This window comes from Neopelma chrysocephalum, unplaced genomic scaffold, assembly GCF_003984885.1.
Source record: "Neopelma chrysocephalum unplaced genomic scaffold, ASM398488v2 Primary Assembly neopelma1_73b, whole genome shotgun sequence".
NCBI lineage: Eukaryota > Metazoa > Chordata > Aves > Passeriformes > Pipridae > Neopelma > Neopelma chrysocephalum.
In genome coordinates, this window is record NW_020897734.1 from 3,336,824 (window position 1) to 3,460,088 (window position 123,265).

General features: G+C 46.7%; 1 protein-coding gene across 1 annotated transcript; it reads right to left on the bottom strand.

Moving 5' to 3' along the window:
• Window positions 1–41,872: 41,872 nt before the first annotated feature.
• GPC4 (glypican 4) lies at window positions 41,873–110,122 on the bottom strand. The gene is made up of 9 exons (XM_027687135.1): window positions 109,939–110,122; window positions 79,318–79,476; window positions 65,047–65,438; window positions 54,701–54,866; window positions 48,840–48,970; window positions 48,486–48,632; window positions 47,950–48,086; window positions 45,584–45,759; window positions 41,873–44,642 (listed from the first exon to the last, which is right to left on the bottom strand). The coding sequence occupies exons 1-9, from the start codon at window positions 110,105–110,107 to the stop codon at window positions 44,434–44,436; spliced, it is 1,686 nt and encodes a 561-aa protein (XP_027542936.1). The 5' UTR covers window positions 110,108–110,122; the 3' UTR covers window positions 41,873–44,433.
• Window positions 110,123–123,265: the final 13,143 nt, after the last annotated feature.

Here is a 123,265-nt window from a genome sequence, read left to right on the forward strand (position 1 = left end):
GGCTTTTAGATTTAAAAAGCAAAAACAGAGAGGCTGCTGGCTCAGCACTGTTGTTTCAATACAGCATTTTCCTTAGGGAAACATCAGCACACCAGGTAAAAAATAACCCTTAGAAACGTATGGCCTTTGATAAAGCTTTTTTCTTGTCAGACCATACAAAGAACCCTTGCCAGCCCTGTAGCTGCATACCAGCATTCCCAGTCCAGAGTGTTCCAGTGTCTCTGAGCTCAGCACAAGCCTGTTCCCCCCATCCCAAAGACAGGGATATCCCAAGAGCTGAGAAGTCTTGTGGAAACTGCTCTTACATTTTAATTTACCAAAGCAGCTGGTGCTGGTCCTTTGCCATGTGATAACCAGTTGCCCCAAGGGCCTGCCAGACCCAGGGTCTCCAGCTGCAGCCTCAGCTCCCAGCAGCCATCAGCGCTGGTTGATGAAGTTGTCCCCATCATGGCTCTCACTTAGTGAAGTGACAAGTACCACAGACATCTCTGTTCTCCCTGCCAGGACCACTTACTGCTGGTTTTGGAAATATGAAGTGAAAATCCATAGTTAACACAGCTCCCCAGAAGACCAGGGACCTCCACACCTTCCCAGTTAGAATAATATCAAATCATAGCATGTTTGGGATGTGCATGCACCTGGATTTATGGACGACCATCAACGCTAAATACAGGCATGGGACCTTGTGTTTGACTGATTTCAGCTCTATCCAATTAAGTTTTTAGGAGGGTCACTGGAATCCCAAGACCTTTATCCTCATAAACCTTCTGGATTTAATAGTGACAACTTCTACTGGGTGAATTAGGCAAGTCAGTTTTATAGCAAAGGTAAGTCAAATCTGCTATAATTAATTCAAATTAACACACCCACGAGCTCCTGAAGCCTATCATTGGTAAGGTGTCGCTTCAGGGATGACTGCAAAACCATCCAAATACAAGTCATCATTAGGAACTTTAAGGCTAAACATTTCACAGGAATCCAAAAGCAACCTGCACAAAAGCAGGCTGGGTTACAGAAACCCCGATGTCCTCTTTCTGCAGAACTTTATTATTAATATGGTCAGCAAAGCAAAACAGTTTCCTGTAAATCTGATTATTTAACATTACTTTTATCTGTTCAATATTAAGCCTCTATGGAGAATTACTGGAGTGTATCCCATGGTACATATGGTCTGCGATAGGAAACGATACCTCTGAAACTCTGAACAGCACAATGCCATTCAGGAAATGACAACGGAATGTGATTTGCAGTTACAACCTTCACTATTTTTTCTTTTCCTCGAGGAAATATCCAGCATGGATATTTAACATGATGAGGTATTTGTGACAGGAAATATCAAAGCAGCAGCTCTAAGGCCAAAAAAACTTATCTTTAGACAAAAAAATTATTATTTAGATGCAGAAAAATACAATTTTGATGTTAGAATGTGAACATGGCCCAACTGCTTCTGGACAAGGCTGCTGGAAATGGAGGCCAGGGAGCAATTTTGGAACATTAGGTTGTGGAACAGGCTCATAGATCATTGCTGGAGCATAATCAAGCTTTTCTGAGCTGTCAAATGCTAAATAGTTAATTGTACAGAGAGGGAGAATAGCCAGAGAAATGTTTCTAGGTGCAGAAGAGAATATTGCTGGATAAATACTGTGCACACTACCCTGATGCAACCGTGGAATGAGCTGGGGTAGACCCTGTCTGCAGCCCAGCATGGATGCTTGGCACTGACTTGCTGCTGCAAGAAAGCTGCTTTGGGCTTGATGTTCATGTCAGAATTTTACTTCAAATACAACAAAAATGGCCACATTTGCCACTATCCAAAAAAGAAAAAAAAGAATTGGCTTCATTTGGTGATGAAGTCCTGCCAGAAGACCAGAGAGTCAGTAGGCAGAAGTGAAATTGGATGGTGAGTGTCCAGAGAACCCAATGACCGCTTAGAACCAGGAAACTTTGCCAGCAGAAAAAGCACAACAGCCACACACCAATGTTGCCAGCCTCTGCTCAGCTGAAAGAAACTGGCTATTTGAGCAGAGATTCACATGAGGAAAAATATGCTGGTGTGTTGAGGCTGGACACCCAGCTCTGCTCTGTGCCAGCCCTGCATCAGCCACCATTTCTCCTCCACTGAGAACTGAGGCTGCTCTGGAGGTGCTTTGCATTAGATGAACTCCAAAAGCGCCAAAACACCCACTGGCACAGCAGGACTGGGCAGGCAGACACGTGTGACAGGGCAGGGAGGCTGAGCAAAGAGGGGCAGGTTTTCTACAGGCTCTCTTCAAACGTAAATGGCACTTCTGTAAGCAATGCTAAACGACACCACCCTCCCTCCACCCCTCGCTCCCGGTTGCCTACTTACATTAGCATTTGCCAGCTGTCAAGCTCTTGCTCAGTTTCAGTGAAATCTCCTGGATTTTCTCCTCTTTCACTGATTATGCTGAACTTCTGGGATCAGCTCCTGGTGACACTGGAATTGCCAGATTACCCTCTGCTTTTTTTGTATCTTCCAATCCCCTTCTCGTTACTAACTTGAATCAATGTAGAGCCCAGCACAGACACGATGCTCTCCAGCAGGACACAGGAATGACTGCCAGCCTCCTCAGGACTGTCTCCTAACAGAGAGTTGAGGCTCTTCGTAACAGAAACAGCTTTCAGAGACACTGAGAGCTCACATCACTTACCCAAGAGATCCTACAGATTTCACATTTTCAGGTGCTGTCTAAAGCAGAGATGAAAACAAGCCATCTCCTTTTGCTTTATGAGAATGGTCAGGCTTGCTCTGATCACCAGTCCCTCTAGCCCAGCACCCTGCCTCTAACACCAAATAGTTGTGGATGTCTACAGAAAAGCTTAGGAAAAGGACAAACACACAGTAATTGCCTGGGGTGCTTTGATGGGCCCCAGTAATCTGGGTTTAGAGACTTTCAGTCTCCTGGTGTGTAACAGCCCTTGCTGCATGACTCTGCCATGAACTCATCTAATTGTTTTTTGCACCATTTAAAGCACCATTTGGCCACCTCAGCCTCCCACAGCAATGAATGTCACAGTGGAACAACATGTAGGAAGAGGGGACAGCTCACTGGTTTGTGCTGATGAGGTCTCCAGGTGCAGCTGAGTTCACTCTCTCCTGCAAAAGCCCCGTGCACTCAGCCAAGGCACTACACTCCAAAGCAAGCCCAGCCTTGTGGTCTCACCCATATGTGCCAGCCCCAGCACAACTTTTGAGCAGAAAAAATTGTTAGAGGTTAGAATGAGGCCAGAACTCCATCAGGACTCACAATACAAATAATTGACTAAAAATTAGGGATGGTTCAAGTTTTACTTTCTCCTGGATCTCACAGCTCAGCAGCTGCATTTGGACAAGCCTCTAAACATCTGGCTTGTCTGAACACCTCTGAGCCACTTTGGGCTTTAGGATCAGAAAATTTTAGCAGGCATGGAGATTCAAGATGTATGTAGGCTTGTAGACATCCTTCCATTCCACTCTCAGTTTTTTTAAAATCGTTTTCTCCTAAAGCCCAATTTAGCAACTGCAGCAGAGACTTGGTGTTTTTATGCAAATTCTCAAATTTACAGAAGTGCTGAGCTGAACTGGGATTTGAAGGAAAGGCTTCCTTGCTATTCCTCCTGCCATTTAAACACCAAGCCGGGATACACTGGTAGAAGCGGCCAGAAATAGATTCAAAACTTCAAAAGTGTCAAAATTGAATTCTGAAGAATAGGGGATTGAGAGAGAGTCAGCCAGTGCAGCCTGGGTATCAGAAGTCTGAGCACTCACACAGGGCTTCAGAAAATCAGGTTTAGATAACAAACTTTGCTGGTGAATGCCATAACCCTTGTGCTTTGCTGAAGTTAGAATTCTCTGCTGAAAGTTTTGGGACAGATAAACGAATATTTCCTGATGAGAAATTGTTTTGCTGAAAGTTTCTGACTATCCCTCCATATCACAGAGCACCCAGATGTGGGATCACAGCCTTTGCCAGATAACACATTCCTGCTCCGTGACACTCAGACCAGGCCAGGCTGCAAAACTTAATTTACTGTAAGTTACTGATAGTGTCACTGATACTTTATCATTCCCAGGCCAGTATGTATTTAGTCTGTTTTAAACTGCTAACAGTTTGGCTCTCATTTTTAATTGCACTTTGAGTCTATCTGCCTGGTTATTTGTACAGGCAAAACTATTGGTGTGCAAATCAGGTCATAAACTGTCAGTCAGCCAGATCATACAGATGAACAGCTAAAATGTCATGTATGTTACCATCACAAGCATCACTCCTAATAATCGTGTACTTCATTAAATTAAATTTTTAGCAGGTTGTGTGTAAAAACCAGATTGCAGTTCTGATATCCCCTGCAAACGAGGTATTTAAAAATGCTGCACTGGCTCTAATGTCCCTCTTTTGCATCCTTTTAAGGAACAAGAATGGATTCATCACCATCGTGACATTAGCAAATATGGAGACTGCAGAGATTACATGAAATAAATTGGGAATGACAGGCTATAGTACTTGAATTGACAATGCAGGAACCACGGGGCCTGTCACATTATTGCTGGGAGAATCCACGCTGCACCTCAGCATTAACAACTGCAGCCTCATCGGCTGTGCAAGGTGGGAATTCAGCTGCAGCATCACCTTCACACAGCCCAGCTCAGGCAAAATTAAGATACTTCAGCCATGCCTTGGTGGGTGATCTCACAGCCCCCCTGCTGCTCAGCCTGCCATGAACTTCACCTGCTACTTCAAATGTGAGTTTTCTCTGTAAATGCCTCAAGCACACTGCAGCATCAGCCTGTCAGAGTTGCCTTCATGAGCAGGGTGACCTGCCAGCCGAAAAGCTCTTGACCTGATCTTGGGCTTGATGCAAGGATGGTGAAAAAAAAAAAAAAAAGAAAAAGCTTACATTAAGGACTAAAAATGAAACATGTTAAAAGGATTACTAATTTAAACAAAAAATGGAATAAACAGGCAACCTATTAATGTGTTTCTAATCTAGAAATCAGGAAGAGAGTGGCATTTCCAGACATTTTATCTCAGCTGTGAAACAAGGTGAACCAGAAGGAAGCACGACCTTGGCATTCAGCAGACACAGGCTGCAGATCCAGAGCACAGTCACCTCCACAGGGTGACCACCATCAGCTCTAACCTGCCAGCACAGCATGTCATTACCACACACACCTTCTCTGCTGCTGGAGGAGCAGGCTCTGAGGTTCACCCAAAGCACCATTCTCTGGGTTTCCATGGAGGATGATGCCCCATGGCTCTGCAGGAGGCACAGACCCACTGGAAAAACCATTGCCTGCAGAAAGATCAAGTAAAACAACCAAGCATTACGTGTGTAGTCTGACAATAAGAAGGTGGGAAGCGACCAGCAGATTTCCCAAGCAAATCACGGCAAACCAATTTGTCAGGATAATTAGCACGGAGCCAAAGGGGAGCGGTAGATGTGATACATCTTGGCTCAGGAAGGCTTGTGACACCATCCCATTTAACTTTCACGTGAGCAAAATGAGGAAATGGAAGCTAAATGAAAATTTACCACAAACCTACTCTCTCAAAATCATTATCTGCAGCTCAGTGTCATACACAGACCTGTCCTGTAGCCCATTGTTCTGCTGGCAGGATGGCTAGTTCACCCACAAAACTGCAAGTGCATGGCTCAAAAAGTGTATATCACTCTGGGCAACAGCATCACAGCTCAAGATGACCTCCCCAGGTAGGAGAACTGGCCCAACATCCCCATGGTAAAGGTCAAAGCCACCTGTGAAGCACCACAACCCAACAAGTAGGTCGAGACTCTTTAAACCCATCTGTTTTCTTCTAGGATGAATCAGTCCTTTTCCTTGTGAAGCCTTCTGCTGAGGCTGCCTTGAGAGATTCTCCCTGCAATTAAAACCAAGGGAGCATTTCCAGCAACAGCTGGGTTTCATTGTGCCTCATTTCCAGATGAATGGTTGTGTGCCTCGTTCCTCTGTGCTGCTCATTCCCGAGGGACCTGGGTGCTTACCTTCATCCCCAGACTTGGGCCAAAAGCCTCTAAATTACTTTTGCAAGTGACACTAAGCCTTACAAAAGTCAAGGCTTTTTCCCAAATTTTAAGCCTACCCTTAAGTTCTTCCACTCTTGGTGAGTGTATTTTTTTACCTTTTAGCATGATATTGCCTTTAAAGTACCACAAACAACATTTCGATAGATAAATAATTTAAAGAAAGCAAATAGATGCTTTATGAGAGTACCCAGCTGCTCAGCCATCCAGCAGGCCATGTAGACTGGGGGTAGTGGAGGGCTTTGTGTCAACCTGATTGCCCATTAAAGAGGCCCACATTTTCACAATGCCACAATCAAAGCTCTCTGGAGAATTAAGCATTGTGCCCACATGCAATATATCAGTTATTTGCCAGCAGGGGAAACACTGCAAGAAGTGAATGAGTTTTACTCTGTTCAGTGACATTACTAATGACTCATGCAGGATTATGGGTAACAAACCTTTGAAATGAGAGGTTGAGTTGTACACTACATTATACATCTGAATTTCATGGTATATTAGTGACAGTGATTGGTAATACAATATGATGGGGAATTGCTAACATCAGGGAGAAGTTAATACGATGCACTGCAATTTCTCAGAGAGCCCCGTACTTTTTCTAGCGCCACCCATAATCTGCTCATTACAGTTTGGCAAAGAGCAATCCCTCTCATGGAGTGAGGGGCACCAGTGCTCTGACAGCTGGTCATAAATTTGAATAGAAGATACGCAATCTGAAACGTTCATGTTTCCATGGATCGTTACCCAATTGTATCTCCTCTAAGAAGCAGGTGATTTTTTAACATCCTGCCACACTTTATTTCTGCTGGTATTTTCTCTCCCCAGACAAATCTGATGCCAGCTCATGTCTTAGAGCATTTCTTCCCCATCTTGTTCTATTAAAATGGCTGATACAGTCTACACGCATGTTAACTAAACATCAGTTAATGGAGCGTAACTAAGAAGAATTAATATATTTACCAAAGAAAAAGTACTTCTAGACCATTAACATTAGAGTAAAAATGTCTCACATAAGGCATTAAAATTGCAAACGTGACCACAGATTTATGTTTACAGATTATGGCAAATCACATGGCCACATGTGTCCCCTCAGTCACTCCTGTTCCAAACAGCACAAGCAAATGTTTAAACCCTGTGTGACAGTAACCTGGAATATTCTGTGATTGTTTTACAAGGCTAGTAAATACCCACCTGACCTTCTCCATTTGTGGAAGAGTTGGTCTTTCCTGCGGGAAGTGCCCATGAATAGAGAAGAGTCCTGGAGAGGCCCTGAAGACCAAACCCCACTTACCTATAAAGCAGATGCACCAAGAGCATCACCTTCACAAGGAACTTGAAACTGGGAGTCATTCTTAGGGCAAGATGGGAACACCAGTCTCCATGCCTTGTTCACACTCACACCAAACCCAGCAGTGCTGCACCACCGCCAAGTTCCTCGGTGCTTGCATGGATCAGACCTGCCCAGCAGCAAGGGGCTGATCCTGTAAGATATTGAGGTCAGTGAGTCTGAGGCTGAAGCAAAGTCACCCTTCCACACTACCCACTTCTCTGTGTATCTGCTCACCCTCTACCATCAGCCTGTTCTGTGCATCTGCATCTCAGCCAACCAAACATCTCCCAGAGCTGTTCATGCAAAGTTTCCAACACAAAAGGGTCTTCATCTCTCCTAGAGGCCCCTGGTGATACCTCCAGATAAGTAGCAGACAGAAGAATGACACATCCTGCCACTGATCTGGCTCAGGTGCCGCGCCAAAGAAATGGGATTAAAGACTGCATATTTGTTTTAACCCTGCTTTTGCTGGAGAGGCTCTTGGAGGGAGGCCCAAACCACTTTCTGTGGCAAGTCCATTGAAAACCATAGCTGAGATCCCATCAGCAGGAGAACAGGAACTGGATGGTAATGATGACAAGTAAATGGAAGAAAGTATCTCCCTTAAGCATTAAATTCAAGCCCTGACCTTTTCCAACATAATGACTAACTCAACCTTTACATAATAATGTGTGTGATATTTGGAGAGTATAACATATGTGTCATTTTAATTAATTGAACAGAAATAGATTCACAGAAGAAAAATGAATTAACCAATCAGCAATCCCCTTTCTATCTATTTGATGTCAGAAAAATTAGTTTGTTCTCGTAATCTCTTGACCCCTCTAGAAATCATAACCTTGCTGACCTCCTTGAGAATAGGAGCTCATTTGAATGGCACCATAATTGTGCTCTGGGTGCATTATCACCTAGTTTCATTTTTATTAAGGTAATCTTATCCCTTCTTATTATGTCTCTCCCTGAAAAGCTGACCCAAACCCTGGGAAAGACTGTGGGACTTGGCTCAGTAACATCACTGTACTTTGGATCAAGACCATGGCCAGCAGAATCCTTCCTCCTAGAAGGTGGGCTGGTTTTGTTAGCTGGAGGATCAGCAATAATTTTACCACTGTTCTGTCCATGGACAGCAGTATTCCTACATATGTCCTGACATTGGCAGTTGCAGACTGTTACCAACTAGCAAATGCTTAAACAAAATCACAATTTGTTCCAGAATGATAAAATGACCCCACAAAGTGAATTACACTGTGAAAAATAAATGTAAAACACTGTGTAGATGCACAAATGATTATTTCATTATCTGGCCAATGTAAGAACGACAGATACAAATTGTTCCAATCATAGAGTGATGAAAGAGTAATGAACAATGGGTTCTTGAATGAGCACAGGAAGAAAATAATGAATTGCAGTTTAAATGAAATCAGGAGTCAATGGACTGGATCACAGACTGTCCTTCAGACATAGGAATTCTGCATTAGTTAAACACTGTCATTTGGAGAAACGTCCTTTAAGAAGAAGGAATCTAAATAGGTCAGAGAAAGAGACAAATATGATGAACTTGGACACTGGCTGGCTTTTAGCAAACTGGACTGGAGCATCCCCATTCCTGATGCTTTGCTAATTGACAGTGATCTACTACAGATTAGCAGCTTCCACTTTGCAAAGTTAACACACCATTGGTACTTCTCCCTCTTCCCTGTTTTAACCTTGCTCTTCCTCTGCCACTCAGTTACTTTGATGAAACACGTGACGAGATCTCTACACAGCATTCGCACACAGAATGAAGACCAAGACACCAAAGCTTCTGGGAAAGGAAGTGGCAGTTAAAAATAACATGTGGCAAAAGCTTTACTTATTTTTTTTGTTGGAAAACTTTCTGCAATAGATGGATTTATCTTCTTTTCTTTTGTTTCATACCAATAAACCAGGAACAAATCAAGGATTTTTAACATTATTGTCAAAGAAACATGTCACATTTCGTGTATCATAGCTATCCATCACCTTGCACAGCATCTTGTTAGCTCTGTACTGAAACTACATTTCTCTCCAGAGCGCAGGACATCTGGCCATTTTAGCTCTCTGTACAGAATTTCTTTACACTCTGTGAAGACATCTTAGAAATGAGCAGAAACTCGTTGGTGTCACAGGCAGGGCTCAAAGAGTCTCATACACCAGCTCACCCCTCCTGCTGCTCTGCCCCTGCTGTGGCCAGGGCAGCACCTGCCCTCCTGCCCCTGATGCAATACCAAGCACAAAAGCGAGTGACAGAGCTTCGAGCCTGATGTGCCTCAGCAAAGGACACGGTGCCCTGGGGATGAGCATCCCCGAGGGAAAGGTTGTCTTTCATCCTTTGGTGCTCAATAGCCTTGAGACTTTTGAAAACTAGAAAGTCCCAGAAAACTAGAAAATCCAGCAAAGAGGAGTGCCTTCAAAAGCCACAGAGTGATGCTAACAAAGTGAAAAGCAGAGAAAAACAGGTTTTGCTTGCCTTGTGGATAGAAATATTTACTGGAGAAAAAAAACTACAGGCGAGAGGTGGCATCTCTGCTGTGTAAGTGACTGAAAGGCCACCTGCTTCTGCCTAATTCAGTGACATCTTCTGCAAAGTGTCTCTCCCCTTCAAGGTCAGGGTAAATGTCATGTGCCTGCTATGTACACCTGAGCCAACATCCATAAAACATTACCCGTTGCTGTATGTGGCAGCCTGTCCAGGCAGAATCAGATCACAATCAGAGACACCACTTACAGCCCTTCACCCTCTAGTGAGATTTATGTTTCAACAGATCCTGGTGCTAAGCACACCAGCCCCTCAGCAAACGTCCCCACAGCTCCATCAGGGAGTCCAGAGGTGCTGAGATAGCCCAAGAAAACCAGGGCAACTCCCCACAGGCACACACAGAGATATACAGCACCCTTAATGTACAGAGAGCAAGGGTAAAATGCCTTCCAGGGGATTTGTTCTGGATATTCAAAACCTTTCCTCATTGGCTCAGAGAGACAGAACTCTCCTCATCTGACAGATGAGTTTTACAAAATGTGATGAGGATTGCAAACTCCAGAGTATTTTGGTTCCCCTGAAAGCCTGGTACAGGGATAAAACTGCGCTGCAGTTCCGTGGAGTGGGAAGGAACACTGAGGATGGGCTCTCCTCTCCCACTGTGCTGTCTCTGGAGAGGTGGATTAAGGGACAGCTGCCTCCACCTGCCCTTGTGCCAGGGGAGTTTTCCACTTCCCAGAGTTCTGTCCGTGACAGAAGCTACAAAACAAGGAGACCCTATTCCCCTGGAGTTTGATAAACAGCTCCCTATAGGGCTGTTCAGCAGAAACCCCCACCATCTGATCCAAAATCAAGCTGATCCAAAGCATTAAGTTATCACTGGCTTGTTGCCAGACCTCTTAGATGATTTTAGGTCTCAGATCATCCACAGCATAACATGACATGATCTTTCATGGTCTCCTCCAACCAACCTGGTGACAGCAATTCATTCAGCCAAGCAAGACAGCAGTGCAAACATCTGGCTCTAAAGAGACACCCAGCCATCACCTTGGATCTGAAACCAACCTGAAAATATTCCCTGGTTCTCACTGCAGAGAGCCCTGCTCCCGTCCAACAGTCAGATCACTGCCTGCAAAAATCCAAGCACCCTACCTGGGTGATTGGAGAGGTGTCCCTGCCCATGGAATAGGGGCTGGGATTAGATGATCTTTAAGGTACTTTCCAACCCAAACAATTCTAGGATTCTATGATCTCCACTGGGACCAAGCAGCATTGCTCCTGGGAAACCTGAGGAAGCTTTGAGTGACACCTCCATGCCCCAGCCCAGAGCCCACCTCTTGTGCTGCTCAGACCTAGGAGCTGAAGCAAACTGATAAAAACTGAGTCTCACAGCCAGACACTCAATCTGTGCCACCAGCCCTCCTGCCTGGCCAAAGACTCCTGTATGTGGTGCTTGCCAGCTCAAGAAACACCTCGACAGGAAGGACCTGCTTGCCAAACCTGCCTCCATCATTACATTAGATTTTGGAAATTACCATAAATGCCTCCTTGCCTTCTGACAGCGAGTGCTGTACCAGCGGGCTGCCGGGAGCAGCAAGGCTACAATGTAGGTTGCAGGACTGTACAGGAGGGAGGGTGTGAGTGCCAGGAGCCAGCCTCTTCACTAAGAGCAATCCACAGCAGAAAAAACACCTGGAAAACAGCGCATTATTCATTATCCAGAAAAAAAAAATTCCAGTGCACGGGGTGGAGGGCACAGCCTTGCTTCTGCTGGGTGCTATGGGGAGCAGTGAGCGCTGGAGACAGGGAGGTTTGCAGGCTGAGCCACACGGACACGCCGGGTACTGCAGGGCTCTCCGCGGGTGTGGGTGTGCTGGGCTGGCTTTGCTCCGTCCTTCCTCGGCGTGCATAGCTGCACAAGTAATAGATGTGCCTATTAAAATCCAGCCAGAACATTTGTCTCTGTAGCTGACAGTGAGGATCCACACCTCAGCGATGCGCTGCTTTTCTTTGTATTTGCTCGGAATGCTCCACACGCTCGGTTCAGTGTTTTTAGGCTCCGAGGCAGATTCTAATGTAACTCTCATAATTACCTACACTTTGTAATGGTCTCAATGCAAACATATGAAGCAGACATGGAGGCAAAGACTTTGCTGCATTATACCACGGCTTCCCACGTACTTTCTGTGGTTCAGAGCACAGTGCCTCATTCTGGATTGGTATTTGATAAACAGGAGCTTCAATTACCCAGTTGTGCATCAAAGGACAAACGTGGTCAGTAGGTGAGCACAGCTTCACTGAAGCCATCACTGGTTACATCATAATGACTTGGTTTTCAGTGCTACATTTAATTAACTGTTTCATTCAAACTTACCTGGTTACCAAAATAGTTTGCACGAGATTGCAAAATTTCATCAGGGAAAAAAAAAAGTGCACTGCTCACAGTGTTCCATGAGGGGTCCAGCACGGCCCTTATCATCTGAAGAGCTGTTAATTCAGAACTTCAAGATGATCAGAGTGGGCTTTCAGCACTCAGCATCTCCTGACTCCTACACCTTTGTCTTTCCTTTCTCATCATGACATTAACACTTTTGTGTTATGGAATATTTATGAGGCACACCACATGCTTAATGGTTTCCTCCTTCATTTGCAGCTAGCCTGCATTAATACAAGACTCACAGTATTCAATCTGAAATCCATCAAGGATTCCCAGGCTTAAAATCATCACCACTCTTAATGAGAAAGGAAATCTGTAAATCCAACTTGCAAAAGCAAAAACAAAGCCTTATGGGAGCAGAAGCAGCAGTGCAACTGCATCCTTCACTTTAAAAACATCTGGAAGAAAACTGCTGTCATTTGAACCAGTTCTAAAGCTGTGAATTACAAAGTAACTCTGCCCTAAATCTTTGCCATAGTTCCCCAAAATAGATGCCCACATACCATGCTGCATTCCCCTCCCTGCTGTCAATCCTGCAATGGAGGGATGCATGAGCGAGGTGAGAGGTCAGGTGCATTAGAGCTGGCCTAGGGACTCTGGTGGTGCCCAAACCACTCATATTTGTGTACTCTCATGGTAGGAAGAGATCAGATAAAGACCAGGCATCCATTATGGTATATATGTTTAGATCTCATTTGCTGGGCATGAGCTGCTTGGCCTTGTGCTGTTGGCACCACTAGATGCAGGTGAATACTCACCATTCCTCAACCTTTTCATGTCTTAGTGCAGCAGCAAACCTCTGAGCACTTGTATGGTGTAAGGGGTTGTGTCACAGGTCAACATAGACCATCCTCAGCAAGGGAATGCTCTGCCTGATGTGATTAATCAGCTATTGCTGCCAACTGATCTGATCTCTGAGACTTCTCCCATATGATTGTGTTTATAGAAGTCATTCTTCCCTGTCAGCATTTACTCATCATTATCTCCTACACACACATGTGCCCAAAAGTTAACCCTGAGTATTATCATAAGACACAAATCTTGCTACTAATGAGACCACTGCAACCCTATATAAATCAAGCCAATTGCATGAAGTAAGAGCCCAACATTTAGTGCCATTTAGCTGCCAGACATGCACTGAAAATAAAGATGAAGGTGCAAAGACAAGCTGATGCTTCGTCGGTTAAAAAAACCAAACAAACAGTAGGTTGTACTTTCCTGAAAAACCTCTGGAAGCCTTTAAGACCAGGCCTTCTTTGAAATACCCTAATGCAGATGCAAGGGGGTCAGCAGAATGCCTCAGAATTTTCTGGCAGAGGATCTGAGTCTGTGGATTCACCCTCTGTTAACAGCAGGTGTCCCTGGGTCTGTGTCTGGAAAGGAACCTCAGCACCAGCCCCTGTGCACACCCACTTCTCCAGCTCCTTACAGCAAAGTCTCAGCACCACTAACAGCAAATTTGAGCTCCTTGTATTCCTTCTGTTGTCAGGCTCTATTTCAGGAAGGGACCTCAGGATATGCCTAACTTCCAGCTACAGCTCTTTGCCTTTGAAGATAATGGGGTAATCACACATTTAAAGTTAGATGTCTCTTCCTCTCCTGGGAAAAACGGTCCTTAATACCTCTGAATTTAAAGAAGATCTGGCAATATTCACCATCGTGCAAAAGGCAGAATTTGTAGATTTAAGAGGGAAGGCAATTTCCCCTTCTGTGTTCAGCAACAAAGAACAGTGCCGTAGGCTTTCCAACAGACAATCCATTTGGTACTTCACTGACAAGGTTAAAACAGTCAGAAATATATTGTGCCACCCTTTGAACAGAGGTTTTTTGCTCATATGTAACTAATTTCCACCAAGATGTTGGTTAAGGAAAAAGCATTAGATTATCTGAGTTTGTAACTGGTGGCAGAGTCACCGGGTGGGAAACAAAAGAAATTCAAACACCGGCTAAATTGCTATTTGCCAAGCACTTGATTTCCAAGGAAATTAACACATTCAGCAATTCAAAGGGAACCTGACAGTGCAGGAGAAGAGCTTTGGAACAGCACATTGTTCCTGGGGTGTGTTCAGGAGAGAAATAGGGGATGTCACAGGCTGGAGACAATCTACCCTGAGGCAGCTCCACTCTCCTCTCTAAATCCTGGCTGCATAATTGGTCAGAAATGGGGCGCTATCAACTCCAAAAGCACATCCCAAACAACTCTAGTTCTATACTTCCCTGGATGGATGCAGGTCCTTTTGGCAGAGCTTCCACTGCCTATTTCATGGTGTGACACTGATGGGGAGTGGTACCCAGCATCTGACTGAATCCAGATGGGAGCCTGAGATAAACTACATAAGGAAACCAATGTCTGAACCAGCACATGAAAAGGTGTAAGCAGAAATAAATAGATTTGTCTGCTCTACAGAGTTTCTGCTCAAAAACAGGAGAGGCTGCTGCAAACTTAGACCCTTAGGAGAGGGGAAAAGCCCTTAGGAAAGCAGAGGGGCTCAGGAGCACCACCTAAAATGGGCCCCGCCGCTCCATAAGGAAAACACGCCAGGTTGTGAGGAAAAGCAGCTCCAGCAGACGGTATTTTGGCAGGACAGGCTGCCCAGCAGCATACTGCAAAGAGTCCCCTGCCAGCATCACGCTGCCCTCATCCAGTGCTTGGCTCTGACCACGCTGCAGCATCTCATCTGCACAGCACAGATAATGCTCCCACAGCTGCCCGCCTGGCATTTTGAACCCGAGGCTCGTGGTTGTGCAATCCACCTCACACACAGGGAGACCTCCATGGAGCCACCCCCCGGGTGCCAGCACCATCTCCCTGACGAGCAGGTACCACCCACTGCACCTGGATGTGCTGCAACCCATCCCAGTCCCTGGCCAGACCTGTGCCAAAGGGTATCCCACAGGCACTGCCGCTGCTCCCGGGAGGGCTGGAAGCAGCACAAGTTTGGGCTGGAAACAGCTTCTGGAGAAAATGGCACTCCAAATCTCACAGCTTCCTGATCCCCCCTGGGGGAGCCCGGCTCACACGCCTGGGCACATCTTCCACATTCAGCCAAGCTTTTGTGTTGCATTATTTAATTTTTCCAAGCATTTTGAAAAGAGGTTATTTTTTTTTCCCCCTGCCCCTCCAAATAACGATGGCGTTGGAAATGGATGAGCTCAAAGATGAAAGCATGGTCACTTAGTGTGACCTCTGGAAAAAACAGTGGGAAATAGCAGCCTTGGCAGAGTTTGAAAAGCCTGGCCCCTTTTCAGCTGCTTGTAGTAATCAGGTCATATGGGGCAGTGCCCTGGTGGAGCCTCAGCCTTATGTTTAACTTACACCAGGGAAACAAGGCACAGTGGTGGTGAGAAGGGGAGGAAGGTGCCTGCTGAATGACTATCTACCCCACAAAGAATGTTCAAGGTCCACCAAAAAGCACAGAGCTGGGGGTTACTTGCTGCTGCAAGTGTACCCTGTGTGAAAGCATCCGGAGGCGGTGAGACATCCAAGGGAGTGAGCTCAGCCCTGGGTGGGGAAAAGAGGAAAAACAAGCCTCAGAAAGGCTCTGGGTCAGCACAGGTCCCAGGGTAAAGCAAGGCATGGTTGGTGCTGCCACCTCCCCAGGGGACTTTCCTCAAAAAGATGCTCTGGGAAGGGGGAAAATCACATCAGATGGGGGAATGATCAAGATTATTCCCCAAGGAGACCCCAACCCACCCCACACTTATCTGAGCTCACTGCCCTAGCTCACCAGAGCTGCATCCCAGAGATCTATCCATACTGCTGTCGGCTGCACTGCATCATCTCCAGGATCCTCGCTCTGGAGGCAACTGGGAGGTGCCTCCGTAACATCAAGACTCATGTTGCATGACTTAAGCACAATTTAAGTGTGGAGCAGAAAAACTATATGCAGAACCAGCAATTGCAACACTGAATTAGGGCTGGTCCTGGCTGAAATTCAGCAGATCGACACCATCAGATTTTGTTGGTGGCTGAGACAGAACCCTCCCGGCATTTTTAGATGACTTTGTGATAGTTATCTTCCCTTTCTACTATTTGCTTTACGCTTGGAAAAAAAGTTATCTCAGGAGTCCTTTGAACATTAAAATTTATGCCGTGCATGCTACTTTCTTCAAATATTTTAAAATATTCGAAACGTAAGAACCTTGGCACAGTGCCCAGGATCCTGCCTTCTCGGATAAAAGTTTCAGATAACTGACACTTCCAATTACCGTTTCTCCCTGAAGAGGTCATCTCTGCTTCGGCTCCAGAGCAGAGCAGTGGAGGTACCGGAGGTCCCCGAATTTCACAAAAGGTTAAAAAATCTGCACGGGTGCTAATTAAAGCCAACACACTCCGTGTCTGACCTAGTTCTGCCTTGCTTTCGGGAGGCTTTACCTGAGTATCTTTCAAACCACTCAAAAATTAAAATGGTTAATAATGTATCAGAGCCAAACGTTACCCAGGGGCTCGCTGAGTGGGGAAGACCAGTTTTGCTGGCAGATGCCAGCGTTGGCAGTGACCAGGGGTAGGAAACAGTATGAACAGTATCAGCCTGATTCTCTGCCTTTACTCCCACTGTGCACACCTTTACACCACTTATTGATGCCCCAAACCTTTTTTAGCTGGTTTCTGTAAATGTTGAATATCATGCTGGCCAAACCAGGAGGTAGAAGTTGGCTGAATTGTTCATCTGGTCCCCAACACATCCATCTGTACACTGAGACTCTGCTATCAAACAGCTGTATGTATTCCCACAATACGTGTATCACTGTCTCCTCCCAAGGTTTAATTTCCTGGGATAAACAGCAGGGCATTTCCGGGCTGAGGAACAAGGGCTTAGAAATTTTCCCTTTTGCTTCTGCACCTTGCATTGACATCAGCTAAAATATTTATCCAGGAAAGTTTCATTTTACCATATTTTTTACTCGGCTGCCACTTAGTGGCAATGCAAAGTCATAGCTCAGGGAAAGGTACGGGCAAACCCACAGTCTGCAAATCAATCTGGTGTTTCAGTGATTCTTCCCAAGGCTGTGAGGCAGGTTACTTGCTCAGTAATTCAGCTTTCACTCCACTTTCCACAGGTTATGAAGAATGTTATGGAGCCCCATCTCATCTGAAAAAGCAATAATAATAATATCACAGTCACTATGAAGGCAACGGCCGCCTCTCAGAGCTCTTTTTGTTCATAAAAGAAGGTTGGTGGTGCCCACCAGCACACATCTTTAAGGGACTTTTAGAGGTCAGCATTGGAAGTGCTCACCTGCCTCTCAGCCCCTCCCAGTGGGGCAAATACAGCATCACACGTGGGTCCATTGCTGCTGCAGCCCAGGAGAAGGGTCTGTCTTCTGGGGGTAAAAATATATGGATGTTTCTTGCTGAAAAACCAAACTTCTGCAAAGTGAAGTGAGCTGTTTCATAAACCCAGCAAAATATCTCATGGGAATTCCCAGCATGAGGTGAGGACATGTTCAAGCTCCCACTTGCCTACTTGCTGCTCCTCTGAAGCAAAACAGCTGGGTTTTCAAGTTTCTGCTGAAATGTCAACATTTCCTATGGAAACAGTGAAAAATGAATCATGGCATTTTAATTTTACAGGGGGCAATAACAGCAAGATGGTAATTATCACACCAGGGCAGAATCTTAAAAAGCTAGGGGAGATTTTCAAGAGAGGGAGGTTGCACACTTTCTGTGGAAGCTCTGTGCTCAAAGTCTGGCATCCCTGAGACATCCCAATTTTCATTTCCATAAGTTTCATTTCTATCTCCATAATTGCATTGGAGATATCAAAAAAGTATTTTTTTATTATTATTCTCCATGGAGCTAGAAGAGAAGGAGCTGAAATTACAGTGTACTGGAGCATTCACATTGCAAATGCTTGAAGTTTCTCTTGTTTTCTTTTCTTTTATAACCTGCATTGATTACTGTCAAGACAAATTTCTTGCTGTGAAATAGAGATAAGTCCTTGTAACCAGATCCTGAACTCAAAGTGACAGTCACATTATCTAATTAAAAAAAAAAAAAAGAAAAAAGCCAAGTTAAAAAAAAAAGAAAAGGTAATATTCAAACCTCCCCTAAGGCCTCAATTTCACCTCTCACTCTAATCACAACTCCTGCAGAGGTACAACTTACAAAGTCACCCAAAGTACTCTCCCACACCTGGGAGCACCCTTTGTGCAGTAACCCAGCACACACCATGGCAATGGCACTCTTGCAGGATAGGGTGGCAATTTGTATTGCCTTTCCCTCTCACATCAAGCAAATAAAGGATACCTCAACTCCGTTTCCTTGCAGTATCTGAACTCATTTGGAGATCTCATCACATTGGGACCAGGTTGCAGATCTGCTTTGCCCTGCACAGCTTAAAATGTCATCCTGGGGGGGTGGAGGAGAAGCCCCTGCCAGCCCACGCACAAAGGTGCTCTGGATCTCTAGATCTGTTCTCTGTGTGTGGGGGGGTCCCTCATCTTGTCCATGGGGGCCACAGCAGCACCCTGACACAGCAAGCTCAGAAATAGGTCAGCAGAAGCAATTTTTTGTGCTGTGGATTTCTTTGTTACGAAATTTAATGGTACTTCAGATTAGTTCAGCTGCTGAGAGCAGTTGGCATCCCATTTGAACAGCTCTACCTGCGCTGGCATTAAGATGAAATGTTTACTTTTCATACCTCTGCACTTTAAGCCGTGCTGCGGGAATCCAGCTTTTCAAAGCCTGAGCCTGCACAGGCGTCTATTATCCCCTTTCATCCACTTTATCAATTGTCTCCTTGAGGAAATGTTTTGCCAATGTTGCAGATGATTAAAGGCTCAGGAGCAGCACATGCCAAGAGACAGCCAGGAGTGCTCTCCACGGGACCATCCCCTGGCAAATGCAATGGGACCCTGAGCAGGTTAACTTCAGGCTGTTGCCATTTCTGTCTGAGGGGAAATGGCACTGAAGGTGCAGAGAGATCCTCCCAGTCAATCCATGGGAGCAGCAGAGGCAGGGTCTGCTCTCCTGCTGCCAGCATTTGTCCCTCCCCAGGAGGCAACATCTTGCTCAGTGCACCTTGAAAAGCCTCATTTCATCTGGCACCCACTGGTGGTCGGCTCACAACCATCCCACCCACCAGCCTGTCTGCAGCACAGGGAACTGGAGCAAAAGTTGCCTCTGGTGGCCATTTCCTCTCTGCCTTGTGATACAGCACAGAGTAACACACAGCAGAGCAATCTGCTGAGAAACAATGAGCAAAAAAAATTCTTCATGGCTTCCATGACTTTGCTGGACTAATTTCCAACACATTTTACTCACTTTGAAAACCATGAGAAAGAATCAGATGGGCCATCTTGGCTGGTGCAGCTGGACACAGCTTTACGGCCAGCTATACCTAAGAGGAAGCAGGGAAATGAACAGTTTTGCTAACAATTACACCTAGTTTATCTGGTTTAGGAAGAGCCATTTGACAGGCAGCTGCAGGAACAGGTAACTTTTAGTTTGCTCCTTAACAAGAAAGAGATGAGAGTAATAACATGGAATCAAGAAATATAAACACACACAGAGTAAAAACAAATCACCCAAGTGGAGCAAAACACAAGTTGTCTGTTGTGGCTATTCAAACTCACAACATTTAAGGCACAACTGGTTATTGAGGGGGCTCTTGATCTAAAGATATTTTGCCTTCTTTGGGAGGATACCACAAAACACCCACTGCCCTTGGGGATTTTTGCTTGCCCGTGCACTGAAGGGCAGGGGCACCAGGACAGCCTGGGAATGCATTTGCAATGCCCATTTCATGCTCCCAATGCAAAGTTCAAGGCACTTTGTAGGTGGGAGAGATTCCCCTGGCCACCATCCCAAAGCAATGGGCTCGGCAGGATGGCTCTTTTTCCTTTGAGATAATATATTAGGGAAAATGGGATAACTGCATTTTTGTCAAAAGCGCAGCGTTAAAATTCTGCCGTGCTAGCCTTGCCTTGCCCAGGGCAAGTAATTTTTTTGACAGGTGAATAAAATATCATTAGTTTCTCCACTGTCATCAATCATCAAAGTGAAGGCTGGGCGAGTAACCTCTCCAGACAGTCCTGGAGACTGCATTAGCCCCTGGTTTCTAAAGAAGCAGAGAGGGGCCAAGACAGGAGGCTCCCTTTATATCCAAATGCATGGGAGGCAGGCAGCTAAAACCTCTCCCCAACTTTGACTTTTTTCCCGAAGTGTTAGAAGCTGACAACAGCATAGAAATGGAGATTTCACGTTGTCACTCCAGCCTTGCCCAGCTATTTGTGGCCAGGTAGCCCAGGCTGGGCTAGATATTGTATCAGGGCATTGCTGAGAGCGGCAGCATAAGTTAAGGAGAGAGAATGACAAATCTGAAGCTTTTGTCCAAAGGTCACACACTTGAAGCTTCTTTCGCATTTGTGTGAGTTAATTTACTTTAAAAAAAAAAAAAAGAAAAATCTTCACAACAAAGAAAAATGAACAGAAATCTGTCCCTGAGACTGCCATGGCCGTGAACTTCCAAAGCTATTGTGATTTCAATAGAAGAATAGGAGACACTGCCATCGAAAATGCCATTGATATTGTAACAGATCATTGCCTAAATAGACCATAACAGCCCCCATTTCAATGGTTACTGAGAAACGCGTTAACCCCTTCCCGTCTGAGCGCCTGCACAATCTCTGCGTGACACATCAAAGGAGACACACCAGATAGTATGAATTTCACACCCTTTTTCTGCCCCTGTCAGCTCCTCTGAGCTTCCCTGTCCCTTTCCTTTTCCACACCATATCAGAGCTACCCACAAGGGCAAATCCTTTTAAGCACAGGCAGAAAACCTGGGGTTAGTGCATTGTCTCATCCCCCCAGCCCCACTCCCCAAACCACCCAGGAGAAGGCAGAGCTTTCCCCAAAGGTCTGGGGCTCAGGGGCAGTTGAAATGCCAAAAATTTACAAAAAAAAGATAGATAGATAGATAGATAGATAGATAGATAGATAGACAGATAGATACTCTATATATATGTAGAGATATATTTTTAATTTCCAGCGGACCAAGCCCCAAACCCTTCCAGCTCTGAAAGGGCTTTCAAGGAAAACAAAACAAACCAAAGTAAAACAACCTCCCACCCCTAAAACCAAAAAACCCAATAGTACTTTCTTTGAACTACAGCTCTTCTCTTCCAGAACCAAGGAGCCTATTGCGGTAAACTCTCACCAAGCTCCTCTTTGAGGTTACTCATTTAGCTTGTTCTTAAACACTTAGCCATGTTCTACCTCTGGGACCTACTGAAATATTAAGCTAAACATCTTTCAAAATGTCGTTCCTCCCTGTCACCTTCATTTACACATCTTGGGGAGGCAAAAGAATAAAAACAGGTTTCTTTGCAAAAAAAAGGATGCTTTCCATAATGCTCCACATTAATTGAATCTCAGTCCTTTAATTCTTTACTAATTGAATTTGCCATTAGTTAGCACAGGATATATGCCAGGCTAACCAATGCTTGCAGAGCATCCTCCTGCTTTTCCTGCACCATGCTCCAGGCAAGCACTGTTCTGTATTTGTGACATGCTTTCTTCACTTTTTAGGCATGTACATATAGGTGCTACATATATGCGTATGAATAAATATAAATATAAATATAGCATGCAAACCCCTCTAATTTCCCCTCTTATTCAATTGTTTATCTTGAGTTTCTCTAGGCTGATTTTTTCCTATGAAACACTACTCTGTTATGCTCCAGCTGTTTGATGTTTCACAACTTTAAAAGCTCTTTTCTACAGTCTTGAACTCTCTTCTACAGAGGAATACGAGTCAGAAACATAAGTGCTCCAGATTTCCATGGGGCAAGGATGCCTGGCACCAAGCTGGGACCTGTCTCTCTGCTGGAAGCCCACAGCCATGGCTCCAAGTCTCTGCTCAGCAATTTGCCACCCAAAAGTACCACGGGGCCACCAGCCGCACAGGGATACTTCGGGGAGCTTCCAGATGTTAGCAGGCAGCTTTGAATTAAGAGATAATTGCAAAAGGCAACTACACTCTTTAGTGAATCCTGCAGGAAATGGAGGTCCTGGAGAGGACACCCCTTAGACTGAGGATTCATTAATCCTAATGAAAAGACCAAGGGTTCATTAATCCTACACAACTCAGGCTCCTCAGGGTCTCCTGGGAAGGTCCTCAGCTCCTGGGAAGCTCCTCAGCTCCTTCTGACATCTCAGGGAGAAACCCACCTGTGCAGAGCCTCTGGGCAAGGCCCTGGGCACATCCCTCAAAGTGGCTGCTATGGGATCAAAGCTCTTTGCAGCTGGGGGCAGCTGGACCAGTGGCTCCTTTGAGAGGTGCCACAGGGGTGACAAGGATAATCTTGGTGCCTGGCATGGACAAATGCAGCACCCAGACAGGCAGGGATGCTCTTGGTGCCTGACAAGGCAAATGCAATGCAAGGGCAGGGCAGGGTGCTCTCAGTGCCTGGCATGGATGAGTGCAGCCCTCACACTGCAGCCCACTTCATTGCTAAGGTCTGAGCATGATCAAGAAGACACCAACTAGGACATTATTTTCTTCTTGCTTCTGGGGAGAGATGGCTGTATTTTCATTTCAATCCCATTATTTATGAGTCTTAATTACTTTTTCTTTTCCAGAAGATTCAGAGGCAAATAGCCATCTTGTAAACAAAAAGGCAACAGATTCAGAGAGTTGCCACAAAATGACTCCTATAACCCCCTGTCCTATTTCATAGAGACCTTGGGAGAGCCCAGCACAATGAGAAGTAAAGCTACACTTTGCAGGGCTTCAGTGGCAATTTCCTCCCCATATGTTTCTCAAGACATTCTGTTAATTTAGTTTGTCTATAATGAATTCTGTCATTATTCCAAACATCTATTCTCATGACCTAGTCTTATAGCATATCACCACCAAGTATCTTTTTTTGGCTATACAATCTCCCTGGGGAACTGAAAATTGTCTCCGTCTGCAGCACAACTATGCTGGGGAGCAGCCTGGAAAACAGATCCGAGATTATTCCTTTCTGTGTCAGTCATTTAAGCCTCTTTGTGTTAAAGTTGACATTTGTCTCGATGCTGTCTCAATAGGCCCCGCTGGCTGGGTTTCATTCAGTGCTCTGAGCCGGGGGGAGAACTTGCCTCTTGTTTTACTTTCAGGCCATTATTGTGCCAAAGCGTGAAGGGAGGGAGCTGAATAACCACAAACAGGTGAGGCAGGGAGAGGCTTTCTGTCTCCGCTCTCAGCTTGCGAGAGCTGAGCTCTTTGGATGCCTTTCAAAGCCAGGAGAAGCCAAAAGCAATAATCCCCACCATGGGAGCAGGCAGGAAGGAAGGGTATCTGGTGTTGGCCAGAGATGTCCCAGCACAGGGGAAGCGCATTCCCGCGCGGTGACATCGCGGTGAGCCAGAACAGCCTCTGCGGGGCCAGAAACGCAGAATTTGAACAATGTCCAAGCTCCACACCCACCCTGACTGGAGCTGCAGAGGAGCAGGGAGGCGAGGGAGCCTCTTTAAGTTCGTGCATGAGAAACGGCTGCTAAGAGTAAGAGGTCCTTTCATCAGCCACTGCTGCCTCTGCCTGCCCCCGTTACCAATCCATAGGTGCCAGATGTAGGCTTTTTGTCAAACCACAGCCATTTTTCCTCCCTTCTGCTCCCTACCTCTTGCTTTCATTTAACCAGCGTTGCAAAAAGAGCTATTATTTTTGCCTGACCTTCACACAGTTGCAGGCTGGCTGGCAGTGGGTGGGTGCCAATGGGAAGTGCAGGGAACATCCTCCATGCAGAGATTGGATGTGGAGCTTCTGCTGCTCGTGATTTTGCCTTCACCGTGCAGTGCTTCAATATCCATGTTTTCAGCACCAAGCCAGAAGGTGGCACTTTCCTGAGGCATCCCAAAAGTGCCCTCTCCAAACCGTAACTAGAGTCCCTCAGAGGTTCCAAGGAGCAGGAAAAGCACATGCACACTCCTGGAGGTGAACAGGATCAACTGTGAACAGGATCAACTGTTATTCTCCCCTCTATTCCATCTACCCTGGAATTTCAGTGACAACTCCAGTAGGAAGGTTTGGCTCATGCAGTCCCCCTGTTCAGGAAGGCTCTCCAAGACATGGCAAAGCACATGGCAAACCAATCCCCCCTTTAGAGAAGCACAATAAGGCACCTGTAGGATCATTCCAGCAATATCTGCATCCCTGCCTCGGCCAGCATCCTGGCTGCAGCCCATGCTCACTCACTTCAGGCTCCACATCCCGGGGAAATGTAAGATGTTATGCCAGCATTGCCCTGTAAAGAGAGAAAGGGAACAAGAGCATGTTGTTTGGTAGCACCAGGCTTTAGCTCCCGCAATTGTGTGGGCTAATCAGCGGCATTACATGCATGTCCTCGTGCGACTTCAGACGTCTCACCCCAAAAGCTCCAGTAACAAGGGATTAGGGAAGAGGCTGGGGAAGTCAAAAACTCTCCACTGGAAATTTGTTTCAAGATGTTTACAGTCAGCTTCTGAAAACAGTTTGCTTTGTCTGTGCTTTGCCTCATGAGCCTAAGGATTGTGGGTGCTCGGGACGTGCCACTGCCCTGCTCTCACCAAACAGCCCTGCAAAGATAAAAGCAACCAGCAGGATTGTGGCACCCCAGGTTGAACTCGTGCCAGATTGAGGACAAAGCATCTGTACACGTCATGTTCTCTCATGGTAAAAGTCCTGGTTTAACTCAGACACTCACTCAGGCGTGCAGGATCCCTCAGCAAACAGCAACACCACCCAGAACACCTTGTGTGATGGAAACAAGCCCATTCCACTTGAAATATCCAGGGCCCACGGTCACTGATGAGGGGCATGGGAGGGGATATCCCTGTCTAGGCTCAAAAGTGTACACTTGCCCATGCCCAGCCCAAAATCTAAGACTTGCATGAAGCAGAATGAATATCCAGGGTTTCAGTGAAAAGGTGAACAACAATTCCAAAATGGGGAAGAAAATATCCACAGAAGCCATTCACATCATGGTGATACAACTTCCCTGTAGGAACTGTATGGGCAGATAACCCAAGCAGCCCAGCAGCTATGCTGGCCCATGCTGCCCAGAGTCTTCACTCAGCATTGCTCTTAGTTGCAGATCCCAAGCACTTGAGCACCCTCATTTAGCTCTTTCTCAGCACCTCTTGTCTTATCTCTTTAGAGTTTAAGGTCTCTGAGACAGAGCACCCATAGCACCCCAACCACCAGCACTTGCTGGCTGGCTGCACTGAGCATCCATCCCATGGCAGGCACAGCAGAACACCAGCACTCCCTGCCGGGACCACCTTGTCACAAATGTTTGTGGTAGAAACAGCAATTTCTCTTCTCAGGACCCAGTTTGGACAAATGCATGAAAAAAAAGGTTTCCCAGCCAACACTAGCTGGCAGAGCTGGTTCGTAATCAGCCAGGACAGATGGGAACACACAATGCCTTGAACCCAATCAAGAAAACATCCCAGGAATGCCTGGTAATGCGAACCTTTAGAGGGGTAAAACGGTCACTCAAATCAGAGCAGGATGATTGATTCCAACCTAAGAGAAAAGCACAAATCAAACTGATTCCTATCCAGGGAGAAAAAAACAGTTTGATCTGCAGCAAGGCTTGACAGCAAATTAATTCGAACTTTTTCAGCTTCCAAGATAAAATAATCCAGTGGAGATCTGAATGCATAGGCACTGAGGAAAGCTGTGTCAGTAAGTCCCGTTTGGATATTTTGCAAAACTAACAGAGTGGTTACACTCAAACTCTCATGGACATCACTTTCCTCCCAGGAAGCATCCTTTGCTTCTCAGCTTTACCTGTAAACCACATTTAAACCCTCTGTGTCACTGTGGCAGTAAATAATCACCATCCCTTTGGAAGAGCTTGGGCAGCAGCTCCAGTTCGTGCTAGAGGTCACCTCCTCTTCTTAAAATTTCCCTTCAATACAGAATTATAATCTCATGTGTCAGTATGAATTTTGGTTTATAAAACAGGCATGCAACACATCTAGAAGAAAAATTGCACCTGTCAAATGCCCTACCCCATGAAATAAACCTGCGCAATTTCACTTTTCACCTAGTAAATACCCAAGCGCTCTCCAGAGTGGCCCCTTCCAGTATTCAAATCTGTTTCCATTAATATTAGAAGTTAGGAGGGTTTGGGAGAAAAGGAAGGAATTGATTAAAAGCAGATGGTATTCATTATCTTGCTAATCACAATCCTGCAAGGGTTTCTACAAAGAAAAAAGAGAAAGAAAAAGCAACATCAAGAAAAGGTCATGCTAGTACTTTTCAAATAAAACTTTAGAAAAATAACACTTCCAAGGATTTACTCCTCTCTCATGAGAAAATCAGCTTGTTTCATATCACAGCTAAGCCATGCTGGGAAAATGTCTTTGTGATACAGTCATCATTCTCACATTTTGTGCTGGGACTGCAAACTTTTGCTGAATGTCTGAGAAAAAAACCTGTTGAAAGTATCATTACCACGTGCACCATCCCACAGCCTCCAGTGACACTGCTGTACTTCCCAGCCTGCTCTTTTTTTTTTTCCCTGAAGGGAAGTCACAAATAAGCAAATAAAACAAACAAAACCAAATAGAACTAAAACAAGTAAGCAGTTTATTGGCCGGAACCAGTGTAGTGTAGGAAAACCCAAGGATGGATTCTGTTTGAGCTGACTGGCTGGAGGTCATTCCGAAAAATTTTCTTGGGAGGTTTTTTGCTCCTGGTATCTGATCCTTCTCCCATTAAAGTCAATGAAAATGTTGTTTGCATAGCACTGAGAGAGGGTGACATGCCTATACCAAAGGCCTTGGCACTTTTTCACATTATAAAGTCCCCAGATTCAAACTGGTCATACTCAGCCTTGGTTTGGGACAGCAGAACAGAATGACAGTCACCAGGAGAGGGAGGCTTGAGAAGGAAAATCCCAGTGGTATTTCCAACGCCAGGAGCACAACTGTTAGTTTGTTCACCACCACACTCTCCTCTGGCCTTTCAAAACCCACCAATTCTTCACAAAAACTACCCAGAAAGTGTGTGAAACCAAACCTGTGGGTGGCCCTGGCCACCTCTGGGTAGCCAGGGCAGGGGCTACCAGTCTCCACAAGACAGCAGCGCCTTGGGGTGGGTTCAGCGAAGACAGAGCACAAAATCCAGTTAGGATATGCTCAACTTCCTGGAATGAGAGGAACTAGGAAACCACCAGCAGTTGCCCCTGACAATAGACTTTATTCTTTTCCTATTATATTCTTTTTAAAATAGGAAGCGGTTTTACAACACGCAGCCAAAATATTCTGCAAGTAGACATGGTGCTACATAAGCCAAAAAAGCTATGCACTGGTGAGATTTTGTGGTCTTCGGGCTGAGATTTCTAAGCAGCTATTTATATGATAATTTATTTTTTAAACCACAATGACTCCAGGCTGCCCTGAATGGCAGCAGATTCATTGTTAACAGTCTTTCTGTGCCATCTCACAAGGTACTAAATAGCTCAGAGACAGCCGAGTCCCAAATATGCCTCAACTCCACCCCTGCTCCCTGTCTGGGTATGTACAGCACTTCCATGCTGATATTTAGACTTGACCTAAGGTTTTCCTTCAGCTATCCCCTCAGCTTCTCTTGCTGTCATTTATTTACCCTCGGGTCAGTCCCTTTGCGACTCAGGGTTCCTGCCTGCAACACATTCCATTTTCAAGATGAGGTGAAAACGTGTGAAATGGAAAGATAGATGTAGGTCTGTTTACAGGCACACATATGAGAAAAACAAGAAGACCTGTGAACAGTTAAACTTAGGAAACCCAGTTTTCTGCACCTTTCACTTGTGGGTTTGCTGAAGGCAACTAAGGTAGAGACTCACGCTACAACCTCCTCCCCAGACTTGAGTCCTTCTTTATAATTCTCCTACTTGATTTTATGAAATTTAGAAAAGCTTGATCTCTCTGCGATACCAAACCACATATCAAACAGGGCTGGAATCAGGCAATTGGGCTAGAAATATTTCCTTTTTTTTACCTAAGCACTGTTATCTTATGAAACCAAATGAAAACTCCAAGTTCATTCTTTGAATAAATGAGGAGGCATCACACTGTACCTTCATGAAGTTCAAACTGGTCTCTGCATCCCATGTGCATGCAGAACTGCTGTACATACAACAGGTAGAGCGTAGAAGTCTGTCCCCACTGCAGTGAAGAGCACCAGGAGCTGGGCACCACATAGGGGTTTGGCTCTCATTGGGAAGTGGGTGCTTTGGGAGACAGGAGACACCCACACGGTTCCAGACCTGTGAGTCACTGCTTATGTCAAGGGCTGGTCCAGCATTGCATTTAACACCCATCTTTTCAGGCCTAAGCTGTGGTTGCTCCCAACATGACATGGAAATAAAACCAGAGCACAGCTGGGGCAGCATAAGAATCACTTGAGAGGAAAATGCAGGACTACAGCACCTCCTCAAGGAGCTTGGCAGTATTCAGAGCTGCCTTTTCCAACATCCCCATGCTGCAAGTCTGTTCCCCAGCCCAGAGAGTTAAACCCAACTGTGCCTCCACCAGGGCCTTGCAGGCAAGGGCTCACTGTTCCCCCAAGCTCTGGTTTGCCCATTATCTTGCCTGCAAGTCCAAGTCTCCCCGGTGCTTGTGAGAGGGAAGCCGGAAAGCATGTATTTCTGGTTAGCACTCATTAAATAAAAAGATCCCAGATAAAAGAAAGGAATACAGTACAGTATGTAATGCTGACCATCTGAAAGATAAACAGCAGCCTGGAGTCCTCTGGGGCTCTAAGTTATCTGGTTAAATAAACCACCCCACCCTGTGTGCCGAGAACAAAGCGGGCTACGTGGTCCTGGCGGGCTGTGCGGTGACCGCCCGGCGCTGAGCTCAGCCCAACACCAGGCCAAGAGAGACCACCACACCCAAAGAGAAGCAAAACCCTTCAGGAAACATGATTCTCCTTCACATCAGTTTTTGTTTTAATAATTTGGGTTTGCTTCCATTTAACTTCCCTGACCTGCAAGTAATGCTGCTGGGTCAATCTTCTGCTTGCCCAAGGCCACAGATCAAAAGCTCCCCCTTCTCTCTCACTCCTCCCTCCATACATATAGATTATTTAAAGAAGGAGAAAAGAACCCCATAGAACAAGCCATCTTTCATTTTAACTTCATAGTCAGCATCACACACAGCTATTTTGGAGAAGGACAAGGAAATACCCCTGGTGTTCCCACCTTTGCCACTGGAGCCCATTTCCACTCCTTCCCAGCTGAACACCGTGAGCTGCCAGAGTCACACAATGTGCTGTGATCCTTTGGTGAAGCCAGAAACCAAGACACCTACACAGAAGTGGAAGGAAAGGCAAAACATCTTGGCCATATCTGGCTCCCAGTCCAGCTGGGCTTTTGGGCTAGGGACTGGTGCCCAAACTCAGCAACTTCTTGATGGTCCCAGCTGCAAACCTTCCAGACCATTAGTCTTTCTCCCTCACCCAAGTCGTTTGGCTGGATTAGGACTAGATCTTTCAATAATATTCTTTTGGGTTAGGACTAATTATGTCAGAATTTCAGCCCAAAAGGCCAGCTTCTCAAAGCAAAGCATACTTACCAGGCAGTCACAGAGGCAGAAGGGACATTTGTTCATCACTCACAGTGGGACCATCAAAATGTAGCCAAAGGGAGGTTTCCTTGGCTGGAAAGACACCACCAGCCAAAATAAATGTGCAACATATTCCTTGCAATATTTCTTAGATTTTTGTTTTTTCTTTTTTAAACATGGTGATTTTGGGACATGGGGAAGGTTTGGTGGCCAAAGTCCTTGGGGACTTTAGCCCTGGGAATCCAACCTCATTACTTCTGCACATGTGGCACAACACAACCACATTATCTGCACCCAGGGAGAACATCCCTGAGCCCCCAGTGCACAGAGCACAGGAGCAGCCATGGGAACTTCCAGCAGCTCCCTGGGTCTTGGGAGAGCAGCTTTGCAGGAAAGGCTCCAGCTGAGCACACAAGGTTTTCCTCAAGACAAAATGCCTTTCTCCCTTTTTTCTTTTTATTTTTCCCCCTCCTCACCGAGTTGATGGGAAACTGTTTGCAAAACTAGAAATATCCCCTGTGGAAAAGTCTGAAAGAATTCGAAACGAGTGAAACAGCTGCATTCTTTAAAAGTCACTGGAGTGGAATTTGATGGAAGGTAAGATCTACTCCATAGTGTTTTCTAATGCCTTTAAGAATTCAGTGGCAGAGATCTAATTTTCTGTTAAGTTCCACAAGGAGCTTATGAACAAAATCCATTGAGATAAAACTCTCTGTTTAGTACCATATGCTTAAGGGTTTTTTTCTTTCTTTCTTTCTTCCTAGATAATCAAACCTTCACCTAGATACTAAAATGCAGAGGTTTAGCTGTAATTCTAAGATAGAGCTCATACACTGAAAGACAGATCATGTCTCGAACATATTCTGAAACATACTTTTAGGTATTAATTCTGTTATGAAAGCACTAACATCAGCCCCTGACTTCAGATGGAGCTGACTCGCACTCACAACAGAGTTAATCACACTGATACATGTGAAAACCACCAAGAAGAAATACTTTCTCCAGGTATATGGCATCAGGAGCATCTGATTGCTAGTTTGCAAGATGGACTCATAGGTTTGCTGGTCATCGGAATAATTTAGAAGTTATTACTTCATTTTTGGGGATCCCTTTTAGAAATGGATAGTTTGTGATCAGACTACTTTTCACCTGGATTTTAGTGCCTGAAGAGTACAGACCCGCTCCAGCTCCTCCATTCAGAAACCCCGACTATAAGGATGGGAAGGGACCTGTTTTTTAGCAGCAAATGGATGACACTACCCCTCATTGGATATGTGTCAATTGCAAACTGCTCAGCACAGAAGAAAACAGACACAGCGCTGACACAGCGTGCAGAAGTTACCATGATGATGCACATTATGTTTTGGAACTCCATCTCCAGCTGTTTGAGTTGGAAAGGCCATGGTGAGGATCAGCATCCTGTGGTCCCATGAAGTCCTGTAGCACTGGGAGCTCCCACTGCAGTTTGGGCTGCAAATGCTGCCCTGACCTCCCTGGGCTGCCACTGCACGCTCGGAGACTGGAATACAGAGATGGAGTTAGAGCCAGTGGCAGCAACTCAAGTGGGATGATGTATCACTGCACAGCAGTTGGCCCTGGTTGGGAAAGACATTACTGGGAATTGCCTGAGTCAAACGGGAAGTTTTGGGTCAGATCTCTGAGGAGAGTTTCTAACCTGCTCTTCCAAATGAAGTCACGTGTGGTCCTGCCACCTCCAAGGCAAGTCTTAAGAGATTTTCTCAAGCCGCTGACTGCCGTGATGAGGAACGTGCCATGAAAGTAGTCCAGCCCAGCAGAGCGAGGGCCAGCTGAATACTCACACAATTTCAACTGTAAATATGAGTATCTCACTTTTTATTTACCTAGAAGACGAACACCACTCAGAGTGACTGTAGCAATCATAATGTTTGGAGACTGGCACTCCAAGTCATGCATGTGCATAACTGGCTCCTTTAATAAAGCTGAAGACTGACACAGTCTCTTACCCCCCTTCTCCAATCACTTATGCTTACAATAGTCTCTAAGATTGTGTCCATACATATGCTTCCTAATTTATCTCATTAAGAAGGGCATTACAGATGCTGCTGGTTTATTTTCATTGTCTTAAAGACACAGGCTGCACTGCTGGAGGCCTGGGTTTTGCCCAGGGAACATAATTGGTTTGAGATCACATGAATTTAATGAGATTTCGTCCCTATGAGAGCACTAAAAATACACATTTCCTGTCCACGTCACAGTCCCTGGTACAGATGTTCGGTTCTCTCAATGTGTCACATCACACAGGTCTGCAGGAATATCAAGGAATGAGTTGCATTTCAGGTTAGTCAAAAGGGTTGGTGGCAGCAAATTTATATACGTTATGGTGGCAGATTTTTTGGCTCCTAAGACAACTGGTATGTTTGCATACAGGAGAAGCAAAACTTAAATTCAGCTCAGCATTAAAATATGAACCACTAAGTTTTTGGGGTTTGTTCAGCATTTCAAGCACGAGACATGGCACAGGCTGGCGGCTCATGTTAACAGGAGAATCACCAGAATCATCAGAAATGGCAACACATGGCACTGGTGCAATGGGTGCAGAGCAGTAAATCAGGGGGTTAATGGGAGCAGAGAGTCCTGCAGCAGCACTTTTAGCTCGCAGCTATTAGTCTTTGCTAGAGATATGTTCTATGTCTGTCCCTCCAAGGGGGTAACAGAGACAGAGAAGAGACTTGCAAAAGATCCTACAAAATATGCCTCATACAGAACAAGGCATGAAACCAAGAATTGTTGATTGGCAGAGCTGTGATGGCCCAAACAACACACTCGGGCCAAGTCCTCCTTCTGGGAAGCTCAACTGAGCACAAATGCTTCATTTTCCAAGAGCAGTTCAGCTCCAAGCCTTGCATTTCCCAGGCAGGAAAGGCAGCCAGGTCCCTCTCCATGGAAACTTGAATGCCCAAAGTGGTGTGAGCAGCTCTCCCCACAAACAAACTCTTAGTTACATACAGAGAGAAGGATTCTGCCAGTCTGCAGAGGAGTGTTGCATCATGAAGTATCCCACATCACTAGTTTTTAGAGGGTTCCAGTAGGAATGAGGAGACTTACCCTGAACATTTTTCATGAGCATTTCTGCAATGCCAACACTGATCACATAGCTGAGCAGCACGGAAAGTCACACAGATACTTTGAGATGCTAACACAACATAAATAATACTTTTGTTGATCATTAGATCTGTTGGCAGCCACACACCAGTGCCCTGAAGGACACCCCAGGCAACCAAGGGGAACTCTAAATGAAAAACAAGCCGTCAACCCGCCTGAGGACACAAGCTGGAGACAGCAGACGTTTCTAGGGGAGCATATTCCTCACTGGCTGCCATCTGGGAAACTGTTTTACTTGAATGATACTCAGGATTTAGTTTTCAAGAGAAACTGCAAGGCAGGATACAAACAATGACACATTTGTCCCAGTGAAGCCCTGGGGCTGACACTGCCAGGGCAGGAGGTGCTCACAGTCTTGGAGCACAAACACCCAAGAGGGCACTAAGCAGCCCTGGCTGCTTGTTCTAGAACTGTTTAGCCTCCCAGGGTTGTGCAGTGGGGTGGACACCCTGAAGAACACGCCCTGGGATGAGTTTCCTGCTTTCAGGGATACTACTGTGCTTCAGATCCAACCCAGGCATTCCTCCTTGATTTTATGGACTTGGTTTGCTCTCTGCAAATGAATGTAGGGATATAAAAACAACAGCGAGGTACCTTTGGCCCTTAAAAATCAGCTCAGACTCCAAGGATAAAGTGACAGTTTAAGAAGACTCGCAGGATTACAATTCCTCCATTTCTGGCATGCTTTTCAGGCATTCAGTGCCAGCTGCTGTACACAAGGAACCAGGTCACAATCCCTCAGGTGCACCCTCTTCCCACAGCTTTCTGTTCAGCTTCAGTGCTACTGATCTCAGCCCATCATGCACAACCGGGTGAGAAACTGGGACGGGGAGGACAGATGCAAGGCTCTCACTGGACACAACAAAATGGAATAAAAAGCCTGAATAGGGAATCGAGAGGTGCTGCTGAACTCCTGATGTCTCTGGTGTTCACGTTTCTCCCTAAGATCCCACTGACCCAGCCTCTCTCATATTTGCCCGCCTCACCTGTAGGAGTTGTTGGCAGCAGCAAAGACCATTTCTTGCTGTGTGCTCAGCCATTACCCAAAAGCAGGACCCCAGGCTGGATGTCAGCTGCTAAGGATGAGCACGACCTGGGCCCCAGTCACACCCGCTGTGACAGCAGCTCTGGGATGCCCAGGCACCAGCACGCTGGAGCTTGTCCGTGTCAGACACGGCAGTTGTATCTAAGAAGCTTAAATATAAAAAGTAAAAAATCACAGATTATCATCAACAGCACTGCTGATACACAGTGTGCAAGAGCTCGGATCCCTGCAAATGATGCCAGCCTCCAGCCCTCACCAAGCACTAGCCAGGAGGATGCCACTGGAGCCCGTGGCAGTGCCAGACAACGCCAGGGCTGCGGCTCCTCACCCACCCCCCCGCCTGAGCCCACTTGGAGCCCACACTCCCTGTAGCTGAGTTGGCAATGCCATCTAGTGCATACAGGCAGAAACAGCACAGAGCCCACGGGTGGGCAGGTGTGCACAGCCCCAGATGTGCAGCCCAGATGTGTCCTCAGCCAGGGCGACGGCACCAGGGTACTTGTGCCCTTGTCACACTTGTGGCCCTTGTGCCACACATTCATACAGGCTGATGCATTGCCTGCCCTGGAGTTTTCCCACACAGAAAGAGCCTGGCCTTATACAGAAATCCCCACTTGCCTGGAGAGGGAAGGGAAATCCTTCCCTTTCCCCAAAGGCTTTCAGCTGAATTTTTCCAGCTACATCAGCCTGTGGTCATTACTGCCAATATACAGCTCCACATTTTGGCTCTCTGGCGTCACTCAAATGTAAAACATCTCCCACACAAACATTTTTCTGTGCAAGGCAAACACTCTCTCAGTAACTAGAACCATTTCTCTTAGACATGAATAAAGGGTGAGGTTTCTTCAGACAAAGGAGTCGAAGGTTTCCTTTTATTGAGAGTGTTCTCTGACGCAGACTGAAATCTTTGGCATTTTGGGTTGGGATTTTTTTCTGAGTGCCTACTTTTAAAAAAATATATATCTAGGCCAATTATAATTTTCTTCTTGTGCAACTTTTCTGGAATTCCACCAGTGATTTACAACAATATATTAAAACGGTAATCATTTGGCTTTTAAAAATATTTTTAACTGAAAAAAGATACGTCTTTCACCAAGAATGTGTGACCTCTGCAAGCAAAATATTTCAACAGCTATTGAAAACAGATATTTTGTTAAGAAAATGATGAGTTATGAACTCTTTGTTTTGTTGAAAAACGGGTCCATTTCTAGCTCTAAGATGCAGCTCATTCCTCAACTGTTATTTTAAGTTGTTCTTCAATCTGATTTAAAGGAAACAACCTTTTTCCCAAAGCTTTCCATTTTTTCCATACCTTTAAGAAAACATTCAAGAAGACTCTGTTCTTCATTACAAACCCTTCGCCTTATAGTCGCTTTATACATTTAATAGGCACAAAAAGTCAGAGGAGGGGGAAATTGGTCTACCTGGGCTTAATTTAGAAATAGAGTTTAAAATACAGACCAGGTCCAACCCACTCATCGCTGCTGCGTGTAAGAGCCCAGGTTGGCTCCCACTGTGACGTGGAGGTAGAGCAGAGGGGATATTTCAGTGGCTACTGATGCGCTCCAAGGGTTAAATCCAGCCTGGCCACGCACAGACCAGCAAAGCCTCCCTGTAGATGAGGCTGAAGCTGTTGGGGCTGGATGAAGCAGGACCGGAGCAGGCTCAATCCGACTGCTGCTGGAGTCAGCGGGAGCCACTCTGCAGGCTTGGAGCTAAGTCAGGGCTTAAATAGGAACTGGAAGGATAAAAGCTTGTGGGATCAGGCCTTAAACCAACAGCTCCTGACTCGGTACAGCCTCAGAGAATATCTAAAATAAGCAATATTGTTACAGGCCTGCATGTTAAAATAAATGAAAATCAATAATGTTAATAGACATTAATTCATACTAATAGAATCACCGCTCCAAAAGCACAGTTAATAAGCCCAGTTAGACCACTACCACTGTCTACATATTAAAAAGATCCAAAATATTTAAATATTGACCACATTCCTTTGAAATTAATAGTATTTCCTTTGGATTACGCATTGATCTTGGCTGAGCCATGCTTGACATCTGGAGCAGTTAAAATAGCAACCTGAACGGCCCTAGCCTGCCACTAATTTTCAAAAGTTAAAAAAACCCCACAATTTTAACTCATGTGCTCTCATTAAAACCACTCTGCTGTCTCAGTGCTGGGCCTGGAAGAGGAGAGGCAGGAATACACCGTGCATGGATGGATTAGCCAAGCTGCTGCCAGGGCTGGGGGTGGCTGTACCACCACAGCCCCAGCCGGTCTGAGGTTAAGCCCCGGGGCTGCTCATAGAGGTCCCAAAAATCCCTGTCTTCCTGGAGGAAAGAGACTGCACAGAGCCAGAATTTTCACTCCCACAGTGGAGACATCATTTCACTGCTCACTTTCACAGAAGGAGTCTGGGTTCACCACAGCCAGGACTGTTCCTGTGCTCAGCTCTGAGCCATAGTCCTGTCTGCTCCCAGGGATGTGCAGCCTCAACACAACCTTTATCACTGGTGGGGTTGGAGGGGTTTTGGGTGCTTGGTGGGCTTTTTTCCCCTCTTTGGTGCTTTTGAAAAACAAGGGTGGAATCTATTGCTTCCCCCATTCATTGAGATAGGACAAAAATACATGTTTGGCCATGGTTTTACTCAAGTTTTCCATGCACCTCACAATTGCATATGTTTAGCAACTCCTCACAGCTGGGGTTCCTGCTTCTTTAATGCTCTGGGTGTGAGCAGCAAGAGCAGGACACCAACGAAGGGATCAAACCACCCTTTGCAATGCAATGGGGCCAATTGACAGTGGAGGATATTTTTCCTTCCAGAAGCCTCGAATTAATTTCTGGTTCCCACAAACCAGGCTGGAGGGTGCAGTGTAAAACCCACTAACAAACCTGGCTCCTGCACCTGGCTGCCAGCTGCACCTCCCTCCCATCCGAGCTCCAAATGAAAGGCTCTCACCCTGCAGCAGGGTTTAAACACCACCATAAGAAGCAACACTGCATCAATGGCTCTGTTGGGAGGGTGATCAGCAAGAGCCTCTGCAACGTTTGTTACAAAGGTGGCCAACAAGAGAGGAAACCTGGGAAACACTGCAACCCCACTGCCTTTTGATGGAGGTCGTGCCACATCTCAGAGAAAACCACCACGGGAGTGTGGGCCAAAGGATGCTACTCCAGCCCCTCAGGAAAGGAGCTGCTAATACACCACCAGGAGACTGATCTCCACTTAATGCTCTTTAAATAACCGAGTGAAAGAAAGGACAGGAAACAAGGAGGTGGAAGAGATGCAGCTCAAGTGCTGCCCTAGGCACTCATCTCCTGTCTCCCCCTCATTTCTAACCATCACCTGTTGGCTCTACAATGCTGGGAGCTCCTGGATGAGGCCCATCCCATGTCTGCACCATCCTTCTGGTCAGCACGAGGCTCCCCAACAGCTTCTCCTGCCCGTTATTACCTGTGCAAAGCACAGCCCCCATCTCCTCTGTGGGTGCTCCCTCCCAGGGGCAGCTGACAAAGGAACAGCTGAGGTATCTCTGTATGTACATTATTCCTTTCCCTAGGAAGCCAAATGTCAGAATTACTTAGCATGGAGCACACCCAATTTATTTGGCTAATTATTTTCAGACAGCAAGGCTCCGGAAGACCTCTGATTATCAAAGACAACAGCTTCTTTGTAATGCTGACTCTCTTGGCCCCTTGCTCACCCACATAAACACTGACCCTCAACTCTTCCTGCTCAAACCTGAAAATCCCACATTATGTAGCACAAATTCCTATTCAACACTGGAGTTGCACAACCATCCAAAGAACTTAACAATGAATAAAGAGTGATCATGTATTTTAATGTTTTTACAAATTCAGATGGTTTTTCCTATGAGAAAGAAAAAGTAAAAAAGTTGTGACACACCAGCCAAAGCTCCCACTTGCCTTAGATATGAAGGCCCTGGAGCCTCTCAGAAATCATCACCTGGTCTCACTCTGTGAGGCATTTTACCTGAAGCACACTCCTGGAAGTGGCAATGGCCTATGCAAGTACATGAGAAATTCAGAGCAAACCACGCAGTCATTTAGGACTGTTCAAATGAGGGCCACTTATTCTCGTATTCCATTATCCCATCCATTTATCAGGGTGCCCAGATCCTCACCTGCAAATAGGGCAGGGTGGCTGTTCACTCAAAATAAGAGGGGTGGTGTAAAGACATGCATTGAGAGCTGCCTCCAGAGCAATGCTGTGCAGGAACAGATATATTTAGGATTGCACATACCAGCTCTGATACAAACATTCTCAGTTACGAGGATGCAAATGAAAGCAGCCATAAAAAAAAAGAAAAATAGAAGACTCTTGGTTAAATCAGAATTGTCTTTTTGCTGTAGGAATCCAGTGGTTATGTATGTGTGACCTTGCTTCCATTAAAGAGTTCCTGGAAATGCAGATGCACCTCCTGTTAACGTCAGTGAAATGCCTCCTGTGGACTTAACTGTCCTCAGATCTGCATCTTGCACAAGACAGAGAGCGTGTGTGTGGTACTGGCATGGGGGAAACAGCTGAACATGTACAACAATTAGCTTTAAAAATGTAAGATTCCGGCTATTGTTTCATTTGCCTGTCCCTGGGGATCCTCAGCATTACTGTATTATTGGTGATGCTAAATGGGGTTTTCAACAAAGCTGGTCTGAAGGCTTGTGAATGCCAAAACAGCATTTCAACCCATTAAACTTCACAGACGAAACAACTTCTTCTAAAAATAACCATCAGTTCTTCCCACTAGAAAAAATAAAAGTCTGGCCAATTCCTACTGTGCCAAGTTTTCAGGCAGGCCTGATTTTTATGGCTGAGCTTATTAAGCTCTGAAGAAAAGCAGGTTTATAATGGAAACAAACGACAGAGCCGAGTTATAGGTGAAGAGCAGCCACCCTACACAACAGGGCTGCCAGCAACTGCTGGCAAACACATTCCACCTTCCTAATCCTGAATTTTCCTGTTCAGAGGAAAAGATGAGATGTCTTAGCTCCTGCTAACACCCTTGCCATTATGTTGATGCAAATACAGTCACAAGGCAATTACCAGCCCAGCCAAGGGCCAGCCATTGTGGGGCTGACAATAGATTGTCAGAGGAGAAACAAATACCCTCAACCTTCTCCAAGATTTTAAGTCTCATTAGTATAAATCAGTAACCCAATTAATGAGGGGTTTAGCATACTGATTTGCATCAGGTTACATAAATTAATGACACACGTAGAAGGAGTCAGAGTGGCAGGGAATACATGAAAGGGGGCACAAGCGCCCTAGATTTTGTGATAGGGATGAAGCTGCTCCCACTCAGCTCCTACACAACCACCAGAGAGACAGATGTTACCTGGCTGTTGAAATGAATCATAGAATCATAGGGTTGGAAAAAACCTCTAAGATCATCAAGTCCAACCATTAACCCAGCACTGCCAGGTCCACCACTAAACCATGTCAATGACTAACAACTGAGGCAGATCTACCAGTGCAAACCCCTGTTTTAACAGTTGCAGAATCTCTGGCTGAGGGTTAAATGAACTTAGCTTGCAGGGGATGACCAGGGTCCATGGCTGAGGTACATTGCTGCCCTGCTCCTGCTGGAACAGACAGAGGGGCACAGACAGAGGGGCAACCACACAGAGCAAAGATTTGGGAAAAACGAACTGGGTCAGAAAGGAACCAAGAGACCAAGACACAGTGCGCAGGCTGAAAAGGAGACCAAAAGGGCAAAGGGCAACGAGGCAGAGCAGGTTCAAGGAGGAAAAGCATCTCCACCAGCCCTGCCAGGCTGCACAGCCCAGGGGATCATGAAAAGGACAGTCCTCCCTTCCAGAGGAGAGGGACAAAGGGATGGGCCATGCCCAGGATGCCTTCCCCTCCTCCCAGGGCAGGCAGCCCCTCCTTGCTCCAACAGTTATAAAAGGGTTCTCAATCCATGTAATCCATTAGATACAAATTACAGCAATTTGAGCACACTTGACCCAGAATTACAGCATGCCAATAAAGAGCTGTGTCTTCCCAGGCAATTTACACTGTTACAAGCCCTCAAACAAACCACAGCAGAGGATTAAACAACAAGAAAAGCAAACCAAACCCAGAAAACTTAATGCTGAAACAGCATTATTAAGAAATGAAAACCATTACTAGGGTTAGTTCACACTCAGGTGGTCCTAAAACCACCACTATTGCACCATCTCTAACCAAAATGTGTCTTGCAGACACCTTAAATCATTAAATTCAGCCACTTGAAAGAAGATTCCATGAAGCACAGCACTACATATTTGGGATGGGGACTGCAATGTTTCTGCATCAATTTTCACCCCCTTCTACACAGTTTTGTGTTAGGTTGTTTTTTTTTTTAAATTACCACCAGTCCTAGAGAACATTCCAAGGAAGAAAAGCAGAAGAGATCAGGCAACCCTCCTGCCAGCCTGGCAGGCACTGCAATGTTGACTTAAGGACCACTGCAAGCAGATGGCCACTAGCCATCACATCTGGCAGAGTCACTGCAGTTATCCCAGTCAGTACAGCTTACATAGAAAAAAAAAAGCCATCAGCCTTAAAAAAAATAAACCAAAAGTTTAAGTTATTTCCTTCCAACAGTCAGAGGTGGATTTATCCAGGCTCAGATTTCCTCCAGCAGCAATGCCCACCAGCTTACACACATACAATCCTTGGTTCTCAGAGTCTCCAGGATGCTCCAGGCTTGCCAGTGCTGGCAGGACCTGGGTGTTTGCCACTCCAAGCAGTGCCAGTGGCACAGGCTTTCCCAGGGACAAGAGAAAATGATGCAGTTTTATGCTGGCAAGTAAAGGGCATGAACAGGGCAGCAGCCCCCGGTGCTGGCTGTCACTGGTCTGGCTACTGCTGTCACCATGGGGGGACACTGCCACATTTACAGGAAGGAGGGAAGAGGGTGGCTTTGTGGGAGAGGTGACAAAGAGGGCTGGCAATTACTATGGGACACACGATCATTAAAAGCATCCCAACAGACAGAAGGAATTTTTATGTGCCATGCTCCGAGATGCCCAGTGCCAGATGCTACCATGAGAAAGGAGCCAGGACCACACCAGAGGGTTTGCCCGGTCCAGCAAGGCTTACATCCAGCAAAGCAATTAAGGGATGGTGATGGAAACTTCAGCACCATCTGGTCTAAGAAATGACCACTATACTCGGAGGTTGCACCTCCTGATATGAATACCCCACACTGCCCATGAGGAAAAACCCAGGTTGGCTCAGCCAGGGGGAGGAGCAGGACCCTGCCCCGGGGTGTGGAAGGGTTCCTCTTGTTGCTGTGGTCATTTGCCCCGACTTGGGGGGCACGACCCATCACAGCACAAACCAAGAGACTGATCACAGCAGTCCCATTATGTGCCCTCCTTTGAAACACTCTGACCACAGCAGTCCCAGTAAGTGCTCTACTTTCCCCCCTCCACGTGTTGCCTGCAAGGCTGTGGCAGCACTGAGCTGTTTCAGGAAAGGCACCTGAGCTGTTAAAGCTTTTAAGTCCTTTTAAGGGTTGGATTTTTTTGTTCCAGCTCACTGGGAGACGGCACCTCCCATGCTGCCAAGGACACCACCTTTCTGTTTCATTTTGCATTTGAAGCTCGTTACCAATTCCATTAACTTTAATTATTAATTCTACGTATGGGAATTTTTCTTTAAATCGCGCTTATAATGGCAATGGTTATGTGGAAAAAAAGGAAATACTTGAAGGAGGGGAGTGCATGCCTTCCCTGAAGTCAGCAGTATGACTTGTCTCCACCCGTATGGTTTAGTTTACAAGCTTATGTCAGAGAGCCAGTTTCACACACAAACACAAAATAAAAGCAGGAACACAACTTTTGATCATCCTACATTGATGTTTACTCTTGTTTCCTGTAGCCCCAGGTGACAAATCTGTCCTTTATAGAGTGGAAGATCACTGTGCTATTAACAAAGTCAAGTGGACACACCTAAAACTGATGGCAGGTCTTTCCATTGGTGGCTTGTAACAAATTAAGGAATAATAATTAGTAAGCAATTAGTTGTAAAATGATAAATATAAATTCAGAAATGTTTTTCTTTTCTGAGCAGAAACGCTCAGAAGCAGGAGAATTCACAAGCAACTTTCTTACATATGAACACTTACGCCAAGAAGGGAGATGTTGGAGCAGGCAGCCCCTCCCAACACAAGAGCTTTTGTTCCACCAATCTCTGAACTCTGAAGAAGTTTTATTTTTTTATTCTTTTTTTCTTCATTTAGCTCTGCTGGCCTGCCAGCTGGGTATGAGCCAGAAGGGTTATCCAGTCAGACCTTACTGCGATATATTTACAATGGTAGTGCATCTAAGGTTTATTTCAGGATTAAAATTCAAATGGCTAGAACCATTTAAATAATTAAAGGGCAATCAGAAAATGCCATGAAACCAAACAAATCAGGAAAAGTCATGGAAACCATCAGCAATATTTAATTCAGAAATTCTCTTTGTTAGGGAACTTAGCTGAAAGAAAACAGCTGGATGTAGTTCAACCCTCTAAATTAAAAACAATCTAACAAGGTCTATAGGGATAACTCTTTCAGCTACATACTGGAGACCAGATTCACTTCTACCAAGTAAATGCAATAGCACTCAAAGCTAGAAAGGAAATTCCTCAGAACTGAGGTAGTTTCTAAGTATCAGCACATTTTCCAATTCCTTGCAAGGCAACTTAGCTATTTACAATCCATTTTTTCCCACACATAAATTTATAACTTTTTCAATTTTATGGTTCCATGATTTATTTTCTAAAGAAAAATAATCTAGCCAGAATATCCCTAACTCTACTAACATCATGTTTTAATAAATAACTGGCTACTTCTAGTAAAATTAAGCCTCCAGGATTGTTTATACCAGCCAAGAATACGTCTTTATAGCTTTGCAGAAATTTGGTGTGAAAATAAAGTTGAATAAAATGCTGACCCTGAGCTAACAAGTAATTAATGCTTCAATATAAAAATAGAAAATTATCCTTTATGACACAAGGGTGGAGTAGAGCAAACCCTCTCTCTCTCTGGATTGCTCTCCTGGCTGGATCTTGGTGTCCAGTCAGACCTGAAGGCTACCCAAAGCAGGAGATGTGCAGAATAATTTTGAGTCTTTCCAAAGACTTTGCTTTTGCTAAACTCTTTTAAAAATTATTTCATTTCTGTTCTTAAAAATATACACTTCTTTTATTCATGAGTTGCTGTTCACCACAACACTTCCAATTGCAACAGCACAGGTAGAGAGAGGAGAGTGTCTCAAGTAGTGCCAAAAAGCTTCAGGTGCTGGGCATCAGCTCCCAGGAGACCAAACACCAAAAAGGAGGTGTCTTCAGCCCTGCCAGCTCCTGCCTGCTCCTACTCCCATCTGCCTGCAACAGTGCCTGCTCCTTCCCTTTTGCCCCCATCAGAGAGGAAACAAAACTCTTGTAGAAACAAACCCAACACCCCCCGCCTTCTCTCCCACAAAGGACTCCTTAAAACCAGAACCAAAACAATTAAAAAAAAAAATCAATCCAGCATTCACCTAACAAATGTGCAGACAAGACACAAATTGGCATTTGGATCTGCGAGACGACAAGTTGCTTCCAACCGAACAAGTTTAATGCCTCATTCCCATGGGGGATGCACATCAGGAACTGACCCACGGGAGTTACAGCCATTTGTAAGGATCCTGGGGAGCAAATGACATCTCTTCTTAGCGTCTGCAGAATGGGAATTCTCTGTAGTCCCTTCCAATTTAACCAAACCTCCTGTAAAGCAAGCACAACCTGCTCCTGGCATTGATGCCCTATACAAGCAGGGCCCTTGGCACGCTGACCAGCTCTCCCTTCACCTTCTGTTTTACCACATAATAAAGACAAATGACTTCCACCTCTCTCCAGATAAGGCAACTAACATAATGTGGATAAATGGGAAGTTAACTACATGAAACATTTTCTGCTGGTTGGGCAATTATTTTTTCCCCATAAGATTACATGATAAATAAAACCTGCTTCTGTACAGATATTTCTCATTTCAGAAACACATACTTGTTACAGGCCAAGAGAAGACCCTGGGGTTTTTGTTTTTGTAAGAAATACAGCAAAAGAAAAAAAAAAAAGAAGTGATAAAGACACAAATGCAGAGCTAACTACAGGCTTGTATATACATTTTTGTTATCCACCTCTAAAATGGACTCTTGGTGAACGGGATAGACTGGTAGTCCCCGTTCTTGTTATTCCCAGAATAGCAAGGGAAAAAAAAATAAATCAGTATCTTAAAACCAGTGGCAACATAGTAAAAACTGTACACTGTTGTCCATTAACTTAAAAAGCAAAGTCTCTAGATGGTATAAAAGTGAAAGCAGATGCCTTCTACCTTTGATAATAAAAGTCTTTCCCCCCCCTATGCTGCACAATTATCTCCATTGTCTTTGCATGGCCAAGAACAAAATGCTAAGGAGCAAGGCTGCTTGTGATAGGCCGCTCCTGGCAGCGGCAGAAGTGTTCACGGTCTTATCGCTCTTGTTGGAGTTCCGAGTGACCTCGGTGGCGTTGAACTCGAACTCCGGGGAGCACTGCTGGAGCTCGCAGCCGCTGCCGCTCTCCTCCCCGCTGCTCTCCTCACCTGTGGGAGACAAACACGCCCGCTATCCTCCTCTGCTGCCTGCAGCCCCAGGGCAGAAGGCAGCAGGGGGTAATGGCAAGAGAACGGCTGTTTTGGCATTTACAAGATGTAAGCGTGGGTCCTCTGGGTAATGTGGCTGCTGTGTGCATTTGTCAAATCTGGGCGATGTGCGCTTGCAGCCCAGAAAACCAGTTGTGTCCTGGGCTGCACCAAAAGCAGTGTGACCAGCAAGTCGATGGAGGGGATTTGCCCCCTCTACTCTGCTCCTGAGACCCCAGTTGGAGTCCTGCATCCAGCTCTGGGGCCCCCAACATAGGAAGGATCTGCAGGAGCAAGTCCAGAGGAGGCCACAAAAATGTTGAGGGGCTGGAACACCTCTCCTAAGAGGACAGGCTGAGAGAGCTGAGGTTGTTCAATCTGGAGAAGGGAAGGCCCAGTGAAACCTTACTGCAGCCTTTCAGTACTTCAAGGAGGCTTATAAGAAAGGTGGGGACAAACTTTTCAGCAGATCCTGTTGCAATAGGGCAAGGGGTAACTAAAAGAGGGTAGATTTAGACTAGATGTAAGGAAGAGATTTTTTTATGAGGGTGGTGAAACAGTGGCACAGGTTGCCCAGAGAGGTGACTAGTGCCCCATCCTTGGAAAGACTCAAGGTCAGGCTGGATGCACTGGGCTCTGAGCAACCTGTTCTAGTTGAAGATGTCCCCGCTCGTGGCAGGGGGGTTGGACTAGATGACCTTTAAAAGTCCCTTCCAACGTAAACAGTTTGATGACTCTGTGGGAACAACCCTCTCCACACAGCCTGTCAGAGATGCCACTTCCCACCCTTCTTACTAACACGCTTACCCGCAGCTGAATGTTAACCAGCTACCCCGTGTTAGCATGAAATCCAATTAAAAAGGGAAAAAGAAAAAGCAGAAGGCAAACCACAGCAAACATACTTATGTCAATGAAGTCGACATCGTTCCCACTGTAGGCATTCTTCAGCTTGTTGGTCATCACCCGCAGGGCCATGATTTGCCGGCGAATCACCATGTCTGGCTTGGTAATATCAACTTCGACCTCCGGGTTGTTCACTTGACTCGCTAAGCCATTTCCAGTCACCGCGAAGTCATACCTGAAAAGAAACCATTCCTGCTGGTACCAGAGCTGCAGCCTGGCAGGGTCCCTGTGCCAAAGGGTGACAGCATGGGAACTTGGCAATGCCATCCCTGTTTTCAGTCTGGGTGATACTCTGAGCCCAACGTGATCTTCCCACGTGCTAAACCTCACAAAGCACCTCTCTGGCTTCTTACCCCATCTTCCCTCCCTGCAATCTCTGCAGCATGTGGAAATAAACACTGTTTTCATTTATGCTGCGCCACATAGGCAGGGGAAGGACAATTTTCTCCCCAACTTGAAAAGAGAAAGAAGATCTGGGGTTTATAGTAATAATGGCTTTCAACAGCATAAATCAGCTTGCTGCAGGCAATGGAGCAAAACAAGGTGCTGAGATGCCTTGATGCCCAGTTAGATGACACTTCTGGGAAAACAACCTTCGAGGCCATAGTTATCCCACAGAAACCTATAGTAACTGTTGGAGGCAAGCGTGTCATTCTGGCTTTGCATAATGCACCTTAACCATCAAGCTGGGATATTGAATGTGTGCTTCTCACCATGCAGACATGAGATGCAATTTCCCTAATAACCCCAGCAGGAGAAACACCTGTGATGCTGAAGATGAGAACCTGTAGCCCCACACATCAGAGCAGGGAAGAGCCAAGCTGCTCAGCCTCAGAAGGCATGTATGCTCAGGTCTGAACACACGTACAGCCTCTTGGTTTAAAAGAGTCACTGAGCAACAAAATCCAAGAGAACACATCTCCTGAAACCAGTCTGTGGAGCCTCATCTTAATAGAGTAAGGACAGGACACATTTCTCCTTCCTCCAACCACCTGACTTGCTAGAAAAATCAGTTTAACAGAAAAAAACATTACTTTTCTTAGTTCTGATGCCAACATCAGTATCATGAGAGAGAGAAAAGCTTTTAGCACAGTCTACTGATTCTGGAGAACAGGCAGTGAAATAAAGCATAAATATGAAGAGCATGCTCAAATCCTGTCCTGTGTATTGGAGTAACAATGATGATGATTATTGGTGGTGGTAGTTTTGTTATTATTTGTGATCAATATTATATGTTTCAAAGAAGTAGGAGACCAAAGCGTGGAAGACTACCAAACTTTTAGCTTCTCAGAGTCACTGAGAAAATGCTAACAGCAAAGCAAATTATCTTGCACAGCCCCATATGTCCAGCCTCCCCTCTGTCTCCTTGCCCAGTGCTGCCAAGTCTCCATCTCCCCTCTGTACTCATGTGGCCCTTGCACACACTGGGGATACCTGCTATGAAAAGCCCTGCAGAAGCTGCTGATAAACAAGACTTCAGGAGGCAGAGCCATTACTTGTCACAGACACCCAAAGGATCACCCTGGCCAAGTATGGCAGAGTTTCAGGCACACACAAAACAGTGCAAAATTTAAGTGGTATGTCTTAGTCCTGTGGCCCAAAAATATCAAGGGCAAAAATTGCTACTACTTAGAAAAACTGCTGGAAAACCCTGGACAACTGTTTTTTTTTAATGGAACATCTTGGATTGTGCTTATTTCCTCAGTAAGCAAAGAGAAAAAAAAGAAACTTGTATTTCCAAAATAAAAGTTAAACAGTTACATAAACCATATGACAGAAGAACTTTGGCTTACTCATGTGTTGGCAATTTCTTCCTTACAAGAAAAAAAAAAAAAGAGTTTTGTAACTCTTTTTCCATTGAAAGTGTGAATGAAACCACTGGCCCCCTTGTGCCACTGACCTCAGCAGTGGAGAAGGTCTCCAGGCTCCATCACCCCTGCCCTTGCTCAAACAAAGAAACCAGTTCCTGGTGCAAATACCAACTGGGGGCACTGGGGCAGCAGCACTGTCAGACAACACAAGCATCCCTGCTCTGTGGCTGTGATACAGCATTTTGTACAGATCATTTCTCCAAATCCATAAACAACCAATAAGAGGCTTAAGTCCAAGAAGAGGTGCCCTATCTGGGTATCTACACTTAGTTCCCTCCTCTAAAGCAAACCCCCACACAGAGCTTGGACAACCCTTTGGCTTTGCATTCCAGCTCTCTCATTTACAAAAACAAGAGGGGTAATGGCAACAGCCTGTCTTGGGAAAGCTGGAGTCACTCCAGTAGGAGAAGAGGGCTCAGGGAGAGAGGCCAGCACACTGAGAAAGGCTGGGGCAAGAGGGAGAGGGTTAACGAGGGGAGGCAGCATCGCCAAACCTGCTCTTGGCGCTCCCGTTCCAGCACTCGTTCTCATTGACAGTGCCTACAGACATCTTTTCATCATTGCAAATGTTGCCAGGGAGAGATGACCAAAACTTTTTGGCTTGCTTCAGCTTCTCTTTCACATCAGTAACCTATTAAGTCAGAGAAAAAAAAGAAATACAAAACATAATCCAGAATACCAAACGCTCATTAAAAGCAAAGCAAGGAAAGTATTTTTTATCACAACAGACATATACAGGCCAGATCTTCAGGCTGCGTGTTTTGATGGTTGATTTACTTTTTTAATACAAAATTAAACACTGCTCCTCAAACACATATTACTCATAAGCCAAGCCTTTAGCACAGGCACTTCTCTGACATAGAAGCGTTGAGGTAATTCATGTCTAGAGCCATGGGCAGATTACACCCCTCAGAGAGTTAAAGACAGCCAAGGAATATTAAGAAACCCTATAAATTAAAAATGGAAAATTATACACTGTGGTACATGGGTGTGAAGTACCTGCGTGGCACCAGCAGGACCAGGCACTCACCAGTCGGTCCAAGCTCGTGCCAGCAGCTGTAGTTGGCCGCTCCTCGGGGTTGTAGGGTCTGAAACGAGCACTGAAACCACCTTCAGAGACAGAGCGAGCAGTCCGGCCTTGGGCAAGTGTTTTTGGCTGGCCGCATCCCTGGAAAACCTATGTGAGAGAAGGAAAGGATTTTATGAAATGGGAGGTCACAAAAGCCTCCCTTCTCCCGGTTCCAACCCAGCCCCTGCCCAAAATCATACATCAGCTTTATATATATACACTAGAAAGGGCATTCAGGAAAAAACATATTGATGAGAATAGCAAAATAAAACACATTGAAAAAATAAATCCCAAATGTCCTCTTGGCCTATTTACCTTCTGAGACACCTGCATGCTGTTCTCCTGCATGTTCATGATCGCATCTGAAATCTTCACATCAATGGGGTCCATGACTGACTCAATGTTGAAGGGACCCTCCAGCCTTTCTGCTACCAGCAGCATCGAATCTAACACAGAGAGAGATGAATGAAGGTTTTTAATGGAGGAGCTTCAAGAATAACGGGTACAAAGGATAACTGTTTGAGCACACAGGCATTAACCACTGCAGTGTTGCCTCTGACCAGTGCACGTCTCCAGGAAACATTTTGCTCCGTTCCCAGAGCCTACACCTTCACCAGGCACTTAGAGGCTGCCAGCACCAAACCATGGGCTCATATACATCAAAAGCCATGTTAAATGAGGGGGAGCCATTGCAGCCTGCCAACAGCAGCCTGTAATCAGCTCCTCCCATCAGAACAAGCATTACTAACAGCCTCCGCTCAGTGCTCATTTATTAAAGGTTGCCTTGTGTCATTTGTTTTTCAAGACTGCTTTCAAAGCCACCGGCTTCCTCATGCTGGTCCTGAGCACAAGACACCAACTTGCAAGGGTCCAAGATGATCCTTGATACCATTTCTCCCTTACAGACAGCTACAGGCTTTTCCATACCTGGGGAAGGCAAGGGATTGCACTCCCAGCATTACATGGACAATTTGCATGATGGAGTCTGAGTGAGACCAGTGTGAGTGCTGTGCACTCATGATGTATTTGGCACATCTCTAGGCAAGGGGAGAAGGAAAGTCCCTCAGCCAACACTGGGTCACTCCTCCTGTGCCGACATGCACGTCCTCATCAAATGCATCATTAAACACAGCAGCTACTGAACATCCACCACTTCCTCTGGGAAATTACTATTGGCAATTGACGTTAAGGCTTTCACCTTGTACTGTGTTTACATCCTCTCTCCAGTTCTCCTCTAGAAGGTGCCTCCAGGTACACACCTGGCACTAAGCTCTTGTTTCTTCTCACCCATCACAACCTTAATTTAATGGTAGTTTTCACTGTGGTCCCTCAACCCCAAAGCATTTGCTGGTCTCATCTCCTGCATCACTTCGTGATGCTCTGCCACAGACTCATCTTTTTCCAGTTGCATTTAATTCTTCAATTTTCCTAGCCTGAGTGATGAGGGAGGTCAGGACACAACAGTCCCTCCGGCCCTAAGGAGCTCCTCCCTGCTCCTAAGATACGCCTGTTCCCTTCCATTAAGGAGAACAGGTGTTTCACAGTTAGTCTATTAATCTTGAAAAGTGTTTCTCATGACATTCATCCTCCTCCTAAGTGCAGAAGGTATTTTCAACAAGCAGAAAACTTCTGTGGGCTCTGGCTATCTGTTAAAGCCCTATAAAGAAATTTGACATACCGAACAATTTAGTTATAGCTTTGCCTTAGTGCCCAAGTCATGTTAAACTACATTAAAAAAACCACAAACTGGTGACAAATATACAATTAGGCTACGTGTGCATGTAAAATAATAATAATAATAAGAGGAAGAGGAGGACGAGTAATAATAATAATAATAATCAAACACCAAAACTCCCACATGAACTGCAGATGTCTTCCTAGCCTGTAAATCCACTTTTTAACGACAATTCAACATTCTAAAGTTTTGTTGGGTGTTAGCCAAAGGACTATCAGTCGATTAACCCACTCTCACTCATGCAGCTCCTCCAAGGTGTGGTTGTTTAGGGAGTGAACCTCAGGAGGAGCTGGAGTCCCCAGGAAAGCCCCTGGCTCTGCAGGCACACACCACCAGCATCAGTGACAGAGCTGTTGCAGGGCATGGCTGGAATTTAGCCGTCAGGGACTACCAAACAGGTCTGAACTAAATACATTTAAAAAAAAAAAAGGAAAAAAAAAGAAGGTAATAACAAATGAAACAAAGAGTCTTAGACTGTATTGTGGTGGGCTCCAATAAAGTGATGCTTCAAATCTCTGAGTAATGACTGCTAGCATGAATATACCATTGTGCCGGAGGAGAGAAAAATGCTTTTGATGTGCTACCAAATGGAGACTTTTGTAAACAAGTGGAGCACAACTTAAATGTGTTCATCATTGTCAAAGCTTTTGGGGTTTTTCACGCGCATAAAGAACATCCCGGTGCAGTTTGCAGGAAGCCACTCATTTCAAATAAAAATATTATGAATAGACAGATAATAAAACACACAAAATGCACAGGGCTTTAAAAAAAAAAAAAAAAAAAAAGAAAAATCATTCCATTTTGTAACTACTTAATTCTCTGAGTGGTCAGGAAAGGCCACAGATCAATAAAGTGTTTGTGAAAGACTGAAAGGAAACATAAACCCCAATTCTTCTGGCTGTTTGGCATCTTTGTAAACTTTGAGCCGGGCAGGCCATCCACAAGACCATGGGAATGTAGAGCGAATTGGGTCCTTTGTTAGCAGGGGTGCCATGGCGTTCCATGTATCACAGCCCAGGAATGCAGCCTCTGCTTTGACTGCCGATAGAGAAAATGCATTCGGCCTCCAGCAGAGCTGCCAAAGCTGGCGAGAAAAGATAAGGAAAGTAATAATTGGAGTTGGGATTGATACAGGCAAGGAGCGCTAAATGAAATAAACTTTCATTAAAAAACAGGGAGGGGAGAAAGGGGCTGAGGGTGGGGGGCTCTCCCTCATCTGCAGTTTTGATTTTGGAGGCATCCTGCAAACTTTTACCTCCCACCAGGAGCTGGCTGGTGTCCCCAGCTGCTGGCGAGCAGCGGTTCCCTCTGGCAGCCCCGTCTGACGTTAATAAGGCTGGCTGGGGTTCCGGGCACCGCCGGCACCGCTGCCCGCAGGAGGGGAGGACGCTGCTCCAGCACCAGGAATGAATCTTCGGAGCCGTGCCTCTCCCAAAAAAGATTTTTCCATTATTGGGAGAGAGGAGTTGATTATAAACAGCAATTATTTTGCCCCAGCTCTGGCGCAAAGTAATTGATATTTATAAGCCATGGCGAGGTGGCTCAGCTTTGCTTCATGAAAGTCTGGCAGAGTGAAAAATGTACCCTGGCCATGTGTTACAAACACGCAGCATGACAAAGACAGTCTCTCCTCCCTGTGATGGGGAGATAGAAGTGGATTGGGGGGGGGGAAAAAAAAACCAACCATCTAGCACCATCCCTTAAAGACCCTTTTCCTCTTGCATACATTTGTCCTTGCTACTGGCATTGAGACAATCCTTGGCAACAAAGCACCTCGCTCTCATGAAGGAAAGCAATTCTTTTGCATTGTGCCACCAATAATCAGAAACCCACATCTTCAGCCTCACTGTCTGACTTGAAGAACAAAAGGCAGTTTTCAGTCTTAACCCCAAGATCTGATTTAAAAGGGGAGGGAAGGAGGGGGAAGACCTTGACCATTCATTAACAACAATCTTTTTTTTTTTTAAGGGGAAAAAATTCTTTGCACACAAAGTAGTACTCCAGATATGTATATGGAGCCTGAATTCGACATCTTTGAGCAGAGTAAACCTTTGTGGGGGAAAAAAAAATCATGAAAAGGCACTGGAGATTAACACTGTTCATTCAGGAAAGCTCCAACCCCCCAATAGCCTGTTTGAAACAAAGTATACCCCTGTCTAATTGGTGTACAATTGTGTCAGGAATAGAGGGAGAAATAATTTAGATAGTTAAAGGGGAGAAAAGAGTACAATTTGGTCATTATTTCATACTCCACAGATTTAAATGGTACTTTGGAGAAATAAGGAATTACAAAGTCTTCTTGTCTCAAAAAACCTACAAACTTTATATTCCAGCTTGGAAAAGCTTTACGTAAGTGACTTAACATATAGACCCACTAACACACACACATGAGTATTTCTTATGCACATACACCCAAATTCATATAGACTTGCAGCATTTGTTGCAAGTTCTCCTGTTTAACTACCTTTAAATTGATTTGCTGGGTTCAAAATCTGATTTTGACTCATAATAAATCATTGCCATAATGTGGTACATAAACCCACGATGCAAAATCGCATTGAGCTCATGCAGGTGGGTTTTTGGTATTTTGTGGAGTAGTTTTGAGAGGATTTTTTTGGGTCTTGTTAATTTATTTAATTATTTACATCTTTAAGCACAAACACACAAGAGATTTGTGGCACGTGCCCTGCCCTAAACACCAGATCTACCTAATTTGATTTGTCCCGAGAGGAAAGTTGAGATAGAAACCAAAATCTGGAACATAACCAGCACCTGTTCAGTTATTAAACTGTCTAAAGAAAGCACAGCTAAATTTTCTGTATCCGTACTCCACTGCAGGCATCAACCCAGAGTGCAAGAACCAAGCAAATGCTGCCAATAAACATAACGAAGCTTAATATCATACTTAAGTAATGAGTGGGCAGGAAGCCCCTTGGGAAGGAAGCACTTCAAGAAGAAAGCTTTGCTTCCAACCTGGAATCACATGTATTTATTTTGTCTTGTTTAATAATCTTAATTATTGTATGCAGTCCCTATCAGTCTCATGTGACAGGGCTCGCCAGCTTCCCCCGAGGTTGGTTTTTAGCCGCATACCACCTACAGCAATTAGCTGCTTGTGCTTTTGTCTGTTTTCTGGCATTATGCCCTTCCCTTTCATGGGATTCCTCTTTTCTACTTGGACTAGATGTTTGCAAGTCTCCTGGCTTTGAGCTATTTCAGCAACAATTGTAGTTGAAATACTTAATATTCTCATGAGAAAGACGGCTGGGAGGAATGGGGGGGGCGGGGTGTCAGCCTCCCAGAGAATGACTTGGAAACCCAATTTAGTGTCACATTTAACTCCCTATATGGAGTACACACACACAAAAAACGCCTTCTGAAAATAACACCCTGCACATACCCAGTTGGCAGAGCAGCAAAGTGAAAATCCAGTGCACAAAACATGGAAAAACACATTCTAAGATGTAAATCTAGCCTCAAATGCCAACTATCAGCAATTTCTCTTTTTTTTATCTTGCAGCTCAATGAAAGGGAAATCTTTTCTTTCTAACAGTCTTTCTTTCCCTGAGTGGGATGGGAAGAGTACCGCAGCCTTTTCAGTAGCAGCAGATACTTTACATGTGCACTTCATCACACATTAACTGGAGTGAAGCGACTGCTCCCAAAGGATGCTCAATCACAGATAAATCAAACCTCCTGGAAAAGGAGCACAAACGAAAACATTTAACATTATCTATAGCCTGTGCCCACAAAATGTGATGCATTGCCAATTGTGATGAGCCTTGACCCAAGGAGGAATTTAACATTTCAGTCTAAATTTCATGTATCGAATGATACCGTGTGTAAGCACGGAAGAGAAATAACAACCAGGAGGAAAAGGATGGCAAAAGCACTCACATAGCGTCACGCAAGACCTATCAACAGTGCAAAAGGATGGTGGCTGAGTGCCAAATGAGCTGTTTAAAAACAGATTCAGACACATGTCCTATTCAATTTTTTAATGTAAAATCCAGGTCTTCAGCTTTTCCCAAAGCTCATCATGGCTGGCAGGAAGATTCCCAGGCTGCTGAAGAAGAAAGCTGGCTTTGGGAAAGACAGCTGTATGGTGACAATAATGTATAAGAAGTAGTATGGAAAAAACAGACTGTACACATGCTTGGTCCAGCAAGAAGAGACACTCCAAGCCTACAAGCACATGGCAGCTCCATGCTCCTAAAGTTTGCTGCAACAGAAGTCACTAGCATAACAAAAGTCCCATTTATTTATAAGGTAATGCGAATGGCAAAGGTATGCTGTATAGAGAGGTGTGGAAGGAAAAGATATCTGTCACAGACACCTGAAAAATCTGCTATAGCTCAGCACAGCCACTCACAAAGCCATTCAGGTGAGGGACATAGTATCAGTGTAGACTCATATGCAGTTTTAACCCATATTGCCTTACCCATAAAGATATTCCACTCAGCGTCCAAGTCCCCTTGGTTGGCCAAGCAGCCTCTCATGACGTTAAAGCAATAGTTGTAACAGGGCTTCACTGATACCAAACCTCGGCAGTGTGGGCAGTACATCATTTTCAGCAGCGCTCGTGTACCCTGTGGCGTGGGGTTCACCTTTAAAAGAGAAAAAGAGAAGAAAATTAGCACTCAGTCACTAACCCACACATTTACCCCAAGGTGCTTGGGACAGAGCTGTGCAGAGGAGATGCAATGGGCTCAGCCATCACCGTCACCATCCGGTCAGAGCTCCCTGTTTACGTGGTCCAGGGATGTGGGGAACAGATGAAGGGGTCTAGCTCCCCTCCTTGGGTGTACCTGCCACTCCAGGGCCCACAGACTGTCCTCATCTCTACAAAACATCACTGGTACTGCAATACACCTTATGTGTCGTGGGACCCCTCCCAGGGTTGCAAGAACACGGACTACAAGGGGACAAGCAGCACTCAAGCTCAGGGAAGGCAGTAAAATGTGACCAAGCCAAATGATGTCACACAAGGCTGCACTGTCTGAGCCCTGCTGCAAACACATGCTGAAGAAGATGATGCTGGGATTTCTCAGGAAAAAGTGTCCGTCCAAGACAGGATATCTGCCACTATCCCCGTACCAAACCCGCCGGGAGTGTGCCCTCCTCCTCGTGTGCCCTCCTCCTCGGCGCACACGGCACTCTTCTGGGACAATCGCCCAGCAGGGCTCTCCGGCACAGAGACCAGCTCCTTTATCTCACATTCAACTCCCCGAAACACAGCATTTACATGACAGATACCCGGGTTCATTTACACTCAGCACTCATCACGCTAAGTAACAGTTCCCCACACCCGAAGGAAGTGGCAGCTACAACCCCGCAGCTGAGGACAAGGCGGGGAGGACCCTTGAAGCCAAGGTGCAGCCGCTGGGCGTGCGAGCAGAGCTGTCTGCAGCAGGCATGTCACCCCTGAGCCCTCAACAGGGCTATTTTCCAACGTGACTCATGGTCATTCATGTTTGATTCACTCTCTGGCCCAGCTTCAAAACATTCATTGAAACCATTTCCACCCAGCCAGTCCGAGGAGCATTAGCTCCATCCCAACACACTAGTGCCGACCACATGGTGGGTCCGTCTGAAGTGTTGAACAGAGAAGCTCCCTCAAGAGCAAGTTTAAGTGTTAATTAGCCACATATGAAAACAGAAAATTTAGATGCAATCAGAGATACACTGACAAAACAGAAGTAGTCTCTGGTGTTTTAAATGATGCACTTGAGACTCCTTGTAAGGCATTTAGGGAAAGTGCTCTAAATAGGTTGTGATCCATGACCATGCTGGAGGAGACACACAACACCCCTGAAAAAGAGGGAAGTCACTCCATACAAAGTGCTGGAGATGTGGATGGCCTCCACATCTCATCTCTGGAGTTGGGAACAGACTTCATGGCAGAGAGGACAACAGGACTGAACAGAGATGAATATACACGAGGAAGATCTGAAATCAGACAGCATTTTACCCTTTTTTTGTCCATGAAGAGCCTGTTTGGCTGAGCAAAAGGAAACTCCATGTAGAAAGCTATTTGTGGTGGTGGTGGAATCTGATTCAGATCCTTCAGAGAATATATATGTTTTATATTTATATATATATATATATATATTTGGAAGGCATAGTGGGAGCAGGAGCCCTAGCAGAAAGCTCCCTATTGGGACAGCATGGCTTTAAAGCAGAGCTGGTTCAAACACTGGGAATAGCTCAAGCAACAGAAACCAGCTAAATCAGATGATTTATAGTTGGAAAACTGGAAACAGACAAATGTAAAGGTATCATCTGCCATCCAGATGGTGCAGTCCTCGCATAACAAAAAAGTTGCGAGGAGAAAGAGGGGACTGAATAACATCTCGCACAGACAAGCTCTGAAGGATGCTCCAGCTTAGCAGTTTACTTGTTTCTCTGATAAAAATCCCTTCCTATGTCACTTGGCAGTAGGTGCCAGGACCTCCATGCCTAGTCCTGAGGCTTATCAGCAGATCCTGGCCATTCTAGCGCTGTTGGCCCTCAAAGGAGTGCTCTGCATCCTCCTGGGGAAGAAAAATCAGGAAAATGTTGATAGTACCAGCCAAGTGCTAAAGTAGTTTGAAGCTGAATGAGGAGCAGGAAGCTTCCCCGACCCTATCATGGAAAGATGCAGCTCTATGGGAGGGATTGCGTGGCAGCGAATTGCAAAAGCCCACGTGCAGAGCCATGACCCAGGAGGCCCCTTCCCATCTTAGGTTCCCCCCTCGCCCCACGAGCGCCGAGCGGCCGCAAGCCTGCAGCATCCTCTGCTTTGATATTTCATAGGGGTTGATCTTTAAGAATCCCAGCAGATGCAGGGGAAACTGAAGCTGCTTTCCCACGTTCCATAGCAGACGATATGCGACAGTCACTTGGATTAGGTCCTTTGAACAAAGACCCAGGACAATTTTAAAAGCGAACGAGGTTTCGCTTCCTTCCCCACGTAGGTTTGTGGCTCTGAGTCCTGCACAGAGCTGAGCAGAGGGTGCTCACAAAAGGGCAATGGAAAAGACAAACCCCAGCCTGCAGTTACTGCTGAACTGAGCCCTATTAGTGATGGACATCACCCACAGGGAAGCTGTTAAATGTGCAATACAGCTAACACAGATAAAGAGGAAGACAATGGACAAATTCATCAGTCCAGAGTTGGCATTTTATGGTGCCAGAAAGCAACAGGAAGGCGCAAGCAGAGATCACCTCTAAGAGAGAGTTTTGGGTAACATTATGAGCAATTATACCTCGTTACAACAGTGATAAATGCTTAACTGCTGGGTATCACTGCAATGGGAACCTTAACCCCTGGCACAGGGCCCATACACAGTCCAGACCAGCTCCGGCTCCGTCAGTGGGATGTGCCATATGTTGCACTGGCAATTCTTCACAAGCTTTTAATGCTGGCCCTGCCACACCAGGTGCAAGCTCTTAAAACACCATTGTATGTAACAGTAAATCCAGATATGCTTTGTTCTAGGGTTGTGTTTATCTTGGAAAGCAACTCAAGTTCATTCAAACTCTACTCTAGAATGACCCTCAAAACCAAATAATCTCCTTTCTAATAAAGCAGAGTCCCAAAGAAAGCTTTATTTGCTGGAGAGGATTTACTCTGGTAGATCTGAGTCCAGGTACTAGTATGCTGCAGTACACATACCCTGTAAAAGCTTCTAATAGAAGCAAATGCACTCCAGTCCCTTCCTTTTATCTTGTGAAATTTATTTCCTGTCCATGGCATGCCACGCCACTGCAGCAATCCATCACCCTGTGGTTTCATGTAAATTACAATTTGTCCATATCTATACGCTTTGTCAAACGTGAAGATTAAAAGCTGCTAACAGATGTGTTTTGGCACCAATCTTCACATTCGTATTGAACTTGCTCCTTAAAAATACAGATTTGCACACAATTTACAAAAATTAAATGAAAAGAAACCAATCCTGCGCTTAATGCAAACATTTCGTATCATATTTGTTGGGATAACTCCCCTATTCATATTGACTGGTGAAGGTAAAATCATGTTCTTGTAAAAGTGCCATGCTCTTGGCATAACAAAATCTGGTTTTTGTTGGTACCTTGTCATACCCATCCCATTTCAGAGTCTCACATAAGGGAAACTGCCTTACATCCTTAGCCTTTTCCAGCTCACTGGCAATTGCAGCTGGATGCATACATCAGGTAGAAACTTCACCATTGAAGTATACACCTATCAAGTGCAATGCCTTGATCACAGCCTATCACAAAGCCACCAAAACTCAAGATGAACTGATCTGTGCAAGCAGTCAAAGTTCAGAAAAGCAACCAGATTCTTTTTTATCTCCTTCCCAAAGGCAAGGAATAGCTGAGAAAGGATGACAAAGCTCCAGCTATGGACAGTCCTGCAGGGAGCTCCCACCAGCTGCCAGACAGCCAGAGACATGTTTCCTTCTCCCACTCTACCCTCAAGTTAACATTAAGAATGTTAATAATAACATTTAAAATCCTGTCAGCTTTAATAACTATTTATAATAACACTGATAACTCAGGCTTTCTTATTTTCCAAGCTTGCACAACAACAGTGTTGCCATGCCAGCAGCACAGCCACCAGAAAACATAAAAATCCAACAATCTGAAAATAAATGCAGTGAAATTACTTTAGTTTTATACTGTGTTTTCTTTGCAAAAAAAAACTAAATGAGGGCAATACTGGCTAAGGAAAACTAAAGGAATAACTTCTCAGTGACATGGAAAGATGATTTCAGAAACACACTCCAAAGCTGACTGTGGGATGCTCCAGGTGAGCAGTCAGCTTAGACAACTGAGGTGCCATCGATTTTTAGGACCAACACAACCTTACTTGCATCATTTTTCCTTCTCTCAGTGTTGTGCAAGAGCATCATCTTGGCACACACTGGTCCAGACGTTCAGCTCGCTGCGAGGCAGAAGATCACTCAGGAGGCTCTTGGTTTGCTTCTCCACCCTAAATATTCCAATGAAAGTGTTTTGGAATTAACTACGCATTTAACCAATTTTGCTGGCCCAGTGCTAGGACATGAATAATTTAGACAGCATCTGTTTCAACCACAGAGTTGGGCCTCTGAGGTCTAGCATAAGGGAGCATATTTAGGAATGGTATTTGGGAACTGCAAGACACTGTGTCTCATCAGTATTCGCTACCCATGGTGATGTCTGCTGCAGCTTTATCTTTTGCAAGGAAAAGTTCAAGAGTACATTTATGCTCAATTCCCTATTTACAGCTTGCTCCCCCCACTCCAGATGTGACACTGCCCAGAGGAACAGCAGAGCTCCTGAGAATCACACCGCTGGGGACTCAACCTGCTCAGTCTCAACACTAGCGTGTCAGAAATGAAGCACCATGTGCTTGTCTTCCCCAACGGGGTAAAGGGGACCTCAGAGCACCAAGTGGATGCCTCTCCCTCTGAAAACTTAAGTAGCAATGCTAGGATCAGCATATCCTGCTCCCGGTACCCTTGGAACCAAAGTGCCTTTCACACCAAGCTTGCTCTCTGCAGGACCTGCCCCTCCCTGCCTCAGACACTGCAGATCATGAGCAACGTTCTGTTTGCTTTAATGAGCAAAACAGCAGGAACATTTATCTGTGCAGCTACAACCAAAAACATCCTTAGTTATCCCTCACATTGTTCTCAAAATTAGCACCAGAACCACAGTGTGCGGGGGGAGGCAAAGAAAGAAAAGAACAAAACCAACCCAGTGGACTGAAGGGCTCCTGCATGACGCCATCGGCTCCAAACCCACAGCCACATCCACGCGCTCCCAGCCCCTTAAATCTGCGATGACTGCTGCTCCAGCATGCTTTGAAGGCTGTGCCTAGCACAGACCCTCGGATGGCTGGAGCTGAGGCAGATGCAGTCACATTCTTGGCAGGTCTTCTCAGGGTCATCTTTGATGTGGAGAAGTGCTTGGTATTGTTTGCTGCATTGATGTTTGCCCTTGGTACGTGGAAGGCAAGGTCCTTGTGCACGGCAGCCCCTCGGTCTGGCCCCGCAGCCTGTAACCCACTGCCTGGACAGCACTGCCTCTTTGGAGGACCCCCAGCTATACTAAAACAGCTTCTTGGCTTCTCTGGCCATTTCTCGGTTGCCCACAAAGCAGAAGTGTTGCCCCTCTGTCCCCTCCCAATGCATGCATGCAACACATTCCATTTCTGTCACTTCCCTGGCAGGGTTTGCTCTCGCCTGAAGGCTGCCCAGCTTCGTTGGATATAGGAACACGAACTTCTTCCTGAAAGGGGATTACAGTCACATTCTCCTTAAGTCAAACCAAGGACAAAGACTGCACAGAGGGAGGTTGGACCTTGGCTCTCTGACTAAACTTTTAGATCCTCAAATGGTAGTTACAAGGGGCACAACTTTTACCAAAATGAGAGCTCAGCGCCTTATTATTTGTGATGGCAAACAAGCCTCGTTGTTTTATTATTTTTATCACTGCTTCTCCTAAACCAACGTCTGGTTCACATTCAGCATCCACGCCGACAAGGACAGGAAGCACAGTTCAGGGACACAGGTCAGCAGTAGGTTGGTTGACAGAGGTTCCAATCTTAAATTGTGCTCCACAGATGCCTTATCCGAGATGAGGCAGCTCAGAGCGAAAGGGGTTAAAAAGCTACCAGGCTCCCACTCCAGCTCTGGAGCGGTGTGGGAAGGCAATCACCTGTCCCCTCTGCAATTCTCTTCATAAACAGTTGGAAGAAAATTCCCTCCTTGGCTGCTATCATTACACTTCATTAGGGAAGAAATGCCAAGACCAAGAAAGCTGACCTCCTCCACCCGCCGTGGAGCGGCAGTCCAGCAGTCTCCTCTCATCTGCTAATGTCACCTGAGGACAGCAGGTGAGGAGAAAAATTTATTCCTCATATGAAGCTGTGCATTATTTCACACGGTTCATATCTGTGCTTCCAAACTAAACACCATTTCTTGCATACAATTTTCAAGCTGCTGCCTTTCCCAGGGTTCCCAAGGATAGGTTGGAAGATCATTTCCAGCAGCCCAGATGCTTTGGTGGCACATGCATCTCAAATGCTTGTTGGGGAGGTAGTTTGGGAGCCTCCTGAGCTCCCAGCAGTTCTGCCTCAAATGACAGGACATGAGGGCAAGAGGGAAAAGTGGTAAAAGAATCCCAGAACAACAGTTCATCAGCATAAATTTCCTGGGGGGCTCCAGAAAACTCACACCACCACTAAAACTGCAGGAGATCACATCCACAAGTCCCAGCCTGTAGGTCTGTGGAGAGATGGTGATGCAGATGCAGGGATTTGATGCCATGTGACTGCACACTTCATCCTTCATGTGCCTCTGCTGCTGACCTCCAGCCAGACCTCCCCTCCCAACTCCTCCTGACTCTACAAAACGTTGTCAGAGAGCTCAGCCCTTGATTTCACTTCTTCTCCCCCCACAAACAGGGACCTCCGCTCCATACCTGTAGCTGACTCCACAAGCCCCACTGCACTTTGCCCTCAAAGGTGTCATGACCCTCAACCAGGCTGTGGTTTAAATTGCATGCAACTAATTACAGGAACATCTCTGCAGCTTGAGAACTGCCCAGTTGCAGGTTCTCATCCTTTTTTGGTCACTCAGGGCTCTGGCTTGTATTTGCTCCTTTTTTCCAGCCCTGGCTGGGGCAGGAAATGTCACTGCTGGCAGCAATTTAACCCGGCTGACTTCAGCGTTTGTTGAGGGCTAAGTAGCAGGTGAGTGATTAGGGGATGGGCAGATTTCCGTCTCCCGAAGGCAGGGGCAGGAAGGTCAGGGAGAAAGCACCCAGTGTCAGCAGATGACAGAGGGAAGCGCCGGAGGCCCCCAGCCCCTCGCAGCCAACCCCAGAGGCAGGGCACATCTCTAACAGGCAGAAACAGCATCCTGAGTTTTCTCCTCAGATCAGTGTTCAGGACAGATCTGGAGAATTTTGTACTTTTTGGGTCCAAAGGAGGGAATTTGAGGCATGAAGACTGGAGCATCAGAATTGTAGGGTTTAGACATAGTTTGAAAAACATCTGTGCTTTCTCTCAAAGCCATACAGCTTTCTCTCTGTTGGGTATTCGGGCACAGTGGCACACCTTCTGATCCATTCAAGGCCAAATTAAAAGTTATTTTCTAGCATTCTGGCTTGGAAATCAAGCACACTTAGTTTTTCAATATCCTCTCTTCTTTTACTCCTTTACTTCCAAACTCACGCAAGAACAATACCCTTCTAAATGCATCTCCCTAGTGAAGATGTAAAAATATCTAGGATCATTAAAAAGCCATCAAGGCCATTCCACTGTAAAGTGCTCTTTGCTCTCCTGATAGTATCCCGGGAAAGTATGCAGCTAGGTCTTGCAGTAGTTTGTATTTCTCCTCCTGAGGATTTTCAATTAGGTATTTTTTACTTACTTGTTACAAAATGCATTAAAAGTAAAACTAATTTGCATTCCTTTGGACATTTTTTCATAAAGAAGAATTGAAGATTTATCCCTCAAGTTAATCCCCGGTATAAGCAGTCATTCCACTACAACTCCTGAGTAAAAATAATAAGGAAGCAAAGTCAATGGAGTCATTATACAGAGCTCAGCAAAGCCAGGCTAATCTATATGTAATGTGGGAAGCCCCAAAACACAACCGCAGAGCAGCAGGCATAAAAACATCAGCTTTTAAACTCACGGCTAGAATTTCCCATTGTGTCTTGCAGAAACGTGATGTTAGATTTCCACTGAATGAGATTAAAACACTAGAGAAAAGATTATTATTTCTTCTACTGCTGCAACTAAACCTTAGGTATTCAGCAGCAGGGACTTTTGTTACTGCTTGGAAAAGTCAGTCTGTTGTAGAATTTCCAGTGCAACTTGTGAAAGTGAAGTGGAAAAGTGCAGCAACTGTGATCGTCCACGGCACGTGAGCTATTTTTGCAGCTGCGTGGGACTGTGGGTAGCTTTCCACACTCGAGCAATTAATTCTAGGGTTGAAGGCAACTCTACACTCAAGGATCTTCAAAAGGGAAAGAGAAATCACGACGCCACCTCGGGTTCACGACTCTGATTCATAACAGATGCGGGGACCGTAGCCCTTGTGGTTCCGTGTCAAGTCTGGAGACGTTTTGATGAATTCTGAGCAGATGGAGCATAAACACGATCCCTCACCCATGCACATTTACTGCCTACCAAGTGATCGCACATTCCCAAAACTGTACTGGGGCTTAACGGCCAGACCTCCCACCCGAATATTTCATCCACACTCTACAGCAGCACAAACACCATCCCACGACCGCAAGATCTGCCACACAGCCGCAAACAAGGGCCACCAAATCTAAAACCCCAACCAGGAGATCAGTAGGCTTGGCCAGTGACCTGGCACACAGACATTTGGCCTCATCTGGCTGGCACAGACCCTGCCTCCCACCACAGGACAGCATCCCCGAGGCTGGAAGATTTTGTGGTCTTTTAAGAGTGACCCACGTCACACATGGAGCTCCACACACCCACCCTCAACCAGCAGCACATATCTAACACATCAGACACATCTAACTTGAGAGTCATCACTATCAGATGGCGAGTCAAGGGGTCCAAAAACCTAAACCTGCCACTGCTAACTTACAGCTAACTCCCAGAACCTGGATAGATTAGTATAGCAACTCTTGCCTTGCTAATATTCTCTGCCCTGCCACACTTGTGGCTTATTGCAGTCTGTTTTTCTCATTTCTCTTCAAGAAAAATTAACGTGGAAGTAGACTTTTTTTTTCCCTATCCTCAGAGAGAGTATTTTAATATTATCCCTGTAAGTCAAAGAAATTTGAATAATTATCTCACTTAACAATGCTGCTTGTGCTGCCTACAAAACTGCATTCTGCTTCTAAGAGTGTCTGAACACTCTTCTTTTTTTTCTTTCCTGGCACTTAGGCTGATTCAAACTCCTGCCTGCTCTTTCAGCCTGGTGTTTTATTACTCTGTAACCAGGTAGAGAGAAAGTAAACCTCTCTCTGCCTGATTAAATTATTACAATAAATCTTCTACAGCCTAAAGGAAATGAGCTGAGTTTGTTAAAAGGAAATCACTAATATTTGTTATCTTACATAATTACTTTAAGGGGATTATTGATTGTTCCCTATACCATACAACTCTCCCTAAAATTAAAGACAAATCTCATGTCAAAAAAAAAAGTCACCCCACTTACACAACTCCAAAGTGATTTATACGAAGAAGGAGGTAAACATATAAGTAACCAACATATTGCAGCTGTTTGATCCCCAAAAAAACGACCTTACCATAAATGTTTGAGGTCTAACTTGTGCTGTGTGTGGCACCAAGTACAACTGGCTTCTGCCCTGTGCACGTGACTCCAGCTTACTGTTATCACAGAAGTGCTGTTTGCTCATGCGAACTGCCTCTCCCCATGCCCAGGGTGAGGAGCAAATCATCAGCTGCTCCATAATGGATGCCTGTAGCATCCATGACTCACTGTAATTTAAAGGCAATATTAAGAAGAAGATACGGCCATTACACAAGCAAACATGGTTATTTCCGCTGCAGAAGGTATTTAATTTCCTGCTGTTACTGTTCCCTAGACAGGAGCAAAGCATCCACCTGGGGAACATCCCCGCTGCTGGGCTGCAGCGTTAGACGGTGGCGTCCCTAGAGCGTGACTCTACCATACAACAGCACAGCCCACCTAGATGGGAGTTTGTCCCACTTGCACTCAGCTACCACCAACACCTTTAGGTACTAGCCAGGACAACAGGGAAAGATGCTACCCATCACGGGTCCATGGGACACGGGAACGACCACAAGACGGAGCTCACCGCGGACACTTTGCTCACGACGTCCCTGGCGACGGCGAGGCCCTGCGCGAAGGTGCGGGCGGCCACGAAGGCTCGCGTCACTTGCAGCTTGAGCTTCCGCGGCACGTCCCCAAAGGGCTTCAGCTGCTCCGTGTACTTGCTGACACACTCCAGGTACTCGTCCGTGAAGTGGTACTGGGGGTTGACCAGCCGGAACATGCGCTCCAGCAAGCGCGCCCAGAACTCGTTGAGCATCTCCTCCAGGTTGACGTTGCCGCCCACATAGTAGCGCTTCAGCTCCACAAAGAGGTCCTTGAACAGCTCCGAGTTCTGCATGTACAACCGGCCGTACGTCCGCACGAACATGTCGTTCAGCGACTTCTCAGCGTTCTCGAGAAGCTCTTTGAAGAACTCTAGGAGAGAGGAAGAGAAGATATGGTAAACATGGGCACTGGGTTGTGTGTTCACACACTTCTACAACCACTGCTGTTGCTTAACTGGAAAATTCAGCACAACGAGACCACCATCCAAATGAAACGGAAGATTAAAGGACTCTCTAAAAATTTTCAAATAATTTCTATATCTCAGAATCTTTGATTACTCTTCATAAACCAACCCCCACAACCACAATCTCCAGATTGGATGACTTCGCATGAGTGAAATTTCTTTTGATGCAAATTTGAATACCGTGACAAGAGTCAGCAAAAAGACAAAAAAAAGCACCAGTTTCTTATGTTTCAATTCAGCCATCTTAAAAGAAGTAATTTCAAAGCACAAGAGTATCGGAAAGAAAAAAGGTGGTTTTGTTAAACAGATGTTTTACACAAATGGGTCTTTCTTTTCAGTTCTTGACAAATTCTTTTTCCAAAATGATCATAAACCAGCCTCAAAAACAAATAAATTTTAATAAATTTTAAAAACAAATCCAAAAATCTACCTGCTGGTTCTTTCTCCTGTCCTGCAAGTTTGTCATCTCTCAGGGCAGGGCCTGTCTCTAATTACCTAATTGGTCCTGATTGCAGACAGAGCTTCAGACGCTTGTAGCAGTGCAAAAACCCCCATAATTATACCAGAATTTGCTCAAAATCCAAGGGTAAACACTTGGCAGAAGAACAAGAGATTTTTCAAATGACAAAGGACAGACAGGGGCCCTTGGGATTTTTATCACTTTCTAAAAGCAAATCCCCACTTTGGTTCACCCTCTGAGAGCACCGGACAGCCCAGAGAGCGGCTGCTGCCAAAGTGTCTTGGCAGTGCACCTACATCTCCAGCACTGATAACAAGCTCACCTGATGATGTCTGGCATGTCAGACGCAGTTTAAAGAACATGCCCTGCCAAGACCACGCCACCAAAGCCTTGGCACGTGGGTCTAAGCACAAACTACTCTGCCAAATAACCTTTCCCTTGGAGATTTGGCATAGGTGAATTAAAACAAAACACAGGGGAGGGGTCCGCTAGGCCAAAAGCACTTGGGCCATTTTGGAACAAAACTCCATTCTATGTGGCCTTGGGAAGGAGCTAAGGAGAGCAAGGGTGGGGGCTGCCGAGACAAAGCATCCCGTGCTGCCTGTTTGCTCCAGCCCCACGGGAACACCGGCACCCTGGGGCGCGGGCGCAGCCACTCTGCCGCTACGCACGGCGCGGGCAAGGGAGCATATTATTTTATGCATGCCACCAGCAATTGAGGATTCTGACCTCTGCTTTTCTGTGACTCATATTCAATAAATATTCTTTAATAAAACATGCCTCTGTGGTTTTTTAAATCCTCAAAGGAGCAATGTTTAGGGCCAGAAGTTGTTAGAAGAAGGAAGGGGGGGGAATATTTTGGCCCAGTGTGAATTTAAACCTTGTTAAAAGACATTAAAAGTATGCTGAAGTTCAGATTTTCGTCTTCAAAGTGCTCCAGTACAAACAAAGCCTAACACAGAAAACATTTTCTGGAAAAACTGAAACATTCCTTGAGTTCCTGATGAACAAAGTCATGGGGTCCAGTGCCTGACATGGCTGTATATAATGCAGCCTCTTAGGAGTACAAGAGAAATGATCCAGGGAAGAGGAGATTGCTTTCAAACACCCAACACGTCCTCTGTCCAATATCAGCAGGAACCTCCACTTTCGTTCCCATGACTGGCATTTCCTCTCCAGGAAGATTTTTTTCTTTTGAGTTTATACTATAGAGATTAACTTGGTATATATTAATTTCTAATTCACTTAATCATTTTGAAGGCTCACTTCCTTCCTTTGCTCAGACCTTTTAGTATCACCAAATAAGCTGTTTATTTAAATACTTTTGTGCCAGGCACAAACCTGCCAGATGCATCAGCAAACTCTTCAATAAGAATTAGATTTTGAAATTATATTGATGGCAAGTCAATGGATAGTTCCAACCACCAGTCTAAAGAACCCAAAGCAATGTTTTAAGCCAAGAAAGTTATCTTTAGTAATACATACATATTACCATAGCCAATGTATTTGCCTGCCCAAACTCATTTTATTGGTTACACTCCAAAGTGGAAGTTGAATAAAGTGTATCCAGGCTTTAGAGCTCTTCATCTCTTAGCAATTTTTCATGTGGGCTAGAACTGGGTATATTCATTAATTATCCTGAAAAGAAGCTGCATTCTAACTAGCAGCAAATACCTGTGCACCTGCAGTCTTCCAGCCAGCAGCTTTTCCTTGCCCAAAAGGAAGGTAAATAAAGGAAATGAAAACCTCCCACCAAAACCAGGCACTTCTAAAAGCCCAACACGACACTGCTGACGGAGGCAGCAGGCACACACAAAGCTATCATCTCTGGCTTGAGCTCCAACCACATTTTCATGGACAGAAAACACCCGTTCTCAAGTGCCACTTCCCAAATAAAGAAGGGGAGGAGGGCAGAGTGTGCATGCAGCACAGAGTCAGCATCCATCCTCCCACCCACCAAGCCCCCCTGCCAGCATGTGCCTGCATCCCCAAACAAGGCCAGACAGGATGCCCTGACTGGCAACAGTGGCTTGGCCCGTAGGTGCCACTGCTGGCATCTTGAGGCTCCTGGGGCGGAGATGAGATTGGGAGGGTGGGGAGGAGTGATGCCAAGCACGGCACCAGTGATGAGAGGCCACCCAACACCAGCAAGCAGGGATGGACCCAGCAGTGGGATGTGGATGGCGTCTTCCCCCACGCAATGCAGAGCACTCTTAATTTGGTCAGCAGCAGTGATTAAATTATATATATAGGTATGTTTTAGTCTAGCTATTTGCATAATATAAGTCTGCATCCTCACTTTCTATCTCCATGTCAAGAAATCAGCTTGGGTGCAGGAAGGAACATTAATCTTTTCTCTGTGCAAACCACGGACAGAGATGTCTGCAATGAAGAAAAGAAAGTCCTTTTTATGAGTTAAATGCTAATCTGACTAGTAACTCCCTACATCTAATTAGATATTAATTCTCCCCTTCACGGAAATGAGCTGATTAGCAAACACCAATGTAACCCAGCATTAACCTTGCCACCACAAGAAGAAAAATGGCAGGTTCCTCTCTTACGTCTTGACTGTTTGCTGGGTAAAATAAATGACCACCTTTCATTTGTATTAGAAGTTGACTTGTTCTCAAACAAAGCAAACACACAAAGGCCTCGGTTGCTTATTTTACAGCACTGTAAAAGCACGTTTTACAGCTGTGTTGCAGGCAATCTGTACTCATTAAATTATCACTCTGACAGGCTTCCTGTGAAAAGCTGTCAAACGCAAACATTTTTCACAGACGACAAATCATACTTTGCCAGTGCTCTCTGAGACACTGCTATCTGGAGGGATGGCAGGCTCTCTTTTCCCTCCAGTTATCTTGTTTAAACTCCCTGAACAAGGGCTGGCCCCTCTGTCGACAAACAGGCACAAGCACACACACGGCTGGGAAGGGCTTCACAAACTGACCCGCGGGAGCAGCACATGGCTCTAAGGGCTCCCTGGTTCTCCTGGCTGAGAGCAGAGTGTGGAAAGATAGCTGGGTTACACAGAGAGGACAGACTACAGGCAAAGCATTGGGCTACCTTGGCACAGCCAGCTCTGGTCCAAACTGACAGAGGAGCAAGGCCACACTGCACTGCTTCAACACATCTCTGCTTAGTCCTGCCGATGCAAAGTCACCTTCTCACTCAGGACAAATGGAGGGGTGAGGGTAGCAGTGCTGCTGAGCTGCCTGGTGGGACCAGAGCCACAAAACCTTTCCTAACACCAAGAAACAAGTTTAAAATTTGTCTGTATTGTAAAATAAATCCTGTGGATGCCACCAGCTTTGATGCTCAAAGGAAGATGACATTTCCAATGCAATTAACTTTTAGAGACAGAAAAGGCAGTAATCTGCAATCGGGCAATCTACAGCCCTGGGCTCTGTTTATTCTTTTAACATGTTTGAATTTCAAGGTAGAATTTCAATTCCCAACATTCAGCGAAAGCCTAGAGATGTCATGAAATGGTAAGAAAGACTAGATGTGACATACCTGGTATCTCTGCAATAAAAATCCCAGGGAAAAAAAGTCTCTGCTTTTAAACAAATCCTTGTATAAAGGAGCACAGTGGGAAACATAACCATAGCTACTTGGCAATTTCCTTTTTTCAGGTAATAAGATGTATTACCTGTTTGCAGCTGGAGGGCAGACCAGCCCTGCCAGTAACCCAGCACAGGAGAGCACCACATCTCCCCAAGGTGCTTCCACATGACATCAGATTCCACTGCCAGAATAATTCAAAACAATCTTTCTTCCAAATTGCAGATAAATGAGCTAATTGAAGAAAGACAATCACTCCACCTACTGTGAGACCGAGCAAATCCCACCTCCAGACACACATCCACTTTCTTTGACTTTTGAACCCAGTATATTTTTTGATCCTAGATTCACGTCTCATCTGAAAATATCCTCTTTTTTTTTTTTTTAAGTAAGAAGGGAGGCAACATTTTCCTATTCCTCGTGCTAACATTTTTGGGTATGTTAAGAGTGGGATTTTCATACAAGAGGGCTTTTGCTGAGGAGAGCCTGGTGCTGTAGGGCACAGTCCTACCTAAATCAAAGGCAGCTCCTGGAAATGAGATGAACACATCAAAGGGGCACATCCCCCTCCACCCACAGGCAGGTTTGGTATTTCCCTATGAACGCTGGTGACAAAGGAAGAAGCAGCAAAACTGCCTGGTCTGAGCTGCCTCCTGCCACTACCTGCCCTGTGTCAGAACCAGAGCACCTGTGTCCTCTGGCTCTCCAGCCCTGCCCCAGGCAAAGTCCACAGGGCTGAATCTGTAGCCAGCCACTGCAGGAGTGCAAAGTTTTGCTTTGAATTTCTTGATCTTCAGAAACTAAACACATTTATTTTAGAGGATAGTATCACACAGAGAAGCACATTACTCCATGGCACCCTGATTGCTCCTCTTCCAGCCACTGCAAAGAGTTAAACCATCAGTGACCCAGCACCTGAAAATCCCATATTTTATAGAACAAAGGAAACCTTAACTATGGTGCAAAAAAAGTAGAGTCTTATCCAAGGGCTGTTGAGCCAACATGCTCACTACAGACACCCATCTGTTGGCCATGTTCAGGTGTGCTGGTGCCCTTCCAAAAGGAGACCAGGGCTGCCACACACCTTTCTACTCCCAAAAGCCACCAGACATGCTGCACTTCCTATACGCCAGCTTTCCTTAGCTCAGAGCTGAGTTTTCAACTGTCCTTATTCTGTTTGAGGTCTGCAAATGAACTACACAAACGGATCCCAGGTAGACATGCAATTACTCAACACACGTTAAAAAAACAAATAAAACCAGGTTCAAGCACGCAGGTGGAACATGCTGAATTTTTATAGGCACAATTAATTAGTTTCAGATAATTTGCCACCCAGCGTTTCAGGCATACTCTTAATATGTTGTCCAGATTATGATTAATTAAGGACCGTCTGTCTTACCAAAACCTTTAATTTGCTTGTCTGTATAGACAATTACGCTTTCTAGTGCGTACGGGAGAACACTGCCACAAAGAGATTAATTATATTTTCTCCTTAAATGGTTTACTCATAAAATGTCCACAACAGCAAGATGGATTCCCAGACGAACGCTCCTGCCCAAGCCACGGCCCCTCGGGCTGTGCCGCGGAGGGGCCGGCGCCGGCACCGTCCCAGCGCCTTCTCAGAGGTGCATCTGCGGACACAAACTCCACCCTGCAGCTGCTCCTACCATGCAAAGCAAAATTCAATCCAGATAGATAAAAGGAATTTGGAAGAAGAGAGATGAGCGTTTCACAGCTCTCTCCTCACCTGGAGGCTGAAGCCATGCACAGCCGTGCCACCTAGTCCAAAGTGAGAAGAGGGGTTATTTTTTTTTCTAAATGTGCTTCATTATTTTTAATATGCCTTCACTTCCTTTATTGCATATAACGTATTTGTAATTTCCACCAGGGAAAAACAAACTGTAGCTTAACAACCTTTTTCCGGAAGTGTTGAGAAACCGATGAACACATAGTGTTAACACATTTATGGAATATGAACTCAGGAAGGGCAGGGCAGATCCACAAGCTGTTTCTGTGTCCTGTTTTCAAACATGTGTTAGCACTTATTGACATGGGAAGAACTCTTTTCACAGAGCTTGAAGAAGTACAGGCTTAAATCTTGCCAGTGTCACAGCAACAGCCCCAACATGTGAACCCTAGAGAGCTGGGAGGAACATCATCATCTCCCCAACTTTGTTTGATTAGTGAAAAGTCAAGACAATAGCAAGAACTGGGTCGCAGCCTCATAGGTTAAAAAAAACAAACAAACCACTAAAACCCAGGATTTTTAGAATTTCTTGTTTCTAAAGCACCATGGGGCTGGTAGGAGCTCAGAAGAGCAGGGCAGAAGAAAACACAGAGTGCCAGATACCACCATCACACTGAGACTGAGCTTGTTAGAGAATAAGAACCAATGAAAGAGGAAGAAAAACAACATGGAGATTGCTGCCTGTGATTCAAGAAACAAATAGCAGCACATCGCATCCTGATGCACACAGCAGTCATCCCACCAAGAGAAATGCCCTTGGTCCCCTCTTAGTCCATTCTGCTCTGCCACATCCCATGCAGCAGGATGAGCCCAGTCTCTGTAACCTCCTCCTCCCTGTTTTCAGGGCCTCTCAGTGCTCATGCATCCTGTTCTGGGTCAGCTGTAGTGGGTTTCTCCCACTGCTCCCATGCTGCCTCCTCCTTGAGCTGGTCCATCATTCCCAGCTCTTCCATCTCCCTCCTCGTGACAACAACTCAACAGTACTCTTTCCCAATCCACCTCCCTTGCTACTGCTTCTTTTCCCTCCATTGTTTGCTCTTCCCTCCACTCTCCCCAGTGTCTAATTTTCACTGCACCCATTTCTCGGTCTCAACTGACCTTTCAGGCACATCTATGATTTCTCAGCGGCTTCAGCCTGCTGACCCACATCCATCCAGTACCAACACACCAGCTTCCCACCTCAAACAGCAAACTCACATTCACCTGGAAGTGAGCTCCTTCAGGCTGCCTCCCACACCCCCCTCAACTCAAAGGAGCTTTCTGGGACACTCACTAAGGTATTTCACACATATGTGTTTTCCCAAGCCTCCCTTTCCACTGTTGTCAAAGAGTGTGAGGAAGGCCTGTGCTGCTGAAAGGTGGGGACGGCTTTCTTGTTCCCATTACCTCAGTTGCCCTCATCCCATTACACTTGCACTGAGAGTTCTTCCAGCTGGGACCGCCTCTTATTTGTTCAGCCAGCACAAGAACGGCTGTCCACTGAGACATTACAGTACATTAAACACTAACAAAATATCTCCAGCTCTGCACTGATGGGTTATTACACCCCCAAGTCCACCACAACATTCCAGAACAGCACCACCTCAACAGGCATCTGGAGGAGCAGCTACCAGGAGCGTGCACATAGGGTTGGTGGTTCCTTTGTGCAAGAAGGAGGAAGAGAAAGTTAATTTTAAACAGACAAACAATAGCTCATTGACTGGTTGACAGCAATTAGTAACCAGAGAGCACTGGGCACGTTTCCTGTAGCCAACTACAAAGCCTGCTGCCTGCATCTTGGCTTTTGGGAAAAAAAACCCAAATGGGTAACAGCAGTTTACCTGTGACCTTAACAGCTGAACTGCTTGGACCTGAGATCACAGAAGAGCGTTTGAACCCTCCAAGCCCATACACAAAGGGTTTTTGCCCATTGCTAAAGTCTTTGCTCAATTACAAGATCTAGTCTCTTCCCCCCCCCCCGTCCCCAACCTACTGGGCAGGAGCTTCCCCTCCCTTTGAGATTTCCTCCTTCTGAGATCACTTGACTTCAGGATCTTTCCAAGCCTCCCAAAGCGAGGTCTAGTTCCTGCCACTTTCAGACAAGCATCACCCCTCCTCAATGAACAGGACTAAAAATCATAGTGGCTGATGTACCTCCTTAAAGACCTCCAGATGGAGAGGAGCCAGTTGAACAAAAACAAAGAATAAACAAACTTCCAAGGCACAGACAGCAGACAATTTGTTTCATTGCTGTTGCAGTGAGTGGGAAAGCACAAACAAAAGCCCACAAGTGGGATTTTCTAAAGGAAGTGCATTGGTGGTTGCTACCATCACCCTGGGTATGCACTGGTCCAAAACCAAGCCTGAAGGAGCCTCTCTGCAAATGGTTCTTCCACAAAATTTGAGGGATCTTTCCACTGTTTTCTGCCCTAGTTAGCATGAGGTTTGGTGCCACCCCTTTCTGGAGAGGGAAGAACAAGGCTGTGCCTTTATCTAGACATGAGCAGCAGCAGATAGACCAAACCACTCTATTACTTGTACATTAACAATGCAGTCGTCATCAGTGCACTTGCCTGAGGGTGGGTTGCAATGGGAGAGTTCTCTCCACTATACAGGTTTATTCAGAAGCTCGAACACCATGCAGCTCTGGCTCAGCAAAGGTCCAACAGGTCTCTCTCTATTCAGTGTTCCTGCTGTGCCACACACCTGGAGATGCCTCCTACACAGATGAACATGCTGGCAGCCAGTACTAACCCCATGGTGCCACAGCCATGGGGGAACCCTGACAAAGGAGCAGGATGAGGCCCTGGGTCTCTGCCCTTGCAGGCAGCTTCCAATAAAAGAGTTAATGTGAGATGAAGGTCCCCAAAGGGCAGTTATTTCGGTAAGGCAGAGTGCCCCGATGGTCTGCCAAATTCTAACTATAGGAGCAGCAGGCTGGGCACCTGCAGGGCTCGTCTTTCACTGTTTGCCTCCACACTGCCTGAAGCAGCAGAAAGAAGACCACCAAAACCTCTCCCTCCTCCTTTCTGCCTCCTTCCCAGTTACTAATATATCCCAGCCATGTGCCCCGCTGCACCAGAACACCTCCCTGTTAACTCCTACCTGGAGACAGCAGCTGGAAGCCCAGGGTTATCTGAACAACAAAAACTAAACTCAGAAACAAGATTCCAGGCTTTTTTTCTCCAGCTTCAGCACAGCTTGGAAGGTATTTGGCCAATGTTCCCCCGACCAGTCTCTCAAACTCGGCCACACGCCAGTTTTTGGAAATAATTCACGCACCCAGGGGTAACACTGGGCTCACACTAGAAGGTCAGGGGCACCCTGAGATGCTTCAAAGATGCACATCATGATCACAGTTTGTACCTGTAGCTACCCTGTCCAACACAAACATGGAGCCCACAAACAAGAATGCCTCTCCAGCCCCTCTGCCCTCTACCTGTGTGGCAGAGGGGCTCTGTGCACCACGGACTCGGGGACCCCTGGCCAACCCTTCTTCCTGGATTTGGTTTCTTTCCGCTCATCGTCCCAAAGGGGTTTCCTTTTACACTTCTGTATTTGTTTTATCTTAAATACTAATGGAAAAATCAGGGGGAGTGTATCAGAAACAAGAGTCTCAGCATTTAACAGCTTCCCAGATGCTGGGTCGGGCTGTACCGTTCTGTACAAATCCTTCTGACGCCTGGTCATTGGGAACACCAAACCTACTGCCAGCCCAGCCCAGAAAAGGACCATCTCTCATTCACCTTTTCATTCCCATACAACAAAGGCTGCAGAAGTTTGCTGCCTTCCCTAAATCTAGAGCACACAGGAGAAAGGAACAAGACTTGACTTTAAGCGCAACAGCAAAAGTGCCTGTGAAATGCAGTGGCAGGAGAAACAAGGACCCAGCAGTGGCTCTGTGCATGGGGGACTGGGGCTCTGCCTGCCCAGTCACCCTGCAACCAGCCTATACAAAATAATTTCTCTCCCCGGAAAAGGGCTTGGCACAAGTTACATCTTCCAAGAGATTCAGGAAGTGTCTTTAATAAGAAAAAAGCAAGAACATCTTATCTAGGAAGAAACCGAATAGCGGAAACACTGCAGAAGAATTATGGGCTATGTCCTGTCCCAGCTCCAATTCCTCAAAACAGCTGAGCAATTTCCCCAAAGCACTGCTTGGCTAGCACAGACCCCAGCATGGAAAACTTCAGCCTCAAAGGGCAAAAGAGGTGAAAATTTGAATTTAATAAATGGGATTGAACATTTATGCAGTCTTAATGTCACTATTAATTCTATTAATGTTATTAATCCCTTAGAGAGGGAAGGGGAGGGCACTAACTTGTGAAGATAAGGCACAGGAGATTTTATTTTAAAAAATGGGGGGTGGGATCTTTAAAGCCCTGACTGCTATAATTGCTTCTGTGGCATGAGATGTCATCACAGTGGCTTTCCCATGACTGTCACAGAGGGAGACGCTTACTTGGCCAGAGAATCTCACCTACTAATTTCTCAATTAATCCCATAAATGTATCTGAGATGACACCGGAAAAAACAGCAAATCTTCACCTCTAAAATCATTTAGCAACAGTGAATCCAACAAGTCACAAAGTGGTTTTTATTTTATCAGAAAATCATTTCCTTTACTGCTGAAAATACATACCTTACTGCTATGCTGGGATCAGGCTAGTGGTTTAAATTACAGCAGGAGAGACCTCCAGGAGCATACGTAGCTGTACTGTAAGCAAATATTTAGACAGGATATATAAGATATGGGACTCCAAAGCTCCCAAGTTCTCCCAGTGCCTGCAAACCAAACACGTGCAGGAGGATCTGACGCTGTCACATTACGCATTAGGAGCTGAAATGACTCCTGGTCAGCCCTCTGGGGATGGATAATCAGCAGCTTGTTCCATGCTCCCGATTAAGAGGAGATAATCCATTTCTGTACGGCTTTGGTGTCAGATCAGAGCAATTCTGGCAACAGTTCCAACAGCACACAGCGCTCCAGCAACAGCTGATGCAAACACTCCAGAAGCCACAGGGCATCCCAGCCTCCATCCAAAGGACATGCCGCCACTTCGACTGTCCTTCTGCAGCAACAACTGCTTCAAAGGTCAAGCACATAACGGAGGCAGTACAGGTTTGCCTCTCAGACCTGAATGTCAAGGCTGAGAGATTAGCAGCCAAAGAACCCACAACAAAGATTTCCAAAAGGCTGGAGGACAGGGTTTGCTGCTTGGGCTGCATCCTGGAGTGGCCATTTGCAGCATGGGGATGTGTCACTCTGCAAGAGAAGCGTCCATTCCACTTGCTGGAGTGAATTTGGTCTCTGTAATAACTCATCTTGCCTGTTCAGTCACTCTGCACAGCTGTAGCACAGAGGATTTCATGTGAAACAGCGGAAGGTGCACAGCTCCTATTTGTCGGCTTCATTTTCATTTGAAAGGATTTAGCTATGAGTAATGAGGAAGCCCTGAAGAGCTGCAAATGGTAAAATCAGAGCATGGGTCCATGTAGAGGAAGAGCTCTGGAAGGGATCGTGTCCTTTTCCAGTCTCATTCCTAGAGATCAGGATAAATATATGGGTCTCGATTGCCCCTCCTTCCTGTAGGACTTTGGGCATGTAACATCAAAAAGTGTGTGATGAACTATGTCAGGCGAGGAGAACTCAAATGTGCAAGGCAGGACTGACCACAGCTGACCTGATGACCAAGCACCGGGACAAAAGGAATGAAACAGCAACCCACAAGCAGCCGAACGCTGAACAGCAGGCTCTTAAACAAACAAAACACAGCAGTCTAGGGTATGGAACTCCAAAATTTTTGCAGAAGAGTCTGAGAACCTCAGAGGGGAGACTCTTCAACCTGCCCCAGCCACCAGCAGGAGCACTGCTGAAGGTGTGCCTCCAGGTGACTGGGCTGGAGGGAGAGAAGCAGTCATGATTAAAAGTCTTCCAAGAGGTAAATGATGGAGGGTGGTAATCAGTTCATCTCTGCTTCCACTCCAGGTAAGATTAAAAAAATCCCTAAATCAGCTTTGTCTGCAGCAAATGAAGATTTAGATCTGATATTAGCAAACACTCAAAGACAGAGCCATCAGGCTTTGGGACAGGCTGAGGAGATTGCTAATTCTCCTTCATTAGTTTTGTATGAGGCAGAGAAACACCCTTCAGAGACAGGCTGGGCACAGTAAATCCAGCTTTCAGGAACACCACCATCCCCTTCCAGACTCGCCGGTCAAGGACTCCACAGGCTAAAATGGGAGTGAGACCAGCACAGGGGACACTGCGAGTGTCTGACAGGAGAAACACAAAGCACAAACAGAACAAGCTTGTACAGGGTTCCCTCCCAAAGCTCACCTATTTTGAAGCCTTGTGCTTCAACAGGTATCCACCTCAGCCTGGCTTAATATCCCCCTGCCCTCACACAGCCCTGAAACCATTTCTCATCCCACAAACAGGCAGATGCACCTCGCAGTATGTCTGCTCCACGTCAGGGATGCTAATGCAGGGAACTGTGCATGCTCTTTGTTTTCAATGCAGCATTTCAAAAAGCTTCGTCGTTCATTTAAGGTGAAGCAGATGCTGTTCCTCTGGTCTCTTTGAAAGGGCTTATCTATGGGCTGGATTTCATTAAGTGTCTTGTTCTGCATTTAATAAGCTTGCAAGTCTAGACACTTTGGTTCTCCCTCTATCACCCCTTGGTGTACCAGCAGGTAGAGACAACAGAGGTTAAGAGGGAAATATTTAGCTAGCAGATTTAGATGCTATCAAGATGACTGCGTAATTCCACTTTGACTCACTGCAATTTCATACCCAGGGATTTTTTCCCTCACCCCAGTGCCAACCCCTTTTGAAAGAAAGAGGCTGCTACCTGCTGCAGTAGCGTAGGGGAGGTTGCTAGGAGGTTCAGGGCACAAAGTTTGGGATATTCGTAGAAAACTCACATGGAACCAATGACTAAACAAGGGAGAAAAAGGTCCAGAGGAGCTGCGTGGTAGAATCACCCTCTACTACCAGATGGTGATATACAAGCAGAACAACTATCTGAGCAACCCAGTCCACTCGACTCATTATACATTTCCATGTGCAACTGGCCGTCATCTCATTGCCCCAGCCAACAAGGACAACCCAAGCAGCAGCCTGATACCCCGCTCCTCCCTCCAGGGGATGCCCAGGCGCAGGGGATGCAGTGTCCAGGAGCACTGAGGCACCTGCAGAGTCCTGTAGGAACCGACCAAGAGCTCAGCAGCAAACCAAGAGATGCTGCTTGGATCTCAGATGGGTGCTGTGCCCGATGCCTGGGCATCGACTGCAGCTGTTTGCAAGAGGTGGTCTCAAAAGAAAGGCACTGGGCTGCAAGGCGGGCAGTGCTGGAAGGCTGTGTGCCAGTTGCCTGCTAAGGGAGATTCCTCCTGCAGCTCCCATGAGCCAGGCATGCCCTATGGAGACCCAGTCTGACAGGACACACTGTGGACCCGAGGGCAATGCCGAGACCAGTCATTTGCTTATCTGTCAGCAGTTCACATCACTGCAGCGATGGGAACTCAGCCGAGACTTGTTCATTTTGTTTCTGACCCTGCATCACACTTGAACCCTAGGCCTCCACACAAAACCAGCTCTGTGTTTATCTGCTGCTCTGCTTAGCCCCAAAGGCTAGAAGTGAGATGGATACAAATCCTGTGGGTTCACAGCATGCTGGGAAATATCAGCATTGTTGTGGATCGGGGCTGCAAGATGTGCACGTTACAATTACACGCACTGCGGGGATGTACAAACAAAACCAAATGCAATCTTACATTAGAGCAAAATGGCTTTTCGAAAGATTAATCAGAAAGAAAGATCTCTCTCTTTGAGAAACAAGCAGCCATAATCAGCAAATATTTCTCTCTCACGGGATTGCAAAACAAGGCATGCTCTGCCCTCTGAGCCACGAGTCATGAACTTTCCCAGCAAAGGGGGAGATAGAGCAGAACAACTGCACAGAAAACAACAGGATGGGGATTTTTAATATTTTTATCCCGAGGAGAACAAGTTCAAGGTCTCTGCACTTACCATCAAACTTCTTGTATCGAGAACTAAACATGGTTTGTAGGTGATTGCTAAGCTCTACAACGGCATTTCTGAAGTCATGTTTACTCTGCTGACTGTACTTCTCCTCCATTTCTTGAGAGCAGCATGTGTAGCCTTGCGAGCAGACTTTCAAGTGGTCACCTGAAAAACAGAGAAGAAAATATCCCAAGTTAAAAGGATTCTCTACACACGGGCAAAGAGGTCAGCTCGCAAGGCAAGGGGTGCAAGGACCTGTAGCACCATCTCTCCCAGGGAAACCCCCAGCTGCAAGTGCTGGAACAGGCATATCAAAACTTGATTCTGTAGAGGAAATTTATAGCAACACATGGAAAAGCCTTGTCTTTCTGCAAGAACATTAAAAAGTGTCCTCTTATTTATTCAATTAATAAACAGAATAAACAGCATTAAAAAGTGTCCTCTTATTTATTCAGTTAATAAACTTAATAAACAGATACTCATCCTGTACAGCAGAATTTGAAGAACAAGAAAATTGACCTGTATATAGTATGATAATTTCCATGAAGTTTTTGCTGAGTATTTTAATTACTTTCAATTCATTCAGTTAATACACAACATCAATGGCAATGGCCCTTTTTGTACAGGTAAGTGCTGTTTTCTTCATCGTTCTCCTGTCCAGTTTTCAGAGAAGATCCCTCTCAGCAGCCCAATTACCACTTGAAATTAAAATATACTTGTTTTACAGAATGGCTCAGGAAAATGCTTTATATTTCCCACCTCCTAATTTTACAGTTTTCTGTCATCATTTGGGGTGAAATTGGGGGGTTGTTTTTGGAGACTTAAACCAGATTTTTTTTTCTTCAACCTGAAAGATAATTCTTTCCTAGGAGTCATCTGGCTCAAGCTGGCTTGGTCAGAGGGATCATCAAGTGCTTCAGTATCTTCCACAGCTCCATTTCAAAATCTCTCAGAAAATTTGGAGATGGGATCTGGCCCCATATAATTTGTTTTTAGATGCCTCACAGCAGTGCAAGATGAAGCTGTCCCCTTCCAGTATCACCCATAAAATGCTGCTCTCAAGTTTTGTGGGCCAAGATAAACCCTTGGCACAGCAATCCTCAGATCCAGTTCTCTGACAAGCCCCACAATGCAGCACCACCACAGGCAGGTGGGCTGATGCTAAAGTGGTTCAAATTTGGGCAAATTGTGCAAATCTTTGTCAACACTGAAGATACGATCAAAACAAGCAGTTAGGATGAGAAACTCATCCTTCCAAGTCAGATGGTATTTTAAAAGACACATCCTACATGTAAGCTGCTGCCTTCTCTCCCATTTCACACCCTGCTGCCAAACCTTATCCTTCATTCTGAGGAAGCAGATGGAGAAGAGAAGGCTCTTCCCTACCTGCTCACACACTGGAAGCTACCAAGGACCTCCAACTATCATGGACGTTCAGAGACTCCCTGCCAGAGCTGCAAAGCACTTGTCAGCCCCCGTGCAGAAAATAACCTCTTCTTGACAGGCTGCACACCGCTCACTTACCCAGGAGCCATCCATCCTACCTGCTAGAGCATCAGAATGGGTTTAGAGAAACAAAAGCAGTTTTTGCACAGTGCAAAACAAAGCCTGCCCATGGCTAATGTGAGTGGTTGCTGCTCTGCCTGCCTTGTACAAGATTTCTGAACATCTTTTGCCCACATATTGAACCTCTGTATCACTTTGCATAACTTTCCAGCCCAGAAAAGTTAATGTCTCTCCTTACAGGCACTTAAGGACCATCTTAAAATAAGATATAAATATTTTTATATCTATCTATATACATATATAAGAACCTCTCCTCCTGAATCTACTTCCCTGTTGCACTATAGGGTTTGTTTGTTTTCTGTGGCATTACAGAGAGACCTTGACCAGCAGATAATTCCATCACATCTAATTTATTGCACAAGACCATCCACTGCTCTTCAATTATGGAAAGCTCAAAGTCTGCTACGGGAAGCAGCACTGCTTAGGCAGCCTTCAGAAAACACAGAAAAATCTTGTTGTCTCCTTACAGATATATTTTTCTTTCATGGACAATTTCACTCTGTCTCAGAGGAGCACTTCCAGCAGCAAATACACAGCACTAAGGGATGCAGCTCCAGTGAGCTTCATAAGTCTTTTAAAAGAGAGGAACAGGCATATCCAGATTTTCAGATCCTGCCCAGTAAATCCATCCTGGACACCCCTCTCTGAGCCTGTCTTACCAGAAAGCATTTAAAAAAAAAAGGTGCCCAAGCACCACTGCTTTATTTCACTTTGAATCTCTTTGCTCCAATTCCAAGACAGGACTAAGGACTCCGACACAACAGGAACCATAAATAGCAGCAAAGCAAATTCAAACCTACTGATAGTGGGATTTCTTTTCCTGCTTACACTTCGCAGACACTTCTGAAGTTGTCCACAGATGCCCTAGAATCCCTAAGACAGTGGCTTTAACAACTTCTCCAATTTATTTATGATTAAAAAAAACCTAAAAGCCCAATGTATTTTACGAATACGAGTTTTACATCTATTTTTACTATTAAACTAAAGTTACCATTCCACCTAATGTCACAAAGCAAAATCATCTTCTAATCCCCCTTGTCCCAGATTTGACGGTGCCTCCCCAGGACACGTGCAAAGCCAAGCAAGGAGAACACTAGTGACAGTAAATCAAGCTTGCACAGATCCCACTTGGTTGATCATTAAGAAATTATGCTCCAAAATGCAATTCAGACATTCAAAAATGAATGACCAAGCAATCTAATTATGGAAGATATTTCTCAGTCATGTCAGCACTATGTGGTCTTGGCTTGTGATCAAGAATTAGCTCTGTCTGGAGCTGAGGAGCTCCGGCTACTCAGTGCTAATCACATGAGGATGCACTGTGTTACCCAGCATTAAAAAACCAAAAAGTTTAGGTCTGTGGGCTGCTTTTCTAGCAGTTTTCTTACAACACAGTGGGAGATGCCAATGGAAAGTCCCTAGAAGACACTGGGGGCCCCAGTTTTCCCACAGGGAGGTTTGTCCTTAGCGCTGCCACATCCCTGAGAATGCATCCTCGCTTGAGCAAACTGACAGACACTGACACAGTTGGTGAGAAATCTCATGTCTAGCCTTTTAAATCGCTAGCAGAGCTAATCCATTCAGGATCCATCCACAGGACTCATCCCATTCCCAAGTTTGTAAGGAGAACGACGCAACATCCCAATGTCCCATCACATGCTTGGGTGTTGGATCCATCACGTGCCCGTTCGGTGAGTGGCTGCGGTGTTGGGAACTGCTCACACCTCCATGGGCAGAGGATCAGGGTGTCATCAGGCAACAGCTTCCAAACACAACAGTGCTACAACCAGGGAATAACAAATGGAAGCGATGAAGCCTGGAGAGCCACTGCTGCCAGTGGTCCACATGAGCACGGACCAGTCATGCACACACAAACACCGACCTAGAGTCGAGATCAAAGCCAATGCTCTTTGTCCAACTGGCAGTGAACTCCTCTAAGGAAAAGGAGTGAAAAATATGTGTATTTAGGCATACTTAACAGAGATCTAATGCTTAGGTATATTATGTAGAGAACACTCATAGTGTGTGCTCACTGTCAAGGACACATTCAGCAATAATTATTTCCCGAGTTAAAACTCATCAAACAATGCCCATACAAGGCAACTCTTCATCTACTGTTGAGTGTGAAAAACTCGGCAGCTTTTGTAATTTATCACCATGTGAGCACAGCAAAAATATAACACTACCACAGCCTCCTTTCAAGTTGGGCTTTTTACTGAATTGTTTGGCAGGGTGTGCAATCATCACATCAGGGACTGCATGGCAAAAGGAGCTCAAGTAGCAGAGACTGACTCCACATATCTACCGCATATGCACACCATCACCACAGCTTGTCGTGGATTTGCAGCAGATCTTTCCCATGGCCTGTTGCAACAAGACTTTTTCCTCTATTTTATGATACTTATGAATACAGAGAGAGAAATGAGGGACCAAAAATTATGAAAGAAGCTTGCTCCTTGGCCAGTTAACAACACACCTCTGGCGAACGGAGGTGGTGGTTTAAAGATAGAAATGTGATGGTACATGATGTTACCATCTGTACATCCAAGGAAATGCGCTCAGAAAGGTAATCTTGCAAACTTATGATTTAAACCATTACAGAAACACCACATTTAGCAGATTCCAGGCACACAGAGTTTCTTCCAAATCAAGTAACTATTTTGCAATGTGTTGGAAAACAAGTTTTCAGCAAACGAGTAAGTGAGCAGCACAAACTTAGGGGCTACACTATACTGAAAAGCAGTTCTCTTTACTGAACAATTTTCCAAGACCTTTCCAAAATGTTGTTTCTGGATGTCTAACATGCCTCCCCAGCCTGTTTCTCCTCACCTTGGCCAAGTTCATACTTTAAGTACAGCTAACTGCAAAAATAGATAAACTTTCAGGAGCAGTTTGCTGCGAGGTGGGGGGTGGGTATTTCTTTAAAAGACTCCAGTACACAGCCTAGCCCTTCACTGCAGCTCAGTAAGCAAGCCAGAAGTAGTTTATGGTCTGAGATGTTACTGTTGGAGTTGCTCCCATGTGAGAAATCAGGCTGGGGTAAGGTGGGGTGGTGGAGAAGCAGGAGGCACACACTGCCAGGGAACCAGTGTGCGGGGCCACCATTTCAGCCTCATGCTCTGCCTGTTCCCTGTAGCACACATGGGCTTGTGTCATCTTTAAAGGAGTTTTATGACTTCCTCTGAACCAACTACCAAAGGAATCCCGGACTGTAATGCCGAGCCCTAATCCGATTTCACACTAGACTTGCCTTCTAATTATCACAGAATATTAGGCTTCCACCCATCATATATAATTGACATGCTACCGAGGCTTTACAAAACCCCCAACAAAGATGACAAGAAACACTAGCATCACCCCTGAGCACAGCTCCACTGCTCCGGCCCCACATTAACAAGAGGCAAGAAGAAGAAAGAAAAGCGTGAGCTTGTGATCGACTCCGGTGGAGTCACTGAAACAGACATGGCTACCGAACTGTCCACTCAATCTGATCACCTTCAATTTACCCAGAATACAAAAAAAACGCCCATTTTTCCTGGCTACAGAATGAGCTGGGGATGCTCAACACCCCTAGGAATGGACCATCTTCAGTGGTGCTGCTGTAATCCCTATGGGCTGTTTAGGTATCTGCTGACAAAGAGCACTACAAAAATGCAGAGAGTGTCTCAGCACACAGCTATTTCCAGGTGAAATGACACTAAGCTGTGAACGCCAAAGGGAGGGAAAAAAAATCCAGCTCTGGGGTACACCGTGCACCCCAAGCAACCCTGCCACCTCCTCCCAGGCTGTCACACACCCACGCTGCTTCAGCGAGTGCTTTCTGTCCAGCAGAAGCAGCAAACTTGAATTTTTAGTTGATGGCTCTTATCAGTGCTCTCCTTTTTCACTGGGTGGTCAGTGTTCTCCACTTGCTTTAATGCTGTGCTGCAGTCAGCCTTGTGTTTATTTTACTGGGGACAATGCTCCTGTGGAGATGGTCGTGTGCCAGGAAGGAAGAGATGTAAAACAGCATTGAGGTCCTGCTAACAGCAGTGACACAACCACTAAGGGCAGCAGAGTTAGAATCCTAAGCTCACATCCTGCAAACGACACAGCATTGCTGGTACGCTGATCAGAGCAGGGCAAATCAGGCTGGCACATTCAGAGCTGTACTTCTCTCAGTGCTCCCAAGTGCACTGTGTTACATCCAACCCGAACCCTTATTTCAGCTGCACATTTCCAGGAGAAGCACTCTGTGCAACATCTATCACCAGACACAAATTAACACACCCCATTTCCAATGTAAATCATTTCCTATTCTAAAGGCCACCACCACACAACCAGAGTCAGCCTTCCTTTCTTCCCTACTGAAAAGATTTGTAATTCCTATTGAGATCTCAAACCCAAAAAGCACCAAAAGAGAGAGCACACCCCACGCGCCCTAACCCAGGTCCTCACCGTGAAGGTCAGCAGCCAACATCACTCTCCACCCAGGCACAGGGCTCCAGTCCTTCCACAGTCACAGGTCTTGGTCCTAGATTCAACTGTCATGGATTCTCATTTCCCCCCCAAACCTCTATTTTCCAAACACCCAGGATTTTTTAAGCCAGAAGACATCCTCATGTGTAGTTAGCTCCCCAAAGCTGACTGGCCAGGGTTATGAAGTACTGTGATTTGGCAGCATGTGCCAGCGTACAGTATATTTAACATCCCACTCAATTAGCAACCATTTTATATAAATGGTTTATTTGCCTTATTAATGTTAAAGCCACTTGTTTCCCCTGCGCTTCCACTTAGGTTATTAATCAATGTGCATTTCAGTTTTTTGCTGATTACTCTAATGGCACAGAAAAATTCCCCAGACTCACTGAGAAAGCTTATAATATTGGAATGATTTTTTTTTTGTAAACTTATCAAGCAGTCAAAATACACTCTTTGATATCCAAACCAAAGCCCTTTCACCTATGCTTAACAACAGTGAACTATTTTCAGTTGAGCTTTACTGCATCTGTTAACTCAGCTGCTAATCCATCTTGCAGGCACGGGAACCACCAGTGCACACAATACCTCAGTGACATACCTCTCTTCACACAACAAATAATCCTAATTATTTCCATAGCATGTACCTATGGTTACTTAAAATATTGTACACAACCGAGGTCTGTCTGGCTTCTATTTTTCCATTTTGCTTTGTTGACAGCTTTGGGTTCCTGAATTTACTGCCAAGAGGGTCAGGGACTGAAGAGAACAAGAGAGATTTATATCCATGTGTGTACATTAAGCCAAACACATTAAGAACTTTAATTTTCTACTGGAAAGAGCAACTTAGGACACAAAGAGGGCTCTTGCCTTCCACCCACCCAAGTCCAAATCACCACCACAAAGCTCGTTTTGGAGATGATGGCAGAGCCAGGTCCCTGAAGGACCAAGACTGAGTAAACATTGTCTGCTGAGGTCAACCTGAGTGATTTTTGGACATCCCTCCTGGACAAGGATAGACTAGGAGAGCTCTTCCCATGCTCTTAATGCAGCTCTTCAGCCCCAAATAAAAGACAAAGATCTGTCTCTGCTTCCCACACCAGCCCAGAGAAGCATCACTGGTCAGCTGTGATCCTCTCCTGCCCAGCTCTCACGTTGAGGTTGTGGCAATGGAGAGATTCAGGTGGAGATCCCCAAGGACCAAAAACTCTCTACAGCACATCTGGGCTGGGGACTCTGCCCATTGCTGCTGATGTCCAAGCGAGGAGGATGCAGGATGTCACCTTGAGCAGGGTTTTTTAAGAGTTCATTAAAAGCTAAAAGCCTGCTCACCTGAGGAAAAATACCATCACTGCTTCATTTCCACAGCACAGCCAACAATTTCCTACCCAACAGGGTGGCCCGAATGCTGCAAGGTTTTACACCCTGGAAAAATATGCCATGATAGAGCTTGCTTTCATTCCAACAAACAGGATATTGAGTCAATTAGTGGCACACCAAACACAAACCAGACAGATGAAGATAATGCATTTCTGCAAACATCAAAAGAGAGAGAAACCACACAAAGACCTGAATATACAAATAAGGCAAGGGGGGGGAAGTATTACAATATTACATAATTAAACTTATTATTTAAGCAAATTCAGAGAGGAAAATAGCTCTGGTTAACTGGAGGATTCTCCCTGGCTCTAGCTAAGACAGAAACCTTCAATGAAAACCAAGAGTTGTTTCTTAATTAAAAAAACAAAACCAAAAAACCCTACTTGACATTGCTGAGTGAGAACTTAGGAAATGCAAATTCTCTTTATTATCACTGAATTCTTTAGGCATGAAATAGTTTTCATAACGTGTCTCTGCCTACGTGCCCTAAGTGAGCAATGTTACACAATGGACAAGGTATGCTGAAAATTATCCCTGGTTATTTTCCACTTCTCTGGTGAGAAGGATGGATACACAAGGCATACAATAGACCAACCCATCTCCAGGATGACTGAGACAGGTAATGCCCCTGCCCCTCCACCAGCCACCAAAGAACAGCTAGAAAGCCAAAACACCTGCAGTCAATATTCTTACCTTTACATAAAGATAAAAATAAAAGTCATGGGGGGAAAAAAAAAAAGTTGCATACCACCAGTGATGCAAAATTGATCAGAGTTTGTTCATCAGATTTTACAGGGGTAACCCAAGAAACCTCACCAAGTATAATTTCATGCAATTAAAGGGGGTAAAAGGGGCAGCAGGGAAGAGAATCCATTGGGAACAATACATACACAGAATTACTGAAGCTTTAGGCACAAGGAACAGCAAATAGAAGAGATCTGGTTGGGAGACAGTTACTTTCTTTGTGAGACTTCTCATTTTTTTCTTCAAATTCCCATTAAGAAGGCAAAACAAACCCAAAAAAACTGCCTGCTTGTTTTGCCTTTTTTTTTTGTTTCCATAAATCTTTGGGTTATTTGCCAAAAAAGCAGGCTTTGACCAAAACTGATTCCACCACAAACTCTGTCATTTCAACTGGAGTATTTTTCCTTCTTAACATTTTCTCCCTCCGCTTTTGGCCCCTCTCCCTCTGCACGCCCCAGACCCTCCACCGAGCACCTCTGGGAATGTTCAGCACTGCAGGGCGGTACCACACACGGGCAAGGCAGGAGAAGCAGGAATATGCTGCTGGCAACCACTTTTCCAGTAATTTTATGGTTTTTTTTTTCCCTTTTCCTTTTCAAACACAGCTGATTCCACTGTCAATGCACAAAAACACGTTTCAGAGCCACACAGTAGGTTCTTGTGAGATGTGCCCGGGCTCACCTATTTGTGCCAGCAGACTGGTCATCCACTGGCAAGCCCCAGATCTGGCAGTAGATGACTCCTGTGATTCTGAGGATCATGCTTTATTTGGAAAAAAAAAACCCCAAAATTACCAAAAAACCTCAGAAGGAGGTAAATGGTTCTGTGGACAGAGATCTCTGGTGGCACCGCCACATTTCAAGGCAAGGACCAGTGTCCCAAGGCACTGGTGCTGTGGCTGTGTGATCAATCCCCCTGAACATCCCACCTTTCTGATGTTACCAGCAACGAAGGAGCTCAACAGAAGTGAAGTTTTCCTGCTTGCAAAAGCAAAACCACACGTGCACCACAACACAAAGCAGAGCTACCATTTCCAACAGTTCCACAGCAGTAAGAGCACTAAGGGCACACGAACTGGCAGCTATGACCCAAGCAAAAATTTTAAAAAAGCCTCAAAACCTAAAGATGTTTTTAATTCCTTAAATAAGAAACAAAGCTCATGGAATTCAGCCACAATTTCCTGTTTTCAACTTAAAATAAAATTAAAAAAAATATCCTGGGCTTTATACAAATAATAATCTAATCTATAAATTGGAACGCAAGAGAGATGTTAATTAACTTCCAGAGAGATTGATTCTCTATTGCAGGATCCAAAATAGGCACTGTGGAACCTGCTGCAATTCTGAGACCAACTTTACACATAAGGGAAGGAAAAGGGGGGAAAAAAATAAACAAACAAAACTCGAAACAAAAACACAAGATCCACTGCAAACAACTATAATGAGGGGCAGTGTACAAATAAACACTGGGAAGTAGCAGGGCAAGGTTTTCCATCCATAAGGGTATGTTCCTTCACCCTGCTTAGGCTAGTTTTGGGCAGAGAGAACAGTCAGCAGAATGCAGGAGCTCAGCAGAGAACCAGGACCAGCCAGGGCCATCCAAAAGTCCCTAAATGACATGGACAGGAGGTCTGCTTTTTGCTCCCCCTGCTTAGATAACAAAACCCACATTAGTCCCTTGCTGCACAGAGCTTCCATTGCAGGGCTCACTTCCCATCAGCACAGGCAGCCTGGACTTTGGACCAGAGCATCAACTCCTTATCTCCTTCCTCCTGACACCCTGCTTGCCAATGCCCACCACATACAGCACCCAGTGCCACTGATCCCAGGAATCCTTCTTGGGGAAAGAACAAAAGCAAGCCCAAGCTCTGCTTCAAGGAGAAACACTTGATCTTGTCAATTTGCAGGAGTGTTGCTTGCCTGGGGTTTTAAGGGGCAGGACTTAACGACTTCTGGTAACTGAAAATATGAACAAAAAGGGTTCAGGAGTAGCAAAGTCCAGCTGTAGCCTAACAGTTGAGAAACAGGGCACCGCCCCTGTCTCTGCACACCCTGAATATCCCCAAAGGCACCTCTGTACATGACAGAAAACCGTGAGCTTTGGACTGCTTCCATCAGGAACACCTAAAACCCAAGGGCCAAGGAAGAACGAGTTTGCTCGGGCAGGTTGCCCATCCACACCTGCCGAGAGTCACAGGCCCGTGCTGCCCCCAGAACCTGCCCAACAGACCCCAACAGACCCCAACACCCACTGATCCCCTCCCTTGACACCAAGGCAAGTAACCAGGGGTTTGCCTGGAGGGTCCTGCTGGTACCTGCAGCATTGAAGGGCATAATCTTTCCATCCTCTGGCTGGGAGACCTACAAACTTCTTTCTTCCAGGCAGGGAAAGCACAGATATACAATGTGATTAATTCTTTCTTTGGTCTGGCTGCCCAGCTCCCTCGGGTCCTGCTTGATGGATGGTCAGCTCCAGCCAGCATTTCATGCACTCTGGCTCTCTGAGGACCAAGCCTGAGGGCTTCTGCTTTCCAAATCCCCCCTTATTCAAGCCTAGAGATACCCATGGCCTTTCTGCAAGACCTGATAACTGCCCTGACCTACAAGGGGAGGCAAGGTCCCCTAAATACCTCCAACAGCATCAACACCGTTGCTCAAAACAAACTCAGTGGCACGCAAAGTCCTTCAGCAAGAGCCTCCTGCCAGCCCCAGGACGAGCAGTTGGGGGATGTCAGCTCCCTGCACAGAGCAGCAGTTGTACAAAGCCAGCAAAAACAGAGCCCAGACACGGCGAGAATCGTCCATTTGGAGGATGCTCCCCACCAACTGCAGAAATATTTGCTCTAACAGCCTCAAAGTTTTTAAGGAAGAACTCAGTATTTTATTTTCCTTTCCAATCCACTATTTTCCATTCCTCCACACAGCGACTAGACCAACCAAAACCCACCTGGGGCCCTCCACGAACAGAACCCTTTAACCACCAGACTTTCCCCTTCGCAGAACAGGGCTGCTCCCCACGCGGCCACATCCTGCCGCCCCCTCGCCCCTCGCAGGACAATTAGCCTTAATCCTCGTTAGTTCTGTACGTTTCCTTTAAATCCTGTTACCGCATTCCTCCGTGCACTCGAGCGAGGCTCAGCCAGCCTCCTCCGCGGCGGTGACGGTGACCCCGCGCTGCCTCCCGGCTCCTGACCCGCCGGAGCTGCGCCGGGTCCCAAGGGCCGCAATGCTCCCGGACTAATCTATCTTCGCTGATTAGTTCTTAATCAGGAAGGCAGACGTGAACAAAGGGTGCAGATGAAAAGGGAAAAAGGCGGAGGGAGGGCTAAACAGGAAAAAAAAACACAAAACAAAACAAAAAAACCCCCAGATTTTCTTCAGGAAAAGGTTCCCCTTTGCCGCTTTAGGAGTCACCTCTGAAAACCTGGTCCAAAAGCAGCATTTGAAGTCTAGCTACTTTCATATTTACAACGTTTGAGTCACTCCAGAAAACCTACGCCAAAGCAGAACTGAGTTGGACTACTACATTCATTTATTTTGGAAGTTTATCCAAGCCTTGGTTAAAGATAAACAACGTGCCTGGATGTGAAAGAACATCAGAGCCAGGCTGCCAGAGCGGCAGGGAGCTTCCACCCGCTTTGATAGCGCCAAGGCACAAGATGGTATCAGCACAACCCAAAATGTACTTACTCCTTCCTGCAGAGGCATGGGAAAAGCCTGGGAAGTTCTTGCTTGTCCTTGGGAGACATTCCTGCCATGCTAATGTTATGTAAAGGATTCAGCTTAGAAATCTCAGGCACAATCAAGGCATTTAGACCTGACTCATTAATGGCCAACAGTTAATAGGCTGGAGCAGTAATTCCTCTGTCTGGGGACCTGGGGGTGTTTAAGCCAAATCTGTAAAAATATATATATTACAGCTGCACTACTGATCTGTTACTGATGGTAGGAAGCACCTTTCAGGCCAAAACACTCCGAAAACCAAAAGAAAACCAGACCTTTTTCAGGTCTCCACTGATTCCCAAAGCCAGTAAGTCTATCAGTATTCCTAAACCTGTTTCCAATAGGACCACAGAAAAAAAAGTGATCGGTAATACATCTTAATGCTCAGGACTCTTTTGCCTAAGGAAAATTCTCCACAAAACGAAAGTTTTACAGAATGTAATTCCCTCAAAAGCAGCACCTGCATGTCACGATTACGAATCAAGTCTTTGGAGTCTGACACCTTCCTTTGAATTTAAAGTTTAAGGCAACACCAACACAGCAAAATCCAGGGTCTTTCATGTGAAAAACTGATCTGCAAACACATGGTTAACATATTGCCAAATTGGAGAGACACCCCGAAAGAGCGACAATGCGAACTTTTGGGACTTCAAATAAACAAATTTGAACTAATCAATCTGGAAAGTCTGTTTTCTATTTGTGGCTTGGGGTTTGCTGTTTTATGTTTCTTTCTTTGTCTTAGCTGTTTGTTTGCTTTCAATTACGCAGGCTCCTCCTTATCCTAACCTCTAAATCTCCCTGTGCCGTGCGGGCCGGGAGGCAGGCAGCAAGACACCATACTCTTGGAATATCAAATGTGAGCTGGAGGATGAGCTAGGAGAGGCTCCTTCTTCAAAAGCTGCTGGTTTTGCTCTCAAATCAACTTATTTTGGTGCCTCCCCTCCACGACAAAGGTATGGCACCAGCAGTTTGGCATCCTCTCCTCCAGAGCGGGGACTATTTGTTGTTTCACAGGTCATCAAGAGGTAGCAAGCAAAGCTTACCAGATGTGGCTTTTATCACCTCAAGTGGAACTACTATTTTCTTTATGGGAACCCTGGTTTTTAAGGTTTTATCAGATCACTGCGATTACAAAAGCTTCACTAACATGCTTAAAAGCACCTATAAAACCACTAGTTCAAGGTTTATTTGATCTAGGTGGTTTTCAACTTGGAGGAATGACTTGCAGACACAAGTAATTCATCCTATAAGCTTTGACTGACCAGTTGCAAAGCACACTCAAACTGCGCCTGCCTCCTGAGCAGAATTCCATCAACTCACTGACCAAAAGATGTTCTTTTAAGAATATTTTAAAAAAGAGAGGAAAAAAAAGGGGGGGAAAAGGGCTTGCAGCAAAAAGGAAGTTTCAATTACTTTGTGAAATCAAGCAGAAAAATTAAGATCCAAGCAAACTTTATTAGCTCTGACAAGCAAATGCTGATGCCTTTGTTTCCAATGTGCGCAAAACTTTTACTAAGGAGGGGTGCGTGTGGTTTTGGGTTTGATTTTTCCTCTTTTTAAGCCACAGAAATATGCTTTTTTTTTTTTACAAAGTGCTTTACTACAACTGGGTTTCATAACTATATTCAAACGAAGGAACTGGCACAGAGCTATCAGAAAGCAGCTGATCCTTCTCTAAGCATCCAGCAACATTTCCATGTGTCAATAGTACTTCACAATCACATTTATCTATGTAAAAACCCACATTAATAAGCCCTGCCCCTGTCTGCAGAGCATGCCAAGCAGAGTAACAGTGCAGATAATGTAAGAATTTAGAGGAGGTTAAGAGACCCCAGGAAAAAAAAATACACAACAGGCCAGATTTTTCAAATGTATTTTGCATCCACACATTTTTCTAGGCAGTTTGGCTTCTATTAAGCATTTCATAGTCAGTTTGTAGTCTGCAGTCTGGGGGGTGACTGCAGGGGTCTGTGGGGGCACACAAAGAAATAGTAGTCTGAAGCTTGCAATATAGGGAGCCGTGGTCCCCCTGGAAATTAATTTTTTAGAGGGCTCACAAACTAAGACAGTTGGAGACAACTACACTACCCACTGCCCCACTCAGTCCCTACACCACTCCTGCTGAACAAACCATCTCCTCTGACAAAACCCCCCACTGGCTCCCAGCCCCCCGAGGGCGGGTGGGCTGCAAGTTGGTGGAGCAGTTATTTCCACCCCCTCAATAACCAAAAAGTCTCATTTGCTTAGAAAATAAAATTCAGTCCAAGAGCAGGTCCTGGGCAGACATAAATGAGACTTCAGTTATAAGTGGAAAGTTTTCCACAAGACGTTTTCATAGCAACACGGAGACGGGTTTGGCAGCAGAGGGGAGGCAGAGCACTTGTGCTGCTCCACACTTTTCAGCTCCCTGGTTGTCCCCCCAGTTTAGCTCAGTGCAGGATGACCTTCTCGGCCCTGTCATGGGCAATGCCCTTTCCACAACAAGCCAGTTTGGGGCCAAATATTCCAACTGAAAAATTCCACTGCAGAGCAGCTTTCCAGAATAGGAGTAAGATCTACTGCCGTCGTCCCAGAGATGCTTCTCCAGAGCATCACAGCCACAACTCAGCTTTGAGGAACCCATGCTACATCTCAGTACACAGCTGCACACTACAAACATGCACTAAAGCAGCAAGTTTCTGGCATGCTGCATTTTCCAGCCTTGCCCACAAAACCACGCAGAGGCTTTCCTTGCTTCCTGAAGGACCCCAGTAATGCTGCCAACCCCTTGCTCCAGCCTTGCCTTCCCAGGAAGAAAGATGCTGCTGCTCTGCCCCACGTCCTCACTTTGCTCAAGACTGTAGAAACAATTTCCCAATTTCAGCTGGACCAGAAAGATGCACCAATTAAAGGGGTTTCAGAAATAATTAGCTGGCATCGATCTGATGAAAAGCAGGGTTTGGGAAACAAGCCCAGACAAAGGGTTCTGGGAGGGATGGCCAGCAGAGCTTGATCTCGCAGCTCTTCCACTGCAGCTGGAGGACCAAGGCACAGATGTGTGCTTGCTTCCAAGCTCAACTCCTTACTCGGTCAGAGCTCCCACAGGCTACCAGGAAATGCAGTGGGGCTCCCTGTGGCTATCAGGTCTTGGCCTGCCAGGCCATCAGAAGAAAGGCTAAATGGGAAATGAAGGAGCAATATGTGTATATGATACTGTATCAGGAAAGAAAAATAATTTTTAAAAAATCATATGCTGCCGCCTTCAGCAGGACACCACAATTTGACAGGATTTTCCAATTTTAAAGGTTAAAAAACTCATACCAGGTTATCGCAAAAGGCAGGAAGAACACGCTGCTCAAAGGAGATGCCAGAACTCAAAACAAGGAGGTGGGTCAGGTTTAAATCTAAACAGGTCCACCGCACATCCATCCTAGGGCCACTGTTTATAATCAGAGAAAGGCAACTTTATACACAAAGATCACACACTAGTGATTCCTGGCTGTTCCCAGGAAGAAAAGCTGCTTTTCAGCTGAACTTTCCGAGAACTGTTCGTGTAAATAAGACAAATCTCCAAAAACACACATGGCCAAGGCTGAAGCACCACATGGAGAAAGCAAATAAGCAGCACAACAGGAGACAGGGGAAGTCCAGTGCCAAAACCCCAAAGTGCAACTTGCCAGACTTTTGAAATGCCCCTGAAGTTGGGCCACCATGCACAGGGAGGGAAGAGAGAAACAGTCAGTGAAATCCTCCCTCCAGCAAGAGGCACAGCTCCAGGTTCAGTCCTCCCGAAAAAGAGGGGGACAGACCCCTTTCAGGCCCCAGAGAGGCAAGAGGCATCAACTCCACCTCCGCCTTACCCGAGGCACAAGGCAGGACATCCCCCAGAGATCCCAATGGCAGGGTCACTGACTTCACCCAGGGGCATTTATTGGGAGCAGCAGCACTGGGACAGGAGCGCAGCCCCCCAGCACCAGGGACATTCAGGACCAAACCCTACACCACCCCACTCTCAGCTTTATCTTCCCTTGGACAAACCACCTCAGAGCTAAGACCACAGCTGAGTTTGTAAGCAAGATTTTTTGACCTGAAAAACGTGCTTTTAAGCCCTTGCCTGCTACTCCCACCAAGTGTTACTTTCCCAACAGCAGTGTATCCATTGCAGAAGCCACCCAGCTCACACAAGCACTGCACTGTGCTCTGCCAGCACAACACGACCTACGTCCGAAAACCCATCCTGCTGCTGAAACAGACTCCCAATGTATTCCCAGGTCTGGAACCACCAGCCTGCCAGTGTTTGTGGAAAAGGCGAGGCTGAGTAGCTTAACCTACCCTGGAAGAAGCAAGAAGGGGGGTGGCAGAGAGGGGGGAAAGGATTAAGATAAGAATATCACAAAACTGAAAATTCCACCTTCTCCCCCTCTCCAGGATGCCCTACCTATCCCGCTCTCCTTGGTGTAGCTGTGAACACCAGCCTTATCTGCCGGGAGCTTCACATGGGCACTCCTCCTCCTCCTCTTCACCACAGCATAGATAAATCCTAACATCTTTTCAACAATTCCCAAGCCAGTTTCTGCACTGCCACCTTTGTTTGAGCAAATCCCTCCCAGGAGGGAGAGCAGCATCCCAGATGAGGGCAACTGCCCGCGGGGAGGGCAGGAGAGCACATGAGACCACTTCAGCCTTTAAAAAGGAGACCTTCCTTTTGAATTCCCTGCCCCCCTTCCAAACACATTTCACAGTGCAGGCACGTGCCTTCTCATTGCTGTTCCACACAGAAACATGGCACAGGGTCACATTTTCTTAGGTATTTTGGAAAAAGTAAGTTTGGGAGACCTCAGCCCCGGTATCTCTGCCCACCTGCGGACCCCACTTTTGATCCCTCCTCATGCGCAGCAGCTGGGCTTGTGCAAACAGCTTTGGTGGGGTGGGAAAACAACACACTGGGCTCAAAGTATCCAATTGTATGAGGAGACAATTGCACCGAGGAAAACCTGGCAGGCATCGAAGGGATTTATTTTGTCTTCTTAAGCACAGCCCTGAGCAACCTGGGGGGAGGATCGAGTGCAAACAGGACCTTTGCCATCCACCTCCCAGGTGGTACCATCCAAAATCCACCAGGAGCAAAGTAAACAGCTCCAGCACACTGTGAGCCCCAGGGAAGGGATGGCTGATTAGAAGGATGGGATGGATTTACCAGTTGTGTTAGTCCTTCCCAAGCAGGGAGAGGGGCTCCCAACCTCCCCATAGCCACCGCTGTGCTGTCCCAGCACTCTGTGTCAGCAAAAACACTCTATAAATAAAGTTTGCAACTAAAAAAAGCACAGAGGAGCGATGGGCAGTCCCTGCAGAGGGGAGGCACTAAGTGATCCAGTGATACCAAGTGATGCTGGCAGGGCTGAGACAAGGCTTTGGCATGAGGGCTGCCGTTGGTGCGAATCCGTGTGGGATGGGTGTCTCCAATGGATACTGTGCTGTGACCAGAGCAGCTTCCCACCATGGGGATGAACCCGTCCTGGTTCTGTCCCGACGAAAAAGGCCAAGAAGCACCCAGACAAGTGCCTGCAGCAAAGTGGCAATGGGCCATGCTGGTTCAAATCAATGTGCCTGGGGCTCAGCCAAGGAGATAATGCAAGGACAGGGCAGAAAGGACACAGAGGGCAGAAAACCAGGAGCCAGCAACTATCCCATGAGAGATCAAGTATTGGCCACCAGCCCATCAGTGGGGTGGTGTCCACAAGCCAAGACTTACTTTCTTTTTTAAACTCTACGCACTCTTAAAAAAAAAAAAAGCTTCTCATCCTTAATCATTAAAGGGAGAGGCAGGCATGGGACAAGTGCAGCCTTCCAGCCTGGGCACCCTGGGACAAAAGTCCAAGCTAATACTTAAGCCTTGAAGTTTCACTCGAGCCCCCAGGCAAGAAGACTTCCAAGACTGTCACAAGCTTAGGGACAGCCCCCCTCCTGCTCTTGTGCTATTTTCAAACAATGACATTTTTTCCAAAACAAAGTGTTTTGCAACCATTGAGCAATCCTTTCCTTTTCCAATAAAAAGTGAAATTCTCTTCATTCTCAGCCGGTTGAGACGCACAACCACAGGCACAACCACCAGCTCCAAATCCATCCACCCTGCAGACGGCCACGTCAGAACCCTCACTCAAGGCTCCCACACTGGGCTGGCACCAGGCAGGTCTTGCTGTGCCACTGCTCGCAGAAGACCAGGAAAGGTTAAATTTTAACTTGAAATTCCTTCCCTAAGCTGCCTGACTCCTCTTCTGAACCTCACTCCTGTAATTGAGGGATTTCACTTAATCTATTTAACTTTCAAGTGTGCTCCTTTTGCCATAACTTGTTTCTCCAAAAAAGAAATTGCTTAATGTCTTGGAATATTTTTATATATATATATATATGTATATATATATATATATATATAACTGAAAAGCCATGGAGCTGAATATGACCTATTTCTCATAGTAATATAAGTATTTCCAGGTCCTGACAAAAGCACAGTAAAAGTAGCTCTACAGCAAAATGAAACTGAAGCCAATAAAGAGATTTGCTCTGAAAGAAATTAATATGAATCAAATCCAAGGAAGCAGATTTCATGGCACAATCCGCCTATGTTAACTGCCCAGTAGTCTCACAAACTGCCAGTCCAAAGGCAACATACAGTAAAATTTACATTCTGTGGTCACTCAGACAGACATCTGGTGCAAAGGCTTGCACTTTAAAATAAAAACCCATTGAAAGCACTTCTGAAAGAACTTTGCAGTTTAAAAACAACACCTAGGAACTAAGTGGGACTGAACAATTTAATCCCTGAAGACACATGGGCAGCCCTGGGGCTCATCCCCAGATCCAGCTGGGAGAACATGAGGGGTTAAACTTGTGATGGGCTCATACAGCAGGAGCATGAAGGGCCTATTTAAAAAGAAGAATCAGAAATAAGGAATTTTGCCAGTTTTTACCCCTGATAAATCCACATTCCAGTCTGTCAGCTATCTTGTTATCCCCAGAGCTGCTGAAGTGTCTTTGGCTGTAACTATGCATGACTCCGGCTTTGAGTAATGGAAATAAAGTATGTGCATTGTGACTGCAGCGTTCCTTTCCCAACCCCAGAAAAAGAAAGGCAGAGCAGGAGGAGATCCTAGAGCAGCTCAGGAATTTTCTACAGAGAAGTTGGAAAGCTGTTTGCACCCTACATCGGCTGCCCACCCCAGCAAACCTGCCTGGGGAGGGATGCCTACAAGTTGTAAAGGAGATGCCAAGTTTTAGCCTAATACAGCAGCTCTTACTGTCTGCAATAACAAACAAATAAATACTCTTCCAGATTCACGAGTCCAGTTTAGCTGGCAATTCATACCCGGCAAACATTTGGAAGCAGTATTGTAAAATTAAACAAAGCTATCATTTACAGGAAACCCTGCCTCGAGTACAAATTATAGAGTTGTTAAGTTTATCTGGGAATGCCTTGCCCCTGAGTGCTATATAATTATTCCTAAATCTTTCAGGAAAGAATGCAAATATTTTCAAGCCATAATTCATTGACAAGGAGGAAGTCTCATTTAACCTTTTGTGCATATTTTGATACCTAGAAATTAACCCCTACTTTCCACAAGTATTTTTCAGGATCCTACTGAGCCGGCCGGGCAGCGAGTAGACCCAGCCCTTGTTTTGGCAAGGTTGGCCAGGAGCACCAGCCTTGCCTGGAACCCTTGCCTCCTCCCAGACTGCTTCCACAGCAGTTTTGGGGCTGGTTTGGAGCAGCGTCATGCCAGCCAGGCTGCTCCCCGCATGGAACCTTCCCGGTAAGGAAGGTTTCAGGCTGCTGAAAAGGCTGGCTGTTCTCACAGGAGTTACGGCAAAAAGAGGTATAAAGGAGCCTTTAATAAAGTGGAGGGCTGAGCTATGTGGAGTTTTCACTAGCCTGGCGCCTGCCACCAGGATCTCTGCATCCCTTTGGTGGGCTGGATTCAACAGGGCTGACGCAGCCCTGAGCCCCATCTCTTCCAGCCTCCTCTGCCCACCAAGCCACAGCTTTCCAACCAGCCTCAATTAACTCATGTTAATTAGCAGAAGCCACGTGGCCAAGAGCAGTGCCACCTTTCCCAATCCCCCACAAAAGTGTTTTGTTTTGCACAGGCAAAGACAGTCAGCTCATCCTCTGCTCAGGCCCTCCTTCCAGGAGCAGAGCCTTAATCTACCACTGGCAGCAAACTATTTGAGGTATATAGATAGAAACGGTCTCCTGCAGCCAAATGGGGGGGGCCATGCATTCCCCAGGACAGGTCAGTGGCATCTGCAAAGCCACACACACAGCTCCCCACGCTCCTAACAGCACCCCCAAGTGACTACCCACTGCCCCATGGGGGCCCATCCTGCTCCAGACCCACGCTGTGCCCAGGGTCAGCTCTACCAGGCGTGCACTGTCGGCACTCGGCTCTGCCATAAGAGCTGCTCTGAAACCCCAACGCACCTGCTACTAAGCTGTGAAGGAAAAAAACCCATCCAACCAAACAACACCCAACCTTACCTCTTCAAAAGGTTGCACTCAGGCTATTGTATTCTCCTCCCAGTGGCATTATTTATTCAATAAGAGCTCTGTGGTGGGTGTTATCCCCCGGTGCTCCCGGCAGCTCCCTGGCACAGCAACTGGGTGCTGTGGGAGGCAGGCACTTGCAGCCTGTTCAGCAGCATCACCCCTGTTCACAATTAGTCAGACATGGAAAGCAAACAAGCTCTACATCAAGGTTAGGCTGCAGCAGCTAATCCAGTAGCTTCGTACACACAAACGATATCCACGATGCACATCAACCGTCACTGATTAGTCCTGATATGGTAGAACTGGGAGATGAAAGGAGCTGGCTTCTTCCTCCTAGTAGATCACTGGATTCCCTTCCTTGCAAATAGGTAAGCCCAAGAGTTTTCAGTACAAAGATGAGCACTGCACTGAGAAATCATGCAAGGTGGATTTAAACACAGCTCCGCTAAGATGCCATGATGCTCCAAACCACCATCTGTGTCTTTCAGAACTTGTCCCAGCGACACAAACCCCCTTCACCTCCTCTCCTTTGCAATGACAAGTTGTGAGCTTTCTTCCATGCCTGGAGCCAGGGAAGGGAGGCCAGGCCAGGCACAGAGCCCTTGTGCTGCCTCCTCGCCCCGCTGCCATGCTCAGGGAGTGGGGAGGCAGAAGCGTGTAAAACCAAACCAGCATGCGACTGCACTGGAAGAAAGCAATCTCATTATGAGAGCTAATGAAAGTGAACCACAATTATTATGTGAACAGCACTGAATCATTAGCAGACGCTATCAAAGCCATTTTTCCCCCCACCGAGAAGAAAAGAGTATGGCCCTATGGCACCCTCAGCTCTGTCTCTGAGCCGAGCCAAAACTCGGGAGGAAACCTGTTTGTTTTCCTTCAGTCCAAACCAAACCAGTGGTACCACTCTGACCCCTGATCTGCACGCCAAGCGTCTGCCAGCTGCCTGCTCTCAATGCCTCTGCCCAGGCAAGGGGGCATGGCCACTAGTGCCTCGCTGCCAGGCACCCTGTGCTCCCCCAAAAACTGCCAGCCAACGCATTTTGGAAACCCTAGGGTTGGCAGGTGAGCAAAACCAATCCACCCTGCACTACTGAGAGCAAAGGCAAAGCCCGCCCGGGTGCCCACACGTACCTGGCAAGGGAATGATTTTCCATCAGGCTTACAATTGTGCTTGTTTCTTTGATCACATAAATGCCCCGTCCTCTCATGGGAATGGGCCAAGGAAAGCCAGGGAAGGTACAGGAGGTTATTTATCCCCATTATTGCTATCGTGCAAGTCTCTCCTATCACAGATTTCTTTCCAGTAGCACCACCCACCACAACTGGGTGAAGCTACTTGCTCTTTAATCTTCCGTGGGGCAAAGTTACCTTTAATACAAACAAACAAGCCAGTAAAGAGGACACTGTCCCTTGGAAAGAGGACACTGCCAGTTAGCTGGCTATAAAGACACTCAAACAAGATCCTCGTGTTTGTAGGAGAAGCAAAAAAACTGCATTTCAGCCCAGTAAAAATCCTGGCTCCTTCTTTATGTTCCAAGAACGCTGAATCAAAACAGGCTCCACTCTTTAAAAAGAAGACAGTACAAAGAAGCAAAAAGTTTGCATTAAAACCCATGTAATCTTTTTAAAACACCATTATTAGAACCTGTAGCACCAGCCAAGAGTGATTTATCACCTCCTGTCATCACAGCCTGCAACACAGAGCTTTTTATACCAAACTGTCAATGCTACCAAGCTAAAGCCCCAGCTCATAATTTCTTAAAGCTGGTCCTTTGCTGCCAGCAAATCCCCTAAACCCTGGGATTTGGGGGTTCAGGGCACTGCTGCTCCTCCATCACAGCCACGCAGGGCGATGTGACCCATCACGGAGCATCCAGCACAGGTTCTGCACGGTGCTTGGAAGCAGGAGGATGTTTTAAGTCAGTGGAGGTAAACAAATCACCCAGGGTTGTTTCGGCTTCTTTCAAAAGGAAAGTCAACGGGCCGTAAAGGCTTTAACTGCATTTTCCGATGGGAGCACGTCCCTGGAAGGGACATACCTTGAGGTGCCTGGTTTTCACAGGGCAAGTGGTCAGAGCTCTCCGAAAACCAGACACCCTGACATTTGGGGTTTTCCTGTGAAGTTGTTACGCTAACACACCCCAAATCACCAGTAATTTCTAGAATAGCACTACAAACCACAAGAGGTTAAACCGACTGCACATTACTTAAACTAACCTAAGGGTGACCCCTGGAAAGGAACAGCTATTGGATGTTGTGGTTCTGTAGAAACTCAATTACCAAAGCCAATTTCCTATGAGCATTTTTAAAAAAGGAAAAAGAAGGAAAAAAAAAAAAAGCAGCAACAATGCTGACAATGTGTAAGGGCCACATACTTTCACCTCCTGAAAGCTGCAGCCTCGCCTGTACAAGAACAGTTCCTATTCCCACAAAAATGTTGAAACATATTTTAAACATTTCATCATTGTTTGCTCCCATCTGAATTTGCTTAAAATCCAGACAATTCCCAACTTCTAAATTGGAAACACTAAGAGAAATACTCCTTCAAAATTGTTTGCTCAGGGCAGGTCCCTTCCCACCATCCATGTACCTTTCCAAGACCAAAATCTGCAGAGAGAGAAGTCCCTCAAAGGGAACTCTCACAACTGCAAGTCCATCAGCCACTAGTTGTGTAAGCCACAGAAAATATGAGTAGAAAGACAGGAAATTAACAGATTTTATTTTTCTACTTAAAGGTGAACAACAAAAAAAGTATTTCTAAGAGGTTTTTTGGGGAGGGGGATCAGGCAAAGCTTTACACTGGGAAAGAGGCACTACAGTCCTAATTTCACATTAAAAGCAACATCAGGCAGCCCTTAACGAAGACCAATCCCATCAGTAGGTACCCACACACACACTTTTTAAGCACCATCTCCATCCTTTCAAGCACTTTGCCAGGGAGGTGATGCACTGCTACCCTTGGGGACCACCCCACCCCTCACCCCTCTCCCAGGCCCCACAGAGACCTGAGGGGTGATGAACTAGAAGGCACAAACTAGTGGGGAAGACAACTGTGCTGACCATGGCCATTTTCAAACAGAAAAAAAACATTCCAAGAAAACCACCAAAGGCACATCTTCATGGGGCCAAAGCCTGCCCACAGCCCACATGGCTGCCACCAGTCCCGCACACCTAAAGCCTCCAACACCTTCTCATCAGGACCCCTCTTCCCAACACACTGCTTTTATCCAAGCTCCTTTCCCAGACCAGAAAGATGTAAACAAGCAGAAAATCCCCCAGCACAAACATGGTGCTTCAGCCACAGCCTCTGCAGGGCCGCACGTATTCTGCACAGGCAAAGAAAAATAGAGATGGCCCAAAATCTCTGCTAGAAAAGCAAAACAGTTTCATGAAACACTAAGGAAAGCTGAGAAGCAGGTAAGACGGGCTACAACAAAGTAGTAATCCCTTCTAATTAAAACACTTGGCAATTAAAAAAATACAGCAGCTTTCTTCCCAAGATGCACAAACACCCATGAAGAGCAAAAACTGCACCTTTCAGGGGACCGGAGGGGTTTGCCATGGGGCATCTTGGAGCACACAAGGTAATTTAGGGAGCAAGGAAAAATTTAAGAGTTTTGCTGGGCCTTGCATTGCTTAGCAATGGGAGAAGGAAGTTATCTTCATAATCTCAAAAGAAAGAGAAAGCAGGAGGAATGTGAGGAATGCAAGGAGGTTATTGCCCCGGAGACCGGGACTGGCAGCTCGCTGCTCTCAGCCTGGCCCGCCGGGCGAGGAGACACACATCCTGACCTCTCTGGCTAACAAGAATTTCCTTTCCCCCCCTCTTTCCCCCACCCCAAAAAAAGGCAGAACAAAAGCAAGTCATCAGGTCCCTGAGGGTTGTTCCTCTTCTGGGAAGAGGCAAAGAATTTTGTGGCAAGATAATTCTGATGCTCCATCCTAGTCCTGCCCAAACCTGTGCAAGATGTCAAGGACTGAGTCTGTGCAACTCAACACATGTGCACATCCACAGAATTCCATGGTGAACGTGGAATTCTCCCTCTACTTATCAGGGGAATGGCTGTTCCCCTGACAGGAGGTGAGAACCACGTCTGACACCTCTCAAGAAGCACTGGCAGACCTTCTCCATCCATGCAGGTTCCAGTCTGCACAAGCCACCAGCCAACATCACAGAGTGGGCTAAGACCACAGACATCACTGCCTCAGGTAACTGGGACCCACCCAGCCTCCTGAGAGAGGTCCCAGCCCTACTGGACAGATGCTACCTGCACCTCCAAGTCAGAAGATGCTTGTCTGGGACCTTCTCCTAACAGAGCCATCTTACACCATCTCACACACACAGCAGCGATGCTTCATCCTGAACTTCCTTGGCTCTACAGGTATCAACGAAAGACAACGGCAGAGGGGAGATCCAGAGACCCAAACCAAACCCAGTGCCTCACTGTCGTGTCAGCCTTGCTCTGCTGCTGTTTCAGTGAGAATAAAAAGCCTGTTGACATACGAAAGCCACAGAAAATCTCCCTGAAACTACAAAACAGCACTGAAAACATTGTGCAGCTCTGGCCTCCTGCACAATGTACACACGCCTATTCAGCCTCTTAAAAAACAGCTACATGTCTAAGGAAACATCTGATAATTAAGGCAATTTTAACAATAGATAATAATTTGACTATGAATTGTATGGAATGTAATGACTGCTTATTCTGGCAGAAAAAACAGAACTTTCTATGAAGTGTCTGCCAAGGAAAACGATACTCCCACTCAGCCCGGACCACTGCAAGCAGTTGCTGTTAACCACATGCTTCGCGCTGCCGGCTGCTAGGACACGGCGCCGCTGCAGCCGAACAAAACCCTGCGCTGCAGATCTGCAGAGAGAAAGCAGCGTCCCAGGCGAGTGGCCGGAGCCGTGACTCAGCCGGGAGCCGCCGCCAGCTCTTGCCAACGCTCACCGAGCCACACGGCCGCCAGTGCCGGACGCCGGGGCGCTTGTCGGTGGCCTGCGGGCAAGTCACACGCTGCCAGCTCCCCCCCTCCCGCTGTTTCCAGTTGCTAAATGACATTAGAAGCAGCTAAAAATACTTCAAGCGATTCTCTCATTTACTTTTCCATGCCAGCACTTGTGTTTGCCACGGGGATGTTCTCCAATGGTTACCTCTCCACCCACGGGTGGCCAGGAGATCGCTCCATTAACGCATGCCAGGCAGGAGAAAACCCCCTGCCTGCCAAGGACCAGTGCCTTCGCTGGACAGGAATCATGGCAAACAGGTACAGCTGGTGGCCAGGTCGCTCTGCACCTTCAAATGGACAGCGAGGAGGACCAGGCATTATCTGGTACTTCCAGAGGCTGCCTTGTGGAACCGACTGCAACAAGCTCAGCAGTGCCAGACGGCACAAGTAACACCGGCCTGGACGGGATCCAGAAACCGTTTCTCAGTTGGAAGAGGCCACATGGATGAGAAGCATATGAAAAACTAAAGGAGCATTTGCTGAACTTGACAGGTAAAACAATGGGCTCGTTTTGGCTGGAGGAGAGTTAATTTTCTTCACAGTGGCTAGTATGGGGCTGCGTTCTGGATTTCTGCTGAACACAGGGTTGATAATATAGAGATGTTTCTGTTGTTGCTGAGCAGGGCTTACGCAGAGCCAAGGCCTTTTCTGCTTCTTGCACTGCCTTGCTGGAGAGGAAGCTGGAACTGCACAGGAGGTTGGGAGGAGACACAACCGGGACAGGTGACCCAAAGTGACCAAAGGGATATTCCAGACTATATGACATCACACTCAGTACATTAAGTGGGAGGAAGAAGAAGGAAGAGGAGGGGACATTTAGAGTGATGACATTTGTCTTCCCAAGTAATCATCAGGTGTGATGGGGCCCTGCTCTCCTGGAGATGGCTGAACACCTGCTTGCCCATGGGAAAAAGTCAATTAATTCCTTGTTTTGCTTTGCTTACATGCACAGCTTTTGCTTTCCCTATTTAAGTGTCTTTATCTCAACCCACAAGTTTTCTGGCTTTTACCCTTCCAGTTCTCTCCCAGATCCCACTGGTGAGAGAGTGAGTAAGCAGCTGCATGGGGCTTGGTTGCTGGCTGGGGTTAAACCACAACAAATAGCAATGCCAAAAGCAGCCTTCCTGAGACCACTGGGACAATGCACCAGCACCCACTGACAGCCATAAACACACTGGAGACAAGTGAGCAGCAGGACACTGGGGCACCCCTGGCCAAAGTTACTTTGGGCACAGTCCCACAAGTCCAAAAATCAAGGGCCAACTGATTTCCTCTGTCACAGTGAAAGAACTGCTCTCTGTGGCTCTTACAAATAAATGCAGCTATTCAATTAATTTGGTTCATTCAGTTTAAACAGAGATTATACCAAGCATCTTCACTAAGACTGAACAGAGTGCTGCTTGTGCCTAGTTCCCTGCAAAGACAAGCTCCAGCTTCTCTCCATGCTCCCCAGCATGGCACCTTCCACACCATTCTGTTTCCCTGCCATCATGGAGCCAGTGCCAGCAAGGGAAAACATTACACTGCTCCAGGAACTTTCAAGTTAACTGACTACACTTTCCACCATCAGGCAAGATGTTTTTTTTTCCTTTTCAATTCAGGAAAAGAAACATCTACTTCTTCCAATTAGCAGGAAAAGGGAAGGAATTTCCGTCTGTTTAACACCTGAGGGCAAGAAGGAGCCTCTTGAAAGAAAGGTTGGGGATTTGTTTTTTAAATCACAGACACCTCCTGTGGGTCTCCGGATGCCACCACACCAGCTCACTTTGCATTTCATTCTGCAGCCCCACCAGACCAACCAGGACAAACAGCCCCTGCAGATGGTCACTCCTGGGAGTTCTGCTCCATCACCATGACAGCCCAGAGACACGTGGGATCAATAAGGAGCGACACATTCTGGGTAGTGTTTGAACAAAGTGAGCAACTACAGCCTGCAGGACCCAGACCTTCCTGAGATGTGACCTGTCCTCAGGAAACTGCTAAAAAGTCATCTTAAAAGCAGTTACAGGCTGGTGCTCTCCCCACAGCACCTACTATCCACACACTATCAAGAGTCAGGTTTCACAAACTAACCATGCAGACATCAGGTCTGCACAAGCACTGACCTCTCCAGCAACACCAGCAAGATTGCATCTCACCGCTGCCATGAGCTTTGCCACACGTACATCACAGGGCTGTAAGTGCAGAAGCTACTGAAGATCACTCAGGTACAAGGCAACCAAAGGGCCATGAAATGCTTCCACAAAGATTCACAGCAGTAGTCTGTCTTTGTACCTCCAACACCAAGGCTACATAAAAGGAAACAATTTCTAGAAGTCCCACACTACAAATAACACATTTTACACCTCCTGTCAAGTTTGCAGTGAGTTGACCAGCTGCACACTTCTTTCAGAAATGCTTAGGTACTTCAGCAAGATATAACCTGCTATTTAAGAATATTCTAATTATGTCCTAAACCTGGTCTAAACAAATATTAAGGTGAACTTCTGGGTAATTATGGACAAGGAACATAGCCTTTTAATGCCACTGAAATAGCAATGGTACAGATAAAAAGCCTGCTGGATTGGGCACTTCCTTGAAAGAAAAAGAAGTTGTACATACCAACTGCTCCAGAAGAATGTAAATGTGGCAAAAAAATCCATGCAAGATACTGCTAAACCCCAAAAGACTTCCGTGCCCATCCAGTGAAGATTAGTTTCACTTGCTGTCATGTAGCCCAGTGCAGGGGCACCATCCAGCTGCTTCACTGTGACAGTTCAAGGCCAACATTTTGTAGGATCGGTAATCCCTGACAGGAAAGAAGTCACTACACTTACAGAAATGAATTTGCCACAGTTTTTAGGGCACCTTTTCAGAAAGGTGCTAGAAAATTTCTGTCTCTGCACTGTGATCTAAAGCAACTCTGTAAGAGAATGCAAGAATAAAGCATAATCCATCAAACCAGTACAAAAATCTAAGAAAGGACTTGATGGACTTCAGACATGAGTTCATGCCAGAAGCAACCACGTGTCTGCACGTCATTCCATCAGCATCACAGCCCACTGAACCCTCCCCAGCCTGTCCTCCCCCACAGTTTAGTGAGCAAAGGTGTTACCAAGCAGAAATCACCCATTTTCACCACCATCCCAAAGGGATAATTGTCCAAGCACGTGGCTCGTTCCCTCACAGGCATTTATCTCGTTCTCACTGATTGCCAGGCGCCCAGGTAACGGCCTTTCCAATTCACTTACCCTCCTGATGGAAAACACACCGCTTATCACCTGGAACACCAACTGAAATCAAAGGTTTGGCAAGTGACTCATTTTTCGAGACACACCACAGACCTTTTGCCCTGGTGTCTGACCTCAGTCTCCAGCGTTATCACGGGCAGTGTTTCCCACCCAGCACACCAGTGCCCTGTGCTGATCCCACAAAGGCAATGGCAGGTGAAGCTCCCCACTCTCAGAAACTTAAACACCAGCAGTGGCACTGGTGGTTGCAGTCTGCATACACCAGCTGAGCAGCAAGAGGGAAGATCCAGAGCCTCTAAACACAAGCTATGCCAAAACCACATGAATTCACAGGGGGAACGTGAAACTGCAGCAGGTGTAGCACCCCACTCAGGTTTAATTTTAAGTTCAGTCACACCTGAGGTACACCACACTTTAAAGCTGTACACAGCACACCTCCTCCAAACGTTTCCACCACCACCTCTGAAACACCCCAGCGGGAGCAGGATAACATTTTAAATGTAACTTTGCAAGACCTGTTGCTTTCCAAGCGAGGCCAGACACAGACTCCCTGTGCCCCTGGAACAGTGACTTAACCCAGCCAATATTTTCAGTGTGTCATTGCAGAAAGCCCTTCTTTTGTCAAATAATCTTACCTTGCTCATCACATTTCTCTGGCCTCTTATTTCAAAAGCACAGGGTCAAACAGACAACAGCTTTAGAGCTTCAAATGGAAGCCCTGTCAGCATGATCTACTCCTGACATTCTCCAAAGCTCACTAAGTCATCTTAAACAATATATAAAATAAGGACTAGGTCAAACCTTCCCAATACTGGACTTATGAGGAAGCCTGCTCATGTCCTGATGCTACACCGATGAGAGCTGGACTCAAATCAAATTCAAGACTATTTATTAGAGACCATTTTACGAAGCAGGGAGGGTGGAGAGAGTATTTTAACTGCAACCAGTCAGACGTTTCTCATTAAAATATTTCTTGGAGAAGTAAACGGGCCTGCAATTTTATTCCAACAGATGTAGGCTAAAAGCATATCATTAGTCTGACAATATAAAAGCACAAGCGACTGAAATTATTTTAATTTTGTCAGTGAAAAGGATAATGTATGCATATCTGGAGGGCACACCAATGGTAAAGATTACCCCCAGCTTCTATCTGAGCCGTCTAAAGGTATTTACTTGGGGTCTGTCTGTGTTGTGACAGTGTCCCAGACCGAAATGAATGCCTTCAACACTCCACATTTTTGAGCCATTCAGTCATGCATTTTTGTTATTGTTGAAAGTAGTGCGAAATTGCAGTGCATGAGCTGGAGTCCTTGGTGGTCTCCGAGGATTCCAGCTAAAAAGGCACTTCCTTTGTTCCGCGGAGAATGCGGTCCAGTAGGTCATTCAGAAGGGGAAATAAAAGCAGCGGCCCTGGGAGGGAGATGAAGGATGAAACAAAAAGAATAAAATGTTTTGGGTGTGAGCACATTAGCTACCATTTCCTACTGCTGCCGGCTGCGATCACTCCTGTCCCCGGGATGCACGAGTACCTCGGGACGAAGGTGGAGGGAAGGAAGAAAGAAAGAAAAAGAAAGGAAGAAAAAAAACCTAACAAACAAACAAAAATAAAAAGGGAGCCATGTCTCGGTCCCTCCGTCAGCAGCCGCCGGGCACCGGGGCGGGACGGGCCGCCCGCTCCCCGCCGGGGCGAACAGCGGCCCAAGGGCAGGAGCGCCCGCCCCGCCGCCGCCGAGCCGGGAGCGGAGCCGGCAACAGGCGCGGTCCCGCCGCGCTCCGGCACGGCCCGGCCCGGGGGGCGCCGGGACCCACCGCGCGGGATGGGCGCCGAGCTCCGGGCAGCCGAGCCGAGCCCAGCCGAGCTCCGGGCCCCGCGCTGGAGGGGGAGCCGGGCCGGGCCGGGGGGAGCCGCGCCGGGGGTTGCCCGGCGCTCAACCCGCGCTCCACGGGGCCGGGCCGGGCGCGCACAAAGGCGGCAGCAACGATCGCGACTCACCGCTGATCTCGTGGCTGGGCGCCTCGCTCTGGCTGAAGCCCTTGGCGGCGTAGAGCCTCCGCACTTCGGAGCAACTTTTGGCGCGGGGCTCGGCGGCCAGCAGCAGCGGCAGGCTGAGGGCGGCCAGCGCGCACAGGACGGGCGGCAGGCAGCCGCGCCGCCGCGGCATCGTGCGGGCGGGCAGGGGCCGCCGGGGCCGGGCGAGCGCGCCCCGAGGCTGCAGCCGGCGCTCCGCCGAGCCTGCCCCGCCGCGCCGCGCAGCAGCCGCGCCCGCTGCCCCGCGCCCCGCTCCGCTGCGGCTCCGCTCCGCTGGCCCGACGTGCGGCGGCGCTCCGCGAACTTGGCCCGGCAGGAAGCACATGGGGTGGTGGTGGTGGTGGTGGAGGAGGAGGAGGAGGAGGTGGAGGGAGGCGGGGAGGGCGGCAGCCAAGCAGGATCGCGCAGGGCCGGGACAAGCCTCTGCAGCCCCCGGGAAAATCAGGAGCTGGGATCCGCCCGCCCAGCGAGGCGGAGCGGAGCCCGGGGCTGCCCGCCCGCCCGGCCCCGCGCGGGCGCCCCCTCCCGCGGACAGCGCGGGCTGTGCCCGCAGTCCCGGACCGGGGACCCCGAGCACCCCCATCCCGGCCGCCTCCCGGAGCCGGGGCTGAGCATAGCGCGGCCTCGGGAGTTCCCACCTGGCACCCACGCTCCCACCCACCCCAGCTCCGAAGTGCCCCGCCAGGGGAAAGAAAGATTTCCCGGAGGGGCTGGAAGGGCTGGCTTGGCTGTGCCTCCTGGACTGGAGCTGTAGATGGTTCAGCTCTGCCCCAGGTTTAATAGGTTCACTAAGCCGATGAATTTTGACATCGTTGTGACAGGTTTGAACTATGTGCACGAAAGACTTGTCAAAACCAACTTTTTTTTCACCAATCTTCTGTTTCCAAGACTTTAGCAGGACAGAGGCCTCACAAGCACATACACCAAGGTCCTCCGGTCACTCTGCTTTGTACCCCAGCCCTGCACACAGACATGTGCATAGGTGTAAACAAGCCCTGCTGAACCCTTGAACCCTTGGACCAGAGTCCAACAATTGCTCCTTGCTTCTGTTTACTGAAAATCACAGAAATAGTACTGCAAGAATAACAGGCACCATCATAATTTCAGGGGCTGCAATGTCACTTAGAGGGGCTTTCTCCTTGTCTGGCATGGTCAGGTCTCGGTGTCCTTGTCCCCTGGGTGCAGGTGGTGTGCAGGGAGCTCTGCCCTGCTGCAGCATCCATGTCTGCACCCAGTGCTGTGTCTCAACCCAGAGCTATTTGCCCCAGGACAATGTAGTGGCCTGGTGATAGCATCATTTAAGAAACAGAAATGTGCAGTGGTTTACGATACAATATGCTCCTTTGTTGTCTTCATTTCCCTTATTGCCGCACTGGGGAAGGACAGGCTGAAACAAGAGCAAAGGAAATTGCCAGCTTCATCCCCTTGCTCCCAGGCTTTTGCCACCGAAACTCCAGGTGGGTCGGGAGGAAAAGCCCCTTTGTTCAATTCCCCAGTGAGAGCAAAGCGCAGCTATGCTGTCCTGCCAGGCACTTCTCCTGGGAACAAGATGCCCGTCCAGTTCTGAGCTTTCCAGCGGTGACGCTGGCAGCTCACCACAGCCCTGGGGCAGCACAGCCTGCTGCAGTTGAGGAATTACACCAAAAGCAGGGGAAAACCACATTACCACAGCCCGGCCTGCACCAGCCATGATGGAAAGGCTGCTGCTGTGGCAGGACTTCCCTCTGCAGGGATGCAGGGAGCATCCCCTGACTGCACAGCAAATGGGCCACACCATCCCCATGGCAAAAAAATTGAGTTTGCCTTATCGTGGTTTAAAATGTCTCCAAAGACAAATCCAGCCATACCAATGGAAAGGGGTGTAGGGACCTCAGTCACCTTGCCATCCGCTGGGGCCACTCACACTAAGCTGGTGAGACAAGCCAGGCCAGAAGTTCTCATGAAGTTATAAAGTGTCCTGAGAGAGAATAATCCTCTAGGATCTGGCCCTGCAATGTATGACTGAGTTCTGGTTTTCAAAGCACTACCTCACCCTCCCAGCCTTTATTTGAAGAGACAATGTGAATTTTAAAGAGAACTCAGCAGGGAGCACTGCATTTTTTATTCCAAAGTGAGAGAGAAAACGAGAGTGAGAATGTCTGTGGGGTTAGAGACAGCTTGCCATTTGTTGTTTCTCATAATCCCATACCTCGGCGGGATTTAAGAAACCTCCTGAAAAACACGAAGGGTTTTGTCAAATACTTGCTCAAGTAGTTAAATCAAAGGCTGCAGCAAAACAATGGAACTGCCTGAAATTTTTCATGAAAAACTCTTTTTCTTTTTTCTTTTTTTTTTAAGGAACAGAAAAGTAGCCTCTCTCAAAAGAGAAATTTTTCTCTGAGTTTTTTGCTTTCTCCAGCATTTTTGCACATCTGGCAGACCCTCCCCAGCCCCCTCATCCCAAACTGCTCGAGCGATTTCCCTTCTCCACTTCTCTCCGTTTCCCAGGAGAGAAAGACAGAGAAAAGCAAAGGGAAAAACTTGTCATTTAGTTTTAAAAAGACTGAAAACTTCTGACTTCCCACGACCCTCAAAACCCTCTTTTCTCTCCATTAGTTTCTGCCCCCAGACTGTGTTTCTTTTCCAGCCCTAGAAGATATTTCAAGGCCTGCTGTGGTGACGCAGGATGCTCCTCGATCCTAGGGATCACGTCCCCATTCCTACCTGGCAGAGGGCCCTTCTCATGCTGCCTGCAAGGCTTTCAGAGCCATTTTGGGTGTGCCCCCTCACAATCAGCTGTGAGTCTCCTCTGTTGTTTGGGGGATCCCAATGTGTCACTAAGAGCAGTGTGGGCACCCCTGGCTGGGCAGAGCAGCAGCAGCGAGGGCCTGCTGGCACAGCCATCGCTGGCCCTGGCGCGGGAGACGGAGACAAGGTGACATCACCCGCATTGCGTCTGCCCAGAGCCTCTTCCAGCGTATGCCACAGGCCTTGCACAACTTGGCATTTCAAATTTCCGTCATCTCATTCAGTGGAAAAGTTGCAGTGCTGCCAGCTTTTCAGAGAGAAGGAAGGGCAGAGAAGGAGAAGCCAGAGGAGACACATTTCTCCACAGTTGCTCTTCACCTTCCTCCAATGTGCTGCCTCTCCTCTCCAGCTCAGACCTCCGGTGGTACTGCTGCTGCCTGAGCCTTCATCCACACAGCAAAGTTTAATTAAGACTACTTTGAATCTGCTCTAAAGGGATCAGCACAAACTCTTCATGGGGGTGTGGTTAAAACACTACAAATCTAATTGGTATCAGCTGAATCCACATCAGTGATATACCAGCTTGCATTAAAAACTAATACAAATAATTGCCATCTGCACAGGATTCCCTGGATCAATTGTAACTTAAAGTTGGTGGGAATGGGGCAGTCCTCTAGCCCTGGCAAATCTTGGCAGCAGAAAGGAATCCCAAGCCCAGCCACAGCACCAATTACATTCAAAAATCCCTCTGAGGTCCTATGAGTGCTTAAGCTTTTGGTTTGATTTAATTCTGGTCCTGGCCAGAGGTCTGCCACAGCCCTGCAGTGTTTCCAGTTGTCTGTCAGGGAGTTTACTAAGGGGTTGTACTTGGATAGAGGTTTCAGATGTAGCCCTTTAGGAAAACCTGGCTGAATGCTATCCATGGCCTGGCTATCATTAAGGATGATTAAGTCCTACTCTCTGGTAGGAAAGTCTGAGCCGCAAGAAGGTTAGAAAGTGTTGAAAGGGAACTGGACAGGCACATCTTCCCAGCTCAATCTCATCAGCAGGAGATGGCTCATTGTAAACCCAAACCAGGCGCGTTTCTGCAGTGGAGCAGCCGGGCTGGAATGAGGGACGCTCGAGTGGAAACAGTCTCCTTTGATAAAACCCCAGATACCACAAATTTGGGGGTGTTTAATCTGGGGCATCTGTCACGAGGATAGGGGATTCCACTAGTTGCAAACTGAATCTGATTTTTGAATGTCAACAGCCAGATATTTTAGGGTGAGCAGATCCAGTGTTTCAGCATGGGCTGATGTCTCCGTTTATTTTTATCACTTATATTTATCCAAGGGCTCCTTGACCCCATCCAGTGAACAGAAACCTCACACAGTAACTGCTTGGCTCTGGGGTGAGGAGTGGGTCAGCTCCTTATTGCCTTCTGCAGGTGGGTCAATGCCAGCAGAGTTCGAGGTGCTGTGCACACTGAGGTGAGATGGAAAAGTGCTAAAAGGACATGGAGGATCAGGCCAGGCATGCAGTGAGGCTGCTGCCAGGGTGTCACTCGGCTTCCCGTGTCCAAACCAGCATGCAGTGCACTGGGCTTGCTGTGCAGAGTTCAAGACCACCTCCATTTTATGGAACACAAGAGTTTGTCTCTCCCCCAGCAGGACAAGAAGTCATCCCAGCTCTGTCCCCAGGCACCACAGGAGGAGACCTGGGGATGTACAGCTTTGAAGGGCACAGGAATGCACACACTTTCACAGATTTTCATGCCTGCACTTCCTAGCTCTCCCAAAAATGAATGTGTAGCAGATGGCTCTGACGTGTAGCACACTCACACCCAGCAGATAAAAATATTCCCCAACAGATTCCTGGCAAATGAATGTCAGTCACCATTGCTCCAGAGCCGGCCATGGCTTTCTCTCCTGCCCATTCCCCCATTTGGGGGTGCAAAGAGGGTCCCCAGGCCACTGTCTCCCCAGTGGCCACCACGTGGCTCACCAGACTGATGCTGACAGCTGGGCTGGTATCCTGGATCCACACTGACTCACCTGCACCCCTTCCACAGCCCAGCATTCCTGGGGACACATCCCCAGCCTACATGACCCTGGTGGCCTTATGTCTGGCTGCCACCAAGGAGTGTGGGAGGTGAGATGGGACCCTGTGTCTGCCTCACCCAGGCCTTTCTCAGTGTGAGTTACAGCCATGATGTTTAATTCTCCAATCACATCTTCCTGTGATATGAAGTGGGGTGGAAGTGGAGAGTGCATGGAGTGCAGGGGCGAGGGTGGAGGGGGAGCAGTGGTTCAGGGCAGGGGAGAAGGTGAATAGCACAATTCAAGGATGACAGAAAAAAGCCCACAGCTCATTCTTACATTTCCGTCCAGTCCAAACAGCATCCCATCCCTGCTCAGCCCTCCCTTGGACACTTTGGGCTATATTTACAGCAGGTATCACTACCTGGGCTGATTTTTTTTGCTTTTATTCCCCTTTTAAGAGTTGGTTCAATGCCAGTGTCAGCCTGGGACAGGGTGGGTGCTGGCAGAGCAGGGGCAGAGCAAGGTTTGTGGGTGCTGTGAGCAGTGGCAGGGCCAGCCCACATGCTCCAGAATGTGCAGCCTCCTGGTCCACAGATAAGCTTGTCACGCAGCTGGGGGGGTCACAAAACCCCAGAGCTGCAGAGATTAGGACTAGAAAAAGCTTCAGACAACTGATGCCTCCCTCCCTGGCCCAGCAGGACCGACCTCAAGCTGTCCTCTCCCTGTCTGTTCGCAAAATCCCTCCTCAATCAAGACTGCACAGTCTGTCCCAGCTACCAACACAGGATCTTATTGCACAAAAGCATTTCTTAATGGCTAACCTAAACCTCCCTGGCCACAATTCAAGCCAGCTATCTTTTTTCCTCCTATCTCCTGTACATGGAGAAAACATACCCTCCTCTCATCAGAGCCCAGAGCTCTTGGCACGTGCAGCTGGCACAGCATGGCATGGCTGGAGGTGGCCCCCTGTTGCTGTTGTTGGCCCTGCCGGCTGTGTGGCCTCGGTCCCTGCAGACCTGGGACAGAGGGAACAACCCCAAGCACTGTTTGGACCAGGAGGAAGTACTCTCCAACATGGAAAGGAGAGAGAGGGAGAGAGGCATGTTCAGAGCAGCAGATAACCCAGCCAGTTGGCACTACTTGAAAATGAGTAATAGCTGTGTATCACCTGAGCTCCCCTGTGCCAGCTAAAACACCATGGAGCCAAGCCAGGAGAAGAGGGATCCGGTTGCTCCACAGTTGTCAGTAAGACTGTCCTGGTCCCCTCTGACACCGGGCATCACCACTCGTGGCAGCTGCTACCTCTGGGCAGGAGGCTGGTTTCCACCAGCAGTGCTGGTTTCTGTGATGCTCCAGGTCGAGCTGTGCTTGTCCAGGGATGGAGCTGCACCGTGATGGTCAGCAGGGAGGTCAGAGTTTGTGTCTGGGAACTTGAAAAGATCAGTGTGAGCTTGCCAGGGGGAGCTCCAGAGATCCTAATTACTGCAACCAGCACTTCATCTGGGGCCTTTCATTCCCCTCAAAGCGCTTCCACCTGGGCACCGGTCCAGCAAGCTCTTCGTTTGTAGACATCTGCCTCGTTCCAGCAGGGATGCACGTCACTGGCTTTGAGGTTTTTGTTAGTGGAGGGGAGCAGAAGTCGCCAACCCCTTTAATATCACCTGGGACATGGGAGGCAAAACAGGTCAAAAGAGAGCAAGGAGAGCACCAGCTCTGAGCAGGACACGTCCCATTCGGTACCGGGCTTCTGTATCAATAAAATAATTATATATAAAAATAAATAATGATTAAACAAATATTTTTTTTTACCCCCAGGCACTCTTGATTCTGTTTAAAGGCTATTTCAAAAGAATTTGTAAACACAGACTGGAAAATGGATATGTTTACAAAGGTGAAAGGAAACAAAACCTCCTTGAAATGCCCACTGCTGCAGGCAGAAGGTACTGGCAGCACACACCCTGCTTGCCCTCCAAATCCCCGGGCTGGCTGGCCAGTGTGATGTGGCTCCTCTCCCAACAATGCCATGCTGAAAGCAAAGCCCCTGAAGGAGCAGCCCTGGGGGACAGGATGCAGGATGAGTGTCAGCTCAAGTCCCATTGCTGGAGGAGAATTGACCAGATTTTGCCTTGGACCAAAGTGGTCACAGCTTGTGTCCCCATTCCAGGTTTGATGCCAGGGTGCAATGTGGGTTCTAGAGGGTGCCACCTTCCCCACCATCCCACCCCTAAATGGATCAAGTACCATCCATACCACAGCAGGAATGTGCATCCCTTGCCCATGTCCCCCCTAAATGGCAAATGCTTTGCCTTTGGCTCCATCCTCCTTGTCCAGCAGGGCTGGGGCAGCACATGGGCTGCCAGACGTTCATGGTTATACCTGCTCCTTGAAATCCTTCTTTTTTAATCTTTTTTCATTCCCCTCCGCTCTTGCCCCTCACCCCCCATGGTTTAAAGTTTTCAAATGAAAATATGCGAGTTCTGACTTGCGGGTAGTGAGTTGGGGCTTGCAAAGAAAGCAGGAGGGAGGAGGGAGGAAAAGAAAGAGTGATCTGCTCAGAGTGCCAGCAATTGTTTTTATCCTTTCCAGATGAAGGAAAAAGATCATGTTATTTGTTCGGCATAAAGTTCCAGATTTTCAGGAATGAAATCTGAGAGCAACATGTCAACAGTCTGTCTTGAGAGCTGGGGTGGATGGCGGCCTTTGTGCTCCCAAACACCAGCGGGGCCAGTACGCTCTGCTGCGGAAAAAAAAGGCTCCATTCTCACACTCTGAAGTGGTGGCATTAGATATCAGCAAGATAATGGGCCCAGGGTCTGGCCCTATTTCTTCTCCCAACCCAACGGCCCTGGGCTGCTGGCTTTGATGTGCTCATTTATTTGCCTTTTCCTCTCACAGATGATATTTTTAACCGATATTGTGGTTTGGGCACAGATTGTCCAGAAAGAGGGGGGAAAAAATGAAAGTCATTTTATTGCACTAGCTGATCAGGAGGGAAGAAAGAAAAGAAAAAAAAAAGAAAAAAATATCAGCCCACAGGTCGATGTTTCCTGCTGTAAATCAGCCAGGACATGGTGGTCTCGCAGCTGGAGGGAGATCCCACATCAGCCTGGGCAGACCTCGAGGGCCGAGGCCAGTGGTAGGGGCTGTACAGCCCACGGCCTGAGGCATTTGCACTTGAATCCCAGGGGAAAAGGAGGGAGATAGTGGGGTCAGGGAGGTGGCCAGTGGCGGGATTCAGCCGGGGCTGATTGATGTGCAGGCGGTGTGGGTGGTCCTGCGCCACGGGGCCAGGAGCGTGTGCCCCACACCGGATGGGGATGGTGGGAGCACCACTGTCCCTTTGATGTGCTGCCCTGGCCATCCCGCCGTGGAGGTGTGGAGGGCTGCCTGGCAAGACTGCCCATCCTGTGCCCTCCCATTCCCTGGAAATCCAGCAGGTGGGTTGGGAGAGCCCTTGGCTTCCAGACAAGTCCAGGGCAGGATGGGGGAAGAAAAAAGAGAGGGAGAGAGAAAAAAAAAATAAAGGAGAAGAAGAAAGGATTTTTCTTGCTACCTTTTCCACTTCCCAGAGCCCACATGGAAGCAGTGCTCAATATCCCCAGGTGTGGAGGAACCTCCCAGGATGACCAGTGCAAGGCTGCGCACAGCCCCACATCTCCTTCCTCAGGGGAAGGGTGACTTAAAGGAGGTGATGGGTCTGCAAAACACCAATTTCACTGGGGCACCTGGCATCCTGCTGGCTGTTACATCCACAATGTGTACCCTCTTGGCTCCACCTTGGCCTGAAACAGCAGCTCCAGGGATGTCCCCTCTGTGCCATACTCATGTCTCGCTTCCAAAACTGCCTGTGTAATTAAATAAAGTAATTTATTGCCATCTCTCCTCTTTGCAGCACCCTCACCACCCTGTCCCCCCCAAAAAACAACCCCCAAAACAACTATCCCCTGTGGAGCCCGTGGTGCAGGTTCTCACCACAGAATCATGGACATGGGGGGGAAAAAGCCAGTCAGCGGTTTTTTGTATTAACAGACAAAAAAACGTTCCTTGTGGAAAATTTCGTTGTGACTCACATCTTTGTTTCGGTTGAGAAAGCAAACCATCAGGTAGCTGTGTGCCTGCTCCTCTTCTGTGACACGGGTCTGAAAGTAACCGTAAGCAATGCTGAGCTCCTGCAATTTAAGTTTCACAATACTTCGTGTAAGTGCCCGGCACTTGAAAGTGTTGTCTCAGCTCTTTAAAGAGATTGCTTTTTTTTTTCCCAAGTCCCATGGCTGCAGTGGGAAAACTGAAAACTCACACCCAAATCATGCAAAACCAGATGGCAGGAATGGAAATCCAAATTAATTATTTCTTAATTTAAAAATTCCTTTAAATTTAATTCGGTTTCTAAGGCAGGCCTGGCTCATTCACCAGATTGAACACTGCTGGGATGACATTTACGATGACACCAGCTCCTATGCGTGGTTTTTTCCAGAGCCCATAAGCTGGCACACATGTCCCAGAGACACAGACACGCTCCCAAGTCACTTAAGCCTCATCTCAACTGCAGGACTAGCACAGGATGGGCTCCTCCATTGCTGGGACGTGGTGCAGCTGCTGTCTGTGTCTTGCCAGAGGTGGGTTGTGAAGACAAGAGGCTTGGCTTGGGCCTTATGGGCAAGTTGCCAGCCCCCACTGTGTCCACCTCTCCCTCTGGTTGTGTTCCTTCATCTCCATCCCTGGCCCCACAAGCTGTCCCTCCTCTCCAGAGCATGTCCACCTTGCAGCTGGATGAGCAGAGGCTGTGGGAAGCCAGCCTTGTCCCAAAAGGTGCATGAGCTGCAGCCCCCATGAGCCCCTGTCACCAAAGAGCCAGGAAGCTCTGGCAGAGCCTTCACTGGCCCCCCCTCACAGAGGGCAGCTTCACCAACCTCCCCTCCTGCCTCAGCACCCTCCTATTGTTTGGAGCAATGAGCCATTTACCCAGGTAAAGTGCCCTCCTGCGAAAGCAACACTGGGGCTGGGGATGTTCTCAGCCCCCAAAAGAAGTGTGCTTCTAAAGCAAGAGCATCTGACCTCTCTCAGAGGGACACTTTCAAGTGAAAAAAATATAAAACAAAGGGCTTAATTAGCCTGGACATCAACGTTGGTGTGTACCTGCCCAGGACCCCATGGAAGGGAGGAGGCTGACAGGAAAAAGAGCATGGGAACATGATGGAAGTTGAAGCATCAGCACCTTTCCACACTGTGAACGCCTCAGGGCTCATCACACAGTAACATCGAGCAAATTATTTTTTACTTAACACTTTGTCTAACTGTGACTGCTTTGGGATGGAGCACCACAAACTGCACAAATCCCTTGGCCAAACATTACCCAGGGAGAAGCAGCTTTGGTGGAGACCCCTTGAAAGGGGCAGAGCAAGTATGGCCAGACTGACATGCACAGCATCCCCTTATCCCCTCTGCGTGTTCCAGACACCCTCTGAAAAACATGCTGGCCGTGCCTTGCTCTGACCTTCCTTTGCACCTCCGGCAGCAGTGATTTTATTGCCTGAGCCGCGGCTGCCCCTGCTCACGCAGCCAGCTCTTCCCTTGGATTTCACAGCAGTAACGGGAACAAGCCAGGGGGGGCTCGGGATCCCAGAGCCTATCCAGGCACTCCCAGCAGCCCTGCAAACCATCCCCACGCCCATCCCACGCTGTCAGGAACAAGATCAAGAACCAAAATACCATGTGAGGCTGTGTAAAAGAGGTGGTAAAAGCCCTCTAAACAGCGGTCAGGGAATCCACTTATCCCACAGTCAGCAGACAGGAACATCAGGACCTTGAGTTACTCCTTCAGGAATTGGATTAGCAGGTCAAGACCACAATGACCAGGAGCTTCTGCCAGACAGTCGCCAGAGCTGGAGTCTGGCAGCCCATCAGGCAGTGGGATCAATCAGTCTCCTTAAAAATAATTAAATGATCTGTCTATATCTTGCTTAAAATGATCATTCTTCAAAGGCTGTAAAAAAAGTTTCAGGCAAGAAGCACGGAAACCACACAGACGTTTGAGTAAGCATGCAGGATGAGCTAGAGAGCACTGGTTGTTGTTATTATTACCATTGTTATTATTATGGTTATTATTCCTGTTATGGTTATTATTATCATGCCCTCACATACAAGGGGTCTCTTTCTCCCCAGGGGTGAGTGACTGTTGTGGAGGGCTCTGCAGAGGGATGTGACACCAAGACAGTCCAACAGCCACACACAGAGCAGTTCGGGGTCCCCTCCTTCCCTCAGTGCTCACTCCCTATCTGCACCCTGTTCTGAGACCTCCCAGAGCTCCTGCCTCTCCTTCACCCCTTGCTTGGCCCTCCAAAACTGAGGACATTGGCTCATGCCACCTATGGCAGCCGCTGCCATCTCCCCCCCGTGCCTGTCACCTGCACCCCACTAAGCAGTGGCCCTGCAGAGGGACAAGTTAGTCCCCAACTTCAGTGGGCTTGTTTGTCTGTCCCGGGAAAGGACACAAATTATCAGTAGTGAAATCCTTCAACCTCATCATGCAGCAACAGCATGAGGGGAAGCAATAGCTTCGCCTTGAGCAATGCCCCAGAGCTGGATGGGGCACTGGTGACGAGAGATTTTTCTCCATGTCTCTGCTTTTTTTTTAAAACTTTTTTTTTTTTGTGGTCACACATTTGGTGTCTGCAGGGTGGTTTCCATAAGCTCGGCACAGCTTTTATAATACTAAATAAAGCAGCATGCAAATCCCATCTCTGCTTTCGCAGTCCGCAGACTTGGAGTGTTTAAAAGGTGCAAGACCCATGTCTCTAGTTATTCTTTCACCAGCAAATATGCTGCTGCTAAACATTTGCCTCCAAGCTGTGGGATGCAGCCACCCTGCGCAGCCCGGCTCATTTCCCCGTCCGACCTTTCTGTTGGATCACCCCTAGTTTGAAGGCAATCCCTGTTATGCTGATGAAATTTCTCCCTCCCAGAGCAGCCTTGCATTAGGGACCCCTGGACTTGTCCAGGCTCCAGCAGCATCGCTGCAGGCCAGAGCAGAGCCTGGAGCCATGGCTTTCCTTCCTGTTGTGCCTCTCAGAAAGGTGCTATCTCTGCCATGGTTGAAAAGGGGGTCACCATTTCCTAGCCCAGGCCTCAGTCTCCCTCGCTCTCTGCAGGAGCATCCTAAGGTAGTGAGAGGGCAAAAACCCGAGTCCACACAGCAGCTGTTGCCCCTCACCCCAGTGCCATGGGGAAGCAAGACAGGGCTGCCCTGTACCCCAGCCTTGGGCACTGAAATGCATCTAGCTCAGAACAAAGCACCCACTGGCTCCCCAAAACCAGGCAGGCTGGCTGGTGGGAGCTCAGGCCAGCACCACCCCAAATCCTTTCAGAGCTGTGCCTTGTTAAGAAGCAGCAATTAAGGAAAGAGCTGCTGGTTACAGGAACAGAGCAGCCCCCTTGCTGCCATCGGTCCTTCATTAACAAACCAGTGTCCGCCCGCAGACGTGGTCTGACCCTCTCTGCAATCACCCAGGCCAATTAGCACCTCTGCTCCTCCATGAGACAGCAACTCCCAGCTCTGTGGTGCCCAGCCTGGCCCTCCAAGCCACCAGCATTTGCTGGAAGCACTGACACAGGCAATAGTATCCCTCTCCTCTGATATGGTCACAGGAAGCCAAGCACAGCAAAGCCATCCCCGATGCCTCTGTGGCACCAGCACGGCAAAGTGTCTGCACTGACTGCCACACCCAGGACGTGTTTATCCACACACACTGACTTATGCCACGAGTCTGGCACCTTGGGCCAAATCCTGGATCATTCCACAAGTTTCAGCTCAACATCATGAGTCACTAATGCCACCATCCTCCCTTTACTTGTTTTTTTTCCATAAAACTTTGTTTTTCCATCAAATGGGAACAAATACACCCAATACCAGGAATTTTACTAGATAGAGTCCAGATGACAAGTTCTCAGAAAACGCTGTCAGCTGCTGAGATTCAGATTCAAGAGACATCATCCAACATTAACCATAAACAACAGGGGCAACAAAATGTCTGGCAGATCTTGAACTGACATGAGATGCCTGCACTCCACAACAAACCCCTTTCACACCACGGGAAAGGTCACCACTTTAATCCACTTCTGGATGGAATGTACACAAACGTCATTCTTCTTCACATCTGTAATTAAACAGCCTCTTGCTTTGCTATCCAGCCCATGTTTATTTTCCCATTTGCTAACATGGTGGATGGTAATATAATATGACACTGAAGGGATACAGGCTGCTACAGGCAGGCTTTTCGACTTCTTTATAGTGATTTCCCTGCAGAGAGCTGGGTGCGAAGGGTGGTTGTGCTGCTTGGATCCAGCAGTGATTTCCTTTCTGGATGTGCAGCATCTTTGCATGCTGAAATAATAACAGCAAAGAAGACATGAAAGCAAACAAAAACCACTGGCAGAGATCCCCAAGTGTGTTGACTCGTTGCAAGAAGTTGTTGAGGTCTCTGCTGGGCTCCTACAAGGGAGGAGACAGCCACTAAACTGGGAGGTTGAGGCTAAATCCGTAC

Bases quoted from the DNA above. Each gene is read 5' to 3' on its own strand.
- GPC4 (XM_027687135.1), bottom strand. From the start codon at position 110,107: ATGCCGCGGCGGCGCGGCTGCCTGCCGCCCGTCCTGTGCGCGCTGGCC. The intron at 79,477-109,938 runs GTGAGTCGCGAT...TCTGTTTTTCAG, and splicing joins GCCCAGCCACGAGATCAGCG to GTGACCACTTGAAAGTCTGC. The intron at 45,760-47,949 runs GTTTGGCGATGC...GTTTCTTTTCAG, and splicing joins AACGGGAGCGCCAAGAGCAG to GTATGACTTCGCGGTGACTG.